The 144,179-nt window shown below is 42.9% G+C and overlaps 4 protein-coding genes across 12 annotated transcripts; all 4 read right to left on the bottom strand.

Annotated features, from left to right (window-relative positions):
- Window positions 1–52,369: 52,369 nt before the first annotated feature.
- On the bottom strand, window positions 52,370–80,029 carry tet3 (tet methylcytosine dioxygenase 3). Of its 6 annotated transcripts, none has more exons than XM_028413234.1 (11): window positions 79,664–80,029; window positions 73,731–73,790; window positions 60,136–63,046; window positions 58,373–58,463; window positions 56,925–57,018; window positions 56,218–56,426; window positions 55,610–55,760; window positions 55,380–55,469; window positions 55,113–55,250; window positions 54,659–55,013; window positions 52,370–54,490 (listed from the first exon to the last, which is right to left on the bottom strand). In XM_028413234.1, exons 1-11 carry the CDS (start codon window positions 80,027–80,029, stop codon window positions 52,731–52,733), a joined length of 6,225 nt encoding a protein of 2,074 aa, XP_028269035.1. In that variant the 3' UTR covers window positions 52,370–52,730. The 6 variants fall into 6 exon arrangements, with proteins under 6 accessions (XP_028269035.1, XP_028269039.1, XP_028269038.1 ...); XM_028413238.1 differs by lacking the exon at window positions 79,664–80,029 and adding an exon at window positions 74,520–74,798; XM_028413237.1 differs by lacking the exons at window positions 73,731–73,790; window positions 79,664–80,029 and adding an exon at window positions 69,028–69,228.
- A 3,125-nt stretch (window positions 80,030–83,154) lies between these two features.
- ap3m2 (adaptor related protein complex 3 subunit mu 2) lies at window positions 83,155–88,153 on the bottom strand. Its single transcript, XM_028415243.1, has 9 exons — window positions 88,037–88,153; window positions 86,817–87,094; window positions 86,559–86,730; window positions 86,318–86,455; window positions 86,053–86,138; window positions 85,686–85,819; window positions 85,325–85,532; window positions 85,080–85,224; window positions 83,155–84,533 (listed from the first exon to the last, which is right to left on the bottom strand). Exons 2-9 carry the CDS (start codon window positions 87,087–87,089, stop codon window positions 84,433–84,435), a joined length of 1,257 nt encoding a protein of 418 aa, XP_028271044.1. The 5' UTR covers window positions 87,090–87,094; window positions 88,037–88,153; the 3' UTR covers window positions 83,155–84,432.
- A 1,397-nt stretch (window positions 88,154–89,550) lies between these two features.
- Window positions 89,551–119,212, bottom strand: kat6a (K(lysine) acetyltransferase 6A). The gene is made up of 17 exons (XM_028413388.1): window positions 119,067–119,212; window positions 116,349–117,831; window positions 106,968–107,076; window positions 105,565–105,680; window positions 105,115–105,196; window positions 104,837–104,951; window positions 104,350–104,663; window positions 103,878–103,990; window positions 101,956–102,071; window positions 101,173–101,314; window positions 100,444–100,605; window positions 99,946–100,039; window positions 99,599–99,830; window positions 97,720–97,918; window positions 95,733–96,428; window positions 95,357–95,618; window positions 89,551–95,266 (listed from the first exon to the last, which is right to left on the bottom strand). The coding sequence occupies exons 2-17, from the start codon at window positions 117,057–117,059 to the stop codon at window positions 91,899–91,901; spliced, it is 6,831 nt and encodes a 2,276-aa protein (XP_028269189.1). The 5' UTR covers window positions 117,060–117,831; window positions 119,067–119,212; the 3' UTR covers window positions 89,551–91,898.
- A 13,258-nt stretch (window positions 119,213–132,470) lies between these two features.
- Window positions 132,471–143,830, bottom strand: cdca2 (cell division cycle associated 2). Of its 4 annotated transcripts, none has more exons than XM_028415371.1 (15): window positions 143,664–143,830; window positions 143,032–143,216; window positions 142,696–142,832; window positions 140,073–140,238; window positions 139,598–139,749; window positions 139,084–139,224; window positions 137,486–137,618; window positions 136,731–137,053; window positions 136,440–136,491; window positions 136,278–136,352; window positions 135,752–135,909; window positions 135,580–135,642; window positions 135,282–135,353; window positions 134,078–134,237; window positions 132,471–133,855 (listed from the first exon to the last, which is right to left on the bottom strand). In XM_028415371.1, the coding sequence occupies exons 2-15, from the start codon at window positions 143,210–143,212 to the stop codon at window positions 133,065–133,067; spliced, it is 2,604 nt and encodes an 867-aa protein (XP_028271172.1). In that variant the 5' UTR covers window positions 143,213–143,216; window positions 143,664–143,830; the 3' UTR covers window positions 132,471–133,064. The 4 variants fall into 4 exon arrangements, with proteins under 4 accessions (XP_028271172.1, XP_028271174.1, XP_028271173.1 ...); XM_028415373.1 differs by having other exon boundaries at window positions 135,282–135,350; XM_028415372.1 differs by having other exon boundaries at window positions 137,486–137,615.
- Window positions 143,831–144,179: the final 349 nt, after the last annotated feature.

Below are 144,179 nucleotides of genomic sequence, written 5' to 3'. Positions count from 1 at the left end.
GTTTCACTGAATAGCTAGTTCAAATTTTATTGGGCTACATAAAACCAGACATTGTATCTCTTTGTCAAATTGATCCAAATTGTTATCATCATGTTTTGTACACTAGTAATTCATTTCACAGATAATGTGACATCATTTTTGATAATAAATTAATTTAAGCAACCAAAGTCCTAGGAGCCATGGGAGCCGAAAGAGCCAGCTCTTCGGCAGTTAGCTGATCCATAAGAACCGGCTCTCTGTGACACACCAAGCTCTCAGGGCCTCACAAGACTGGCTGTTCAGTTCATGGTGAACTTGTACTAATAAAAACAAGCAACAACTTGTCAGACAGCTCTTCCAGTTTTTATGCAATATGCAAACAGTTTCAGGACAACAGAGCCATCTGGAAGGACCCCGAACAATTTGTCCAAGATTAGTGGGGTAAAGGTAAACAAGCATCGCTTTGTTTGCCGTGTGCTCAAGAGCAAATTTCTTGGTGCCAGCACATGATGTGACTCTTGTGTCAGCCCACAACACTGCAACAACTTGATGGAATGTCCAGCTCAGACTTCTTACAACTTAAGTTTTTATACAAGTTCCTAGAAAACCAATCTTACAGGAACACAGAGTATGAAGACGTTTTTGAAGATGGTTTGCACTGAATTCAGTCTCTACCCCTCTATATATATCATTGACGGAGGCCCAACCATGTAAGCTTTTCAATAAAACAACAAAACCAGACGAAGTTATACCAAGGGATTACCTGACATCATTATAATGAAGATTGATGCTTACAGTACAAATAATGAATTATTTGACTTTTTTCTTTTTCCTTCAAGATAAACCTTTCATTCATATTTCTACATTAAGACTTTAGGGTCTTTATTACTATTGTTCTGGCCTCTGAGGCTTTTGCTTTTGGTTTAGTTATAATGTTTGACCACAAAAGGGGGGATTAGTGAGGACTCGCATCACAATCTCCACCAGATAACAGCAAAGCTCCTTATCAACAGGACAATATAACATGACATTGGTATTATTTATAGTTTGGAAATGATCACTGTGGCTATATGTAAACAGTCTACGTATTGATTGGGGGCAGAACCTGCCTCCATGGTAGCAGACAATGGTGGTAAGTGGATGGGAAGTTTCCAGTTGTAACAAAGTTAGTCTGTTAAGCCAATGACATGTACCTGCCTAAATAACTCTAACCATGAGTGCAATATTTGTGATGGTGAAACAAAGTCAAATGGAAATTAACTTCAGATGTCTTTACTTTTTATCAGCTGCCACACTTGCTCTAAAACAGCAACTAACAGAGACACTACACTACAAGCTACCACCAGTGCTACACACATAAAAACATGGTACATTTTCTCTTCAAAAAGCAACAACAAGCTCTGAGAACATCCATATATGAGGCGTGAAGGATGTTATTTCCTGCTGAGAAGGGTATGGATTGTAAGCAGCATTTAAAGCTCAATATGTGTTTACAGAAATGACTCTTTCAACAGCTGTAATCACTTCAGATGGCAAACATGTCTGTAGAGATAAAGTCCAACTAATTTAGTACCGTTACTGTATTTATAATAGTGGATGAGCTGCCATGGCTTCATCAGAGCTATGGGGGATGGTAACAGCAGATGATAGAAGTGGCTCCACAAACCAATCGCACACACAGCGTATCCCATGCTGCCTCATGTTCCTGGAGCTAACACTTAGTACACGTTTCCTCTCAAAACACAACACAATCAGACATAAGTGTGTGGAGCACATAGTCCAAGAAGAGTCAAAGGATTTACAACTGATGTGTAATGAATATATTTACTGACGCACAGTAATGTAATCTTCACTGTATGTAAATGTTATTTTAAAAAAAAGTACAATGGTGCTAAGCATGGAAGAAAAACAAAATAAATAAATAAAAGAATGACTGACACTAGCGTAGATGAGCAATCTCCCATCACAGGGGACTGGCTGTTCAAACAATACACTAATTTTCAAATCAGCCTGATATGGTGGCTTCCAATCAGCTGCCCTTTATACTAAGGATATCTGCAAACATTGTGTTTTACACACTTTATGACAAATAATCAAGTAGGATGACTTAATAACTAACCTCACACCAAAAAGATTAAACCAATTAATCAGCCTGTAATCATCTTATGTGTAATCAAAACTGATATTACTCAATTCATGCAAAACTCATAATCAGTGTAGCTTACTAACCCTGCAATATGAATTAATTTCACTTTTTTTGCATATTTTTCACACAATGTGCACACTGTATGTACATTTCACATGTACCCAAGGTCACATGGATGGAAAATTACAATAGTGATTATGCTACACACCATCTGTGAGATAAATAAGAATCCGCTTAGAAAATATTTGCATGTTTTTTCATCTTTGATTAAAAAACAAAAAACATTTTGCCGTTAACAGTGCATCTCTTTCTCTGCATTCCTTTCTCCCACATCCCTAGATCATCTCATCTCTGTTGCCATGGACAGGACAGAGCCAGAGTACGAGCTTTCAGAGATTTATTCAATCAGAACAGACAAAAGCATGATTATCAGTCAGATGCTAAGAGAAAGAGCAGGGAGTGGACAAATGAGACCACAGGTCGGGGAATATAATGTACCCTGTGCCTGTTTTCTATGAGTGAGTCACAAAGGGGTGAAATGCTGATGTCTGACACTGCAGTCAGAGTCTTTCTCTGATGAAGAACTGGTGGACAAGCGATGCCGCCATAACAAGACAAGAAAAAAAATGCAGTTGTAAACACAAACAGGAAATATGTCACAAGCTGGGTACAACCATGTTTATTATTGTTACCATGACAACACCACATATTGTCTATTTACTGTATCACACCAATCTGAGGACATTTAACCTACTCTCCCCTTGTTTTATATGAAAACACTAAAGCCAAAATGAATAAAATCATCAGTATGACCACTGATGTGTGTATGTACTGTGCTTGTTAACATTCAAGATGGTGGCTCACACACTTGTCCACCTAAAGGCATGAAGCTGAGAGACTAATTCTAGCTCTCCCTCTGGACGTTAGAAATGTCAAACTCAGGAGGTGTCACGACTTGATTTGAGATTGGAGAGGATGCTTCAGGAGACGGTGCATGAGCAAGCATGACTGTAGCCAGGTACTTTAGTAATATCAAGGTCCAAAAAGTGAACTTGTATGTACGCAACATGAAGATTGTTGCATAAATAATTACAGCTGAAATGCAGGAAATTCTTTGCACATAATTTTTGAAATTATGCAGTGGGTACGGGAAGTATTCAGACCCCCTTAAAATGTTTCACTCTTTGTTATATTGCAGCCATTTGCTAAAATCATTTAATTTTTTCCTCATTAATGTACACACAGCACCCCATATTGACAGAAAACACAGGATTGTTGACATTTTTGCAGATTTATTAAAAAAGGAAAAGTGAAATATCACATGGTCCTAAGTATTAAGAGCCTTTCCTCAGTATTTAGTAGAAGCAGCCTTTTGATCTAATACAGCCATGAGTCTTTTTGGGAAAAATGCAACAAACCTGGATTTGGGGATCCTCTGCCGTTCCTCCTTGCAGATTCTCTCCAGTTCTGTCAGGTTGGATGGTAAACGTTGGTGGAGGAGGAGAGGCTTCCATCGGGCCACTCTGCCATAAAGCCCCGACTGGTGGAGGGCTGCAGTGATGGTTGACTTTCGACAACTTTCTCCCATCTCCTGACTGCATCTCTGGAGCTCAGCCACAGTGATCTTTGGGTTCTTCTTTACCTTTCTCACCAAGGCTCTTCTCCCCTGAGAGCTCAGTGTGGTAGGACGGCCAGCTCTAGGAAAGGTTCTGGTCGTCCCAAACGCCTTCCATTTAAGGATCATGGAGGCCACTGTGCTCTTAGGAGCCTTAAGTGCAGCAGAATTGTTTTTGTAACCTTGGCCAGATCTGTGCCACAATTCTGTCTCTAGGCTCTTCAGACCTTTGACCTCATGATCCTCTTTGCTCTAACATGGACTGTGAGCTGTAAAGTCGTATACAGACAGGTGTGTGTCTTTCCTCATCAAGTCCAATAAGTATCATCAAACACAGCTGGACTCAGATGAAGGTGTAGAACCATCTGAAGAATGATTAGAAGAAATGGACGCACCTGAGTTCAATATGTAGAGAAGATTGAAGCAAGGCGTCTGGACTTGTGGAGTTTTCTAGAAGACGTTTCGCTGCTCATCCAAGCAGCTTCATCAGTTCTAACTGTTTGGTGGGGAAACATGGTTTATATGTGGTTACAGACCTATGTGGGTGGGTCTGGGTAAAAAACTTAAAAACTGAAAAAACAATAGCACTAAATGTTTCCATACTTACCTGTGATGTTCTGGCTGACTGGGCCAGGTGTGTCTAACGACTGGCTAACGACTATGAAACTGCCGGAGGGGGACTGGTTGACAGCCCTTTGTTCTTACTGTGAGTATGTGCAAACTTCCTGGGAATGGATGGAATCACTGCATTGTATGTGGTAGAAAGATGATGTCTGAGGCCACCACCTCTGTTAAGGGAAGGTTTTTCCAGCTTAACATAGATGGCTTCCTTGACTCCTCTTTCATACCACCTTTCCTCCCTGTCTAAAATGTGAACATTGTTGTCCTCAAAGGAGTGTCCTTTGTCTTTGAGGTGGAGGTGAACAGCTGAGTCTTGTCCTGAAGAGGTGGCTCTCCTGAGCTGAGCCATTCTTCTGTGGAGTGGTTGTTTAGTTTCTCCAATGTACAGATCAGAGCATTCCTCACTGCACTGGACTGCATATATCACATTGCTGTGTTTCTCCCTGGGAATCTTATCCTTCGGGTGAACCAGTCTCTGTCTCAGTGTTGTCATCGGTTTGAAATGGACCGGGATGTCATGGTTGTTGAAGATCCTGCGGAGTTTCTCTGATACTCCTGACACATATGGAATGGAGATGTTCTTTCTCCGCCGGTTGTTGTCCTTCTTCTTGTTGTTGGGGGGTCTTGTTTTTGTGGCTTTGATGAGTGCCCACTTCGGGTAGCCACATGTTTGCAGGGCCTTCCTGATGTGGTGTTGCTCCTTCTTCTTCCCCTCTGAGCTGGTTGGTACAGTTTGTGCTCTGTGCTGCAGGGTCCTGATGACTTCCCAGTTTGTGTTCCAGTGGGTGGTGTGAATCAAACAACAGGTACTGGTCCGTGTGTGTGGGTTTCCTGTACACTTCCACATTGAGGCTCCTGTCCTCCTCAATATGTACTGTGCAGTCCAAGAAGGCCAGATTGTTATCCTTGGTGTCCTCCCGAGTGAACTTGATGTTGTTATCCACTGCGTTGATGTGTTCTGTGAACCGTTCCACTTCGTTGGTCTTGATTTTGACCCAGGTGTCATCCACATATCTAAACCAGTGGGTGGGGGTGGTTCCAGGAAAGGAACTCAAGGCTCTTCTCTCCACTTCTTCCATGTAGAGGTTGGCCACAATAGGAGACACAGGGGATCCCATCGCGCAGCCGTGCTTCTGTCTGTAAAAGTTCCCATAGTACTGGAAATAAGTGGTGGTCAGGCAGAGGTCCAGCAGGTCACAGATGTGGTCTGGCGTTAGGTTGGTTCTCTCCTTGAGTGTGGTGTCTTGTGTAAGGCACGTCCTTACCATCTCTGTGGCTTCTGAGGTAGGGATGCAAGTAAACAAGGAGGTGACATCAAATGAGACCATGGTGTCGTCTGGGTCCATTTGGATCTTCTCCACCTTGTTCACAAAGTCCTGTGAGTTGTGGATGTGATGTGGTGTGTTACCTACCAGTGGTGACAGGAGTTCAGCCAAGTGCTTAGCCACGTTGTATGTGACTGAGTTTGTGCTGCTGACGATGGGTCTGAGGGGGACTCCTTCCTTGTGTATCTTGGGGAGTCCATACAGGCGTGGAGTGGCTTCCCCAGGATACAGTCGAAAGTAGAGCTTGCGGTTGATGATTTGGTCCTTCTCCAGTTTTTGTAGGTAGCTGACTAGTTTCTTCTTGTAGTTTCCGGTGGGGTCCCTCTTCAGTGTCTCATATGTGGCTGTGTCACTGAGGAGATCTGTCACTTTGGAGTGGTAGTCCTGTGTGTTGAGTACCACTGTGCATCTTCCTTTGTCTGCCGATAAGATGGTGATGTCCCGGTCCTTTTGTAGTGCAATCAGGGCCTTCCTTTCATCACTGGAGAGGTTGGATGGCGGTGCTTTAGCAGTGGAGAGTGTGGCTGTGACTTTCAAGCGGAGTTGCTCAGCTTCTGTGTCTGTCAGGTTGTCGTTCTTGATGGCTGACTCTGTGGCTGTGATGAGGTCCACCACTGGAATCTGCTCTGGAGAGATGGCAAAGTTGAGTCCTTTGGCCAACACTTCTTTTTCCGGCTGGCTCAGTTGTCTGTCTGAAAGGTTCTTCACCCATTTGTCCTGGGTGTCCTGCTGTGGCGGTGAGTGGTCTTCCCTCCTCCATGTGTGAAGGTTAGCTGCATTTTTAACAGAGAAAACGGTTTTCAATTTATGGAATTTGCGTTTTTGTCGTTCCTTACCCCTGGTGTGCTGTGCCGTCCGGACTTTTTCAGTCAGTTTGATGACTTCATCCATGACTTCGCTGGGTAGGAGGATCTTGTCTGCTCCGTGGTGACCATGAGAGCGTCTATGGTGAAGTTGATCTGTCTGATCCTTTCTTTGAGGAGTTGGTTCTGGGCTTTCTGCAGGATGGTGTCTGCTCTGTGGCCCTTGACAGTGGATCCGAAACGTAGGCTGTTTCTTGTATGCATCTCAGGCTGAAGCGTAGGTGATTCCTGTAGTCTGCCAGAACCCCACAAGTCCAGACGCCTTGCTTCAATCTTCTCTACGTATGATGACCTGGATGACTGAGAATCTCCATCAACATACTGAGTTCAATATATGAGTCACAGCAAAGGCTCTGATATAAGTCTCTCTGGACCATGTCATATTTCACTTTTCCTTTATTTAAACATCTGCAAAAAAGTCAACAACTCTGTGATTTACTGCCAATATGAGGTGCTGTGTGTACATTAATGAGGAAAAAAATGAAGTTAAATGATTGTAGCCATTGGCTGCAATATAACAAAGAGTGAAACCTTTTAGGGGGTCTAAATACTTTCCGTACCCACTGTATATTTCTCACTTTCAAAGCAAGTGATCTGGGCCACTCACTCCTCCCTCGTCTCCTGTTAGCTCTCTCCTCCCTTCCTTTCAGACTTTCTTTTACTCTCTCTCCTCTTCATACCGCTCTAGTCAGCTGATAAGTAGAAGCACCTCTTTCTCCTATCAGTAACCATGTCCTTGCTCATGCAGCCAATCACATTCCAGTGTAAAATTTCAAACATGTCCTTTTTGCTGTCAGGGTTCTTTTCAGATCGAACCCTCGGCCCTCCTCCACCCCAGGCAATACCTTAGCTGGAAAAAGATGCTAAAAGGAAATCAAATTAACTTTTCTGTCTAGATAAAGGTGTATATTATTCATTTATTTATTCATTTTATTTATTTATTTCATTTAGCTCCATTCACTCTAATCTACTGAAGACTGTCTCAAGACCACCCTCAGTGAAACGCAGCCTAAAATCAAATCAAATCAAACTCTGGAGAAGATAGTGCCACTGTATCCAAAACATGACCTGCGTTTTGTAGGTTAAATGGTAGAAATGTAACTTTTTGTGAGTTTTTTTTAATTAGTAAGGTATATAATTTAGCAATGGGCTTTTTTGTTTCACTTAAAAGGTCAATTCAAGATCCTTGATCTATTCATATTTTCTTCCCACCTCCATCCTCATGCCAACACCTCCCTGAAAAAAAGATAATTTGTTCATCATTCATAGTAGATTTAAATTTTCACCTTAAAGGTCAGTGCCGTCTGTACTATTGAACACTCAGCACATTGTAATTGGGGTGCGCCGATGAGGCTGCAGTAGCTGCTGGGTGGAGCACCAGACTGAGTGGAAGCACCTGCAGTTGATGAAGATTCAACCTCGCCGTCTGCTCTTAAGGACCTCGCTCTCCTCAACTCTTTGCCAGTTCTTCAGTTTGCCTTCATGGTAGCAAGACCTCTGACTCTTTTGAAAAACTTTTTGCTCTTCCTAACTTTGTCTCCATTTTCCCTCAGAAGTCTCAGCCCTGGTGACCTTGGCTGGCACTGCAGTACTCGGAGCACCTGATCTCCCTTGTGGACGCCTTAAGTTACTATATTGTTCCTGTAAATAAACTATTTTACTTATTGGAGACCTGCTCTTACATCCTTCTCTACATCTACACAACAGAAATACCTATCAGCAGGTGTCAAAGGACCATTTTCTTTTCTTTCAGTAAGTGTTCTCTAGCTGAAAATCAGTAAAGCTGAAGCTACTGTATGGCGGACCCTCTGGAAAACCTCTCTTTTAGATCATTTCAAATATCTGGGAATTGAGTGTAAATGGTTGTCTGTCTGTATGTTGCCCTGTGATGGACTGGTGACCTGTCCAGGGTGTACCCCGACCTCTCACCGATAGATAGCTGGGATAGGCTCCATCCCCCAGTGACCCTGCACTGCAGGACGAAGCAGGTCCATCCACAATGGATGGATTTAGACCCTGTTTACACATAGCCAGGTATTTTGAAAAACGTATATTTCCTTAACCCGTTTTTCAAAATACCATCGTGCACACATCATCATTTCCAAAAAAGTTTCTGTTTACATTAACCTGCATGAACACGCCCCCCCAAGAGCGTCACGATTATGTCGAGCCTGTGAATGGCAGTGTAGGAAGAAGGAGAAAGCTAACAAGTCTCTGCTCCTCTGCATAGTAAGAGGAGCTGTATTTGCAACTGCAAACATGTAAAGAGTGCTTACACCAACAGAAATGCAAACACTACCCAGATTGCTTCCATTACTAGACTACAGCCTGCTCTGGCAGCCGTACTACACAAAAAAGGTCGCACCAACTGACGCGCAGACTATCGCAAAGTTCATTTTTCTCCGTTTTTGTCAGTTGACATTGAAACACGAATATGGAATAAACGCTTTTGCCGGAGTTTTTAGAAAGATTCGTTTGCAGGGGCGAAAACTCAGTTTATGTGTAAATGAAAGGCACAAACAAAGGGAAAAATACCCGTGTATGAGAAATTGGGGTCTAAATACACACTTCAACCAGGGTTAGGGTTAGGGTTAGGGTTAGTGGCCTGCTCAGATCTTCTGCATCAAATAACCTCAACACAGAGTTAGAATATTAAAGTGATTCCTACAAATCAATTGTGACACATCTTCCTGCACAGCTGAACCCGTTCCCCAGGGAGTCTGCTCCTCTTGTGGTATAAATTCACAGGTAAAATGCAATCTGTCTGGCATGAGGACTATATAAATTCTTTCTTCTACTGCCAACCTTCGTTCATCATGTTCTAGAAGTTGATGATGATGATGATGGTGATGATGTTCCCTTCTTAAGGATGAAGGTTTTTAATAAAAATAAAAAAATAATATTTGATGCTCCCAAATATAAGAGAGGCTTAACATTAAAGTTGGCTGCACTAATTATTAAATTATTTCCAGCATCCATATTGAAAAGCTCTTTTTAATTGCTCAACGATAACTCTCGCATCCTGCCTGGATGAAAGTCTCCCCTGCCAGGTGTCCCTTCCATGTGACGAGAGGCCAAGGTGAATCTTCAAAGAGATTTTGAACATGAAAGATGACTTTTTTCAAGGTAACATCTGAGTTGCTTCTGAGATCCTTTCAGTGCTCACCACAGGGGATCCGAACCAGTGCCAGAACCACTTCAGACTGTCTTAGATCAAAATTAAAGGATTCCCCGTCGTGTTAAGCAGAAGCAGAGACCCGTTGATGAAGATTCTCAGTCATCAAGGTCATTTTCATTCAAAGGGTTGAAGCGAGTCATCTGGACTTGTGGAGTTTTCTTGAAGACGTTTCACTTCTTGGATTACAAAAAGAAGCCAAGCCACAAAAAGAAGAGCCACAAGATGACAAGAAGAGGACAGCAACCAACAGAAAAGAAAGTCATCCCATAAGCTTCAGGAGTATCAGAGAAACTCAATAACCACCACATCCTGGTCCATATAAACCCTAAATAAACAACCACTCCACAGAAGAGTAGCACAGCACAGGTGAGCTAGCTTGACATGGACTCAGCTGTTTATCTACACCTCAAATAGAAAGGACTCTCCTTTGAGGACAATAATGTTCACATCTTAGACAGAGAGGTCAGGTGGTTCGAAAGAGGAGTCAAGGAAGCCATCTGTGTTAAGCTGGAAAAACCTTCCCTTAACACAGGTGGTGGTCTCATCTTTCTATAACACATACAACACAGCTTCCATCCATTCCCAGAAGTGTCACCCCAAGTCACATGTGAAAACAATCGGCCGTTAGCCAGTCCCACCATCACAGCTCCCCTGCAGTCTCATAGCCAGTCATTAGACACACCTGAGCTTCAACAGACAGTGAGAACACCCAGCACATGTAAGTATTGAGCCATTTGAAGCTTAACTTTCACACACTGTTTTTCCAACAGTTTGCTTAGGAAGCAGCAAAACATCTTCAGGAAAACTCTACTCTACAAGTCCAGTTGCCTTGCTTCAAACTCTTCAGTATCAATTATCATCTATTACTTTTAAAGAGCACTGTTGTTAGTGGAATCAGATCTACAAAGCTCTTGCTGCCATTGCCTTTGACTTTCTGAACAGCGTGTGGTAGCTACAGCTCACAGAAAACAATCAATATGAAAGGATCCACTAATTGGGATAAAGCCCCATTCCTCTGACACTGACACCAAGTCAGTGCAATAAAAGGTGCTTTTATAATATAAAAACAGCCATTAAGTAAACCTACATTATAAAATGAAAGCAGCAGGAACTGAATAAAAGACAGGCACCTGTAATAAGTAACATGATTGGCCATAATAACTTAATTTTATCATTCTAGCTGTCTGTGCCCCAATGATCTAACCTTTTTCTTTTTTTCCTACCTATCAACACATTTCATTGTGATGTCGGATAAACTGCCCAAAAGCCTGGATGACAACTTGCTGATAAAACTAGCACAGTGGTTGATTTAGGCAACAAAATGGACACATTTGTAATAAAAATAACAAAAATATCCACGACCCGACAATATGCAGGCTGTTTGTGTCTACATGAGAGAGCATTTGTGTTTGTGTGCGCATGTATGCGTCAAAATAGCAACGAGTCACGCAAGCACAGTGAGCACCCACCAGCAGAAACATAAATCGGCACCCCTGACCAGCATCACCTCTTCAGGTAATGGAAATGCTCTCACATGTTCTGGACTTGTCAGTGTTTCTCCACTTTGCTTTCTCAGCCTCCTCTGGCAATCAGGAAACATGTTCTTTCAGACTATTACACAGGTACTTGGACAATATATTTGAAGTCTCTTGTTATTTAACCTGTGTGGCCTTGGGTCAATGGCAAGGGTATATTCAGGGTCCAATCATTGGCACTTTCAGTGCAAGCTATGCATTCTCTACCTTGGTTTGTCAGGCCAGTTCAAGGCCATCATTTCATATGATATTGCGTGCACATTTATATTAGCCTCTATATCTAGGGAAAAAAAAAGTATTAAAAAGCCGGATCTGTTTTTTATTGGAGTAATATACTGTTATACTACCTCTACTTTTACTTCACTACATCATTTTGATGAGCTACTTTTACTCTGATACATAATCTATGAGCAGCATCGTTACTCTGCGCAGACTTTTCAAGCCATGCACAGTCTGTACATCTCAGATGCTTAATGAGCACCTGCCTGCGAGGGAAGCGGAGCCCTAGAGGAGGTGGAGGTTTCTCAGCAGAGTGAATTGCTGACCTGTGAGTAATCAGCAGTGTTCGTGTTGTTATTCAATGAGACAGATGCCTCAGTCACATTGTTCCTCTTCATCCTGTGTGCTCGTATGATCTCTCGATAATGTATTAGTTCGGTTAATTAGCTTTTGCTAGCAATGCTGTTTTTGCTACATCGTTAACTCATGTTTATTCTATAGTGATATAGTATAGATGTGGAACAGTTTGTTACTTATTTGTTTGTTGTTCTTTTATAAATATTACAGCTTTGTGCAAAAGAGAGAAATCATTATGTTGAATACACAGAGCCTGGTGGCTGACTGTAGTTATGACTGTACTTATTATTACTTCAAGGAATTAAACTAATGACTGTTCTGTTGTTCTACACTGCCTCCGCCTACATAAGTAAAGAGCCTGAGAATCCATCCTCCTGTCCTCTTTTTATTTTATTTATTTTTTAATTGCTTAAGGCTGCTACCAAGCAGTGTCATACAATGACCAGCAAGGAGCGCCACACCAGTGAGTGCACTAGAGGCAGTGCGGGAAAAGTGCCTTGCAACCAGTGACACATTGGAGCAGTACCTCCATTACAATTACAGTATCACTACAAGCAGGTTTGGTGGAGCTGGTTCATCATGGGGTCGTCAAGCTGCCTCAGTTTGCTGTAACCACACACCAGATACTTCTGTATCTGAGAGTAACACACACAGCGGCAGGCCCAATTGTTTACTCTCATGACCAGCTGTTATCACAGAGTAAGCCTGTACTGCTGCTGGGAGCCAGGCATGAAATTCCGAAGGAATTAAGGAGGAGATGCTGAGGATTCAGGGCTGGAGTACAGGTGAAGACAAAGAAGAGGAGATACAAGCCTGCTGTTGTAGCGATCATGTATGCTCTGTGGCAAACAACACGGACGAGCTAACAGTGCTGATCAACAACCGAGAGGGGGTCTCCGTGAGTTTTACGGAGAGGTGGCACATCCCAGACAACAGCATCACAGCACCCGGCTTTGTGACCGCGGGCAGATAGAGATGTGACTGACAGCGGTAAAAAGAAGAGAGGAGGGATTCTGAGAAGAAGAAAAGAGACAAGGAGGTGCTGAGGAGGGTGCAGCACCAACTGCAGGACAAGCTGAAGGAGAGTAAAGACTCCTACAGGAGGAAGCTGGAAGAAAACTCCAGCAAAACAACATGAGGGAGGTGTGGTCTGGAATGAAGGAGATCACAGGATGTGGGGGGAGAGGCAGGCTGTTTGATGGCAACAGGGAGAGAGCTAACAAGCTTAACACCTATTTCAACAGGTTCAGCTCTCAGATCGCCCCTGTCTCCTCTATCCCTCCGCAGTCCTTCCAAACACACAAACGCACACCTCCCTGCCCTCTCAGCTCTCCCCTCCCCCTCCTACAGTGAGCCCACTGGACCAGACTATGGGACCGCAGCTTACCACCCCTACCCCCTTTGACACTACCCTTTCCCCTCCTTCCCCTCCCCATGCCTGAGACGACCGGCCAGGTGAGGAGACAGCTGGAGAAGCTAAATAATACAAGGCTGCAGTTTTCCAGCATCTAACCTGAGCCTCAGCCTGGAGAGGGTGCCACTCCTCTGAAAGACCTCCTGCCTGGTCCCCAAGAACTTCCTGTACTCCCCGCCACAAGTCTTACCTCCTTCAACAGAGACTCGGTCAGCACAGTAGCATGTTACTCAAGTAAGCCAGATACTGGAGTCTGGGACGTTGTCAATAAGCCATGTTTTCATCAATTAAAAACACAGCAGTCCCTCACATCACACTGCACAGATGTAGCTGCAGCTACAACACCAACCACATCGTCCAGTTTGCGGGTGAGACAACCATGTCTTCAGCCCCCTGCCTTCAGGGAGAAGGTTCCGAGGTCCGCTCCACAGGACTGTCAAACAGCTTCATCCACCAGGCTGTCAAGATGCTGACTTCAATTCACTACCTCCCACCTCTGCCCCCTTAACCCCTCTAACACCTTAACTCTGCTGATCACTTACTCGTACCCCACCCCTCCCTCTGTCCCCCTTGCTGCTGCAAAAACTTTGCACAATAAGGCACAAAACAGTCTCCCACTGTATTATTGCACATTATAATCAGTCTTTGCACATTTATTTTCAGTTATTTATTTATTCTATCACATTTACATTGTTACCGTTGCTATTTTCTACTCAGGTTCGAACATGGAAGATATTCTCATATTCTGTCTGTAAAAAATAAACTGTTATATTTTTTAAACTTGTGTTATCTTTTGTGTTAACTTATTTTTATCACAACACCAAGGTGAGAGGGAACAGTACTTCACTTCCTCTGTATGCTCTACACTCACACGCAATAAACTCATCTCATTGTTGCTAGGCTACAAGACCTGTCTTCTAACTTCTGCATTCCTTCATTCATTTGTTGCTCTATTATAACAACTGGTCATGTTTGTCCTTGTAATGTATGCTGTTTATTGTATGCATGTCTCTTTCATCCTCTCTGTCTTGTCTATCTCTTCTTCTCCTCTTCTACCTGGCCAGCTATCAGCAGGAAGGTTCTTCCTTATGAGACGGGTCCTGATCAAGCTGTCATCCTCTTAAAATGGAAAATTGCCACTGTCTGCTGTTTGGGGTTTCAGGCTCTGTGTTTCTGTAAAGTGCCTGGAGACCTGTTTAATATGAGGAACAACATGTCCTGATCAAAAATAACTCAGAGGTCTCTCACAGTCGAACTGTAGGTCAAAGTAATGCCATCCAGAGACAGAATGTTATCAGATAATCTAGTTCTGAGATGTTTGGGGCCAAGAACAATGACCTCAGTTTTGTCCGAGTTTAACAGTAAAACATTGGAGGTCATCCAGTCCTTTTTTTCCTTTAGACATGCCTGTAGTCTGACGGCTCTGTTTCTTCAGGCTGATGAAAGTTTATGTCATGCTTCTGAATGATATTCATGTAGAGGGTCAACAGCATTGGTTCGAACACTGAACCCTGTGGAACACCGTGATTAACCCTTGCACACCTGGAGGAGACATCGTTGACATGAAAGTGGAATCTGTCTGATAAATATGAGTTAAACCAGCCTAGTGCTGTCCCTGTAATCCTAATCTCATGGTTAATAGGGTAATCTTAAGGTTGTTTTGATTAACATTTCTTAAATTTTGTGCTTGATGGACTGTGGGACGACGTGGGAGACTGACACTATTTCTATGAGATTATTAAGCTTAGTGTTACTATTTGTATTCATACTCTATACCCTGCCTCCTGGCCTCGACCCTGGGTTGTCAAGCAGTTGGTGTTTATTAAACTTTGCTATGTTGCTAGAAATAAGAACTGATGAATGCAGTCTCATCTAATAAGACCAGGTTCCCCAGAAAGTTTCCCAGTTAAACATGTCATCACTGGTCAGATTAGGGAGGGGACTAATCTTGGTGAAGCTATTAGTGCAAGGTCAATCAGGAACACCCCGTTTCCCTTCATCATTTATTAAAGCACGCCATTCACATCTTTTCTGTATCTGCCTTTCCGACCGTCTCCTATTTTCTGCCTTTCTCTCACTCTGCCTCTGTCTTGCTCGATTGCGCTTCTCTGTCTATCCTCCCACCATGGTCAGGTCACTTTTGCTGCTGGACTATACATCCTTTTGAAATCTTTTTTTAAAGCCATGATGTGTTGTACATAAAATAAAATAAATAAACTATAAGAAAGTGACAAAAGCATTAACAGATAAGTCCAGAAATAAAGATTAACTACACAAAAAAATGAAAAAGAAATGCATTTGTAGCCTATATGTTTGTATTTCTGTGTCTGAAGGATGGTTGTGTGAATGGTTTATCTTTAAGTTTAATGGGCTATTGTCTTGTTCAGGGTTGACTTCTGTCCATAATGGTTGACGCTCTGCACATGTAATTTCAGTTTGATCAACACTGATGTATTGGTGGTCCCATCTACTAAGAAATTGAGCCAACCCAATTCAAAGTGCATCTCTTGGCCCCTGATGTCAGACCCCTGTAGTTGTGTACTAACACTTTCTTGTACTCTTGTTTTTTACAGATCAATGCAGAATTCATCAGAATAATAACTGTTCCACTTCAATCAATGATTCATCGCTTCCTTGGACAAGCACCACAGCAAGCTGATTGAGATAATCACAAACAAGGAAGGAGCCGTCAGAGAGAGGACTCAGGACATAAAAGTTCTTGATCAGGTTAATTTGGTTTATATCATAAAGAAGCAGGTCTTATTTTGTAGTTTGGAGTCCTCTGAGTTTGACAGGCTGTTTATCGGGTTTGCTACTGCAATTAGTTTAACTGCCATGTGTCCACTATGTAAATGATGTTTATTGGTTAAAAATAGTCCTCAGTGAGTTTCCATCACTCGCACATGGCTGTCATTTTATTTGGCCTCATCTATGGTCTAAACCTGAGCTATCCATGTGAGTTTTAGCACATATGCACTGCAGAACATATTCATGGAGATAGAACCAAAGACTGAGATATTGATCATGTTCACCAGCATGAGACAGCCGTGACTTCACATTAATGGTAATAATTGGTCCCTGAGTCCAAATCAATATTGTGGTACCAAAATGTCTATAAAACAGAACAGTCTTCCAGTTGTCTGATCACACCTTTAGTAACTTCCTACCTGTTTCTATTTGTTGGTGGGCTAAAAAAAATAGCATTGGGCAGGATCTACTATTACTATTGATCTACACTCTACACACTGTGTGTGTGTGTGTGTGAGAGTGCGCACAAAGCGCACCTATAGCAAGAGCAGAGAGAGCTATAGTTATTAAGCCTGCGTGCATAATTTTACAGCAAGTTGGATTCAAGTGTTTGGTTAATCACATTTCATGTGGGTATTGATTACATTTTTTGTGGTTTCCATGACGCCTTGATCAGAAAGGCTATATTGTTGCCTGCTTGCACTCTGCTTGTTTGTGATCTGCAGTGCATGCACCTAACCATGGAGTCTATAAAAACAAACCATCTGTGACGTCACCCACAGCTTTCAGAAAAGTTGTTCTGAGCCCCTGTGAGAGGCCATGTTGGGAGCATCATAGTCCACCTGATCTCTTAGTTAATCTAAACGCAGGCAAAGAGGTGGAACAAGAGTGGGTCTGAGGTAGGTGAGCAGTCGCAAAAGCAGGACTATTTAAACTAAACTATTTAAAAGTCTCAAAAAGGGAACGTTTCTATAGAGACCAAGCATGTTCCTTCATACTTAACTGTAGACGATTTTTTTCTCGGCCTCAGAAGTTGCAGCTTCCAACCAACATGGTACTTTTATGCCCACATCGGACTCATCCAGAAACTGACTCCAGTCCATCATCGTTAAGATCCTGTCTGTTCACGCCTCTTAAAAACCTGAGTTGCAAATCAGATGGAGCAAAATTTATCAGATTTCTGTTCGGCACTACACTCAAAGTTCTGACTAAACTGTGCTATGAGGGAGCAGGAAAGTCAGGCAGAATAAATGTTACGTGGTCATTCTAAAAGGAATAAGCAGAAAAAGCCTCTCTGTTTCACATTTAACAGCATTCTCCCCTCACCTCATACTGGTTTTGCTGCTGTTAGTTATAAATAATATTTGCATTTACAAGAAAAATGCTTTTGTGTCTCCACCCAACAAAACAACCCACACAAGGCCTGTGTGTGCCAGTCAGTGCAAATGACCTATGTGTGCAGCCTCTTGTGCTCTGATCATAACCACAAACGCAGTTCTTCACTTGCACTCATTTGTTCTGACACTGACAATTTGTGAAAGAAAACCAACATGTCTTCCTGTCTGAAGCTAGCCAGGTAATGAGACAGAACAAGGCTAAATATATAACTGAGGAGGAAAGGCGAGTGTTCGCTACATGGCAACATATAATAGCAGCTGCTTGCTCTCAACAAGCTAATACAAAGCAGACGAGATAGGTCTGTAAGTGGCAGTCTATACATCAGCCCAGCAGGAGACTTTCAGTAATTCACTAACAGCATGGTCAGATAATCACCGATACACAGTGCATTCACAGTAGGTGTCTTTTTTTTTACTCACACAGACACACTTCAGTGTATACGTAATGACACTGTGCAACAATAGTGACGACAAACCAGGGGTTTAGAGAGCAATCAATTTTTTCACACAGGGCCATGTAGGTTTATTATATGGGGGGGGGATTAATTATTAATTAACAGGGAGATTGCTACATGATGTTGTGAACCTCGGGGGAGCTTGGTACATATGTAAGCGCTTGGAGGCGCTATGCGATGCAAACATGCCTTGTGGCTTTCCAAGGTTAAGGCAGACAAATAACATGTAAATTAAACGCCCATCTGCTGCTGTGCTGGTGCATCAGTATGGACTATAATGGCTTAAGCTAAGATACATTCCGCTTGTGCAGATGTGCATTGTGTGCAATGGTTGAAACCAAAATTAACATTTAACATAGATGTCCTATACTCTCTGTACACAAAAAGTGAAAAAACAGGTGTTACATGATTTTACACTTCAACAACACTCTCACTCTGTGCTTCTCTTTGTGATAGATAGAACAGCACACCTGTTATGGTGTGTCATCATGTGACCCAAAGCTGTCCTGTGACACCTGCCTGTGAAACATTACCCCCCCAAAAAAACTGAGCACGAGAACTCTGAGCTCCTCTCAGCTCGTCCCGTGATGACAAATGACTCTTTTACCTGATTTCTGTGCACTTTGGGTTCTGCATTATGCCCTGAAAGTCCATCATGAAGCCACAATGACTGTGGCAAGAATGCATGATTTGTCATGATGTAAATCACATCATGCTCCCAGACATTTGCCAGTTATTCAAAGAGAAAATCATCAATATTCAACTTATTCTCATTTACTTACTAATAACATGCAGTATGTATGAGAGACGGCTAAAATAAGGTAATATTCACAATTATTTCTGTCTGAGGTAGGTGGTCTGAGGTCTGAGGTAGGTGAGCAGTCGCAAAAGCAGGAAGGTCACAAACTGAATCAGCACCTGACTCAAAGCAGCCCATACTTATGTGACATTTTAAGCCTTAATATAGTCAAAGTATTAAACTATTTAAAAGTCTCAAAAAGGGAACGTTTCTATAGAGACCAAGCATGTTCCTTCATACTTAACTGTAGACAATTTTTTTTCTCGGCCTCAGAAGTTGCAGCTTCCAACCAACATGGTACTTTTATGCCCACATCGGACTCATCCAGAAACTGACTCCAGTCCATCATCGTTAAGATCCTGTCTGTTCACGCCTCTTAAAAACCTGAGTTGCAAATCAGATGGAGCAAAATTTATCAGATTTCTGTTCGGCACTACACTCAAAGTTCTGACTAAACTGTGCTATGAGGGAGCAGGAAAGTCAGGCAGAATAAATGTTACGTGGTCATTCTAAAAGGAATAAGCAGAAAAAGCCTCTCTGTTTCACATTTAACAGCATTCTCCCCTCACCTCATACTGGTTTTGCTGCTGTTAGTTATAAATAATATTTGCATTTACAAGAAAAATGCTTTTGTGTCTCCACCCAACAAAACAACCCACACAAGGCCTGTGTGCCGCAGATTTTTCTTCTCCAACACTTCACATGGTAATTACCTGTCAGTGATGTAAAAATGTTAATTCCTAGAACCACTCAAAATATTTAAGCAGCAGGAGAGGGTGAGCTCAGGGAACACTAGAACATTTAGCAAGTATTCACAGTTTCCTACAAAAATCCAAATTCACAAAGCATCAAACAGTGTTTTTACCAGTCAGTGCAAATGACCTATGTGTGCAGCCTCTTGTGCTCTGATCATAGCCACAAACGCAGTTCTTCACTTGCACTCATTTGTTCTGACACTGACAATTTTGCTGCAAGACATTTTACAGAACCAGGGTCCGAAACCACCAGAGCAAGGTAGCAAAGAAAACCAACATGTCTTCCTGTCTGAAGCTAGCCAGGCAATGAGACAGAACAAGGCTAAATATATAACAGAGGAGGAAAGGAGAGTTTTCGCTACATGGCAACATATAATAGCAGCTGCTTACTCTTAACAAGCTAAACCAAAGCAGACGAGATAGGTCTGTAAGTGGCAGTCTATACATCAGCCCAGCAGGAGACTTTCAGTAATTCACTAACAGCATGGTCAGATAATCACCGATACACAGTGCATTCACAGTAGGTGTCTTTTTTTTTTACTCACACAGACACACTTCAGTGTATACGTAATGACACTGTGCAACAATAGTGACGACAAACCAGGGGTTTAGAGAGCAATCAATTTTTTCACACAGGGCCATGTAGGTTTATTATATGGGGGGGGGGTAATTATTAATTAACAGGGAGATTGCTACATGATGTTGTGAACCTCGGGGGAGCTTGGTACATATGTAAGCGCTTGGAGGCGCTATGCGATGCAAACATGCCTTGTGGCTTTCCAAGGTTAAGGCAGACAAATAACATATAAATTAAATGCCCATCTGCTGCTGTGCTGGTGCATCAGTATGGACTATAATGGCTTAAGCTAAGATACATTCCGCTTGTGCAGATGTGCATTGTGTGCAATGGTTGAAACCAAAATTAACATTTAACATAGATGTCCTATACTCTCTGTACACAAAAAGTGAAAAAACAGGTGTTACATGATTTTACACTTCAACAACACTCTCACTCTGTGCTTCTCTTTGTGATAGATAGAACAGCACACCTGTTATGGTGTGTCATCATGTGACCCAAAGCTGTCCTGTGACACCTGCCTGTGAAACATTACCCCCCCAAAAAAACTGAGCACGAGAACTCTGAGCTCCTCTCAGCTCGTCCCGTGATGACAAATGACTCTTTTACCTGATTTCTGTGCACTTTGGGTTCTGCATTATGCCCTGAAAGTCCATTATAAAGCCACAATGACTGTGGCAAGAATGCATGATTTGTCATGATGTAAATCACATCATGCTCCCAGACATTTGCCAGTTATTCAAAGAGAAAATCATCAATATTCAACTTATTCTCATTTACTTACTAATAACATGCAGTATGTATGAGAGACGGCTAAAATAAGGTAATATTCACAATTATTTGCTGAAGTACACTCGTTGGCGCAGTAGGCAGCGCGTCAACAGTGGCACAGTTCTCGTGCTCAGGTATAGCAGGGTTGTCCAGTAACCGGAAGGTTGGTGGTTCGATCCCAACTCCTCCCCAGTCAGTGTTGTGTGTTCTTGGGCAAGACACTTCACCCTAGCCTGTGGCGCGCCTTGCTAGTCATGGTATGACACTGCTTGGCAGCAGCCGTAAAGAATTTCCCTCTGGGATTAATACAGTATCTAAAATAAAAAAAAATAAAAAATACATTGGTGAATATTCATCTGGTTATGTGGTTGTTATTGTCTACATTCACCCCACCTATGCTAAAAGCTCATGAAAAACAGTGACACGTGTTAATGTCACGTTTTGATGTCTGCTTCCAAATCACGGTCATACTGAAGAGAGGGGGTGTGTATATAATCTATGCCTGGCCCATAAGACCGCTGTCAGGATGTGTGCAGGGGGGACCCAAACACAGGCTACTCAAAGACAAACGTTTAACCAAAAGTGAGCTTTTAATAAATAAAAAGCCAAAGTCCACAACCCCAGAGGTGGAGCAGAAGGCCCACCAGGGTCAGGGCAGGTTACCTTCAGAGTCACTGTAGACGGTCCACCCAGGACAGCGCAGAAAACCACTGGGGCAGATGGTGTCACGTGGAGCCTGCCTGGCGGCCCCGGGGGGAGGAATGACCACATGATGAGCCCCCCTCCAGGCAGCCCTAGGGTAGACAATGTGGACCCGGCCACCTAGTCGCCTCTGTAGAAACTCCAAGTCCACCGACTAGCTCAGGCACAGAAAAGGGGAACCCAGCTGACTCTGTAGAATCCACCAGACCACTGACAGGATCAGGAACAGACAAGAACACCCAACCAACTGGCTGAGCTGGTGCTTTAGCTGGAGTTGTTGCCTTTCCTGCCTGCCTTTTCCCTCAGAACACCTAACATTGGAGGGTGACTTATGGCCAGGTGGGTTCCGGCAAACAGCGGTCAAAATTTGGAGAGGAGCGCATAGTCTGAAACCAAGTCCCAATTGGCTAAAATGAATTGCCTGTGCTCAACCAAAAGTGAGCTTTTAATAAATAAAAAGCCAAAATCCATAAACTAACAAAAGAACCCAAGGGAAAAAAATGCACAGGAACCAGGAAACCCAACAGGATAAAGGCAAGGCAACACAAGGACAAGACGAGGTGAGCAGACAAACTGACAACGACAAAGGGAACACACAGACGAGACACATTAGTGCCACTATAAGTAAAACACATGGGAGAAGGAAACAGAACTATGAAAGACAATCTACTAAAGTAACCAGGGAGACTAGAGATTTACTAGAAAACAATCATGACGAATCACAGGACGGAAACAAGAGAACTCAGGATCATGACAACTACTCCCATTAGGAATGCCAGGCATATACACTGCACAGAATTCCACAGTGGAATTTTGTGTGACTCATTTCCAAGTGTCCATGTGTGTTATCATACAGTTAAAAGTGTAAAAAATTATAGTAGATTAACATTGTATTAAATTTGATGAGACCCTTTTGCTTGAGTCTTAAGTCTGACTGGTGCTTTTACCTGTCAGTCAAACTAACTGACATCCCTAGTAATTATCTTCCCGGAGACGTTACCTGATCTATAAAGGCAAGCTGCTTTGGTGGTATTTGATTCATATTTCCATACCTCAGGGAAGGTCTGCAAATGTCAGAGACCGACATGTAAAGGCTTCTCCATGTCTGCAGTTATTAGCACAATACTGACTGATAGCGCCGCTGTTGATATAAGCAGAGAGAGGGTCTAAAGGCACTTCAGGAGGACCTAATGCATAACCTGCTCAGTGCTGTGCGGTGTGCACAAAGACCACATTCACTATTACGCTCACATCTAACCTGCTGATTGGATGTGAGCTCATTTCTGATGTTGTAAAAAACACCACATCATCAGAAAATTCTGAAGGACAGCGCTGTAGATCTCCCAGTAACAGACCTCTCCTCCCCATCACCATCATTTTTATACAGACAACTGCACCTAATTTATAAAATAGGAACACAACTCAATTACCAAATCTTAAATCAATAAATGGATGAATAAATAAATAGGTCACTTTATTTAAGACATTTTTTTGTTTGGACGTCTTTATTTTAAACATCAACGATAGGCTATATGAATAAGTTTCTCATTGCTTTTGCGTTTTGTTCTTAAATAACTGAGCTGAAAGGTTCCACAAACTCTTTTTTCTTGTTTTTTTTTTAAATAAAAGTTTTTTGTTTTTTTTTTGTTTTTTTTTAAGTATTAATGTAACAATAACTTAATACAAAAATATCCATTGATGTGCGCGATGCAGGATGGAAGCGTGCCGCGCACGTTACCGTGTGAGACGCGGAGTGACCTACCTGCTGTCAGACCTTCTGCGGACGTCAGACAGGCAGAGAGGAGCCGAGGCGACACAAAATCAGCGCTGGTCCTCCGCGTGCTTCAGGCGCGCTCAGAGTTTCCACAGTATCCGCGGTTGATGGAGCCGCGAGTGATTTAAGATGAGAAGTTCAGCAGGTATTCACGGCTGACGCACGGTGCGCTGCCACACGGAGACTCCACGCGCTCTGACACGCGGGGTGAGAGAGGCAGCGTGCGCACACTGAGCTGAGAGAGAGAGAGCACATCCCATTCTGCTCAGTAGATTAGTTTGCTGCTATTAAATCAGTGACGGGCCATTAAATAAAACTATCAACGGCTCACCACACTTTAGAAATTAACCTCCTTTTGCGGCATTGAAGCGCATGTAATGGACTCAGGTACTAATGATCAGGGCGTCAAAGTGAGGCACAGACATATGGTGACAGGGGCCACGATTTATGTTTGTGCTGGAGGGTGCTCCATGACTTCTTGCTATTCTGAGGCGCACGCACAAACACAAACACACAGTCTGCACACTGTGTGTGTGTGTGGGGAGGGGTGGGGGGGCATTTTGCCTAAATCTACCACGGTGCTAGTTTTGTCAGCAAGTTGCCCTTTTGGCACTTTCTCCGACATTGAAATGAAATGTGTTGATTTGTAGGTTGTAGGCTGGCACCATTGACAGTAAAAACTATGGGCCGAGCTTCCGTGACATCACCCGTTTGTTTTGAAGAGCCGTTTTAAGGCTCGGTGGATGGCTCCGGGACGCTCCGACTGCTGCCATGTTGGCAGCATCACAGTCCGCCAAAACTCCACATACAAACAAAGAGGGAGGGAGGTCAGGTGATCGCGGAAGCAGGAAACGCACGCTGTGATACGGCAACTGCCTGTCACTCAAAGCGGCAACAGCGTAACTTTAAGTCCGAATACAATTAAAATGAGTAAGTTATAAAAACAATTCACCACCACGTACGATTGACACTAGAAAGGAACTTATAGTGCTGCAAACATGTTCATTTCTGCTGTGAAGATGGCCATTTTAACATGGGAGTCTGTGGGAAATGACTCGCTTCTGGAGCCAGCCCCCAGTGGTTGCAGCATGAACTACAAGTTTTGACACTTCCGCATTAAGTCTGAGCCCCGAAGGTTGCTGCTTGGCTGGCACTCTCTAGGATCGGCGCCTGTGGTGCCAGCTACCATTAAGATGTCAATCTCAGTATAAATACTAAAGATCCAAGGTGTTCAAGCACACTGTTTTTAAAAATCTTCCTGCAAACACCACTTCAACTTCATGTCTGTATTTGAAGTCCAAATTATTAATTCTTATTCTCATTAAATATTAATTATCTGAATTTTCTCATAATTAATTTGAAATCTCTGAGAAATATTTGAGAAAATATATCAAAATTACAAGAATCAAGTCAGAACTCATTGAACTAAGTGGGATGTGCCATATTTGAAGTGAACAGATGCACTTGGCGACATCCAAAAATAATTGAAATGCAATTCTGTGCCCACGTCTGTCATCGGTCTCAGGCGCCATCTCCTCCCACAGCTGTTTTCTGCTTTCTTTGCTGTGACTAAAGTAAAACATCTGTTAGCTCCGCTTTCAACACAATGCATTCAGTTCCACCATCCCATTGTGGGAAGTTTAAACAAAAAGAAACTTAACAGATATGCACCCACTGCTGACGAGCGTCTATCATTGTAACTATAGACAGAAGCAGAAATATCAGCTCATAAATGTGTTTGTTTTTATGCCACTGTGTACATTTTTAATATTAGCTTTAAATCAGGTTGGAATAATGAAATTTCTTTCTGATCCAACCAGGGCAGCGTCTCCTACACAGCACCTGTCTATCTATCTGTGCTCAACAGTGCATCGGGGCCAAGGTAGCAGGATGAGGAGGAAGAGACGCCCATGACTCCACAGGAAATCAGTTCCGCTGCTTTGTGGGCTAAATCTAATAAACATGTACTTTTATGTCAATAACACAACACAATATTATGTTTGCAGCACCTGTTAAATTATTTCAGTGTCTCTTTCTTACAGCAGGTGGTGGTACTGGAAGAAGATGAAGACAGGTGATAATAGAAACCAAGACCTTCACCTAAAAAGGTACAGCTCAGTCAGGTGGGAGACAACCCCATCCTACAACCTGCTCACCCACTTTCACCGCCATCATCCTGCAGATAATACTGGCCACAACAACAGTGCAGTATAAATGTACCATCATACCAGCACTAGTAATATACACTAGGTCCTGTTGAAGAGGTGAGGAATCTGCAGGGTTGGATGGTGTGTTCCTATGAATATATAAAAACACCACCATCCTGAACAGCACATCACAAAATTCCATGATAAATATTTAAAACTAAACCTGTCAGTCAAAAGAAATAAGAACAGCATCAGCTGCTCTAAACGGCAAGCGAGGTAAAGTTTGTCTGTTGAACAGCAAAGCCTTTTAAATCTCACTGAACATTTCAGCAGCACACATTGAAACTCACCTGAGGGTGGGATTACTGTAAGGTGCTTCAGGGACACAGACGTCTGTCGATACTGGAATCTGTCTACCAGTTTGAGTAAGATGTGCTGTATGTGCAGACAACTCTGATATCTGTGTTTTTTCAATAAGTACATTTTTCCCCACACATGTGCCAGCGATGATGAGTAATCTCTCACAGGATGATCTCAGGACTATGTTCATTAAAAATAACACGTTGTTCTGTCACATTACAAAGCTTGGATCTGTTGGGATCGTTCACCTAGAGATGCAATCCAATCTTCTACACAATGGGAGTAATAGCTGCATCTGCTGAAGAAGCCTGGGCTGAACTGAATCAACCACTGTGAAGAATGTGTTATTAGCAGAAGGCCTAGCTTTAAAAAAAAAAAAAAAAAGATCACACCCACAGGGCAGATGGTGCTCATGTTGAAAAAGGCTCAGATGCAGCTGGATGAATGTGAAACTGGAGGAGCTAGACCTACAATACGGACAGGGGGCTGGAGGTGGGAAGGGGGGGTGTGATGATGGTCTGTGGTCAGAGCATGAAGAATGACAGAGAGAAACAGCTATGGTGTGATACCACCTGATGAGCTGAGCCTGCAGCAACCTGCTTGACAGATAAATGAAGCCCTTATTAAAGTGTTAGTAATTGCAGTTCCCCATATGGCCTCTGGGGGCTCCAAAAGTGAATCAATCATCCAAACTCACTCATTTTAATCATACTAAGACTTAAAACTCTGCAATGGCTAATTTGAGTAACAGTGCCAACAGCACAGCGTCGTGCTCAAGCTGCCTGCCCTCAGCAGCCACTGAGAGAGAGGTCTGTGGGTCTCAGAGTGGCTGGTTTGTCCACTATTCATCCACTGCACATCCACTGTGAGCAAAACAAAAAGAGGGCATTCTGTTCTGTCAAAGTAAACAGTGTTATTCCTGCAGTGATGTGCCATTTGACAAAGTCTCACATTACAACAGATGAAACAGCCAACGATGAAACTTCTCTCTGTCAGAGTCAGAGTCACTGTTTTCTGAGGTCGTATGTACTCATACGAGCAGTCAAGTACAACTTCTTCATTTTGAAGTGCATTTGAGAAGTGCAGAGATGTTATTTAAAATCAAGGTTAAGGCAAACTATAATAACCTTCGTAGGGAAATTAGCAGCATAAACAAGAAGAAGTGACCATGAATACAGTTAAACGCACATATGTACATAGATACAGTTATTGTAGCTGTAAACAGTTAGTCTACACCTGAGATGATGCATTCGTTTGCGAGCACAGCTCTGACCTGGACAGATGAGTTATAGAGTCTGATGGCAAACAGCAGAAATATGAGGCCACTCGTCACTCAGTCAGCATGTAGGCAGGCAGAGAGAAAATGGAAAAAGGACAATCTCCAAATTTCATAGGATCTTCTTCGTGATTGTCTCCAACATATCAGCAGGCTGTTAAATCTGCCAAAACTGAATATTTTTCCTCACTTGTTACCACAAACGCTCACAAGCCCCAGGTTCTTTTTAATGTATTTGACTCACCGGTGAACCCTTGTAAAGCCGTCTGTATCAAGCCCTCTTCTACTCTGTGCGAGGCTTTTCTGCAGTTCCTTCTTGATAAGTTTTCTGCTATCAGAAACTTGCTTCCTCAGTCTGCCCAGCAGCCATCTGCTCCTCAACTGATGTCAGCTGTCTCTGACCGCTTTGAGCCTGTCTCGCTCTCTCAACTCACTGAAATGGTTGAACATTTACGCCCTGCTAACTGCCCCTAACTGCATCCCTTCCTGTCTTCTACTCAGTTGAGTCTTTTATTTTGAAATGTATAAATCTGTGTCTCAGGTCTGGATGCATCCCAACCTCCTTCAAACATGCCATGGTGCAGCCTCTTTTGAAATAGAAAGGTTTGGATCATTTTAGACCAATTTCCAAACTACCTTGTTTTTCTCCAAGTTTTTTAACCGAATTTTTAAAAACATCCGATGTTTGTTTCAGTCTGTTTCAGGCTTCTTCACAGCACTGAAGCTGCTCTTGTAAAAGTTTTAAATTATCTCTTTTTAAACCTTGATCCTGGTATGTTGCCATTTTAATTCTTCCACACAGTAAACCAATCCTGTCTCCTTTTCTTTTCCTCGTCAGCGGGGTCATTGATAGATTGCTCAGTGGTCAAGTTTATCTTCTTTCAGCTTTCCTTGCCAAGGTGAATCCATATCTAAGCCAGCGGGACCTAGAGTAAAAGTCATCCATGCTTTTATTTGCTTCTCGATTAGACTAATGCATCTTCCTGCATGTTGGAATTGAACAGTCAGAGCATCACCACTGCAACTTGTCCAAAATGCAGCAGCTAGTCTCCTAACGGGGACAAAGAAATGTGAGCATATACTCCGGTGCTTTGTTCACTCACTGGCTTCCAGTCAAATACAGGATTGATTTTAAGATTCTTTGTTTGTTTTTAAGTGTCTGAATGGGCTGGCCCTGGAATAATTATCAGGCCTCAATGCACTGCAGTCAGCAAGTTGTGGAAACACTCCACAGTGATACCCATCCCCAAGAAGGATTCCACCAAAGTATCAATGACTTTATACCTGTGGCTCTCATCTCTATGGAGAAGATAGTAAAACAGCATATCATCAGAATAACCAACCGCCCTGAAGGACCCTGACCAATTTGCATATCACACGAGCAGAGGCGTTGATGATGCAAAAAATATTCTTAGACGCTTGGAGCATCCTGACATTTCAGCTGGACTCCTGTGTGCTGACTTCTCCTCCCTGTGTTCAACACCCTTCAGCCTCACATCCTGGCTAACAAACTCTCCTAACATGTCTAACATATCATCATAACACTTACTGTAAAAACACAAACCTTTGCATTCCTGAACAGGTGTGAACTGTCAGCATCTCTCTTTGATGACTCACTTGTCAACTCTCAACGGGCTCACATCATTTGCAACAGGTGCTTTTAGTTTTGAGTCATTGTCTCTGGGACACCTGTGCTGTAACTGTATTCTACCACCTGTAGCTACCGTTTGACTGCATCACAGTCATCACTGTGTTTTAGGGAGTGAGCTCTGTTTAGTGTGCGCAACCCGAAAATGTTTAAGGTTTTAACAAAAGCAGTCCATCCGTTCCAAGAAAAAATACAACACGAGGTCAGTATATTTCAGTATGAAACACATGCGCATATTTCTCCAGCTGCATCTTTATGTGTTTAGGGGGCTGGAGGCTGGAGGTGGTAGCTGAAAATGTCAAAGGGAGCAGTTTTCTCTAATGTTATGAATAAAGAGGTTACTTGGCGATACATGAACCCCAGACACCTGTGTGATTATCTGCTGAGCTGCCTCCACCCCCACCATCCTCATCCCACCCTGCCTAGAAAAGCAGACTGTTTCAGCTGTATTCATCCCTATCCATTCGTTCATATGTTCTGTTAGCATTAATGTAAGCATGTGTTGTATCTGGGGTATGTATGATCATGAAAAGGTGGTGTTTCTGTTTGAGGACATGTTGGACAGTGATAATTTGAAATGGACCACCGACCAATGGGTTCAGAGTCTGGGATTTAGTGTTGTGCTATTGTGAAGCCTAACAATGCCTTGGACAGGTTAGTAGTATCTGCCTTATTGTTTTCTATGCTGGATGCAAGGCATCAGAAACAGAGTCCACAAAACAGACATGATTGTTTAGGAAATGAGAAGCATCACTCAGGCTTGTTGGCAGCTGAAACATATAAATCACTGTAGTAGATATCCAGTAGAAGGCTCTGTATTTCATCAGGAGGTAACACGACCACACACTTTCAAACTTGGTTTATCAGCAACACATCACACATCAAAGAGTTTAGATGAGAAACTGCCGCCTTTTGACTTCATATTCTCAACTCCACTCTGTTATTTTCCATAATTACCGAGCCTGCTCGGCATCTCCAGGTAAAAGGCAGACACAAAAGAAAATAACACAGTGTTAGCATAGAGACTGACAACGTCCATGTAAGGACATACAGTATTCACAGGATAAATGAAAACATTCAGGAGCTTCAAGATATGTACCCTATCAAACCGAAAAACTTCCTTCCTCCTTTTTAGGAGGTTCGTGCTGTTTAGGCATCAACAATTCCATTGAAAAGCAGGTGGATTGTCCAGATCCCACAATAACCCATCTTGTTATTTGTGCTTTTGGCACACTCAATGTCTGAGAAAGTGCAAAATGGACAGCTGGAAGACAGGGTTGGTCATTTTATCCAATGTAGCCACTGTTTGTTGTATTGTTATTTTTCTTACAACCCAACAACAAAAAGTAACGTATGGGCTCTCAAAAAAGACTAAAGACTGTATTCTGCTGTAATCCTGTAGAAATTACTACCACTCAGAGTGGACCACTTGAGAGCGGATGGTCGGTGACCCTCCCTCCCTGAGTGTACTCTACACTTGCTGTACACACGCCTCATTGTAATGGTAAAGCTACCCTGTTGATGTTTTTAACTCGTCCTAAGATATCTGGTATAGCTACCCATGTAATTAAAATGCTATCTTCAGTCAGTTGTTAGAGCGTTTGTTATGATAATACCGGATGTTGTTTTTTATGCTGAATGCGACATTAGAAATGGTTTATGTAACTGAGGTTTTCCTCCGTTTGGATGATTTGAATAAAGATCCATATTCATGCACAGGACAGAGCAGAGCAGAGCAAACAAGTGGTGAAAAAACCTGCTTTATATGTGAAGCTTACAATATTTGAACTGTTACACAGAAATAAACCTTAGAAATAGCAAGGTCGAAGTTATCAGCCGCCCTGATGCTAACAGTCGGGTCAATCAGCAGAAACTCAGGTGACTGAACTCTTATTTATTGCAATACAACAACTTAGAATGTGCTTCAGCATTTTAGACACTGACGTGACATCCCTTTTAAAAGGGGGAAAGTGCAGGAGGAGAAGCTGATGAAATTAGACGATTCTGCCTCTCTATAATGCTGTGTGCCCCAGACCTCTGCCTCCAAGGCTACTCTGCTTCCACATGATATGCCAACACTCATGATTTGGACTTGTACAAGCAAATGAGGAACAGTGTGATTAGATAGTCATTGTATTTCAAAGAGAGCAGGGTATAAGGTAATGCATTACATGCTTCAAGTGGTGAAAGTGTAATGTATTATTGATTGATTCACACTTCCCAAATACATACCATGGTCATCAAAGTAAAAGACAGATTTCACATGTAAACTTACCTGGAGCTGCCGTTTAGAGGTATGGAACCACAGCCTGGAGCAGTGCAGATTCCTCCATGGTTTCCATGTGTTGTGGGAATCCTCTCACCAAACTGAACGAGCACAGATGTCCTTTCACGTGTGTAATCGTTTAGCATGTTGCTGTAATTACAAAAAAACAAAAGTACAAACTAGCTCTGGCCCTCAATCAGCCTGTTTCCCTAGAGGGTACTCCAAACAAAATGGCCTAAATGTTTGGACGACCATTTTGAAGACTTGGATACAGCAAGGTATTCTGGGAAATGAAGTGCTGTCCTATCATTTGAAAGTTATTACAATTTTGTTTTCTGTTTTTATCTTTTTTTTAATGTGTTAAAAATATATATAAAGTATTGTTAACATGATGCCCATACAATAATGTCTGTATGAAATTTGTTGTAATCATATGTAATATACACGGTAGCTTCATTTGTTAAATATATCTTAATAATGTATGATGAATTTCTTTGTATTTCATGACATTCCAGTTACTTAATTTGAATTTGAATTGCAATTATAGCACCTTTTACAATTTGTCTCTAGGTGCTTGCAATCTCAATTCAAATTCAATAAATGGATTGGAATTTAGGGGTCCTTCTCAGTTCAATTCTTATGTTTTTACAAGCCTGCTGAACACATTGTTGTTAAAACTTGTGCTTTAGTGACTATTGCCGCAATAGTTTATTTATTATTTGTTTTTTTCAAGGCAACTGGATTCTTGTAGAATTTTCCACCTCTCAAGCCTGGTATACAGCGGTGTGAAAAAGTGTTTGCCCCCCTGTTAAAACATAAATGAACTGTGGTGAATGATATTGGAAAGCTGAGTTCAATTTCTCTGGCTAGATTACTGCCACACCTGCTCTCAATCAGGAAATCACTTAAACAGAAGCTACCTGACAGAGAGGTGCAGACCCAAAGATCCTTAAACCCAGACATCATGCTGCGATCAAGGAAATTCAGGAACAAATGAGAGACAAACTCATTGAGATTTATCAGTGTGGAAAAGGTTACAAAGCCATTTCCAAAGCTTTGGGACTCCAGTGAACCACACTGAAAGCCATTATCCAGAAAACATTGAACAGTGGTGAACCTTCCCAGGAGTAGCTGGCCAACCAAAATTACCCCCAAGAGTGCAGCGACAACTCATCAGCCTCACCGGCCTCAGTTAGGGTCAGTGTTCATGGCTCCACCTTGAGACTGGGCAACAACGGCCTGCATGGCAGAGCTCCAAGACAAAACCCACTGCTGAGCAAAAGGAATGTAAAGGCTCGTCTCAGTTTTACCAGAATACATCTTGATGATCCTCAAGACTTTTAGGAAAACACTCTGTGGACTGATGAGACTACAATTGACATTTTTAGGAGGTGTGTCCTGTTACATGTGACGTAAAAGTAACACAGCATTTCAGAAAAGGAACATTATACTAACAGTAAAATGTGATGGTGTCGGGCTGTTTCACTGCCTCAGGCCCTGGAAGACGTGCTGTAAACATGTGTTTCCCTTAAGCTGGACATTTTAACATGGGAGTCTATGGGGATTTACTCACCAGACCAAGGCCTTATATCATCTGAATATCAAGTTTTACATTTCCATATTCACAGCAAGTCTGAGCCCTGGAGGTTGCCCCTTGATAAAAACATTGAAAAATGTCATGTTTTAAAATTTTAAATTAATTAATTTTACATTTTAAAAATACATAAAGGGATACCTTTAGGTGTTGTTTGACAACCTATATAATGGCTTTTCCCACGTTTTGGGACATTTCTGCATAAAAACATTGAAAATTTTTTAAATGTTGGTCTTTAATTGGTTCTACATTTCAAAAGACCAATTTTTGATGGCTGTGACGTAATGTAATGGCTTGTTATTGCTTTATTTAGTTCTTTATGCCGTCGTACTATATATAGTTCTGTAAAGTTTTTTACACTTCCTGCTCCAGCTGAAAGCTGCAGTGATACAGTTCTTACAAGTCTTACAAGCAAGAAGCAAGAAATTCAGCGATGTGCTTCTTGAAGACCAAATACCAACATATAATCACATCTATTTACAGTATTTCTCACCACTTATGTTGATTGCACAATTGACCGACTACTCTCACTTGTATTTCTGAATTCTCATTCAGCAATACAGCTTCACATATCAAAGAGCTTAGATGAGAAATAGAGGTGCACTTTGACTTCCTGTAGCTTCCGTTTGTATTCAGGTCTATTATGAGGTAAAATTCATATTCTCATCTGCCACTCTTATCTGTTATTTTCCATAATTACTGAGCCTGCTCAGCATCTCTGGGGGAAAGTAGGCAGGCGCAAAAAGAAAATAACACAAGGCTATAGACGGACAAAGTCGATGTGAGCACGTGCTTATGATGAATGGACACATTCAGGAGCCAGTATCCTGTGAACAATAATGATGATGATTGTTTTGTTGATATACATCTGCTTGCAATATACAGCTTGTAGATTGTCGTTGAGTGTGTTGCTGTGTTAACAGTTATGGGTTTCTGATGAGATCCAAACATACATGAGAAGATAAGAATGAAAGAGTAGTGTTTGAATATTACCCCATACATAGTCTAAGCACACTCCCACTTAGCCTGAGTATTGAAAGATCAGAAAGTTTTAATGAACAGAGGTCTATTTGCATCTGTAGGGTGAAAGAATTTATTCTGCAGGGTGTTAACATGCAGTGTGTGTTCAGATATATAGAAGTGTGTCCCTAACATGAAGTATTCATGTTTATATGTGTTTATCACGTAATATTGTGATTTTCACAAGTGTTTATGTGTTAAGAAGTTTTATAGAAAATCAAAGTAATTCGAGGATACTTAATGTATTAAGAAGTAATTTCATAGTGTGTCATATAATATATCTGCATAATATCTGCAGTTCAGGCTGTGGCAGATGAGATCAGTTGTTTTTCTGCTCTCTGGAGAGAGCTCCGGTTGGTACGAGATGGTTATAAATTCAGACTAAGGACAGCAGCACCTTTGACTTTATAAGATTCTAAAGGAATGTGTTTTTCTCCTGAGTGCCCATGTTATGGTCATCCCTAGATCGGACTCACAACCTATGAGATTTAAGGAATTGGAGCTTTACCTTATTAGGGAATAAACACTAATAGTCTATTAGAATTTATCCGCTCCTTCCTCATAAACGAACTCGGGAGGTGATTAGAAGAAACAAGGGGAATTTTAACCCTAACACACCCTGCTGCACAGAGCACCTTTCCTTTCTCTCTGTTTACTTCAAAGTTGAGGTGTTGTGAAAGATTTTCAAGAGGAAAGGGGAACAGAAGGTAATAGAAGGGAAGGACAGGGGGGGAAAGGTAGGAAAACGGCACAAATAAACCCTGCAGTATTGTATTAATGCAACTGTAAACTGATGAAAAGAGGAAAATAGACGTCAGAGAGGGTGGTCTGACTTCTCCTCCTCCTCCATCAAGGACAAATCATCCTCATGGATGGAGACAAATCAATTTCTCTGCACTTTTCTGCTCTCTGACCCCTCAAAAAGAAAAAAAAAATAGACTCAGGATAACTTTGCTCCATCCTGTAAATCTCTCTTCCTAGAGCCATTCTAGCTGAGGGAAGGTTCCCAAAAGCCAAGAAAATAGACAATCAAGCCTGACTGCGCTCCAAAAGTGCTCACCCAGACATCATGACAGCCCTATACTGCTGCACCAACAATATAAAAGGTGCAGATAGATCAGCGGAGAGTCATGTTCATATCCCACAGCTTGTTCTCCCACCTACAAACGTTCTCGAATCATCCTTTGACCAAATGGAAGTCTGCCAAAGGTCATAGAGCCAGTAATGATGTTCTTCTGGATTATGGAAGAGTATGCATATTTAAGCATGCCTGTATACGCTAAGTCAGAGCTTAGTTTTACTCCGAATGATAAATGCACCCACTCACAGCTACATTAATGTAGTGTAAGGCGTAAAACACATCAAAGGATGTGTTATAAATTACCATACATGACACTCTGACATGACCTTTGATTTGCTCCTGTCTGCATGTCATACACAGGAACTGTGAAATCGCTGCATTAAAGCCACTCAACATAATAACAGTACATATAGTAGCTGACCAACCGCAGCTTATATAACCCCCCCCCCCCCCCTCAAGGGGTTTTCTCTTGTTTCTCAGTTATTCATTTGTATAATTACTGTTATTCAATGAATGCTGTGCTATGAAAAGATTTGTACATACAGTTAGAGTCATAATTATTGGAACAATGGTACGTGTTGTTCATTGAGGATGTGAGTGAGTCTTTGTTTTGACAAAACAAATGTCAGGAATTACAGCTATTGTCATACACACACATCATTGGTGGCTCATGTATAATGGAACAAAATCTAATTACAAATATAATGATTGCCTTTATTACTAGAATCCTTTGCAGTCAATGACATAAATTAATTAATGACATCAATGGACATTAGGCTTGCAAGTATTTTCGTTGAGATGCATAAATAGACGTACGTTCATTATGAACTGGGAAATTTCACTGCATACTATACATAGGTCTAAATATAAACATCAGTCAACTGTTTGTTACCATCAACATCCCTTTTTTATTCTTTGTAACCTAAGATACACACAACAGAGGAGGACAGCAGATCAACTGCAGCCATGCTTGTTGTAGCCATGTTTTGAAAGGATAGGTTTCTCTCCTTCCAGAGCTGGTTCGTTTAAGGTCGATGTCTTTGTCCTATAGTCAATAAAGTGAGACCTTGATTTTAAACAGTGGTCACACAGGGCTCCAGCACTGTGAGGAAGTGCTACACAGTCAGGAGGCTAAAGGCAGAAGCAGCGTTTGCTAACAGAAAGGCTACTGGCCTGGTCACATTAGGAGAACACACTCTCATAACATTGTGTGAAATATTCACTCCTGAGAAATTAGTTGTTTTATTGTGTTAATATATCTGTTTCCTAGTCTGTTTCCACATAAACTACTATGTTAAAAAGAATAAACACTGTTCCTATTGAAATGCCTTGCATGAAAATTTATGATAGTTGCACAAGACAGACTTTCAAAAATTATGTGATTATATCACATGATACTGGTGTGACAGTGGTGCCAATGACTAATGACTGTCAATATGGGTGCTGTGTGTACATTAATGAGGGAAAAATGATTTTAGCAAATGGCTGCAATATAACAAAGTGAAAAACTTAAATGGGTCTGAAAACTTTCCATACCCACTGTACACACAAATGAAATGCATACATGTTTATATGTATGTGTTTATGTGTGCTCAAACACCACACTCCGTGTCTTTTAAGGACAGGGGGCTCAGGAATGTCCTTATTTCACTTTGTATTATGACAAAAACACACACACCACATAGTGTAGCCATGTTTTTTGCAGGATAAATTCATGCTGACATTTACAGTAAGTGCTATGATTATAAATCTGTGTTTAAAGCAGTGGAGTCAAAGTTACATTCATTAAATAAACACTGAAATGCCGAGGTCTTTAGGTGAAAGTTTGTACTCACTTGACATTACCACAATATGAAATGAAAAACAAGTGGACAGCCAATTAAACATAAATGCCACTAAAGGCTTAAAGGATAGAGGGAAATGATGGAATTTGTTGTTCAGCTACACCTGTCAGGGCATGTTTTATTTTGACATTCTATGATTTCCTGTTTTACTTTGAATTCACTGATGTCCCTCTTGTTTCAGGTGTCTTGTCTTCCCCTCCTCGTGTGCTCCCACCTCCTGCTGATTACCTGCCCTCTCTAATTGTCTCTCTCTCTCCCTCGTGTACTTATTGTGTTTCCCCTGCACTCCCTGCCAGATTGTCTTGTGTTTGTAGACAAGCTTTTTTAGCAATTTTTCAGCCCTAGTATTTTGATATTTCCAGTTGATTCTATTGTATGACTGCCTGTTTTCCAACTTAGCCTTTAGCCTTTTTTCCTGTAGTACTTAAGCTCTGTGGTTTTTGTGGGGTTTGACTCCTGCCCGTGACTTAAATTACGCTCTTGGATATTCCCTCTGGTACCTATGCTCTGTTGGACGGCATACCCAATTGCCCGATTAAAAGACAGTGTGTCCAGCTTACTTAATAAGAACTGACAACACAGATTATTCACATTCAATATTATAAAGCAAAAAAAAATACCTAAAAAGGCTCTCCTGTGCTGAGCCATTCTTCTGTGGAGTGGTTGTTTAGTTTCTCCAATGTACAGATCAGAGCATTCCTCACTGCACTGGACTGCATATATCACATTGCTGTGTTTCTCCCTGGGAATCTTATCCTTAGGGTGATCCAGTTTCTGTTGAAGGGTTGTCATCGTTTTGAAATGGACCAGGATGTCGTGGTTGTTGAAGATCCTGCGGAGTTTCTCTGATACTCCTGACACATATGGAATGGAGATGTTCTTTCTCCGCCTGGTGTTGTCCTTCTTGTTGTTAGGGGGTCATGTGGCTTTGATGAGTGCCCACTTCGGGTAGCCACATGTTTGCAGGGCCTTCCTGATGTGGTGTTGCTCCTTCTTCTTCCCCTCTGAGCTGGTGGGTACAGTTTGTGCTCTGTGCTGCAGGGTCCTGATGACTCCCAGTTTGTGTTCCAGTGGGTGGTGTGAATCAAACAACAGGTACTGGTCCGTGTGTGTGGGTTTCCTGTACACTCCCACATTGAGGCTCCTGTCCTCATCAATATGTACTGTGCAGTCCAAGAAGGCCAGATTGTTGTCCTTGGTGTCCTCGCGAGTGAACTTGATGTCCACTGCTTTGATGTGTTCTGTGAACCGTTCCACTTCGTTGGTCTTGATTTTGACCCAGGTGTCATCCACATATCTAAACCAGTGGGTGGGGGTGGTTCCAGGAAAGTAACTCAAGGCTCTTCTCTCCACTTCTTCTATGTAGAGGTTGGAAAAAATAGGAGACACAGGTGATCCTATCGCACAGATGTGCTTCTGTCTGTAAAAGTTCCCATTGTACTGGAAGTAAGTGGTGGTCAGGCAGAGGTCCAGCAGGGCACAGATGTGGTCTGGCGTTAGGTTGGTTCTTTCCTTGAGTGTGATGTCTTGTGTGAGGCATCTCCGTACCATCTCTGTGGCTGCTGATGTAGGGATGCAGGTGAACAGGGAGGTGACATCAAATTTACTTATCCTTTCCTTATCTCTGTGTTTTACTTCCAGGGGTTTTCCCTCCTTGTTGATTACTTGCCCCTTCCTGAACTTCCACATAACAAAACATTCCTTTCCTTGGTAGCAAATGGTGGCTCCTTCATTCATTACAGAGATTCAATGTGTGCCGGTAATGTCTAGAATTCATCACAGCATATTCCACATATGAAATTCTGTTTAAAATAAAATTATAAATAAACAGCAGCTGTCAATGTTGTGGCGCAAAGGGAGCAGTGTGTCATCACATGAATCCAAAAATTCAGCCTCTGTTCCAGAATGTAATGGACTTGACTAGTGATGAAGCCTGCTGTGGTTATCCCTTTATTATCATGCTGACATGAGTGACCGGGCACAATATTTACCTGCAAATCTAATTTACCCCCAGAAGAGGGATTATAATAGCTTTCACAATCCCTTGACCTTTCCACTAGTGTCATCATCGGGTGAGAACTTTCATTTTGTTTTGGTTAATTTACTCTGACAAGCCACACAATATGCTGTTTTGCTCCTTAGCAACATATTTCATACCTCACTCTGTCCTTGAGGAGATAAATGTGCCTTTACCACACTGTTGCAGCTACCATTGCCTTCAGTACATAGAAAGTCTAAGCAACAATGCTGTGGACAAAAAGTGGTTCAGACACCAATGCACATATACACATTCATCCTTTTCAAACACAGACAGATGAGTTGCATGGGGAAAAAACAAGTATACTCCAGCTGTTATCACATACTTTCAAATTTATACAATTTGCATGGGGGTATGTTTGGCCATGCATGGTGCTGAAATGTTTAGCTTGCTTTGCTGCCTTGGGGGCTGGGCAGCATTCAGTCAGCAATTTAACAATGAACTTTGCATCACATGAAAGAGTGCTTGAAGAGAATGTAAAGACCACCTGAGTAAAAGTTGAAGTTGAGCTGGAGTGGAGCTTTGACCTGCATAATAATCCATAAGCAGAGATGGAAATCCACCGAAGACTGGCTCAACAGGAAGAAATGGAAGCTGCTCCCCTTATTTGAATCTCATTGAAGTGTTGTGGAGGGATTTGAAATGGGCAGCACATTTACAAAAACCCTCCAACACCCTGCAACTGAAGCACTGAAGCTGGGGGTGGGTATGTATGTATGTGTGCATACATGCACTTGTTTCCCAGGTTCAGTTCACTCCATGAAGATGCTCACCATTTTAACAGTACCTCTCATCACCTTAACAAGCAGTAAGCTCTTTTTATCACAGACAATTAACTGTCTAGACTCACGGGGTATTGACTGTATTTTTCATGCACTAACACACACAATTATTCATTCGATCCAGCTGGTAGCTACAGCTGCATGTACTGTTTGAGATGGGGTGTAAAGAGATGCACTTTAAATTGAATAATACAGTACAGAATTAAATGTACCAAAAAGAGATATGCCATTCGAAATGCTAAGATTATCGGGGTCTACAGCTGTCTGGATCTTTTACTACAGTGTCAGGTCAGTCTGACTCTTTATTCCCTCCAACTGTGCATCTGAAACTTTTTATTGTTGCTACAGTTCACTATCCAAGGTTCACCACACCTCAGAGTCCTTTTTAATGAACAGAATGGCTTCAGGGTCGCCATTATCTACTCCGGAGACAGGAAGATAATTACAACTGTGCCTGAACTGTGTTAACGTAAGTCTCTTTCCACTGTGGACTTCTATGATTAGATAATGTCATTTCGAATATGACAGTTAGTGGTGTTTTACATGGTTCAGTGATGCAAAGGAAACAGATGCTGGGTAGAGCTCTTCGGGTGTTTATAATTCTGTGTTCCCAGAAAACAGCTGTTAAATGAATGTCCAGGCCTTTTAGAAGTTACTGAGCCAATTAATCATCACATGAAAAACAAACTGTGAGGTTTGTAAAAAGTGAATATAAAACAAGCAGAGAAGCTCATCAATTACAAACATGGCTGGTTTTATGATTTACATAAAAGAGTTTTGTAGTTGCTAGGTGTTTATCTGGTCCTGTTTTTCACATCATTAACACCAGTATTAAACATGTCTTCACAGGGCAGAGGTATTGAAATTAAATATATACTTTTGATTTTCAGCATGCCGATTGGGAGAGGCCTTCAACTCCACAATCTCAAGGAGAAGCAAAGACAAAAACCGGACTCACTGTTTATGCTCAAGGCCATAAAGATGCTTATCCATGCCTTCATAATCTAATGCAATAGCATTCTCTGCGGACTTTCCTTTACTGACCTACTGAGCTGCAATACATTCAGAATTCATCTTCCTGGTTACTCACTCACACCCTCCCCAGAGACCAGATCACCCCTATCCTCCAGCAGCTCCACTGACTTCAAACTCCTCCTCAACACATGCCAAGCCTTCAATAACATTGCCCCCTCTTATCATACTGACCTTCCCCGATGCCATTCCCCCACCTGCTATATTCGTTGACTCCAACCTCCTCACCCTCATCACTAGAACCAAGCACACTGGGGACGCAGCCTTCATGACCCTCTAAAAAATTCCTCCCTCAACACAGCAGAAACTCTGATTCATGACAGACTTTCAAATCTTGGCTCAAAACCCACCTGCTCAAACTGGCATTCCCACAACCACTAACAGACATTACTGTAATTACCTGTTCTCCTTAACAGCTCTCGTCAAGAGTCTTTAAGTGTCCTCAAAAGTACTACACAAATCTGATGTATTACTATTATTAATATTACTGAGATGGTCATTGGCGAAGAATAGACTGAATATTTATCTGCTGTATAACATTATATATTTGTATTAATTGCTGTTTTTCTTTTCTTTTCTTTTGTTTTCTTAATTTTTTTATTATTATTCATTATTTCTTTCCTTTTTTCATTTTATTATGTGGATGTCATTTATTGTTGTTTGTTGTATACTCCATAAAGAATAGCTCCTGCTGGTGTTAAAGCTCATGGGGATTAAAAAAATGAAATAAATAAATATATTAAAATTGAATATAACAGGCATGCAGGCACTTTTAAATAAAAGCAATTCTCTTGTGGTGTATGCTGAATGAGCAGTTCATATTTTCCACTGGCAGGGCAGGAGCAGCCTAAAGGCTGTGAAGCCTGAGGTCTGTTTTACTTCAATCCCAGCGTTACTAAACGTCTCTGTAAATAAAGAAGACTCCAAAGCAGTGGAGCTCAAAGGGGCAGGCATAAGCTGGTATCTGGGACGGCACCCACCTGTCACTCAAAGTGATGCTGCCCCAATAACAGAACTCAAAGCCTTAAAATGATTAAAATGGGTGAGATGTCACACACAGGAAAATCAATAGAAATGAAATGATGATACAATGGTAACAATTCCATGCTGTTACAATCTTCAAAGGTGGATGGATGTCTCTACCAACAACATATTATAGACATTTCTCACAGAATCACTAATGCCATCTTGTTGTGGTACTTCTCAGTGGATGGCTGTTATTTTTGCCACAACCAAATCCTGGTCCTGTTTTTAAGTCCTATCTGCCCAGCCCTTCCTGACATTTTGGAATTCAAAATAATACAGCTACAGAAATTAGAGGTGTTTAAAAGTAAGTGGAAATTGTTGTGAGCAATCACCACTGTGTTCTCCGTTTACGTCTAAATTTATCACCATGAATGATGCAGATGCATCATCTGGAGAATGGAGGTTGACTGCTGCAGAAATAAAAAGACTTCATTAAGCTGATCAGACATTCAGGTCCTGTTCAAATTATACAGTAAAATGTTCTTTTGTAATTGGTACATCTTTGCAGTTTTTGCTTTTGAAAATGAGGATAGACATTTTAAAAACTGTAGATTAACAAACAAACATCCCAGAGAAAAAAATGTAGTTTAAAATGCAGAACACACAGGATTGTGATGAATGGGGGATGAATTTATGTAACAAACTGTGCAAACATACCACTCTAAAAGCACTAATTTTTATAAAATTCCCTCAGGGTGAGATGCCACATATTTCTTCACAAGCTATGTTGTCCTTGTGGGAGGCCAAGCAGTCATGGGTGAACAGGGTGTAGAGGATGGGACTGAGGACACAGCCTTGTGGTGTGCCAATGTTTGTGATGATGCTTGCTGAAGTCCTGTTCTATATCCTAACTGGCTGACTGAGGCCTGCCAGTCAGAAGGTCCAGGAGCCATGGGGTGTTTGTTTGTGGGTGAGTAGTCTATGCACATACTGAGTTTTTTTTTTACATGCAGTAACTGCAATATTGTTTATTTATTTATTGTTCTGTGCACCTCAATATTCAATAATGCAAATCAGCTGCTGCAGCACACATGCATTTATGTATATAGCTCTACTTTACTTATTCATAGTATATATTTGTATATGTTTACTTATTTGCATGCTCTTCAAATTGCCCATTTTGTAAATGATATTATTTTCCTAATTGTACCTTAAACCTTTTCTGGCATTTAGTGTGGACAGCAAAGTAAGAATTAAATGGTAAAGGGAGTAGTAGGGAAACCAGTTACCTGTGCACATGTCAATAAACGCTTTGAATCAGCACCTAGAGAGAATTATGAAATTATATTGAATTGAATTAAATAACAATAAGGATATTTCAAAAATCATGTTTTCCTCTAAATCTAACAACTCCAACTTCAACAAGATACGCTCTCTCTTGGTCAACATTGTTCACTGAAACAGGAAGTGCTGGAAGCTAAACAATCAATGAGTGACTGTCACGATAACCATTCAAGGAAAGAAGCCCACCCCTACCGATCTGGCGGTGAATAGCACCGCAACATTCAGGAGTACGCTGTTGATTCGACACAGAAGTATACATCAGGCTATACAGAGCAAAGTAAAGCTCATACCAAGCTAGGCCAAACCAGGTGAAGCAAACAAGACTGAGGCCAGAGCAGCAGCAGTTTCAGCATGGCAGCAGCAGCCTCTTGGACAGTTACCACCATGTCTCTTGATCCCTGTCACACACAGAATACATTAAAACTTAGCATGAGAGCCGACTGTGTGGAACATCCCCATGGACATATATCCCAATGAGGCTACTGCTACCACTTACATGGGAGAGAAGGCCTCCTTCTTGCGCAATGGCAGGGATACTCCCTAGACCCGTGAGTGAATGATCCACTGTACAGGAGCTCATTCATTAACAGCCATTCTTCTGTGGAGTGGTTGTTTAGTTTCTCCAATGTACAGATCAGAGCATTCCTCACTGCACTGGACTGCATATATCACATGGCTGTGTTTCTCCCTGGGAGCTTTGTCCTTCGGGCTCTTCTCTCCACTTCTTCCATGTAGAGGTTGGCCACAATAGGAGACACCAGTGATCCCATCGCACAGCCGTGCTTCTGTCTGTAAAAGTTCCCATTGTACTGGAAGTAAATGGTGGTCAGGCAGAGGTCCAGCAGGTCACAGATGTGGTCTGGCGTGAGGTTGGTTCTCTCCTTGAGTGTGCTGTCTTGTGTGAGGCATCTTCTTACCATCTCTGTGGCTTCCGATGTAGGGATGCAGGTGAACAGGGAGGTGATGTCAAATGAGAGCATGGTGTTGTCTGGGTCCATTCGGATCTTCTCCACCTTGTTCACAAAGTCCTTGTGGATGTGATATGGGGTGTTTCCCTTAGTGGTGTCAGGAGTTCAACCAAGTGCTTAGCCACATTGTATGTGACTGAGTTTGTGCTGCTGACGATGGGTCTGAGGGGGACTCCGTTGTGTATCTTCAGGAGTCCGTAACAAACCATGTTCCTTCACCAAACAGAAGTGATGAAGCTGCTTGGATGAGCAGCGAAATGTCTTCAAGAAAACTCTACAAGTCCAGATGCCTCACTTCAACCTTGTGATTGAATATGACCTAGATGACTGAGAATCTTCACCAACAAGACACCATCTCCCTTTTATAGGGTGCCCTCTAGTGGCGATTAGCTGCCAGAAGCCAAGATGACAATAGGGCAGCAGCTCATCCTACTATATTACAATGATACACAGTAAGTTGTTTTTATTTAGCTGAATCCTATGGCTGCTATGCCCTGCACACACTGTAATACCACCTCGTAGCCACCTGAGGACAGACCAAACTTCAATATGTGAGTAACACTTCACTAAAAGGACCCAGAAAGTCAAAGTGACTTGTTAAACAAGTCTAGTTTAAAGGAAACAACCTAGGCTACATTTATTTTTGTCATACTGGAGCACGCTGTTTAAACCTTAATTTTGCACTTTTTACCACTTTTTATGAAATGATAAAATTTAGTGTTAAATAAAATGAACTAAATTATATTTTTGGTGGAAAATTAATCATTAAAATTAATCAATAATGAATGACAGAGACACACACTCAATACTTTTTCTTACATGGAGAACCTTTGCAGCAGTGGAGTCTAATGGAGTCTGTACATGCATATGGTCTATACATAGTAACTCTCCTCTTATGTAGTACTTTAACACTTGGAGAAAGTACATCTTCATGAGCAGACATCATCATCAACATCACTGTCATCAGCATCCTAATCATATCATCACCACTATCAAAGTGATAGGTATATTGCATAGTAGATAAGACACATACTTTAGATAGTATAAAAACATCTCTGATGTCATCACTTTTATCACCACCGTCATTGTCATCATCACTACCACCAACATCACTGACAACATCATCACAATCACTGTATTCATCTAGAACATCATCGTCACAACCACCACTGTCATCATCATTAACATCATCATCTCCTCCACCACCACCATCATTATCATCATCTCCTCCACCATCATTATCATCATCCTCATCATCATCGTTGTCATCATAAAAATGTGCCAAATACTACCTGCATTGTACTACTGTACAAGGTTAGCTGTGTGTTGCTGCTGCTGCTGCTGCTTTACTGACAAGTTCAATGGTTATTCAGGTTCAAGGCAGTATGAGTTTGCATAATACAACCTACTTCTAAGAATGTATGTGCTGTACTGACTGTACCTTGAGTCCTGTCTCCTTTAGTGGACCCCTGCTTCATCTGTTCCAGCAGCATCACTGCAGCCCTGTTATGTATGTCGGCTGTATCTGTCTGACACCTTTCTGCTAATCAGTCTACATAGTCTACATGTACATGGATCTCGGGGTCATTTATATTTCCCACATAGCCTCCTGACATTGACTGTTTTATGCAAAGCCAGCTTTAGGACAAAAACATCATATGTCTGCATATACCCATATACCTGGGCTGACCTTCATCCTTTTCAGCTGCTGTCAATGCTTTATTCTATACACATAGTTCATGAATTTGTATCATTGTGGGTTTTTCTAAATGTGCAGCAGTTGAAATATTCAGAATTCAACTCACACCCAAGAGAGGCTTTGCTACCCCCTCAAAACAGATGTCAAGTAACAGGCGTTTAGAAAGGGTGTGAATAAATTTGGATATGGACAATTTGTTAAAATGTAAAATAAGAAAAAAGCAATTATAAAACATCTTCAGTTTCTCTTATCACAATCATCAAGTTTCTCTTATCACAATCATTTACAGTCTTTTGCTACTTGTTGGGTCATTTTCAGCCAGAACAGATCCATTAACTGAGTAGAAATTCACTCAAAATATGTATATATTGTATATATATGTAAATGTGTATAGTTGACTGAGCCTCAAGTGGCCACTGGGGGAACTGCAGCTGTTGGCACATTCTCTGGAGGCTGCCACTTGAAGCAGGATTCAGCTACACTATATAATCAAACTCTGTGTCAGGTTTTAATAATAAATCTATGGAAAAGACTAGAGTGGGGAGAGGCCCTAGGTGCACTGTTATGTAAAAACTGCTTGAGAATGTGTGTTGTGTTTAACTTGTCTTCTGTCACAGTTTTTCTCCGACAAGGGATATGGCTGACAGGCAATGTCATGTCAGCTGTTTAGTTGAGGGAGACTGAGTAAAAGTCTTCACCAACTTGACAAATAATGACAATAATGGTTATTTGTCATTACCATACTAAAAAAACAGCACAGCCATTTTTGTATGTACGAGTGTGTGAAGGCATGAAAAAGGAGATATCTGAGGTTACACAGAGTTAGACAACCGTCTCCAAAGAAGCTGGACTCCACAAATCCATAGACAGACAAAGTGTGTAGAAATGAACTGCTAACCACAGGAGGGCTCGATCAGCAAAGAATACTTCAGAAGCAAGACATGTCTGGGAGGTCACAAAGGACCTCAAGGTAACCTCTTAGCAGCCAGGAGCCTCTGTCACATTGTGTTCATTTCATGAATCGTCAGGACATCTGTTTATTAGCTGAATTTTAATAGACGATGGGTCAAGCAGCAAGACGACCCCAAGCACACAAGAGAATGCGTAAAGAACAAAATTCAAGGCCAAGTCAAAGTCCCGACCTTCAGCCAGTAGAAAAAAATCCTAACTATTTCCTCATAATTCAACACGGATCAGACATCAATCTGCACCGTTCCTTCCAACACAGTCTCCACTGGAAACAAATCTTCACTTGGATAAATGCAGAAACAAATGTGATGCTTAAGGCTGGAGGTAATGCAGATGCAGAAGAGGCCATGCTAAAAATCTTTTTAGAGTGTTGCTCTGATTCATTTCTGAACACTGTTTAGTTTGCATCAATTTAGCTATTTCCCTACACCCTGCGGCACCACCAACCGCTGCGACCTTCAGCGGAATAAATCAAAATGGGCAGCAGCATTAAATTTGGTTCTCTTGGTAACTCTCCACAATCCCAGCTGTGTAAATAGTTATGCATTGTGCTGAAGAGTGGCATGTTGTTTTGACCTGAGAGTAAGTGAGACTGTTCCAGTTTTGGAATTAACCCTGATTCTCTCACCAATATTAACCCAAACATGTTTAATCCATGTGTGATGTACTTTGACTTTTTGACCAGGCTGCAGGGTTTCCTCTGGGTTCATGTTGAGCTGTGCAAACATCACCAAATGATGGATGAATTTACCATCTGGACTCCACTGATCCAACTCACAGGCAAAAATTGTTTCTTCATGTCAATCTCTGCACAAAAAAAAAATAAAGTAAGTCAATGAATGATGTCAGAATGAAGACTTCACAGGACTCGTTCTTGGACCTGAATCTTATCATTTACTCTCCAGGTTATTTCAAGCACTTATGCAAATACAGGAAACAGGCCCTCCACAGATGAGTGGACCATAATGATGTACAGGTCACCGCGGTGCTTTTGAGAATAATGTGTGAATAGAGTACTTACATGCAAACAGCCTCCACTTCCTCTCTTCAGCTCGTCCTCTTCATTTTTCTTCCTGCTAACAGGTGAATGGTGCGGGTGAACAGTAATTGGTCGGTACCTTTCTACACTCTGGCATTAGAGGAGATTTCCAATCTGCAAATTAAACCACTTAACCAAATGTTTCACTTAATTTTTTTTATTTATCTCGCAACATAAAACAATATTGTGGGTTTTTTTTAACCACATACACTATGTATTCACATAATACACCATACAGCTACAAAGAGAGAGAGACTGAACAAAAACACTTTTTTTGTTTTTTTTGTTGTTTTTTTTTTACATACTGCATCCTTGACATGAAAAATAATAATAAAAAAACAATAACAATCCTAAAACTCAAAAAGGAATGTAGCTGCCAGTTGTGTGAGTTCTTTTTTTTTCTTTCTTTCTTTTTCTGTATGGGCCAGGTTCCAAGTCTCGATCACAAATTTAGAAAGTGTCCATTAAATTAGGTGAAAGTGGGGCCATACACAGTGAAATGCATATGTGTGTTTGAAAACAAGATCAAATATACAAGGAGAAAGATAGTGGGGGTGTGAGTAAAGGAAGTGCATGAGGGGGGGGAGAAGGAGGCAGTACACAGTTCTTGTATTGTTCAAATATCTTAGCATTCAGTTAACATGGACATGTACAACATACTTAAAAGATTATTTTTATAGCCTCTGGTACTGGCGCTGTACCACATGTGAAACCCAGATTAACAGTCTTCATATAATATGACTCTTTATCTCAACCTAGTTCAAATGATTTCAAGTACGATATGGAATGAATATTAATAGAGAATGTAGTCTGCTTTTTGACGGCGTCCTGCCTTCAGAAAGAGATGGAATTTTGTAGCGTTGTAACAAAAGACTTTTCGTAAAGTCAGCACCAGAGCAGCTTCCTGTTTCGTGAAACTGCTTTAATCAAAAGTATACTTCTCTTGACATTCGAAGAGCTCAGAAAAATATTTGTGGAAATCATTTATCCCTCACATATTTTTTTCCATTTTATTTTATTATTTTTTTTTTTTTTTTTTTACACAGTGAATCTTAAGGTGTAGCATCATAGCACCAGCTGACCGACCCCCCATCTATCTCAGCGAGGAGCCTCTTATGAGAACCATCCACCAAAACATGAGACATTTAGAAATTCACAAGGTTAATATCATGTACACTGTATGCTCAGCACCCTTTCTTAGTTATGTGTAATGTGGGCCATGCATTATGCTCCAAAAAGTAAAGATGGGCCCTGTTATGTACCAGCCCCCCTCACCGTCAAACTACTATCATAATGATCATTACAAACTAAACATCTGGAGTCTTTCACATCGTGCTTTTCTGCCATGTGCATACTTTACTATTATGAAAAGCTAGAGCAGATAATTGTGGTAGATACATCTAAACAAGCAGGGAGGCAGTCTTTTACCTGATAGTCTAACACAACTGACAAGGATCGCCGGGCTATAAATCACTAAAACTTCACCCACTGCACTGATTCACTTCAAACTGGCTCTGCAGCTATATGTTCCTAGACTCCCTCCCACATCCCACCCCCCCTCAGAAGTGGTACAACACATGATCAGTGGAAAAAATTCTCCAGGTAACTGTAAAGATTTTAAAGGAATAGTACAACATTTGGAAAAACACCTATTTAGCATTCTTGTTCAGACTTAGAGGAGAAGATTAACAGCATTTTTATGTCTCTACAGCCAACACATGATGTAGCTTAGCAAACTGAGCAGCACCTATTGCTGGTGCTGCCTCCATGCTAAGTGTAATTATCGGGCCACTGGCTGTAGCGTGTACAAACACACACGTGTTTCTCTTCTCATCTAACTCGAAGAAGCCAATAAACATATTTCCCAAAATATCAAACCATTCCTTTATACAGCACATTATCATGTTCATGGCTATTAATTTAGATTTGTCCTTAGCTGACTGACAGTAGTCCACTGCCTCAGAGAACCACTTCATTCCAATTTTGGTATATTTTAGGCATTTTATTCGTCTGTCATCAGTGTATAAGTGTGTGGATTCATGTAACATAACTGGGCTTATTAATTTTTCAGAAAGTGACAGGACTCTGTCAGTCACATGCTGACAGGGGTATAGTATTTACGAAAGCAAAACAGCAGTGTTACTAAGCACACATTTACACACAACACAGTGGGACTAAGTGTTGTTCACTGTTGTTAAGGGCTCTCAAAATACCCCCTTGTCATTCATGATTTATTTCCTCACCAGTTAAATAATCTTACCTAAATAGTTTAATATTTACATTTTTCATCTCTCTCTTGAGAAAAAAAAAACCTAAGCTTCAAGTTGTCAATAATCGGCTCTTTCTTTTTGTCATTAAAATCAAGATTAAAAGTGCTTTTATAAATCTTTTTCTTCTCTATGTACAATTTTATTAGCTATATAAAAAAAGATGAAAAAACCCAATAACATCAAAGACAATCATTATCATCATCACCATGTAGTAATAAATAAAAAATGTAAAAAAAAAAAAAAAACGAAAAAAAAAAGCAGGTTAAACTGAGTGTGGAGATCTAGAGCACAAGGGACATGCATGATTCTCTGCCCTCAGTAGCAAGTTGTGATTGTGACCAGTGTCTCTACAGCCTGAGGTAGAGAGCTGGAGACCCTCAGGAGAGGTAACAGGGTCTTTCACAGATGACCAGGGCCATGCCCCCGGTCAACCACCCAGCAGCTAAGAGTTGGCTTCTACCAAGTTCTGTCTGTCACTCATATTCATTTTAAACACACGTTTCCCAGATGAAGAAAATACAAATGAGTGACTCACAGGACTCTTTATCAAATTGTCTCTCTCTTTGGTTTTTTCCTTTCACTAAATCTTACATGTGTCAACATGTAAGATTTAGTCAAACACACTCTTCCTCGCGCACACACACACACACACAAAGTGAGAGATTCATTGATTCGATGCATTTGCATTTGGCACCAACTCCCGGAAGCTACAGTAATTTTCAAAGGTTTCCCTTTTTCTCTCAGTACTGTTCTCTCTCTGAAAAGCGTTGCTAATGGGTGACCGAGAAATGCATTAAATGTGCTTTCTCTGCCCTGTACAGTGTACTTTGAGACAAACCCAGTAAACGCCAAAAAACTCCTCAACAGGAGCCAGGTTTCTGAGCCCAGTGACAGAGCTGCGACCACTTTGATTGGCTGGCTCTGTGGAGACAAGGTGCCTGCAGAAGGACAACCCCCTGCTCTGCTTCAAGATGACAGCACCATGCAGAGGAAGGAGTGGGCCCTTCACAGTAAGTCAAGTGTAATAGGAGAGCACCAGAGTGTGTATAGGAGCACCAAAAAGCACTGCTGTCCCAACACTGTTTCTTTCCACTCTAACCCAGGATGCAGGGGCTTCCCAAAGGAATCTTCGTTCACATTTGTGCCACAGCATTGCCTCCGCCTGCATTGGTGGGACCCATCCAAGGACAACAAACAGGGTGTAAGCTCCCCCTCTGCTGGCCTTAAATAGGTAACAAGGCAAGACTAACTGGCATTAGAATGGATCGCAAGTGCTTGTAGGTTTGTTTGTATACACCACTTTGCAACGGCAGTCACTGCTGCCCTCTAGAGTTTACACTGGGAAGTGCTCACCCCTACTTGAATGTTATAGGAAGATAAAGAGTGCCACCTGCTCCATCTCTGTGATAATTGCAGATCTGGGTTAAATGGCATTTGCAAACAGCATCACTTTTTTGAGCCTCTGTAGGGTGCAGGATTAGCATTAAATCCAAGCCTTCCTGTGCCCCACTGAGGTCAAACCAACAATTACTTTACTTGCAAATACTACTTGAGCCAAATTTGAGTTAGAGCACCTAAATACAGCATGAAAAGTAGCGCCCATGAAAATCGTTTAGAGCCGGAAGCTGAGCACCAGTCGAAAGCTGGAGGGATGTACAAGAGAAGGAGGAGCATATCATGTGATGACAAGACAAGCGTCAGTGTGGTTCAGCCATTTCTAACCTGGGTTGTTTTTTTCTTACAGTTCATATGTTGAGGATTGGTTTGTTCAAAACATAAGAGGTCAGATTTAGGCTAAAAATGTCTGTGTGTTCTACTTAGCCACATCAAGAAGGGTGTGATGGATTGTATCAGTGCATTGTAACTAATAACTCTATGTATCATACTGACTTTGGTGAATCCATGTCTTTCCTTCAAACACATTTGTGTAGACCAGTGATTACCAACCACATTAGTGCGCTGTTAAAAAAATATGCAATTTCACTTAGATGGTCCGAAAATTATTAATTTAGTGTAAACAATTTGTCTTTGTTTGTCTGTGCTAGTGATGGACAGAACAATTAAAGCCCCCTATAGTTTAACTTAGTGTAGTCAGTGTGTGTGTGTGTGTGTGTGTGCACATTGGGGCGTCTCCCCAATAATTTGACAAAAGATAAAGGTATAGACCTGTTCTATAGGTAACGTAACCTTAAATGACTTTTGTTGTGATCTGGCATTGTAGAACATAAAATTAAATTAAATACAATTAACCTGACTTTGGGGGGTCAAAGGTTGGGAAACACTGGTGTAGACAGTATTTATAATTACAAAAGGAGACCGTGAGTTGTGTATAAGACAGCAGTAATGCCTGTAGATTGACTGATTTCAAGACTTTTGAACACAGTCCTCATGATGCCCAGAATAAGAAAGCTGAAACCCAGGAGATATGAAGTTCTGAGGTCCCAAACTGGCTGTTATTGTAGTTCAAAGTTAAAAATAGATGCCTCTATTTTATCAATATAAAATCTGGGACATCTATGTCAAGCCTACTGTGTTTGTGGACAGCCATGGTTATTTTTATTTTAATGTTAGTGTGCTGTCTTATCACGCAGATAATGGCTCCTCCTTTAAGTACAGCTTTAAGATCGACAGGAAGAAAAAAAAATCAAATGGGATAAAAGGGTACACATTTTCCAAACATGGAAAAAGCAACTGCCTGCACCAATCAGACTCAGACTGATTTAAAAAACAAAATAACCAAAAACAATCACCATATTAATAACATTAATGAAAACAGCAATAATAAAAAAACAAGTCTTCATTATAATAATACCTGTAATAACAACATTGACAGTAACAATAGCAATCATAATAATATTGATAATAATAGCAATAATTAGAATCATTAAAATTCTATAAACAAGAAAAAGCAATGGAGTTCCTCTCCAGGAAAGAGAGAGGAAGAGCACCACAGGCAGTGTGTCTGAAGCCCAAACAACTGCCTGACATGAGGTAAAAAACAAAAAAATGTCCCCTCCTCCATGTAGACTGTGGAGGAGGCAGGATGGAGAGATGCCAGACTGCGGGACGGCTGAGAGACATTCATCCTGCTCACTGCTCTCTCCAGCCCTTCACTGCACCACTTTGTAGCTATCTGTCTGTTTGCACCTGTCTGGCCTCAGACAAAGTGGCTGTAGGGCCCGGTGACGCGGGTGAAGGCATAGGGAGACACAGTAACAACAGAGTTGGTGTGGAAAGTATGGGCGAAACGTGTCACTGGACCCTCCTTGTCTATAGATTGTCCAGGTCCTGGACTGGCACCTGCCACCAATGACCCCCACTTGCGTTTCTTCCCAAGCGTCTTGATGTCGTCCTGGGAAAGACCGAGGAGAGCCGCTTTTTGCTGCCTCTGCAGCGCTCGCTCTGCCAGCAGCTTCATTTTTGCTTCCCACAGAGCCAGGCCATGCATTGGCTGGTTGAGGTTCTTGTGCTGGTAGAAGACCAGAGAGATACGGGTCGGGTGGGTGCGATCGGGCCTTTTAATTGGAGTGGTAGCATGTAGCTCCCGACGGGCACATTCAATCAGTATACAGCCATGGGCTGGTGCTACTGCTACACCACCAATGTTGGGATCCAGGAAGTTGTGCTCGCTGTCAGACCACACCTCGTCCTCATCATATTCACTATGCTTAGTGCTCTCAACATCACTCTCAGCTCTGCTGGGGTTGCAGTAGGCTTGATCTGACTGCTGCAGGGCATCAGGGAAGAGGCGTCCCTCAGGGGCAGGGGAGGGGGTGCTGCCTGCTACAGAACCTCCACAAGACTTCCAGGCCTTTTCTTGAAGCCCAAGAGGAGTGGAACACCGGCTTTCCCCGGTCTTAGACCAGATCTTGTCGGGATAGGCTCCTGAAGGATTGCTGTGCTTTAAACCAGGGCTGTATGCTGCATGCCCCATGGGCCAAGCATTTGGCTGAGGGCTGGGAGCAGAGCTGGCCCAGTGCCTGGGGGTGCCTGGCTGTGGTGTACCTGTGTGAGGGGTGCTGGGGCGTGGGCTGGCAGGGCATGGTGAGGCTTGGTGTATGTTAGCCTGTCGGGCTGTGCCTAAGTGAGGAGACTGCGATGGAGAAGGAGGTACCTGGAGTGATGGCGATTGGGCTGGAGAAACCATCATGGCCTTTGAGTTTGAGCCAACATATGATGTCCACTGCTGGGGGTAAGGGGAGGGCTGCCGCTGTGGATGCTGGTGAAACTGCTGCTTTTCCAGAGTCAATGATGAGGCTTCTGGATTTTGTTTATGGTTTGGATGGCCATCCCAGGTGGTGGGAATAATACTTCCATTAAGCTTGTGCCCAGGCCAGGGTGCAGGCTGTGGGGTGGCTCTAGATGTGTTGGGAACAACCTGGTTTGGCAATGTGCCTTCATAGACTGGCACATCCATAGGCTCCTGTTTGATGAGTGGAGTGCCTCTGTTAGAGGCCTCAGAGGATACAGAGGAAGGACGGGACGGGTTGTGGTCTGCAGGCTGAGTGTAAGCGCTGTGGTTTGGTTGGTTGCTTTGCTCTTGGTGGCCGAGAAAGGGCTGGGCCAGTCTGGCCTGAAGGCTCTGAATGTCGGGCTTCTGATCTACCTGGGCAGCTTTACTGCCTATTTTGGGCGAAGAGCCATTTCGACCTTCATAGGTCCTCAGCTTAGGGCGGAAAAGTGCATCGTTTGAGTAGTTGTAGTAGCCATAGGGCATGGCAGGCAGACCGGGGTGGTAACCATTTACTGCATCAGGTGCAGAGGGCTGGCCAGTTGGGGGAAGGCCTCCCCTTGCATAGTAGGCAGGGTGTGGATAGATGTTATTAAACAGGTCTGCTGCCTGCACAGGGTATCCATCTAGTGATCCGTTGAAGGGCTCCTTTTTGATGTTGGGCTTCACGTCTTGATTCATAATTGCTGGTTGGAAAAAAAAGGAAAAGTAAAGTTACTAAATGTAATGTAAGTCATTTCTTTCTATGAACTTCAGTTTTTCATGATTTGTTCAGTTATTCTGGGGAAGTTTTACTTGGATGCCTGGTCAGCACCATCAACATACAGGTAAACAAATGCAAAACCATAACTGACCTTTATTGCATTGGGGTTGAGGGGAATTGCTGATGCAGACTTCAGCTTTCACCACTGTTTTCTCCGGTGTCTCCCCTGCCTGTTGCATGAGCTTATTCTTCTTCTTCTCTGAGGCAGCCTTCTTGGCGTCGAGTCTGCGCTGTCGGCAGGACTTGGCAGGCTCGGGCAACTTGCGTACCTCACGACGGAAAGCCTGAAGGACCTGGATGGCTCCTGTCTTCATCTTGAGGCGCTGGCCTTCCTCACTGCCAAACTCATCTGTCGGGGATACTTTGTAAAGAGGCAAGACATGAAGTTGTTCATCTTCAGGGATTTCCCCCACTTTACGGTTGTCCTCTTTAGTTAAAGTACACACCTAACGGAGAGAGATGGGAGGACAATTTCAGCTTATTCACATAAACAAAGAATATAACAATAATAATAAGAAGAATATAGCTTTAGATGGTGATCTTACCACTGTGCAGCCATTGTAGAGGTTGTGCTGGTCCTTATGAGCATGGGCACAAAAGTCCATGCAAGCGGTGACTCCAGAGAATGGCCTGCCTTCCTTCAAGCCCAGCCTACACTCCGGAGCTTTTTGCTCTGACACACACTGAGGTAGGAGGACAGAGACACCACAAAAGTTAAGAGTTAAGTGCCTGCCGCTGGACATTCATAGTCTTTTTGCTAATACATCTTTATAGATTATCTGAACAGGTGTGCATTTGCCCGTACAACAAACCTGATTAGTGTAGGCCTGTGGTGCCAGTTGCTTGTACAAAGGAGCCACCTCAGTTGCCAGATTCTGGAAGTTATCCCTGAGTTTATCCTCCTGACAAGCAAAAACATGGGTCACAGGACTGACCAAGGTATGGCTATAGAAACATCATCTTACATTACTTAGGATTTATTTAAGATGTAAAAACGAATCTGTTCAACATTAACATTCCTGTACAAAACTGTGATGAATACCTCTTCGGGGTGATCTCCTTGTAGCCTGAACTTGCGTGGCATTTTGCTTCGAGCGTACTTACAGCCATTAAAGTACATACTCCAGGAACAGCCAAAGGAGAAGGAGGCACCACAAGTTTCAGGGTCCTTTCCTTGACAGGCACAGGTACGACTGCAGGGGGAGATAGTGAGAACACTCTCAGCTTCATTCATAAACGACTTACACTGTATGTAAGAGAAATGTCAGTGAGAAAATATATAATTTGGGTTTAATTTGGAGCTATGAGGTAACACCGCATCATCTTAGCCTATTATATCTTTCAAGAATTCTACATTATATTGTGTTCAGATGTATATTATTTATCTGAAAAATATGCATGAAGCCCTATTATCCATCCATCCATCTTCTATTAACCCGCTTCATCCTGCTGAAGCCTTATTATGTTCCACAAAATGGCTAAAACACATTTTGATAATACCTTAATCAGTATTCCAGAGAAAATGTATATTGAGCTTATAGAGCTAAGTTGGTGCTTCACAAATAACTCTCTCCATGAGCAAATTCTAAACAACACCTTCCACCTTTACAGTCTTGCTGGCTAGAAAACTACCTGGCGACTGGTACTCACTCATCATTGAGGCCACAGCGTCGGCTGGTGGGGTTGCCGTATTTGGTAATGGTTGCACTGAGCTCACTGTACAACTTGTCAGCCAGGCCCCTTGGTATACCTTCCCAGGCCAAAATGAGGATGATGATGACAGCGTTGTCACAGTGGTGGCCTGCACGATGGCGCACCAGACACAGCAGTTTCTCTTTCTCGCTGCCTCGACGGATCACCTGACAGAAAATAGACAGTTATTTGTGATAGTGATATTTTTAATGTGCTGGCTCTGAAGGCTTCACTCCTGTTAAACAAAAAGGGGATGGTTAACATACAGTCTCATTTGTAGTTACTACATTTGTCCAGCAGATGTCCAGCAAACACTGATGCTTTTAATACACAGATACAATTAGAAACAGTTGATGGTTAGACATTTTTCCCTACCAGCAAGGAAAATGTATTTTGATATGTGTTAGACAGCTTTCTACACTTCCCGTCCCTCTCCGGCACACTGTCAGACGCACTGTTAACATTTCTTGGTTAGATTGTTGTTTTGAAGTAAAAAGTCGTATCAGGACATGTAAGAATGTTTGAACATTTTGGGAAACTTTCTGAAAGGTGATTCATTAAAATATAAACACTAGAAAAAGAGGTTGGCATAACGGAGACTAGCCTGGACCCCATTGGAGTTACAGTTGTGCTTCCCCTGGTAAATGTGAAGTGATGCTACTTACCCACTTAGCAATGGGACATCCACGTGAGCTCTTCCCCTCTCTGCCTGTGTACACAACCTTCTCAACCCTGATGGCATCTCCTTTCTCTCCGTACCTACACAAACAGGATGAAGAGGAATTCCGTTATTTCACTGAACATCTACTCATGCACTTTTGAGGTCTTTGTGGTGTGAATGGTCTCAAGCTTTTAGGTCTATGACACCAAACTGACATTCAAATGCCCTACATTTGAGCACCCAACGCAGTGTTTTCTGTGTGTCAGCACCCTAGAGGCCACCAGCCGTCCTCAAATAACCACCACAGTCAAAAGCAGCTGACACTGCAAGGATTCTTGTGGCCTTACATGTTCTGTTAAAAGTTGCTCTTAAACACTCCACACCTGATAGCCAATTAGCTGTTATATTCTGGGCCTAAGCTCATGGTCAAGAATAAATTTCCAGGCCCATGCTCTCAGTTTGTCTTATTCTCTAACACAAGAAAAGTTAAGTTATTATTCATTAGCATGAAGTTATTAATTTGCCAAACCAAACAATTGGATAGTTCTGATAAAACATGTTCAGTTGGCAAAATGGTTGACTATCGCCAGAGGTACCACATTGCTAAAACCTATAGCTGTAAAGCAGTGTTATTTCCTCTGTGCCTGTGCAAGTCTGCTGGAGCAGCAGTATATCAACCATAACAGAGACAAGTGACAACAGCAGCACTGACTGGTGAGGAGTGTGTTTACACTACGTGCTAACTAAAGGGTCTTTGCATGGAGCATGAGTATTTTGGTATGTCTATAGGAGGAAAGAGGTGTCAAAGGTAGCAGCCTGCACAAGTATAACATTAGAACCAGTCAGATGGCTGCTTCCAGCACATATGAGGTCTCCTGGTTTGATACCTGCCATTGTCACCACTTCAGGCATGAGCAGATTTGGCATGACAGTTATCACAAGGGGGTCCCGCTGAATGAGACCACCCTGAGGTAGCATGGGGGTGGGGTTGAGCTCACCACAGGAGTGGCCTGGACAGGGGTCAGGGGTGGGTCAAAGGTCAGCTGGGGACTAAAGCATCTGAACATCTTATGTCATCTCTCAAACAACAAAGGATGGTGTCTGGCCTAACATTCCCCCTCAACTAATGACTCATTGTGGTCCAAGCTCTCTGAGAAAGAGAGTGTGAAAAAAACATCCCTTCTATATCTCCTCTCTCATGTTTCTGTCACTCTTATTTCTGTAAATTGATATCTATCCTTCATCTCCCTTCCTCTTCTCAAGTGTGCTCCTGTCTTTCCTCTGATATGTTGATGATGCTGATATTTCCTGCTTCTCCTACTAGATTCTGGGTCACGGATTCCCTGGAGACACATGCAAGGAGGAGGCATGGGGGGGGGGGGGGGGCATGTGCATCATGCAATGTAAGAGAAAAAAGGAAAGAGGAAAGGAGAAGAGAAGAGAATACTCCACCTTTCCTCCATCAGAGTTCTTATGGAGGCTACAGTAGGTCCAGATCCCAGGTGATTGTAATAGGGCCCTTCATCTTTCTCCAGGATTTGTTCTAAGAAGAGGCACAGAACAGAATGACAAAAACATCTGTGACATTAGCAGTTAATATTAACAACAGATTAATATTTACTAGTTTCTAAATAAAGCTTTGCTTGAAGCTAATATTTTCATCTTTTAAAGGTATACCAAGCACTTAACAGTAAATGTACCCTAATCTTGTTAAATAATCTTGTTTTTGCATGCTATTACATTTTACTTGTTGCAGAGCCTTTTAAAAGGCCACACACACAGCAGTGCTTTGGGTAAACATGTAAACCTCTTTGCAGCTAAGGCCATATTATCTATGAGAAGTGTGACAATGCACACCTGATTACAAGATACAGTTCACAGAAAAACGCACATACCGTAAATATCCTTCCTGAGCAGAGGCAGTGGCCTTTGAGGAGACACTATAAAGTAAAAGCTTTTTGAGGTAGTGATGAATGCCAGAGTATTTAGGGGTCAAAAAGGCTGTTTCCCTGTGCATGATGTGTACATGTCTGGTGGTTGTAAATGTGGTGGTTGCTGTTCCTTCTGTATGATATCTAGTGTGCACACACTTTGAATAACAACATTAGCTTAATGTTCTAAATGCAAATTCCCTAACTATCAGCACATCTGTCACTCACTGAGTGATGTGTGTGCCTATTTCAGAGGAAATATGAGGTCACATTTCCCTGTTGGGGCAGGGAGGCACCAGGGTGTGGTTCATGCCAGGAAGTGGAGGAATAGTACTAAATTCTTGTCTGAATATTATGTTAGTGTGTGTACATCATGGCTGTATTTGTGTATGGTGGATAGGGGAGGAGAAAGTGTGATTCCAGTGCAGAGTTATCCTACATAAAGCTGATAATGTAGTGTATAGCCAGTCCTTACAATGAATTCTTGTTGTTGCTGGTTTCTATTAGTAACAATTTAGACAGTGAGCAAGTGTTTTACTGCAGCTGCTCTCCTGCTGGGTGAGACAACCTCTTTAAAGTAAGGATATAGTATTAGGCCTGTATGCCCAAACCTACTGTTAGCTCTTCAATGTCTTGATAACGTCCCTGATAACAGTGAAATTATTCAGGTACTGCAGCAGGATAATAAGCTGTTACCCACAGCAGCTACAGCAGCAATATTCTAATGTACTGAGTCTTTCATTAATTACTTAATGGACATAGACAGTAGTCTGTATGTTTTAAAGGCAAATCCACTAAACTGTGTTCTTTTTTATTTTAAAGATCTTTAAATTATAGATCTCTACAGTAGGACCACCTACTCTGAACTACTAAGCAGGGGGCTGCCAAAACTACGGGACTGAACCCCTTTCTGTCTAACAAAGGCTGTGTTCTGCTTGCCTGCCAGACCCAAACCCACACAAAAGGCTCCTTCTGCCACCACCATTATTGTTCCTGCCTGCTGCCTTTTTTGCCTCACACTGCCACAGTCTGGATGGTCGTAGCCACACACCCTGGCAACACAAACATTCTTAGGCACACTCAACAAGCCAGACAAGAGCTGGAGAAGGGGAGGGACTAAATCCTCATACTCCATAGTTGTAGAAGCAATAACTGTGAACAAATTCTGGGCTAATTAATGTTTATCTCAGATTGTATAGCTGGTAAATATTTGTCTCAAAAGTGCTACCAAACTTTGAACAGGACAATAACCTGCACACACACATAAGCAAACCACAGACTTACCAACGCAGGTACAGGTGGGGAACTCTGCCTGCAGATCCTTGGATGGAGTATTTAGCAAGCTCTTAGTGGGGGTGTCCAAGTAGCGTAAAGGAGAATCTAGGAAGCCTTTGAGTGATGGAGAGGTTAAACCATCCTTAGTCGGTGTGTCCTCCTCAGAATAGCATATGGTGGACAGTACTGTTGTATCACCCGAAGCTTCAATCTTCATGCGTTTAGGCAGTGGAGAACATGGCATGCTGAAAGTATTCTGCAACTCTCTGGGCTGCTGCTGCTTGTTCACAACTGCCTCCTGATGCCGAGATAACTGACAGGACCCCTCATGCTGCTTCTCCATTAGACTTTCTGTGGATGTGTGGTTCATTGTTGCTTCACTTTGGGTCCCTGGCTCATGCTTGCTGTCTTCTGCTGACATCTCCTGATCGCCTGAATGAGATGTTAAGCTAGCTTGAGTGGTGGTAACCAACTGGGAGGTGGATGATAATGTAGGCCTGCCATCTTGAGGACTAATCAGTGATTGATTCCCTGGTCCAGGAGCTGTAGCAGTCTCCTCCATGGGCTGACTGACAGCTGCATCTGGGGGTGAGTCCCCAAATTCAGCCTCAAACTGCCGGATAAGTTCTTCATACTTCGGGTCTATGTTAATGAGACTCTGTAATTTTGAGGTGCTGGATGGAGATGTGGAGGTCACAGGTGTGGTGGTGCTGGTGTTACTGGATGCCAGGGTGCCTGCTCCTTCTAACATAACATGATCTGCAGGTGCCACAGGTAGACGCAGAGGCCCCATTGGAGCTGGAGTGTTTACAGACAATACAGAAACACTGGAAGAGGGAGTCATTGAGGAGTTGGAAATGGATACCTGAGATTGGGCTGGGGCAGGGTGGCCTGCAGCAGCAGCCTGAGTGGAGTTACAGTGGAAGGGCAGAGAGGGGAGAGGACATGTGTGAAGGCTGGTTAGGACTGGGGATCTGTCAGTCATGAGGACTGGTGGTTTTTGTATGGTGATCTGGGTCTGAGGCAAGAAGGGTGGTATGGAGGCTTTCTGCTTAGTTTTCTTAATGATTATTTGTTTGGGTTTGGGGAGAGGAGGGCCTTCAACCATCCCACTCATAGCTTTAATGACAGGAGATCCTTGGCTGTTTTTTTTCTTCTTGGGTTCCTTGGGTTCCTGTTTGATGGCCAGATGTGGCAATCCTTCTGCCTCCATTTGTGGCCACCATTTTTTCAAGTTTTGGCAACTCAGAGGTGCACATGGGCCTGGTGCTGGAAAGCCAGAGGAGTGGTTAGAGAAGAGGTTCCTCTTGTAGTGAAGGTGCTGTTGCAAAGCTGCCTGAGTAGAGTGGCTGATGGCTGCTTGGCCAAGGTGGTGCTGACCCTGCTGTTGACCATTAGCCATGCCATAATGTCCCATGGAGGCAGTGTGATGGTAGTGCTCACCAGAGTCTGACTCTTGTTTTATCCTGGACAATGCTTGGTTGTCCTGAGCCTCAATACCCCGACTCTGGTTCAAGCTGTGGTGCTGTGCAGCTGGAAACTTAAAAGGGACATGGCTGAACTTACCACTGTTGTTACCAAGCAATTGCTTCAGCTCTGACATGGGGTCTGAGCTACTGTGAGATGCAGTGGCAAGGTGAGACTGGGGCTCGGACTTTATACACATCCATGGATTACTCTGTTCAGAGACTCTGCCTGAGCCCTGCCACTGCTGGGGATTCGGGCTGAAGCTTGGAGGTTTTCCCTGACCTGGGAAAGGAGAGGTAGTGGATGGGAGTGGGGAAACATGGGCTGGGTGGCCATGGGACTGTGGCCTGTGGTGCTCAAATGACACAGGGGCCTGCTGGCTAGTGTGTAGTCCTGGAGGGACGGACTGAGGGCGCGAGGAAGATGAGTGGCTGGACGGGATTAGGCCAGCATCATTGGAAGTCTGAGCTGTGATATTTTGGGTATCTTGGTGGTGATGGGGGTTACTTTTGTAGGGAGCTTGACCTGGAGAACCAGCAGCTTGTGGGCTGGTACCAGATAACTGGGTAAGGGCATCTATGGCAATGGCTGTCTGAAGACTGATGTTCTTTTCCTTGGCTATGGAGAGCACCTGGGGAGAGCAGGGAATTGGGGGTTTGGAGCAGGGCACTTGATCTGGATGAAGGCCTTGAATTGCCTGTGGTTGCTGTGAGCATGAAGAAGAAAGGTGGGGGCCGCCATTCACCTGTTGAAAGGTTTGAGAATGATGCTGCAAACTGTGTTGCTGTAAGTGTGGGGGAGCATCAGCCTTTTTGCGGGAACCTTGATCCTCACATGTTGCTAACTTAATCTTCTTCTCCAGCCACTCAAGATAGTCTGGACAGTCAGGCCCATCACAGTCGCAGTTAGGGGGCTTGTGTCCATGCTTGGCTTGGCTCAGTGCTGTCTGTAGGGTGTTTAGATCTTCTGGAAGTTGGCAGCCTCCCTCTGGAGCCCCTGCAGAGAGTCTGGCATTAGCCCCCCCAGCACCTGTCTCCTGGGTAAACTTCTCATACAGATGGGCTGTGTTAGGCTGTACGAGAGGGCAGGAAGAGGAAGAAGATGGAGGCAAGGAGCCAGCAATGACAGAAAAAGCCACCAGATTGTGGGCATCCTCCATGTCTGCATGGTGGACAGGCTCACTGGGGGTAGCACCACTGCCGCTGCTCCAACATGATTGCTGTTTTTGGGTGTCACTGACCTTGCCATGTCCTGGCACCCAACATTGCCTTGGAGGCACACTTCCTGCCCTTTGCTGCTCTGTTTCCATAGATGCCTCATCATCATTATGGTAGCGATTCACCCCATTGGCCAGTTCCAGGCTCAATGCGCCTTCCTGGAGGCGGTCATGTGACCCAATTTCCATCTGGCCTCCACTTCTGGGGCCATCCACTGAAGTGACTTTGTGAACAGTCTGAAAGACAAATATGGAGCAGTGTTAGTAAGGTTTTAAGAGGGTAATAAAACCTACTGCAAAACAACATTATGCACCTACACAGTTAATGATTATGTAACAATGACTGTAAGTTACTACATCTGTTTACTCATTAATAATTAGATTTTCCTAGACTTGAGAAACCAACAACCACAAAACACATGACTCCATTCCAGCTCCTATCCATAGTTTCCCTCCTACTTTTCACACATACATAGTATACAGTGCAAGAGGGACAGGTCAGTGAGGCTAAGGAAAACTAAATAAGGCAGAATCAACTACTTCAGTATTCACTGTAGTGAGTTCACAACAGGCAAGTGTTTAGTCAGGCAAGTCACAGATCATATGACACAGTTCCATGATCGCTTATAAATAGACATTTTGCACCAGATCAGCTGGGCTCTGCAAAGCAGGCAGTTGGACTAAAACATGTCAACTGTGGAATGAGGGGACTGTGTGTCAGATGTATAGCATTATATACACACTATAGTCTGAAAAAGAACAAAATCAACAAAAGTATATTTGCATGAACTTCAGATGTGAAGCTGATTGAATACTGATTAAACTACACAGAATGGAAAAAAATCAAGCACAACATTTAGAGAACCGATGACCAACAGAACTCATTTTGAACATAACCTGTTTAACCATTACAGATATTGCATTACCATTCATCGTGCCTAAGCTTGTCTGTGACACTGCTTGCGTGATCCAGTCACTTTATCTCTAACAAAAGTCACACTAAATGCAGTATACATTAACCCAAATTAAGGGGAGAAACGTGGGCAAGGTTAAGGAGGATTAGTTAAGTTAAAATAAGTTGTGTGCTATGAATAGTAATGAGAATGTTGAGTTAATATACACCAGAGATGATAAATGAATTATATAACTACTGAATTTAAACTGTCATGAAAAGTTAATAAAAAAACTATTCAGGTGTGATTTGATCTGCACAGCAGTCAGCATGACTGAGTTTCTTTAAAAATGACCACAGGAGAAACATCCTATAACGTAATTCAAACTCTGCTCCTGTACAACTGAGTAAAGTCGTGTCATTTCTTTTGATAAATAAAAAGTTTTTTAAGTTTATTTCTTGCAGGTAATGCAACTTTGTTAAAGTATAAGAAAATCTAAGATGCATAAGTATTTGAAAAAAACATGATTACTTATGAATAAATAAGGGATTCTTCTTTGGTTCTCAGGTCAAAATTGTAAGTTTCACATTTGTATTTGCACTTAAATCTACAAACACATCACACAACCTTGTCTCATATTAAATATCAATTGGTTTAAAAAGTGTAAAATAGTAGGCTGAAGTAAAAGTTGCTGAATCAGAGCAAACTTGATGTGTTACTGTGGTGCAGCCAGGTCAGCTCCTCATATATTACACTGAAATAAGAGGAACAGCAAACAAAGATAATTCGAGGCCAGATTCAGAAATCATTGACAGAGTTCATGTTGTGGCTGAACAGTGTTTTCCAACATGCTCAATGACTCTTATGATAGGAAAACAAAGGCAGAGTTGATATATAACTACATGAGCTAGCCCCATAAAAAAGGCACCATGTGTTTAGTGTAAACAGTCAAGACATAAAGCATAAACAAGCACAACATCTAAGAAAGAAGGCACCACAAAAAACTGAGCTAAGATTACCACATACAAAATATACAAACTAACCTCAAGCCAGCTGAAGGTCTCACACACCAACATGAATGTGAAGTAGCTCCTAATTTAGTTAGACATAAGCAGTCCAGTGTTCTACCATGTCCAGCCAGAAAAAAAAGAAAAAGGTGGCCTCTGTTTGCAGATCCATCACTGTATGATAGTAGAAGTGAGCCTGACACCCAGCTTCCCCATCATTTAAATATTATTGAAATGAAGCTTTGAAGTAGCTAATTACTGGACAGGCAGTATGCTCTGGTCTTTTGAATCCACCTTCTGTGCCGAGTGTCTGACGAGGCCGTGTGGGGTGGGGGGTCCCAGTGGGTGTCAACACTATTGGTGAGAGGTGCTGTGGAGTTAGGGGGGTCTGGGGCGGCAGTGAACAGCCGGCATGCAATACGTGAGAGGCCCCATGTCTGTACTATCAGTGGCATCACATGGGAAAGAGGAAGGAGGGGGTAGCTGTGTGCGGCAGTTATGAGAACTGCAGTGTGTTGAAACAGAGTGACTGCAACGCTGCACAATCTAACAACCCACAATCACGCACTGTGACCTGTCACACTAACACTCTTTTCCTCTTTTTCTTACACACAAAACGAATGGGCTTAAAGCATCTGTATCATATCATATCTGTACACCCTGCCAGCACACAAAACAAACACCTTACCACACACAAAATAACTTTTTGAATTATCATCTAACCTGACCTTCAGTAAACCTCAAAGTTTTTAATGTGCCGGTCCAGGATGGTAATGCTGTACTGACACTTGCTACACCTATCTGGGCATTTCAGACTTTATAGACCACGTGCGTTGACAAATATTTACACTATGACATATCCAAATATCATTTGCTTCTCTCTAACTGTGTCACACACACATTTGTAAATCCACAAACATCAGCACATCAAACCAGATCCAGTCTTGTAGGACCCGGTAAACCAGACAGTTGAGTCTGGATGCCCTTTAAACCAGATAAGGCTTGTGTGTGAAAAACACAAGTGCAATTTAACACTGACACTGCACAAAAAAAGCAGGAGGGAGGAGACAAAGCACATAAGGTTAGTGGTGGTGAGGGGGTTAAGTAGAGCTTGTGAGTAGACAGCTGAACCTGAATCCCAGATACACAACGCCACCCCATCGTCCCTCTTGCACCCCCCCCCCCTCCTTTGCTGCCGTGCCGATCAGGAACATGAAGTAGAGAGCCTGACAATATGAAGCCGGCTCTGAGGAGCGACACATACTTACTCGGTCCTAGATGTCCAGACAGAGCTGCCGATCAAAGAGCAGAGAGCAGAAGAGGAGACAGAGAGGAGCATGAGAGTTGCTTGCCGGCACAGCAGTCCACAAGCAATCTGGCCTTCCTGGGTTGTATTCCTTTTTAATTCTTTCAGTCTGTGCATAGAGCATAGACAGAGCAAGCGCCGCAAACACACATGCATTCATTTACACACACACACACACACACACGACCAGCTACACACACGCTGAACACCTCCCCCCCAGCACGGCACACACGTTTCTCATTCTCTTGCCTCTTCTTCTGGCTGACGCTTTCTGTTCTCTCCTTTTTCCTTTCTCATTATCTCTGTCTGCTCCTCCCTTCCCTTTTTCAATATCCTCTTTCTTTCTCTTGACTACACATACAGTCAGCTTCTCTTCGCAGCCCCCACCTTCCCTTCTCTCTGTCTCTCTCTTTTCCTCCCTCCCTCCATTTCCCTCCCTCTCACGCAGCCTCTCCCTCCATCTCCTCTCCTCTCTCTCTCTTCAGTGTGTGTGCAGAGTGAGAGGCCATTATCTGAGCCACAGCGGGCACGTACGATGGAATGGGGGAGTGTGCAGTGAGCAGAAACAGAGAGAGCAGTGGGGGATTGTCGCTAGTAGCAGCAGCCTAGGAAACAGCACAGTGCAGCAGAGCTCTTACCAATGAGAAAACCCCTCTGTCTTTATCCACGCCCTTCAATACTCTACTGCATTAGGTGACGTTACATATAAGACTGTGTGTGTGTGTTTTGTTTGTCCACGAAAGCCCAAAATTGGCAATTTCGGCCATGACAGATCCCTGCTTTCGAGTGAAGGGCTGAACCGGCAGCGGCTAAAGGAATGCACAACTCAAAAAGGCATCAACAGGAAGAAGGGAAGTCGCAACAAAAAGCAACATTACATTGCTTATTTATGCCTTTTAAAAATGACATCCGCTTTTCCTTACAGCGATTGTGTTCCAATGTTTGAGCATCTAGATCCAGCTCAGCCCTGGGATGAGGAGAAACCAGTGATAAAGGGTCTTCAATCTTCCACTTTTATATCCTACCTCTCACTTTACACCTGTGGCAGTAATAACAGATTCTACAGCAAGGATGCATGCCTCTCAGAGTGAGAGCTTGGTAGACAGAGACAGAACCGGCTTGCTGACGGTCTTGCTGGCCCGTCCTCCAAGGTCCAAATGGTACAAAAGAGATAGCTGAAGGTAATTTGAAATAAAATCATTCATCACACCCCGTCTCACTCAAGAAAATACATGAACGATATGGTCAGAGGTAAAAGAGCAACACTGCATTGGGTAACGGATAGACAACAGCGGATGGCACTTTGGCAAGCAAGAGGAACAGGATGAAGATAAGGGGTTAGAGGAAGACAACAAGAGGAGGTCTGCTAAAAGTAAGATAACTGCTCAGTTATTCGTGTGATTCTGCAACGGGAGGCAAAGATGATGAAGAAGAGGGACTGGTACAAACAGAAAGAAGGATTGGGCATGTTGTCGCCAAACCAAAATCACAAGTAAACAACCCCACTCAGAATGTCGGGCTCCTGTCCTCTCCTGTCCACCAGCCTATGATAACAAGCCCTCCTCACCGTTGTTCTGTCTTGGCGTCACTGACTTTATCATTATCAACGTGGTCATCATCGCTGGATGCTTCCTCTCGCCCATTTGCTGGCTGGTCGGCCTTGTGGTCCTCTCTTCGCTTCTACATTCCTGGAGTTTGGACGAGATTGAACCAGGAAAAGGAGGAGGGGCGGCATGGCTGTCTGCCCCATGCAGATTGCTGTCAGTTCCTCTGCGCAGTATTTTTCTTTTATATTACTGAGTATTAGTCGGCTACACAGCACGATGGCTGGATTAACTTTCCCTGCTCCTCTTGGTCTTTCTTGATCTCTGATTTTCTCTGCCTCTGGCTCCCTTTCGATTTGTCTCTGTTTTGTTTCCTGAGCCTTTTTTCCTCCCAGCATCGCTTATTGTATTACCGTTCCAACACTTTCTGACGCACTCGCTCTCTGGCCCTGCAAATTGTACACTGTCTGCCACACATATTCGTATATATATATACACACAGATGAGCGTCAATCCCAAAGAGAAACACAGCACAGCTGAAGCTGTCTAAGGGAAGGAGAGGAGAAGTAGAGCATTAGGTCACGTGACCGAGTTGGGCCAATGAGCGAGAGGGAGAGCAGTGAGCAAGAGAGGTAGGAAAGCACATGTGGCGGTGACGTAGCTGCATCGTCATCAGCATTGGTGTCTCCCACCAGGACACTTGCCTCCACCACTAGGTGGGCACACTCATCAGCTGACACATGCCCACTCTCTACTATCGCCAACACCACACACCAACAGACACTTAAAACATACTCTTTTATTCACTCGCCCGGCTCATGCTCACTCACTCCCCCGGCTGCAGTGACACAGCGTTTGTTGCTCAACGCTTGACTTAACCCCTGAATCACATGCTCTCTACGCACAGTTCCTCCTTTTAATTAACACAACTTTTCTACACTTCAGTGTTGACTCTGATCTGAATTCTTTTCGTTTCCTTCAGAGCACCAACTATGAGCCAAAATAAAACGTCAAAAATCAGGTTGAAAGGAGGCAAACAAAACAAACTGATCTTGTGATTATACTTTGACTAAAACACCAACACAGTAAAAGGAACCTCAAGGCATCATGCTAATACATTTAACTCTACGTAGGTATTTCAAGACACAGTCACAGTCAGACTTAACACAGTTCAGCGTATATACAGTGACACTTCTCACCAAGTATTGCTTAACATTTCTTGGCTTTAAGATGTTTATTTGTGATAAGAGTTCAAGACAGAAGCAATGCTGACATCGTTTTTTTTTTTTTCCAGAAAGAGCTGTCCTCACATCACCTCCTCAACACAATAGTAGACTTCCCAGCTACAACCAACACTCTATGACAGATAACATTACAACTGGAAGTCACCCACATGGCACTTGAGAGACTTGATGGCATTTGAAACAACAATCCAAGTATCTTTAACTGAAAATGAAATAACACTTACGGTAAACCTGCTGTAACCCGGCATTTTGAACGAGAGAACCAATACAGTCTCCTAATCTTACATCAATCACTTCGTCTCACAATGTAGCCAAATTATCATCCAAATGAGCTGTTTCACGCCTTCTTCTCTCTCTATCTCTCTCTCTCCATCTCTTTAACTTCTCTGCCTCTCACTCTATTTCTCAGCAGCGTGGAAGAAAGGTCCTCGCTGTGGGAGGGATGACTGAAAACAAAAGTCCATCCACAGCAGTGTGTGTTGGGTTGACTAGCATATGACTAAGCCTGAGTCATCTTTGTCTTTTTCTCCTCAACAAAGTCCTGACATAAAAACCCTCACACACACTGAAACAAGCTTTTAAAATTTCACCGGTAGCACATCGTTTGTGGGAGGTGTGTGACACAGCTAGACAGTGTGTTCATTAAAGAACAATGTGTACAGTTTGAGCAGATCCATGGCTGAAATGTGTTTCACTATTATAACTGCTTTAATTATTAAAAACTGATCTTCCATTAGTCAAGCTTACAAGAGCACAACGGTCATCAGGGTCCTTTCTGCCCCTCCTCCCATCTCTCTCTGTCAGCTGACTCCACCTCCGTACACCCCCCATCCCACATTGTGCTGCAGTCTAATGGCATCAAGGTCATCTGATCTGACACACTCTCGTTGCTCTGTGCCTCTACATATTGTACTCTTTCCTCTCTTCCTGCCACCTTTCCCCCTACCTTGCATGCACCCCAGCTATAAATATTAAGGGATCCTGCAAGTGGTCACACGCACACACCAGGCAGCAAATGCAGAAGCTGCTTTAAAGATCTTCCCTACACATACAGTAGCTGCACGCTAGCATGCACACAGTGTTCAATTGTTCACTCAGGATCAGTGGGTTTATTTGTGGGTGGGACAAAAGCCTGTAGGGCACATTTACTATTTAACATAGTAGAAGTGTGTCAGCCTGACTAAACAAATTACTACTGATTAAACAGTGATATTATTTTACACCATCATTTTTAGAGAGGACAGTGACTATATTTGTGCAGCATATAGCAAAAAAGGCATATGTATAATTATGGCCTGTATGTTCCCATCTGTCTGCCTATAATGGGCAACAGACTATTAATATATTGTTCATATATCGCTATATTATTCCTGCATCTTTCTCTCTTTGTCTGTGACTTCCCCAGGCAGGTCGGTGTTAGGTTCAGGGTGTGTTTGGGTGTGGATTATAGTACTGAGTGTAGGGTATCACTCTGAGTCATACCTCCTGATCCTGACATTCGGCACGTGCAAGTCAGCACGAAACGCCCAGCTGGGGGAAGGTCTATCTCCCCTCCCTCCTTTCTACTCATACCCTTACCCCACCCCCTCACTATTCCTCACAAAGAGAAAAGGGAGGAGTGGTTTAGAAGGGAGGGAAAAAATGGAAAGGTAGTGATGGGCAGGGGGGTGGGGGCTTCTAGGCAAGGGTGGAGCCACCAAAAATAATGAGAAGGAAGAAGAGGGGGGGCGCTGTTTTTTTAAGAGGCAGCTCTTTGTGCTTAGGGTTTGGGACATGAAGTGAATGAACAGAACATAATCATTACACATAATACTGTGTGTTAAGATTTGCATCAAAGACAAAAAATGAAACGGGTGAAAGGGAGATGGAGGTACACTGTATACAACTACCTGCCAGACTGCACCAAGTCATGAAAAGAGCCGAGTAGCCAAATCCCATAAGACGTTGATGTAATCATTAACAGAACATAGTAGTTTTGATAAGCCAAAGACATTACAGCTTAACAAACTGGCCAATGGGACAATATTGATAATTACAAATGTCTCAGACCTGAGAGAAAAACAGAGAGAAAATAAGAGAAGCCTTTTTCATCCCTGCACAGTGGCTGGTTGCCAGCCTTGTCTCTCTCAGGACCTGGGCTAAGATTAGCTTCCCATATGTTCAAGTCAGGCATAGCCAGACTTAAAGGGCTAGTGCTTGACTGTGGAAAAACAGGAAAACCTTCACTGTGCCCCATGAAGTGTATTGTAAGACACACATGCATAATTCAGTTAAAAGTGTCTTTTTAATAACTGATATGAAAATGGAGGATTTTAACAACCAAGTTGTTATAATCAGTCCAATTCTCCAAGAAATGTACAAAAATATATGCTTCAGAGATCAACATTTTCATGTGCGTGATTCAATACTGTGTGATAAAGCTCCAGCAGCTGTTGCACTGCATTACATAAAACCTGGCAATGTCTGGCAGCAGAGGGATTCAGGACTGTATAAACCGCTTGCCCAGTGGGAGCAGAGGAGCAGCCACCAGAGAGGTGAGAGTTAAAGAGCTCCAGCAACAGCTGAGGGCTCCTCCCCCCTCTCTTTCCATTCATTTTTTATTAACTGCGGCACAAGGTGCCTTGACAATCTCCCCTTCGACATCAAACACACATACCACCAATAATTCCAGCAGTTCACCAGCACATTGTACCATGCAGGATACTGAACCCGTCCAGTGTGGGCCACTGCTATAGCATGGTAGAAAATCTGCTAACTGTCATTGAAGAGAGATCAAACATAATAACAGGGAACATCTATAAATGATTGCAAACAAGCAAGCAAGGAAATTATTGGTGACAACTAAACTTTCATTAAAGTGTCACTTGACGTCACAGAAGACGTTTTAAAATGCATCAAGTCTTAGTGAAACCACTTGGTGACTCTTCCAACTGCAACTGTAGACTGTGTTGCACCTTAAACTTAATCTATATAGTCAATGTTAAGTAAGAGATGCAGTTAGGGACATAAAACACGTTTTAAATGCCTTGCATTATCACCCACAGGAACAAGACAAAATGACTCAGGATGAGAAAGACAGACTGAATACTGGCACACTTTCTCACAGCGCAATCTATTAGATCCTTGGTTGTGGCACATGGGTTCTTCTCAGACTGAATGGAAACTGTTCCGAGCAGTGACTACATCGAAAGCTAGCGCTGAATGGAAGACGTGAAAACCCTCCGCTTCCTGCGTCTGTATTATATACACCAAAACACTACACACACATACACACAGGCACACGTGATGCCGGCTTGTTCAGTCACATGACCAACCTTAGATGCCGGACTTGAGCTAAAATTAAAGCAATGATGTCATCAGACATTCTGTGTTGCCACGGAAACTAGGTCAGTGTTAACTCTTTGTGAACGGGGCTGAGGGAGGAGGGGGATTCCACACGCAAAGCCAAACATACGATTAAGAAACATTCCAGCTGCTGCATCGCACTGGAAGTTTAGTCTCTCCCACCTGTGTCAGGCTCTTCTTGTGTATAAAGAGGAAATCCTGTGTATGGGTGTGGAAAAAAAATCTCACTAGTGCAGTCTGTCTTTTAACATGTTGTGGTAAACTCCTGATTCATTTTTGCTTCCTGCTCTGTGCTGTAAACTTGTAATGAATCATGTCACAAAATGTTTTTATGTTCCAACTTCTCAGAGCTGTTGTGTGGCTGCTGAAAACATATAATAATACTGTGCAAGCGCTTATTAAAATGTTAAAAATAGTGCCCTCAGCTTGTTGGGTGTAGACGTTGTTTGTTTTTGTATAGCCAGGGAAATGTTCGAAAGGGAAACAGATCTTGAAACAACATAAACATTCCAACCAAGACATGCACGCCAACAATGACCCTCTACAAACAGAAGTTCAGGACTGCAACAATGAATAGAAACTACATTTTTCCCTTTAAACCAGATGGTCCTGTGTACCTCTGCACTGTAGATACACAGACAATCTACATATGGACAGGGATTAAAGAAGGCTTAGAGGTAAGCTAGAGGAGGACGTGGAATTTAACTAAACCCCCTTCATAACATTTAAAACGAAATGCCTAGCCCATTGCGTTGAGTTTCTGTATGCATGCAATAGAAGCTCAGAGAACCATAACACAATTCTAATAACAGCATGTCCTCCTACACTGCTTTCCACATAACCACACAAGTATGCCCCAACCCGGCGAGTTGTAGAACAGCAGCTCTCAGCCGCCACGCGCCACAGGTTACTATGTCCAACAATCAAACACGTACGCATGCGTGACCCACTAACTTTTAGTCCCTTTACCTCATTTGACTCCAGAACCTAGGAGAAGCAGGACGGCCCCCATGGCTCCTGAGCCAGTGCGCAGGGTTCCTCCTCTTCCCTCCTCCTTTCCCTGGTCTCTTGTATCTACACACGCCTGGCTCTGGCACCAATCAGCGGGCAGCGTGGGACGCTTTAAACTGAGGATGCTGCCGCTTCATCACTAAGACCGTGAGCTCGCTACGGTTTGAAAATAAGGTCGAAGTGAGTTGATTTAATGCAGTCAACTTCCGAGGAGTGACACTCGAATTGCTCAAAGGCATTTAAGCACCTGTTTTCTACACCGCAATATGAGTGATAATATAATGAGCGCATGCCAGGGGAGCAGCAAGTAGTCAAATGATACCTTACAATCACACACAATAACAGCTTTCTCTGTGTTATGGTTACCATTTTGTAACCCATTCACACAAACGTACACATAAAAAAATGTGGAATGTGAACAGACATACACAGATAGAGAAGTGGAACCAGTCACTGTGTTGACTAACCACAGCATTTACACCTCATAAGAACATGAACAGAGATTATGCACATGGGCCAGACTGACAGACACACAACAAAGCAGACACACAAACCTGTTGCCCACTCTTACCTCTGCTGCCAGTTCAGGATGTCCCCAGCAGTCTTGACTGATGTCTTCAAAATGTTCCACCTTTATAGGGATTCAAGCAAACCAGAATGGGGGGTGTAGGTGAGGGAGACAGAGAGAGAGAGAGAGAGAGAGAGATGGGAGGGGGGGGAATAACAATCAATAGAGTAATGCGACAAGGGCCTGTTCAGATACACTCGTCATTAAGGACAGCAGGTACTACTAAAAAGATTCCACCTCTGCAGCCATGTAGAACAGCTGCACAATCTATGTGCCACTCTGCACACAGCCTCCTTATCATTCCTGTCATCTTTAGCAAACATCAAAAAGCTGCCATGCACAGAAATCTCTTCTCTTTGATTTGTACTAAAACAGTGCACCAACACTTCTCCCTGCCGGACACAGAATGAGAGCCAGCAAAATGAGATTCGATTTCAATTACAGAATTATGTAATGTCTATATTCCTACCTAGTGCTGCCTTCCAAATAGTGTGCATAACCCATTTTATTTAAATTGACAAAGCATGCAAAGTGTCAGTGTGCTTGTTAGTTGAGATATGGAAACACAGAAATGGTTCATTCAAAGCAGGGATGATTATTGGAAAACAATAGCATCTTTTTCTTTTGTACAGCATGTCCCCCTTGTCAACATTACCCTGGCTGTCTTGGTGTTAAATGATGTGTTTTGTCTCAAGCTGTTCCCCAGTCCCGCCAATCTCCAATCCCCCCCCCTCACGCCCCCACCACCCGAACCTATCAATCCTAAAATAGTCTGAAGTGATGAATATTTACCCTCCAAGCCTCTGAGCTGCCTCTGTTTGTACTCCTCCGTCCGCTGGCCGAAGCCCCATCAGAAGACTCCGGCTCCCACTCGTCTTAACCCCTACCCTTCTATCTCTTTCTTCTCTTCTCCTTCTCTCTCTTTATCGCTCCACTCTTCTCTCTCTGTCTCTCTCTCGTCCGTGTTCCAGCAGCCCATTCAGGAAGCCATCTTGTGTTTTTAATCTGGTTTTACATGAGCCCTCGTACGCACGTTCTCTCTCTCTCTCTCTCTCGCTCTCTGCCACTTGCTCTACCCCACCTCTCTCTCTCTCTCTCGCTCTCTCTCTCCTCCTCCTCCTCGTAATAGATCTACCACACACATGGACACACGCACACACACGAGGGATTTTTTTTCTGTGTGATCTCTGCCACTCTTTCCTCTCAATTGTTCAGTTTTTTTTCCTCTTGTGCTTTGCATACATGATGTGAAGGTCCCTTTAACCCACCACCACATACACACTCACACACCCCTTTTCTTCACGAGCAAATGTACACACACACACACAAACAGACCTCGCCGGAGAGACGTCACACTAGAGACAGCACACAAAGGCAGACTGTCCACCAATCAGAGACCGGCTGGGTGCTGCTGCTGGGTGAAACTGAAGGAGAGCAAGTGAGGGTGGTGTGTGAGAGAGACAGAAAGAGAGAGAGAGAGCGAGGGGGGGTAGGAGCTAATAAAAAGAAGAGGTTAAAAAAAAACAAAGGTATCTGAGAGTTTGTGTTTGCGTGTGTGCGGTATCTTAATACAAAGGCTGACAAAAGTAAGCAAAGTGAAGGTGGACAGGAGGTGTACACGGGCGTGCGTGCGTGTTGGGGGGGGGATGGGATGGATCCTCTCTATGCTTGTCAATTATCTCCTCGAACTCGCCTTCCCTAAACAATGCCTCTGGTATGTGGTATCGCTGAGCACCATCTGTGTCAGGGCTGCCTGCAATAACTGGACTGGACTACACAGCACAAAGACACACAGTCTCACACACATGCAGTCTCACACACGTGCAGTCACAAACCCTCACCCCCCACTCTGACAGGAAAGAAACATGCAATTACACAGCAAAACCCACCGTGCTGACTCAAAGCAAGTGAAATGGGTGCATTGTCACAATGCTGTCATAAGAGTTTGAAAGAAGGCTGACAACATCAGCTGTGTTTAAGTATATAAATCAGGAAGACCACCAAAAACTCTCACCTAAAGGTCAGGGATCTGCATTTCCTTTTTTACAGTGTCTAGGAAAATGACATACCAAGAGGTTCATAATGTTTGCATTGAGTTAAATCAGATCATCTCTAGCATTTTAAACCAGACATCAGGGCATGGTCATCCTAGAGTCCTGAATGTGACCACAAAAGCCGAGGAGAAATCAGCGACCGCTTAGCGCAGTAGACCTAGATGCTTTTCTCTTGTTTAATGATGCCGTCTTACACAACCTGTCACTGATCAGCTTTGGTGATGGGGCGGTGAATCCCAGTGTTAAGATATAAAAAACAGTAATGACGTTTGAGAGTGAAAAAAAAAACGACTGCTAAATTAGAAACCAGCAGGACGAAGTCAGCGAAAGTTCAGGCACATCGAGGTGAAGCGGACAGACAGCGTCGGAAGGCAGACACAGACAGAAAGAGAGAATCGAAAAGAGAGAGGCAGCTGAAGTGTAGCGCGGTGAGGCAAGGCAGCCACACAGTGACACAGCATTTGTAGTGTCTGTCTGACGCTCTCTCTGGTATGGCATGGGAAATCCCCTCTTGCTGACGTCAGACGGGCCACGTGTGTGTGTGAATGTGTGTGTTTATGTGTGAGCAGAGGCCTGTTTGTGGTAAGCTGGACAGCGAAAGCTGCTACTTGGCCTTAATGCGCTTCGTTACAGGTGGGCCGACGTGTTGTAGTAGGTGAGCTAGTGGTATGAATGGCGCTGTCGCTGTATCAGGAGAGATTAGGGTTGTAGCAACGACAGGTAACAATACAACCAAAAAGGGGAAACAGATATAATGCCAGTCATTATAGAGGAAATCACATATCCTCTTTTTATGTATGTATGTTATTTAAAGTTGGCCAACCGCCCAGCTAAATGATAGGTGTCTGGGAGGAAATAGCTAACATACAATCAAAAGAAAAAAAGAGATAATCAAGCATGTTTCTCCAAAGATCAAACCTTCATTCCCAGACTTTATAGCCTCCAATTCCCACGATCACACACACAAATCCCATCTACTCCTAGAGCGTCATAATCCTACATTGCCTTCATTCATCCATTCGGTTTCATTCAGACACACCCTCTCTCTATCCGCTATCTACTCACGTTTAAAAACAGACACAGACCCACAAATAGAGGCACACGCTCACAGACAGCAGAGGGAGGAGGCTCATTATAGCTGTTTTGCTAGCGTGTTGTGAGGATTTGCATTTTGTAGCAGAGAGGTACATGAGGGTGCTAGAGTAGTTTTCCTGCAATTAGACAAAGTCTAATTAATGGTATTAATTAAGCAGGGCTGTCCTGCTATTTATACAGACAAAAGCACTGCACAGCCTGCTGTTAACCCTAATGGACTGTAAACAATCACAGTCACCTGTCTCAAGGAGTTTAATTGCAGAGAAAACTCGGAGGCACATTAAACACATTACTGACTATATAATGTAAAGACTTCGTAAAATGCCTACTGTGCATTTATCAGATTGCATGAAAAGGGGCGAGAGGTTTAAGCTGTACGCTACAGAGCACCTGTCACAGCAGAGGATGGAGGATGTGTCTGGCAGTAAGCCAATAAGGGACTCAGCTGGCGCATCCACACAGAGGTCAGAGGGCAGAGATGGAGGCACTATGGGGGAGGGATATGAATGAATGGACACTTAGTTAAGAGCTAGTTGTGGAGGAAAGCCACTTCTCCTACACGCCTATCTTCCAATTCTTCAATATTCAGTGACGGCCACTGTTAAATAAACAACAATGGATTAATGTTTGTTAAATATCATTATATAGACAAAACAGATCCAGTAAAGCATACTTATATTTATTAGACAGTATGCTGCTGCTATATTAAAGATATGCAACTGTGCATTTGAAGAGCGTTCTGTGCTCTACAGGCTTTTTGATGAACAGCCAATATAATAACATTGTGTCACAATAAATACAGAAAAATAGATGAAGAGTTCTCTCAAAGGTCAGGGCATTTCAAATATTGGTGCTGTAAACTTCTATTACCTTGAATAACAAGAGAGCTTCTAATAACACAATGGCACAATTAAGGAATCTCTTTAGCTAAGGTTTCCTTATCAACTTCTGAAGTCACACCAGCACACCAGTTCTGTAACTTTTAAACTATAATGTTCATTTTTACGAACTTGCATACCAAAAGTCTTATGATTGGCTGAAAATATAAAGGGATTTTCTGTCATTTGCTCACTTTTGGTCTTAAAACTTTCTAAATTTCTGTATATATAAACAAAATAACCGCACTAAGCTTGAGTGTTAGACTGTTTATGTTAACAAACAAGACAGGATAAGCCTGCCGACAGGAACCCAGATTTTCTGTTTGTGGCTAAACAAACATCAAACCTCTTCCTCTAGACTTCACCTTTCGCAGCTTCCTCATCAGTCATCAGACCCCTTTTATACATAGTGGGTGGTATGATTGTTATACGCATCTATGCATGTATATAGAGTGAGCTATAATTTATTTGTTAGCCCACCCAATCAATTTCACCACCAGCCGCCACTGATTCCAGCCCTAATAATAAACCCTCAGATCCCAACACAGTTTAAGTTGCCAGTTGGTTTTACTCTAGACTGCACATCGACTACAGGACACATGCACATCAGCCAAACTGAACATGACTGGTGCTCACAAGAGAATTAGCTGTAGTGTCCTAGTTGTGACAAGAAGCACAGAATTCAGTTTTTTTAGTCATCTTGGTGCACACTGTTAATTTAGATTAAATTGTTAATTGAGACATGTAAAATAAAGTTGGTTCTGATAATGTTAATGCCAGAAAATGAGATGGTGTGCTTGTTTTGCTGTTTAATTAGCCTTCCTTGCTAATGCTTTAGCAGTCTATTTTTATTTTGGTTGCTTTTTACCTCCCTCTCCGGTCCTGCTGACCATTTACTGCATCTTCCTGCCCTCCTTTTTGACTTTACAGCCCATCCCCCTTCTTTAAGAGCCTACTGCCCATACACACACACACACACACACACACGTGCACTTCCATTTAAACACAAGTGAACACTTTAAAAACCTGCACTCTCTTTCTTTCTTTACACACACCCACACACACAAATACAAAAAGGTTAACCCCCACCCTCCTTCGAAGCCTCAGAGGTCAAAGGACAAAGCACAGGCAACTGCAGGAATTCTGTGTTTAGTAACCCTCACAGCCTCCCAGTGAAACACTCACTGTTTCAGTGCTTTATCTGAAGGAAGATGTTCACAGACTGCAACACATTTGCGCAACCTCTGCGATTAGAGGGTTACTACATCCTCACACGTGCACACACACTCACACAGTTCGATTCTATAGCAGATATAATGTTCCTCTTTAGTTTAGCGTTCTAGTGCAGTGCAGATGGAAGATGGTGTGGATTTTCGATTGCAGTATTTGTTTTAATGGTTACAGTATAACCCGCAGCAGTATAACTGTGTTTGCAAAGCACACAGCATTACATCACTCTATGAAGTGTGCGCTATAAATATATTTGAGTTGGCAGCACTATCACTTCTATTAGCTCTGGCACAATGAAATGATGGCTTGTGTTTACAAGCAGAAGTGGAGACAGAGGAGCCACAAATGTTACACTCTAGGTACACATTCATAAGTTTGAAAGTCATAGCTTTGTTCATGTTATAGTCTGCCTTTTGCTTTTTAGGGTGCTTTAAAATAATAAAAAGTATGCATTTATGGCACGTGCAGCTGATTATCCCTCCAAGCCAAGCCTGTGGAAAAGCAGGTCTTGGCTTGCCATCAACATCAACATCAACCCTAACCCATGAAACAGTAACGCACTTAAAAAGGTGGAAGGAGTGTTGGTGAACAGCATTTTGTTTCAACCTTTTATCCTCAGTCTCAATTTCAATTTAGAAAGGGAAAAAATGGAAAGTACACTACAGTAAACATATCTTACCTCCCCCTCGTGCTGTTTCCTCTTCAGCTGTTCACATTTGCGCAGCTTGCAGATCTGTTTCCCCGTCTTGCGGTTCAGACAGTTTGCGCAAGTACCGCAGTTCTCTTTGCGGAGGCAGGGAGTGCAGGCCCCACATTTCTTCCTCCTTTTCTTCTGGAGGTCGAGAGCAGTGTAAGGGGAGACATCCAGTGAAGACAGAGCAAACAGTCCCGCTTGCTGGTGTTCAGCCTCTATATATTTGCTCAGTGAAGAGGTTTTCTCAAAACATTTCTTTGGTAGGAGGATAGGCTGAGCATCCTCAGCATCCATTGAGAATTCGTCAATATCTACAGGTGGTGGACCAGGCCCGGCCCTTGGTCTGGGCATGGTTACGACCCTGCGTTATGTATATTCAAACTGAAAAAACTATAAAACATGTATAAATATAGTTTAAAAAGTTTAAAATAAGCACAAAATGTAGCATAAATATCTGGCTGTGTCCTAAAAAATGAAAACTTCTTGAATTTGCTTTTCAGAAAACTCAGTCTGATGGATCTCTGTGGGCTCTTGCCAAAGGTTTGTGCCTAATATTCATCTTGTCTTCAGGGACAGTATAATTATGATACCGTGCTCCTGGTCACCCAGATGGGCCTGGAGAATCCTTGAAGTGGAAACCTTTACGGTGGAGTCCATCTATCCTGATGGATGGTTGGCAGCCCAGCACTTTCTGAGGAGCAGAAGATTCATGGTAAAGTTCTTCCCGGCTGTCTGGAAATATGCAAAGAAAACTTTTAAATTAACAGTCATAAGATAAAAAGATATTGGTATTTTCCAAGACTAACATATGTCACTAGCTGTGATGTTAAACAATGCATTACCAGGCATTAGAGTTCTGTCTGACTTCCACGACTTTGTGTCTGATTATCGTCTGGTTTCTAAAAACAGCTGTCAGTGCTGTGAATCCAGTTGGCTCACTGCCATAGAGGCCTACGTGAGCAGTTTGAGAAGACCCAGAGTTTTAATGGCAGACCCCACATGGACTGGGAGACAGGGACTTATATCTCCACGCAGGAAAGAAGGGAGTGGGGGGTGGGGATTGATAAGTTGATGCCAGGGACAGTTCTCTTTGTCTTGTGGTTGCAGGCTTCAGTCAACCGTCAGTAAAGTGAACTAAGCTGAGAAAACCAGTGTTCCTTTGCTTCAGCCTCTGTCACAGCCGACACTGAGGATGGTTGTAGATAAAGTTGTAGATATTTCTATAGAGGGTAAATGTCTAAGCCTAACATTTCACAATGGGCTTGTACACAGAATATGGATTCAAGCAATTAGTGACAGAGAAAATTAAATGTGTTTTTTCTTGACATAGAATTATTTAAAATAATTTTAGTGCTATATATATATATATATATATATATATATAATGTGATGTCACATGGCAAAAATGTGAAATTCATCATTTTCGCAGTTTTTCAAGGGACCACAGAGACAGCACATGTTATATGTGTATATAACATGTGCTGTCATAGCCCATGTGTAACTAATGCTATTTACAACTTAAGCTAGGCTAGCAGGATAGCTCATTTTTGTTTATAAATGTATTAAGAAAATAGCCTGTGTAATATGCACAGCTACGAGTATCTTATAAACACACAGTTCACATGTGCTTAATTTTGTTAGAAATAAACCTTGCAGACGTTGGTTTGCACAGCTAGTCATTTTGTTGCCTAGCTATAGTAGTTAATGCTAATTATAATTTTAGGCTCTGCTAGCAGGACAGCGCATTTTTGCTTATGAGTAAATATGGGGGAACATAACCTGGGTCATTTTGGTCACGAGTACCTTCCAACGCCACAGTCCACAACCCACTCACTCCATAACTGCAGGAAGAAATGAGCCCGTGTTCATGTCAGGTCTGCCATTAACAGCACAGCTGTCAGGCCACAGCTGGAATATTTAGATACAGGTAAGTGCTAATGCGCAGCCGCAGCGCGCGTGCTGCCAACGCTGATTACTAAAGATTTTTTTAAATCAGCACGCGCTCCTGTCAAACATGCTACTGTTACTGTAGACCCACGTGCTGAGTGGCGGGGATCGCTGCAGGGAGCGCGGCCGGCCCACACACTGATCAAAGCAAGCAGATAGAACCAACAGACTTACATCACGACAATGACCGTTATCTGTGGCTGCATGAACACACACACACACAAACACACACACACACACACACACACACACACACACACACACTCAGGAGTGTGACTGAGGACACGCGGCTAATTACGTTAAGTGACATAAACGGCACTTCCCCGCGCGTGAATACACATGTTATCTTTGGAGCCTGCATCCAGCGTGACTCTCAGGTCCTGATGTTGTTGAGCAATACCCACCAAAATGCACTCATAATAAAGATTAGATTAACTATTAAAAACTTTTGTTATTCAAAGTACTGCAGAGGAACAGAAACTGCACAAAACTCTAAAAAAAGCATAATAAAAGTGACAACTTACCACCAATGGCCTCGATCTTTCTCCTCACGTCAACCTTTTAAAGAGCGTAAAGTTATGAGAAGTTCTGTGCGTGTGCATTAGTTGACAGCGGGGGAAAAACGATCTGAGCTTTCCCCGCTTCAACTTACGCACACAAGAGGTGAGGATTAAGTTAGAGCCAGTTGTAGTAGTTGTAGTAGTAGTAGTAGTAGTAGCATCTACTTAAGTCATCAGTAAATTATGGAGTGGAGTCCTGCCAGCTGGAGCACAGGGAAGCGGGTGGGGTCACGCAAACTCTTGGCCGCTCCTGTGATGTCACGGGCGGGATTTTGGCCAGATGTTGCTACTGTGACGAAAACGAGGATGAGGAGTTTTCATATTCTGCTGATCACATTTGTTTTCTTTCGTTCATAAGAGGAAGAGCAGCGTCCTCTGGATGGCTCCATCCAACCTCAATGTGTCAAGTTTGTCAGTAACTTTAAAATAAGGAGTCACATTAGTCATATTTTGAGGAATGCATGAAGAATGCTTCCAGCAAGTTTTGAGTAACTAAAATCTATATTGGTGTCATTAATCATGCGATAAATCACAGGGAGTCATGCATTAGCTGAACATTCTGACCTGAACCCTTAATTTAAGGTTTTCAGTTAGATACATTAGGTATAGATACAGTTTAAGGAAATTCTTTAACAAAAAAAACAGCTTTACACCACAGTGAGGAGCAAGACTCACAAAAACATTTGATAACCACAATTTGAATAGAAATCAATATATCATTAATCAATATCAGCGTTCTTTCTTTGGGAAGAAGTAATGATGGCAAACATTAAGAAATATAGGGCACATCTTAGATGGTGTCCATCTGACACCAACTAACACATCGTCTCCAGTATGTGTCTGTGTTATGATAAAGTATCTCACTGTGACTAAACTTTCACAAGTTTATGGCCAAATCACTGCTAATACACATGAAGAATCGAAACTCATTTCTACCGTCCCAGTATTAAGACATATTCACAAAGTGTATTCATTCATATAACACACTGAATATTTATTTTCCTCTCCTTTGGAGGCAGCTGAACAAACAAACAAAATGCTGTAAACACAAAATGCAAACTTTCAACATTTTCCGGATGTTCCTCTCCATTACCGTGGACTCTAAATACACCGTTACATATGCGCTTCCTTTTGTTTTGGGTTGTGAACACCAGTGTATTTGTAGTAACCATGAAAATCAGTGCCAGTTGTAAGAGAGCAGAACATGATGGTGGGCTGATTCCAGCACAGACCCAGAGGCATGAATGTATCACCTTATCGCTCCAGCACTGGTTTAGCTCAGTTGCCATGGCAACATTCAAAATGTTATGCTATATAGCAGAAACACACATTATACCGTTTCTCTGACAGTTAGGGTCGTGATGCACCGAGAAAACATTTTGAGATAATTTGGATCTCAACAAATCAACAGATTTGTTTCAATAGAATAGAAAATGAAACAAAAAAAGGTTTTTAGGAATTCAGTCTTAGTATTAACACATTACTGGGTGGTTTAGTTTAATAAATAATAACAGGAATTGGTAATAAATAGCCTGAACAGCAATACTCAAAATGAAATGTTAGTACCAGCAGCTGCAAAAGGTGCATGACTGAGGACGGTTCCAGTGTCACATGTCTCATGTGTCCTGCAACATGTCGACTCCAGTGCTGCAGACAAAAGTCAAATCATTGCAGAGGAGACAAGAAGAGAACAAACAGAAAACAGAGGGAAAAAAGAGCTGCCAGAGGAATCAGAAACACTGGACAGATAGTCAGTCAAATAGACTGAGGATTTTCACTAGCGGTTAAAAGTGGGGACTCTTCGGAGAATAGGTGATCATTAGAGGAGCAACTGTAGTTTAAAAAAGGTCACAATCATAATCACTCAGGCTGGTACATAACATTGATCTAATCCATATCAGTAGTTTCTTGACTTGTGTGCTGCCATTGATCTTGCTTGACATGACAGCACTAAATATTTGTCTGACAATACAGATCATGCCATCACAGTTATTATACTATAGCATTAATGAGGCCTCGGAGATGACAATGTTTTAGGACACTTGGTTCAAACTCGCAGTCGGAGCTTTAACCAGTTAACAACAGAGGTTTTATTTCTATGTGCAATGGTCCACTCTTCACTGATACAAGTAGCCTCCAGTTTGTGTAGGTAAACCTTCATAGTAAATGCAAATACACAGGGAATGTACCAACTTCCGTCACTAGGTCTCTTGGTGGTTTGGTCCAGTAGCCACAGAGTAGCAGTCTTTATGTCCGGACCTGGAACTTGCCAGCCTTGGTCATGTATTTGATGCCTTTGAAAGGTTTATACTTCTCACCGTACATGTCCAGCCGATTCACCTTTAGTCCTGAAGGACACAGATATTAATAAGGGATGTCACAATATGCTGGTAATGTGGTGACTATTGTGGACAAAAGCAGTCACTGATATATAAATGATTGATGACATGGTAAAAAGCACTCCTGATCTCCGAGATTTTGTTAAAGACAGATTATATAGGTAGGATTATCATGTAAGAAAATAATACAGAAAATAAGAAACAGAAAGTAAGAAAATGCATGTATTAAAATGTAGATTTTTACACTGCTGTAATATCCTAAAACCTATTTGTTCTCGTTATGTGAGGAAGGAAGTGTATTTGTTGCATTTGGCACCATCTAGTGGCCGCTGTGTCACAGTTCTCTAAGAGTAGGACTGTCAGGTGGTTGTCAGCTGAGCAGGGCATGTGATTAAAGCTGCTTCAACACATGGAGTCTGAGATCATTTATCAGCAGTTCAAAATAGAAATTAATATGATATCCATTGATTAAAAAGCTGATCAATCTGCAGCTGTCTGTGAAAGGATGGAGAATTTTAACATTTGTTAAAACACAGCCATAAATATTGTGTGTACCTGAAATAGCCATCTGTTGGATCTTAAACTGGATGTTAATGGTGGGGTTCTCGTCAGGTTTGGAGGCTCCAGCCTGCAGGCTCATAGTGCCCTTTAAACTGGGAAGCTTCTGTGGATTGATCTTGCCAACATCCCATGACAACAGCTAGCAAACATTCAAAAGATTGCAGTATTAAGTGTCGACCATAAATCAGAAAAAGCAAAACGACCTTATGGCATTTCTTTATCCTAACAAACAAACTCACCTTTGTGACTGGGTCAAAGGTGTACGTTCCCTGGGAGGGGTTAAGGTTGGCATTGAGGACACCCCGGGGCAGCTGGCTGCTGACTAAGACGGATTCAACGGCCTTGCCCATTGTCTGTTTGGGACCCAGCGTCAAGTCAAAGCGTCCCTGCGAGCTTCCTTCTCGAAAAGTGATGTTATGCTTGACATATACTGGAATCGCCACCAGGCTGGAGAAGATGCAGATCAAAACACAGCCGAGTCAGAGACATAATTGTTTCTGTTTTCCAATACTTGTAGACTGCTCCATTAGACAAGGCACAGATTGTAACGGTGGCCTCTGGATAAAAACACACAAGAGAGGATTCTAAATGCAAACTGACTTCTGTGAGCTGACGTGGTAGGAGAGCAACCGGAAGTTTCCATCAGGCGGGATGAAGGAGAGGATCCGCTCAGCCTCCCAGCGCTTGAACCGAACACATGGGTGGAAACTGACATCATCAAGCAGCCGAGGATTCTGGAAGAGAAAGGAAAAACCCTTAGTTGGTTTGATTACTATTACAGTTATTTTTTTCTCTAACATTTCCAACCAGCCAAGTAAAGAACAGTTATGACCACTTGAATGAGTGGAAACTGGAAAATGAGAATTTACAGTATATTTGACAAACATTATAGGGAGTGTAGATCACAAATTGGTTCTCAAGTCTTAACTGAGAACAGAAGACTCAAAAGTAAAAAAAAAAGACTCACCATGAATGAGAGAGTGAGGTCAGGCATTCCTGTCAGCTTTACACAGGCATCAATAACTCCCTGAATTTCTGCTGTAATGGTGGAGCCTGTGGGGAGAGGTCAGTGGTTGATTTGAGACTGTAACAGTGAGCAAGAACTTTGTATTAGTAGTGAGAATGTTTCTGAGGCTCTAGTAGTGGCATAAACATATATTTCACTGTATTGGGCAACATCAAAATGTCATTTTCTCATGCACATAGTTCTCTATGTGATGTTCAAACAATACCTGATTTATCAATGATAGCATCAATTTCCTCCACCACGTCAAAATAGGCTTCATTGTTTGTGTACTTGACCCCAGTGCGTCGCCATGGCACCACTGACAGCTGGCCTGTAGGTAGCTGTTCGCCCACATTGGTGCTACCTGGAATACAGACATTAACCCGATGTAGGATACAGACACAGAGTCCATTTACATGGTAATAACTATACTAACAAAGCAAGCCAGTTAAAATGTAAATGTTGACCTGTGATGGTGTTGACCATTGTGCGGAGGATGGTGGGAGGCTTAATGAGCTCTTTGAGGATGTTGGACTCTGTGGCCAAGGGAAACCCATTGTCCAGCATCTCCTCCAATAGTTCATAGACTACTACCACATTGTCTTTAATGGCTGCTTCTGTACACACTCCAAAATAGTCCTGAGAAGAAAGAACACAGCATATGAGTATATAAAGTCACATATAAGGTATTAGAATTAAACACAAAAATTAAAGGTAGGCACAACCTGGAAGGTGTCGACAACTCTGTGCAGAAACTCGATGACGAAGAGCGGTGGCACCTCACTCTGGATGACTGCCACAAAGTAGATGCGATGCCTGAGCACACTGATAAGGTAATGATGCGGCGTAGGGATCACCGGTGGGACGTTCTCTGGTTCTGTGGCGCGCTCCAGTGCCTCAAAGAAGTAGTCGCACACTGAGCGGCTGACCACGCTTTTCCAGTGTTTCTCCAGGAAAATATCCCCCGAAGCATTGACCAGAAACAGGCTGTGGATCATTTTGGCTGGAGGGAAAAAGAACCAAAGCACTCCAATGAACAAACCTTAGAAAGCTCCTTCTGTTATATAAATGAACTTGTGGTCATTAATACTCATTAACCTGTGTTTAAAAAAAAAGGTGTGCATGGTCTTTATTGGTTTCCTTACATGGCACACACTATGACAAATACAAAATGGATTGATTGCATGATCACACTGCTCAGCCAGAGGCACCTGCTGACTGATGTGTGTGCCTAAGGATCAACCACATGTGATGGCTGACAAGGACTGAACCATCAGGTTAAAAGAGGGACAGGGACAGACATGTAGCATGGTAGATGATTGTACTCTGTAATATCTGGTATACTTACATTGATCTGTTCATGTTACTTACCTATCAATACTGTCTGTAACTAAATTCTAAAAAAAAAATCTACCTATATACATATATAGCATAGCACTGTGGGTTTTAAGCATTATTGATCAGCAAAATTAATGCAGTGTACACATGATGAGCCATTGCAAAGTCACCTTAAATTAATATTTTAAAATTAAAACAATTTGATATATTCTGAACTAAATACCCCAGGTTACTTAATACAGTAAGTTAGTAGAAAGTCGTCTTAACTTAAACTGGCTGCGAAATACGACACGGGAACTATCATTAAATATGCGGAACAGGTATCGGGTTCGGACCGGACAGAACTCAGAGATACAAGAGCCTTAATAAACTGCACGCTTGACCATTGAAAGAAAACATTTCAGCGAGTAGTCGCTAGCTGTCGATAACATATTGCAATTGTAGGCCTCCATCTCCGTACAAGATGCTACATCAGTCCCTCCTCCGGTCTCATGACAGAGGAAAAGCTCCGTCACCCGGCACAAAACATTATGGAAACACGGTCAGTTAACGATGCAGTGTGGTATAATTTTCCGATGAATACATTCACAGACTGCAACTGACTTACCGAAGACAAATTTTGGACGGTTTCGTGTCGCCTTTTTTCTTCAAATGAAAGATTAAGCCGCTGTCCTTGCTTCCCGTTAGGTGGAGAAGCAGATCCTGACGCGAAAGGATGGAGAAGGACAGCAGACCAATCAGACGCCCGGAAGACTGCTTAATCCCGCCTACTGAAAAATGTCATAGGTCAAATTTACGGAAGTTGGTAGCTCGTGACTCGGCTGTGATTGGTCCGTGGTGGGAGTGCCACAGTAAACAGCAGCAACGCTTCACGCTGATTGGCTTTAAGATGTACCTGGTCTGACATTTTGTTTCCAGTATCAGATTTCATCTTGTGGAGCTCTGCTCCATTTAAACCACAACATTTACACAAGCAGACACTGCAGTCTGCAGGGCGCATGTAAACAGAACATGCACATTATATTACCCCCAAATAAAATACAACTATAGAGGTAAAGATGGGAATGGCAATGGAAAATCTGCAACATATTTATAGATGTTCAAAACAGTATAAATATTAAGAAAAATTAGAAACAGGTACTGAACAAACCTTATCAGTGTCATGTATCATACCATTGTTTGCAGTGCTCCAGAACTCCTTTATATTTACTTTCTTTCCAAGTGCAGGCTCCACCCAAGACAAAGTAACAGTGACTAATCATGTGTGCAAACAGTGAAAAGGTAACCAGTAAAAAGCCAGACATTTATTAATGATCCTTGTGTTAAAGAAATTATCACGACTCGACATTTAAAGTGTGATTCATCACAAACTAAGAAAAGTTGTTTAATGTTTTGTGCAGTAAAATTGCACTTTAAATAATTAACCCGGCAGTGTTCTGCATAATGTTAATGTGACACTTAGCCATGTAGTATCTTCCTCAAATCCCTATAATCTTTTTTTTTGTTTTTTTTTAAGAGGAAAAGCTACAGAAAAACTACAGACACAGAGGGAAACAGTGCTACAAAGAGAATGACCAGTAACAGGGATATGAAGACTACTAAGGTCTATGTAGCCCTCTTCTGGCATGTGCTGCTTTCTGAGACAATTCTTAACATTACATTATGCGTGCAATAACGTGAATTGTAATCGCATGTCTAGTACAGACGTTCACCAGATGTTCTGATGACAGTGACTTAATCAGACATTTGGATTTTGTTAAAGTGGAGCCTCAAGAAGATAAAACAGGGACATCTTGTGGTCACAGGTGAGTGGAGCAGTTCCATTATATATATATATATATATATATATACCCACTCAATTCTCAGAAAACAGTTACCAACATGTTTCTGTTCACAATTCTGAATTGAAACCTTATGGGTGTATTTTCTTTTTCCCCCACATGCTTACTGAAACTACAGAACCTTCAGTAGGTTAAATATGAAGGGTGTTCTGATAAATGCACACCATGTATCAGGTGCTTATTTTTCCATAATGTAATGTATGAAGTCCATATATTTACCAAAGTTTACTCTTAGGAAAAGGATTTATCTGAATTAGGTTGTACTCAAGGGAAACATGACTGGCTCAACATAATTTATTTTCATTTTATGTTAAAATGTACAGAGTTCTTTGAAAGTACTTGCTAAGAAAGAAAAAAAATAAAAAAACAAATAAATGGAAATACATACAGGGACAGAGTTGAGAGTTGAGGCGGCTGAGCGCAAATCAACCTTCACTGTGTGCCCAACTGTCACCCCCTCTCTTTATTTTGCGCTCTCTCTCTTAGCATACAACGCAACATGTACAATTACAAAGGATACAAAAAGGGAAGCAATATAAACAGACAGAAATATACTGAGCTCATTTTTACATGCCTCTTAAATGTAAGGAAGTCATCCTATACACACACAAGTAAAAAAAAAAAAGAAAAGAAAAGAAAAAGAATGCCAGGTGACCTTTAGATATTTGTAGTCCTTTTGTTTAAAATAGCATTAATATACTACACAAAGATAGAAAAACTCTAGAGATGAGATGGAATGGAGAGGTTAAAGGCATCTTAAAGTCACTAAAAGTGAGTGGTAATTTTTTTAAATTTTGAATTTCTTAGTAATTATTACCCAAGAGGCGAGCTAAAAAATATGTATTGTTTTGTTTCCTGAAACAGAAGTGAAAAAAATGACAGTACCAATATCAATGTCAGAATTTCCTTTTATATTATAGAAAAAACATTTTCTCTACAATAGGTTTCTAAAGTCAAAAAGAGTCAGCTTGTGTCATAAAAGAAAGCTGCCCAGTCTGATAAAATTCAGAAAAGAAACGAAACAAAAGAAAAGTACAGAACAGAACACACAAATAAAGTATGCATGTCAGGCCTGTAAGTAAAATAAAACTCCTCTTTTGACTTAGAATACTGGTACATGGAGTAACAGGGCCAACCGTCTCCTGCCCGCCTGTTGAACGCCGTAACCAACAGGACCAACACTGACTCGCCTCGGACCCTGCTTTCGTTAGTGAGCCTCCACCCGAGGGCCAAAACCATGCACAAGCTCGGGCGTTTAGGCACACCTTTGATAAAGGCTAACTGTCTGCTGTCGTATTTTTTTTTAGCCAATAGGAGTGCAGAATTTTGCAGAAAAGGGAAAAAAATACATTATAACAAAATACACCATTCAGAAGCAGACTCCTCGACCTCTGTGGGTCACTAACACTTGAGGAGGTGAGGTCAGCTATAGTTAACCGACTGTCCTTAAAGCAGTTAAATGGAGATTCCATTTTTTTGTTCTGCATTCCCTAAACTGCTAAGAAAGGCTGACATTATACACCATATGTCAGTGGAGTGTGGACAAAAACAGCTGAATGTTGTACTTTCCTGAGCTAGCCACCATCTGGTCACAGCTAGTCAGTATGTGTGTGTTTGTGTGTGCATGTGTTGATGTGTGTGAGCTGAATATTGGGAAGTACCAGAATATTTACATCTAAACGTTTCTGAGTGGCGGCAAACTGGAAAATAATGCTACTTGTTTTCATTTATGGATATATATAATAGACAGTAACACATCAGTCTCCTCTGTGTCTTTGCTGTGTTTTTGGTACAACACTGTCCATCTGGGAAGACAGAGACTCTGGAAACAGCTCAACTCCTCTAACACCCAAGGCCCCGCTCCAAGTATGCTTTTCTGGAACCAGATGAAAATATGTCAGCCCGAGCAGCCTCAGAGATATTTGGGTACGTCTGAGAGAACAAGAGGGTGCATCACCATTTCAGAATGCCACACATATAAAGACCAAAGCATATAAGAGGTCGGACTGCACACAATTTTCAAAAAACAATCAACAAAAACAACAACAACAAAAATAAGATTCAACATTATGTTTTAACAAAACAAAACAGTCCGCCAACAATGTCTCATTGTCTCTTTTTTCAAGGTAAGGCTTCCTATATCAATTAAAAGATTGTGTGCATGGTTGAATATACTCAGTTAACCACTGTTCTTTCATCCGCAGTCTGATGAGCAAGGTATTCCTGTATTGTCTTTGTATTTTCCTGGTCATCCTTGTCCTCCCCTGCTCTCTTCCTGTGCGTCATGATAAGGAGGAGCCTCCTGGGCCTGTGTGAAACATTTTCAGGACTGTGCAGTCATGGCCTGAAGCAGCATGGCAGGGCAGAGGTCCATATACATGCCCCTATGCTGAATCTAGCACACTTGCTCCTGTACACAGCCAACTGGGAGGGAGGGAGGAACAAAGCCCAAATAAAAAGGGACAAAATGACAACATAGAAAACAGGAAAGACCCTCTTTGACTCCAATCACCACCACTTCCTGGTGCCAGTTGAGGCACAGGAGAAGGTGAACAGGAGTAATGGACAATTACAGTACGGTGAGCATCAGCTCTGGCCCCGTTGTCTCCCTTTTTAGTTCATGGCAGCTCATCTGCTCATGTAAGGTGACTGTTTTGGGACACCAGCATAGCTATGATGGGAGGGACCAGTGTACATCATGTTGCCATGGTGATTGGGCTGCATAGGCTGCTGCGGATAACCCTGTCCTCCCATCATGCCCATCTGCATTTGCATTGGGTACTGAGCTGGCTGATTCATGTAAGCAGGATTGCTGTGATAACCGCTGTTCATCATGGGTTGGGGCATTCGATAGCCAGCTGACATAGCGTTTAGAGGTGTCATGTTCATGGAATTATATGGTGCTGGCGTGGGCATGAGGTTTGGCATCATACCACGCTGCACAGCCAGGGTGCGCGGCGTGCCCTGCATGGCCACCGCTCCTGAGCTGCGGCTATAAAGCTGCTGCTGGTGTGGGGCCGGGGCTAGCTGCTGGGTGGCTTTGGACCGAATGGCAATGTGGCCTTTGACAGTAGCCATCTGACCCTGTAGACGTTGCGTGTGTGGTGGGGGTCCCAGACCGATGTTGGTGGTGGGCATGTTGCATTGAAGCTGCAGGGAGCCCAGGTTCATGGAGCCAGAGCTAAGATTAGGAGGAGGGGTCATAGTGGGCTGGCCCTGGGGAAGAGGAGTGTGGGGTGAAGGGGCCAGCCCGGGGTTAGACAGAGAAACACTGGTAGCGTAGGAGGTAACAGAGGCTGAGTGAGAGTAGGACATGGCGTGAGGGTCCATAATGGTGTTGGTGAGCTGCTGGAGTTTGGCCAGGCTAAATGTTGCTGAGGGCTGGGGGTAGCCCCCTGTGCCAAAGTCCTGACCCATACGCTCATACAACGTGCGGCCCCCTCCTCCACCTCCGCTCTCTGGAATTTCCATGATCATGGGAGTGGAGGCAAAGCCATTCCCCATGCTGCATTGGGACAGGGCTTGCTGTGGGGGTGGCGGAGCTGAGGGTGGAGGCTGAGGGTTGGGGGCCTGTTGCTGCTGCTGAGGAACCTTCTTTTGCGACTGCTGCTGCTGTTGCTGGTTGGTGCTGGATGGTCTCTCAATTACACCACAGCTCTGAGGAGACTTGATGCCACAGCTGGGGGTATTGGATGGTGGTGGGGGAGGTGGGGGCTGGGGCTGGGGTACAGCATTGCCCACATTGCTGGCACCTGGTCCACTGTTAGGCCCTGGGCCTGTTTGCTGAATGAGGCTACAGCTGCCCATTGCTAGCTGGGATCCCCCATTTCCTGTGGAAGATGTGAGGCTAGGGGCTGGCACAAAGGAACAGCTGTTGGACTGGGAGGAAGAGGATGGAGTAGCTGAGCTGGAAGAGGACGATGCTGATGATGATGAAGCCGTGGAAGTTCCAGGAACGACAGCAGCTGACAAACCCCCTCCATTACCTCCATTACCCGTTCCATTGCCCCCTCCACCCATGGTGGAGTCATAGCTGCTCGGGTTGTCATAGTTCTCTGTAGTGCTTTCTATGCTGCCCAGGTCACTAAAGCCACTGTCCACCACCTGCTGTGAGTGGTCTGACACAGACGGCACATCCATCATCGGTGATGTCTCCATGTTCTGCTGGGAGGGGGCAGACAGAGAACTAGGATGCTCTGGAGTGATTTGAGTGTATCCTCCTCCAGTACCTCCACCACTACCCCCTGCTCCGTTTGGGCCAGGTGTCCCACCCCTCTGCCCTGCTGGTGTTGTGTCCACAATGCTCGATGGCAATCCTGGACTGTTCACTGAGCGAACAGACTGATTGGGCAGTGGAGGTACTGGGGGATTAGGGAGGGGGCTGCTGTGTTGGGAAGCCCCACACTCCTCCACTAAGGCTAGAGCCTCCTCTTCAGCCTCCCCACTGTGGCTGTAACTCTGCAGGGTGCGGCAGGCAGCTAAAGTCTCCTCACAGTCCTGGTAAGCCCCGTGGTGTGGCTGGGGTTCAGTCTCTTCATCCTGGGCTTCACCTTGGGTGAGAGACTGAACAGCCTGCATAGTCTCCAGGTCAAGCTCATTAGAGTGGTGATGGGGGTGATGAGGGTGGTGGTGGCCCAGCTCCTCTTTGAAGTCAGAGTGCTGGTGAGGGTGAGAGTGTGGATGCGTGTGTTGTGGTTCCATCAACAGTGTGACGTCTTTGTCGTCTGGGTGCAGAGGCTGCAGCTCCATGGGCTCGGTAGGAACAGACATGGCCGTAACCGTTTCCACTGCTGCAGCTGCAGCAGCAGACTCCTCCTGCTCTCTTCGCCGCCTCTCTTCCTGCTGAGGGTCAGCTGAAGAGGACCGACATTTAGCCTCCTGCACCTCCTCCTCAGCCTCCTCCTCCTCCTCTTCGTCCTCCTCCTGCTTGCTGACATATTCCCGGGCCACGCTGTTCTCCATGTCTAAAAAAGCCTCTCCACCTTGGGGTTCTTCTTTTACTGGAGGAGAGTTTGCACGGGAAGCAGGTTCCTCCTCCTCGTCTTCATCATCATCTTCATCCTCCGAGTCCTGACTTTTTCTCTTCTTACTGCCATTGCTCTTGTCTTCCAAGTGTCCATCACCTTCATCATCCGCATCATGGTCTTCACTGCGCCTGCTACCAGAACCTGGTGTAACTGCTGCACGCCTGTTGTTACCGCCACTGCTGCCCATGCTGCCACATTCTTCTTCCTCCCTCTCTTCATCATCATCATCGTCTTCCCTGTCACCCACATCTGTGTCCTGAGGCCGGGACTGTTGGGCCCGGGGCCCTGAGGTGGAGGAGGAGGAAGAAGGGGAAAGCAGTGGACGGGATGGTGGCCGACTGGGCTTGTCTTCTTCCCAGGCTCTTTCAGTCTCCTCTTCCTCATCCTCTTCTTCTTCTTCTGGCTCAGAGGTGGGAGGCGGTTTGGGTGTAGGCTGTGGTTGCTGGTGGAGGTTGCGGTTCTTGGGTGGTCTCCCTCGTCTTTTGGGCACTTTCTGTTCAACGGGCTTAGGGAGATAGTCATCTTCTTCATCAGAGTCTTTCTGTTTGTTGTCTCTGTCAGTGTTGGTTCTGCAGACTCGCTTACTGTTGCGGTCATCGGTCTGGAGCAGCTGAGGGTCTTTGCCCAGCTGTTGTTCCAACAGCCTTTGTCGTTCTTGCTCCTGCCGCTCTGCCTCCTCCTGGGCCCGCTGCAGGTACCAGCTCCGGGGCTTGCGACCAGGCTTCATTTTGATTTTAGGGGGTTGAGGATCCCCACCTTGAGCCTGGTTGTCCACAGATGCTCGCTGGTTTAGCCCACAACTAGGTGGTTTTCCAGGTCCTCGCTTCTTCCAGTGCAGTGGTTTGCGACTCTTTCCTTTGGGCCAGCCTTTCTTCTTTTTGACTGGAACCTCAGGGTTGGCTGCTAAAGTGTCTGATGGAGTGGATGGAAGTGTAGCCTGTAGAGCAGGCTTCAGCACTGGCGTTAGCTCTGTAAAAGAAAGAAGATAAGCCAGAGTTAGGTACCACATCACTATGAACACTAATAAGCACTGTACAATTTGCATTTAAAACTGCTCACCATCTTCCTCTGAATCTGAGAATGTAGAGGGCCGGCCCCTCTTGGGTGCTGGGTCAGACAACCTCAGAGCAGATCGGGCTGGGGGATAGCGGCGCAGTGGGTGACCCAAAGGCGTTTCCTCTTCCAGCCTGGGCATAGGCCTTTCTGAGTCTGAGTCTACAAAGGGCTCATCCAACACCTCTGTGGTCTCAGAAATCGTTTCTGTCACCACGCTACTGTGAGGGTGGCTGCGCTGGCGAAAACGGCGCTTCCTCAGGGGCTTCTAGTTAGAAACAGAAGAAGATATTAGATGTGCCGTTGAAATTTAAGAGAAGGTCTGATTTCAGAGATTTTACCATTAAAATAAGAGTAAATCTAAACACAATCCATTTCTTACTTTGCATTTGAGCCCCATGGCTGGCTTGGTAAGGATGGGTGGGGAGCATGCCCTGCTCTCTTCATCTTCATCTTCGTCGTCATCGTCGTCCTCCTCTTCTTCACTGCTTTCACTACAGCAACTCTTCCTGACAGGTGGAGACTCAGTTAACCTGGATATCATTGGAAGCTGTGTCAGCCCATCTGTGGGTCCTTCTGTTAGTCTGGGCTTAGGTCCCCTCTTTTTCCTTGGGGGACGCCCTCTTCGTGTGGGGGTTATGGAGGGGTGCCTAGCCATGTCCAGTGACTTAAAGGCTGTGGAGTCTGCTTGTCTGTCCATGGAGAAAAGGGAGGGAGGGCTGCTGGCCGAGCCTGTGGTTTTTCCTCCCTGTGTTCTTTCATCATCATCATCATCATCCTCATCCTCCACTGGACGGATCTTAGGTGGCCGCCCCACTCGAGCACTGTCCTTTACTTTTCCCCAAGGCCAGTTTTTGGGTGGGCGCCCCCGGGGGCGGCGTTCTCCATTTGTTGGCAGGGGGGGTCGTGGTGGTTCTGGGACAAGGGGTGGACAGCGCATAGGAGGGGAATTTGGAGAGCTTTGGCTGATGGGAAACCCTAGAAAGGTTTTTCTTTCCACTTCCTCTTCTTCCTCATCCCTCGTCTTTGCTTGCCTCATGTGCCAGGTTAGTGGTGGGACTTTGTGACTTGGTTTGATCTAAACAATTGAATGAAACATGAATCAATAAAAAATAACCAGACATGAAAACGGGTCAGGGGTGAAAAATGTGAGAAGGGTGCACAAAATATATGAGCGGGCTAAAATGATCACATATCATATTAAAATTAGTTTTGATCGTGTTTGATAAACAATTAAATTAAAACATTTATCAAATGTACTAAATTATGGGCAAACTAGTCAAGTCTGAACATACTGAATATCTAAGCCAGTTATTTGTCCTCCGTTGTCATGCCATAAAAGTATGGGGGGAGCTTTTTTGGAGCTTTTTTTAACTTAACTAGGTGCCATTTCCTGCATTGTGGTGGATTTTAACAGGTCGCTAAACACCCATTTTACCTACAGTAGTAAACCCTTAGTTTACGCGTCTTTGTGAGAAATCTCCTTAGTGTTTTAAGCTGAGAGCACACAAACATGAACAAAGAAGTTTCTTCTCGCTCTCGGCGCTCTCCAAGCGCTTGTTCGGCAGCTCTCGCAGCCTGTTCTCGACACATGGCCCGGGCAGAACTTTTCTCTCAGTGGTGTGCGAGAACAATTCTGTGATTGGTTGGAATTTAGTGGGCGTGGTGAATGTGGTGAAGCGCACAAGCTTCTTCAGATGCAGAACACACAGACAGAAGGAGGAAGTACAACGACGATGGACAGTTTAGATGAGCAGCTGGCAAACAGCTCCTGGACGGAGAAACACGGCGCACAGAGCAGAGAGTCTGTCCAAAAGGTGGCGATAAAAATTAATCCCAGTATTGATCACGGCGTTACAGCGGCTCGACGCGCACATTAAACACCGGGAGACGGGATGTATTATTGCAGACAGTCATCCACACGTTCACAGAATTAAACTCACACAGACCAGAGGTCTGCTACAGTCAGCTGCACTGATCTTCTATCTATTGTCAGCTAAAGGAGAGAGAGGTCTGACTCTGTTCACGTGGCGGTTCACGTCCGTATTGAACAAAGATCTTTAACAGTATAAGGTCTCACTCCTGCAATCGGCATTATAGAAGATCTTTGCAGCTCCAAAGCAGTCAAGCAGAGTAATTACCGAACGTGACTTTTTAAGCACCCCTGCTTAAAAACATACCGAGGTCCGGATGCTATGGCCTTGCCTTCGCTTCAAACCCACACACGCATTTTTTTTCTCATCGGATCTACACAATTCACGTAGGTAACCTATTTTGGTTTAAAAACGGCGAATTTCGCCGAAAGGTGAGGGATTTCCATGTCTGAATAACTTAAGATACAAGTCCATGTAGCTATTCAACATATTTACCTCCTTGCGGTTGTCTTCCTCTGGTTCGTCATCATCCTCCTCATCATCATCATCTGCGTCAGCATCAGAGACCACAGTGTTTGTTACAATGACAGGAGTCCAGCGGAGGCACTCGGGGTCAACTTCTAGCTGCCGCGGCCGGGCCTTGAGACGAGTTATGTGGTTTGCTACCAGCTTCTCCCGTCGTACCAGGACAAGTCTGATGGGGCAACAGCATAAAAAAGCAAAAGCATTATGACTCCACACATTACCAAATTATCTACTTGTGTGTGTACCTACATGAGGCAGGCCATCTGTGTGTGTGCGTTTTAACGGTTCCATTTAGGGACATTTGGTCAATTTTTTTCTGCTGCCACTGACTTTATATTAATTCTGTCAGACAATGACAGTCCATTACTCACACAGCTAAATCAAAACAGTATTATTTTTACATAATTAACTGAGAATCATTTTTATTCTTATTTTTTAGGCCTATGTATTGCTACAATGTGAAAATGTATAGTGTCTTTTTTGTGCCCAAGTGTCAAATAACCATGTGTTACAAGCCACATCAGGCCATCACAGCAAATGTTAGTCTGTAAAATTACTCATAAATGCAGCGAGAATAAACAAGGATTCACTTAAATTAGGTTGCTGCAGGATAACTAGGCACTATGATGGTCAGGGGAGTTTTAATGGGTCCCATAATATTACAGGAACTATGAGAGCAATGATCCCTTTGCAGTCTACTTGAAAGGCTGGCTTTGTTTACATGTAAGGTGTAACCTGGCTACAGGCCATATACTGTTTCATTTGAGCCTTTAATAAGCTGTGACTGAGTACTGTCTGGCAACCAGGTCCTCCTTCTATCCCACACTGCACTATAGTAACTCAAGTAATACGCTATTTAAGAACATGCAATAAACACAAAATAATATTCATCACATTTCCTCAGTGAGGTGCAAGACGTTTCCCTGTTCCCTGTTTATAAAGTATAATTGGTCATATTACAGTAAGCAGCCTTGTTTTGAATAAACTCCCATTGATGCCATTCGCATTAATATATCAAATTAAAAGCCCTCTAGCATTACAGCAGATTGAAACCCTTTATTTATTAACCGGGCCTTTATTGTACCTACAAAGTGCAAACAAAACCAGATGGATTGAGAGGACTGGTGAAATAGGAACACACACACACAGAGACACACACAAACACAGACAACATGAATAAAACAGAACCCTAGGATTACTGTATATTGTTGCTTAAAAATTAAACGCTTCACTGGAATTCACATAATAGGACAGTTGCTTGTACTCGAGTGGCTGGCCACTTCCCCTGTTTTTGTTACAGGGTCAGTTTCTAATTCACTTGTAACACTACTATTACTACTAGGGACACTTTTTTCACCGAAACAACTCTGCCGAAACAGGATGTTGTTGTGATGACGCTCCAGCATGTCTGAGGTGTCTTTTCTTGCTCCATTTGAGCAGCTAACTAAAGAGATCAGCTCCTCTGATGCGTCTGCAGCTGACGTTATTCTTTTAAATGCAAAATGTGGGGTCAAGCTAAGTTATTTCATTTTATATTGTGCATTGTTGGAATGTGAAATAAATATTTTCAATTGCTTTATTCTTTGAAACATTAATATTAAGTTGTGCATTTGCAATGCCTTGATTTTACTGAGGTTAGTACACAGATATAGCCATAAATGCAATGGTACTAATAATTGGCCTAATACGGTTTGTTTCAGTTTTCGGTTTCGGACAAGAATTTTCATTTCTTCCATCCCTAATTACTACTAAGTAATTTTAGAACTTACATCTTCAAAGTGAATCTTTCAAATTATTTAAAGATTAAATAAAGTGGCTTTCTGAGAGTAAGTCATGTCCCATGTCTGACCTGTCTCCTCGCTGCTCCAGCATGTTGAGGCTGTGCAGGGTTGTGGTGATGTCCTGCGGACAGATCCCTGTCAGTTTGCTGAGTAGTCGTATGGTAATCTGGCGGTCGCGGACCTCATGGAGACACTCCAGCACCACACTGCGCCAGTAGGCCATGTAGGATAGCCGACCTAGATCCGACAGAGGCTTCTCTGGAGATCCAGGTTGTCCTTCTCGCTTTGACAGTAAGTAGCCTGCAGGGAAAGAGGACAAAGGACACAAACCTCATGAGCCAAATATCTGGACTTCTTTGTTCTGTAACAACAGATTTCAGTTACTGGTGTGTTTTGCTAACGGTGCCATTCTTACTGAAGTCAATGAGAAAGCGTCCATAGCCCTTCCGCTGGTACTGTGGAAGAATCATTATGCACGATACGTTGTATTTCTGTTGACAGTGCTTCTCCTGAGGAAGAAGAAAAGACACAGATGCATTCAGCCATTAAGGAAAAAAAATCATGGAAGCACATTAGGCTATAGAGCAAGCCTGTGTGGGTGTACAGCAGGGTGTTGATGGTGCCTTGTCTGCTCACTAACTACTGTGTTTTGGCAGTGAGGTGGCATGTTAATGGGAGCACCTGCGACTGCATACTCCACAGAGGGTCAACGGAGCTCACAGCACCCACTGTTTATCTGGGACACAACATGAGCATTTGTACGTTTATAGGAATGTGGAGTGATGCGAAAGTATTTCAGTTTCAAATAATTTGAATACGTTTTCCTCACTGCTTGTATGTTTGCTGATTGATGGGAGACTGAGTGGAAATTCACTGAGAGAAAGTGGTGAAGTTGCAGTGAAATCCCACTTACCTTGGAGAAGTAGCCAACTAGGTGGCAACCTTTGTCGTCATTCTGGGTCAGGACGTAGAAAAGGAAAGGCTCTACATCATAGTAGAGGGTCTTGTGGTCCAGGAACAGCTTGGCCAGCAGACACAGGTTCTGACAGTAGATTGTGCTCACATTCCCATCGACCTGTTGTAGATTATTTAGACATTATTTAGAAAGCAGAAACACTAAGATCTTTAAATGGCCAATATCTGCAATAGTGCAGAAATAACATCTTTAAGCTGCTGTTAAGAGCAAAGTGAGGGTGAGTAGGAGTTAGTGTGAGACCATCTCCACTGTGTCTCTTGAGATACTGAAAGATAGAGAGGCTGAAGGAGAAAAACAAGATAGAGAGAAAGAGATGTTCAGTTTGGCAAAGTGCCAGGTGTCTTTGCTCTCCTCCAAGCAAAGCTGAACTGCAGAGGAAAACAGAGGATGCAGCGGCCATTGCCTGGCAAACATAAATACACCACTGCACTGCAAACACAAAAGAACAGCTTTGCTGTAAATTGGTAATTATAATTTCATTAATAATGGCACCTTTTCCTTGATGATGCATGCAAAAGAAATGTACACTCTAATAGAGAGGAATGCCATTTAAACACCACAAAAAAGCCTCTGGACAAACCTTGCCAGGACAGAATCCTGTCTCTTTCAGGTATTCACTTGTATGACCTTCATCACAAATCAATTCTATGTGAACACTCTCCTCACCTCATACACAGAGACCTCATCCTTCCTGTAAATCTCATTGGCAGGAGGGTGGAACCAGTTGCACTTTTTCATGTGTTGGTAGAGGATGCTGCGACTCTTCATGTAGCGCAGGCAGAACTCGCACAGGTAGAGTTTGGGCAGTCTGTGAGGGAAAAACAAGACACAACAAATTGAAAGCAATGGTTTTATTTTGTCTGCTAGAAGTGAAACAAATTGTTGATACACAGAACTGTTACGTGCCGGGATTAGTTTGTGGTGTGTATGTGTGTTTGTAGTCCAGGTACCGTGTGCACTGCCGGTGAAGCAACTGGATCGATCACAGCTAATTCCACTCAATAAGCTGGCTGTGTGCACATGGCCGGGGCCAGTGGGCCAACTTGTGTGCATGTAAGGAACGTGTCTTTGCTCTGCCCAGTGGGACGGCAGTGTGATGATCAGTGCTGATCTTTTGTGTGTTTGGCTTTTGTCGTTTGGTTCTTTAACTAACCTCCTAGTAACTAACATACATCCTGTTTTTTAGGCAAAGTTCTACATAGTTTTTACAGTCACACACATTTTATCTTGTTTACTATTTTCAAATAACTAATGGAAGAAAAGAGGAAAGGAAATGTACATTTCAATATACAATAACAATAAATACACAAATCTGTTCTTGCTTCTCTGGCTTTAGCCGATTACTTGTCAGAGTAGGTGGTATTGTAAGAAAAGCTTATTATTTAACCCCATTACACTTGTGCTCATTTCTACACCTACTGTAAGTAAATTATGCTGTTGCCAACTTACCTACTGTACTCCTGTGGGTAAGGAGATGAATACCACGTCTGGATTTCAAACTTTCCAAACTCAATGACTGATGGACAGCGCATTTGAGGGTCTGGTGGACCTGTCACCCCAACTTTCTGTTGGTGCAGAAAAGAGGTAAAGGGAGAGAGAGAGTTGTAAGTTCAGACAAGTTTGAGGAGTATGTAACAGGCTTTATATAAGGATTAGAAGATAATGGGTCAAGCAAACTACACAATGGAGATGGCAGACCAAACATCTTGGAAGGCGGGCAAATAACAGGGTTTCCACGAACACACAAAGACAACCAAAAGTAACAAGCTCTCGTCAGTTTTGAATACTCAGAAAGACATCGCTGGACGATTAAGTGCCTCAGAAACAGATCCCTACCGGACATTTATGATGATACCGTACTCCATTGCAAAATCAGGGGTGTCCAAACTTTTTTTAGGGAGGTTTTGATAATGCGAACAGTCAACAGTCCCCAAAGACATTATATAAAGACATAATTTAAACTATAATAGATGCATGCTGTTTATGGAATTATTGCATTTCAGACAGCAAACAGTGGAAACAAGTTTACAGCATAAATTTAAAACATTCTGAAACTGTGTGAATTGAGCAACAGGCAAGTTATTGACACTGTGAAGGAGAGATCTGATCACATATGGCAGGTCTGATTTTAGAGCAGCAGTAGAGATGTATGCAAAATGTCATATAGACTATTATAGGTGGGAGTCATTTAGTGCTGATCAAGCAGGTCTTGTTTAGTTTTATGTAATGTTTACACAGGTTTGGAGTGCATGCTAACGAGAACCGGTGTTGTGCACCTTCAGAGCCCTTTTGAGTTTCACGCCCCGTGATGACGCAGACAGCATGAGCATGACGTCCTGAACATGGTCTGCTCAGGACGTCATGTAAATGTTACACAATGAGTTAAAAAGAAAAAAAAGAATTATCTGTTGATTTTGTATGAGTAATAGCTGGTGGGCCAAAAATAACACATTTTAAGACACAATCCGCGGGCCATTTAAATCTAATTGCAGGCCGCGGGGCCAGACTTTGGACACCCCTGGCCAAGATAGTCACCCTGCCTGAACCTTTCTACAGTTTATCACCTCTTACTACTATTTTATTCATCAAACACTTAAACACAAGTGGGGATATTTCAATCAGGATATAGTATAGAATGACAGTCCTGAGCGTAGCCAAACACCCACTCTCCAGTCAGTTCACTGCACCACTTATGCCATTAATGTTTCGTCTCTGTACTGCCCAACCTGCTTGGACACTATCATTAAAACTGCCTGACCCACAAGCTGTGTCTGGGAACAGTAACCAACCCTGACCTCACAATCATGGAGTAGACTTTGCCAGTCACAGACAGAATGTGAAATTCAAGCAAACCTGATACAACATTCAAGCATAACTGCCTTGCAGTGAAGCTGTTTTTCTATATTCAACCCTTGTTATTAGCATCTACTGGTTATTTAAACACAACCTCATGAGCCTCACTGTAATCTAAATTCATCCTAGTCGGGCCCATGTGCTCTACATCTATGGTAATAGATGAATCCATGCTGAATCTGGCAGCTGTTCCATGCCAAATTAATTTCTTTTCAGTGCTGAAATTCAATGGTCTCTCACAGCTCATTGACTTTTCCACCCACAAACGAGCCTGCATCCTAGAGACCTCAATCTGAGCCAGCCACTTCATCTCTTACCACCAGCCAGCTGTTGACTGTTCTTTCTGACCACACTCTCCTCACTACTAAAGTAGAGGTCCTCCTCCACACATACAGGTGCAATGACTCCAGTTGGCAGGGTCAAAAGTAGACTCATGGATTTCCATGCTTTATTTTCTCACCACCACTCCTTCACAAACTTCAAAAATCATTTAATAATATGTCCCTGAGCACACATACCTGTAATGCCAGCTCCTGGATGTGTCTGAACAGTTCAATGTCTTTTTCTGTCAGGTTCTCGTGGCCTGGCAGTTTGTCATCCTCGTCACGCCAATCACTGCCATCCTGATTGTCTAAAGGTTAAAACAAAGAGATGATGTTATGTGAACCCTGTAAGAAGCTTGCTAACCTGTTTGATAACTTCTCCCCCAATATACCTTTACAATGAGGCACACAACTAGTGGGGCATACCGAGATAGACTGCAGTGTGTTATAAACATTTCTGATATTCTTAAAACAAGATTGTTTCAGGTATGTGGACTTGTTACTTTCTACAGTACATTTTCAATACTGTGAGCATTAAACACTAAATAGAAAATGAGCAGCAGGTGGCCACTTCTAATTACAAAGCATTATAACATAAAGGCAATAATTTTCACAATTTACAGTATCTGTTGATCTGTGGGGTACAAGCATACTAGGCAGTCCTTACCTCCCCTGTCATCTCCATCTTTGCGATGCGACTTCTTTCGGATGCGGCACTGCTGTGAATAGTCCACCACTTCCTGCCGTGCCTTGCGACCCTCAGGTGACGGTGTAAAGAACTTTGTGAGGGCGTCAATGAGACCCTTGGTCTTGTTGTTAAAGCGCAGGCTGCTCTGTGACAGCTCATCGTCATCCCGCATTGAAAACAGCAGCCGGTCATCACCAGGGTAACCTTCGCAGGACGAGCTGGAGGATGAGTTGGCTGAGGCAGAGCGCTTCCGCCGACCACGGCCTCCTAGCTTCTTGAAGGGCCGTCCTGGCCTGGTGAGGAAGTCGGGAGTCAGGTTAAATGTCAGGAAGTAATAGAAGTTAACAGCTAGTAAACCAAAGTGAAGCCTACAAACTGGCAATGAAAGAAAAACAACTGTAAACTCATTCCAAGAGAGGTGTGTCAACACTGTTAGCTGCCTGGTGCTCTAGGAGATGTGTTGTACCTGTTCTTAGGCCGTCCCAGTGGTGCATTGTAGCGCCGTTTGATTTGTGCTGCCTTTTCATGTAAAAGCTTCTTTCCCTTTTTCCTGGGTTGGCAAATTTGACAAATCCACATGCCTGAGAGGGAAAGAGGGGAGGCATGTGTTCACAGACAAGACAGGCTTCAGTGCAGATTTTAACATGATACAGTTACACTTGTTGGTGATGCATTAGAGCTGAAGGGTTTAACCATTCACTGTGACTACAATGCTGAAGAGGGAATAGTAATGCTCATAGGTACCTTTTGGCATCCGCGTGAGAGGTGGATCGCAGCACTCCATGTGGAAACCCCGGTCACAGGAGTCACAAAACAACATGTTGTCCTGTATGCCGCAGGCATACATATGTACAAATGATTAACAGTTAGTATCAGTTAGCCAAATAAGATCAATATGATGCACTCTTTAACCTATATGTATTTAGTGACAATCCCTCTATCCTCATGTATGATTTTATCATTGTGTATAATGACACATAATGTGAATTTGTGTCACTGTTCAACTTTCCTGCAAACATCTGAATAACAATGATTCCTCACTTGAGAAAAGGGTGAAATCATGCTGAGGCTGACTAAAATAGCTCAATCACAGGACTGTGTCTATCAGCATCTCTATCTGGCACTTAAGCAGAGAAGAGAGTGTTCACAGATACCATCTGACTGCCAGCCCCCCATATTTGTACATCTACTCACCGCATTCTTGCCTTGATCCTGACAGCTGCTGCAAGTCTTGCATTCAATGCACTGCCACCACAGAGCCTTGACTCGTGCTGTGAGCTCTGGGGAGAACTTCAGACAGGACGGGTGGCCTGCAGGTAGAAACACACAAGCACACAAACAAGTGTGTAAACGTCACACCGTTTTTTTTTTTTTCTCTTGTCGCTGCTGACTGACAGCCGTGACCCACTTGCATTATTGTAGAGGGTAAAACAAGCTCCTTTTGGAACTGAAAGCCCTTACTGAATCAAATCAGACTGCAAAGGCAGTGTTCAAACATAAATGACAATCTGTCAGAGCTGTGCTTTTACTGTTTTTTAAGAGAAGCAAACAAGACACCCTCGTCTGGGATAGAACCCTACTGAGGGAAGAAGAGGAACAGCATCTCTCTTCTAGCATCTTCTTCTTTGTTTGATAAGCAACGTCAGCCTTAGCCAGAATATTACAGCTTATAACCCAATTAAACAGGATTTAATGGGGAAAATATCACATTGCACATGGACACAAGACAAGGGGCCTTAGACGCAGCAGTGGCTCAGTGGTATAGCAGGGTTGTCCAATAACCGGAAGGTTGGTGGTTCAATCCAAACTCCTCCCTAAGTCATTGTTGTGTGTCCTTGGGCAAGACACTGTGAGGCCTCCAGTGCACTCACTGGTGTGGCGCTTTGCTGGTCATTGTATGACACTGCTTGGCAGCTGCCTTAAAAAAAAACTATTTTCCTCTGGGATTTTTAAAGTATCTAAAATAATAAAAACACATAAATACAGACATTCATAAACATATAATTTATAACATCTAACTCTGAAAATAGAGTTATACATAGAAATGTTGCTCAGATGTTGTTTGGTTCATTTCAGCTATTTGACATATTGGAAGTTGAAGTGGCAGATGCAATGCAAGTAGTATAGGAAGTTAAATGGCAGTTAAATGAAAGAGCTGGAAGAAGTTTCATTCAATGTGCAAGCACTAAATGCTGAAGTGCAAATTAATTCGTAATGCTGATGATTCTTAAGTGCTGAAATGAACTGGAAATTCTGTGCCAGTTCAAGAAAGAGCTAGCTACAGTGGAATCAACAAATGAAGTTGAGCAATACAGACAGAACCATAGAAAATGTTAAAAAGCAGAGACTGAAAGCAGCTACACTTGTAAACATGGATGCAGTTGAAGTATTAATGAGTAATAGATTAATAATGATGAAATGCGAGATTGTTGAAGTGTGCAGATTTTTAAATGTAGAGCCCTATAAATGCCTTTTAATGAATAATAAAACTCTTTTGTGGTAGTTTCAAGTACAAAACTGAGAAGTGTAACCAAGTCATAATGCTGAAATCAGGCTGAGAAATCAAACATTCTTGCGGTAAACAAAGGTGCACTCACCACTATTGCCGCAGTCGGCACAGGAGATGAGCTCCTCCGGCTTCTTATCGCGGTTCTGCTCCTTGGTCCCCAAACAGAAGCTGCAGATGGGGATGGGCTCTGCCACCGGCTGGCAGAAGGACAGAGCAGAAGGGGAGGAGGAGGGGAGCGCAGGACAGAGGAGAGAAAGTTGAGACAGTCAGTCAACTTAGCAGCTTCATTGTACAAATGAAAAAAAAAACAAAGTGGCCTTGTGTGTCTTGCCATAGTGAGTGACTGTTTCTGTGTGTTAACAAGCTAACAGTAGACTGAAAGCTACAAGACACCACAGAGCTTGTGGATGTGTTAACTGAGAGTTTAGGATAATGAAGCGCATGAGAGACGCTGTGATGAGTGAGCTTGTATAATTTATGTAGCACGTCATGTTGGAGGCTGCCATCATGTGTCAGTGTCTCCACAGACTGTTCAGAAGCTCTGTTGCTTGTACTGGCTGATGAGTTTCGCTCCACTGCAACGTGTCCCATTTTGACACTTTCTCAAACAAGCCACCAGACGTTCACTTCCTGGTCTGCATACGTACATTTTTTTTTTTTTTTTACTGTTCACCATGTACACAAACCATGCCAGCAGGTGAACACACAGACAAAAAACAACACAAACCTAAGCCAGGTCTCCATCTCAAATACAGTTAACATTTTGTTAGACATCAAATAGGTGTTGTGTGTCCTATAAGGCTGAAAAATCACACCCCTTAAGCGCTGCAGGTGCACTTCACAGGGAACACAAAAGAGGGGGGAACGTGAGGTGACTCTCCTTCAAAGTTTCTGGAGCCTGGAAGCCCTAAGGGGAAGTGGTGGCTTACTTCTACCTCAGAGTACTTTGTGAGTCATTTTTACCATCATTCTGTTTTCGACTGAGCTGTATCCATACAACAACTCATTTGTTTTGCAATTTAGACAATTTCGTTATTGATACTTTGATTTGCAGCCCACATAAATGTCTTGTTTACAGATGTTGGTGCAATTAAATGTGTATGGTGGTGCGAGGAACCTATAAAACCAAATAAGCCGAGGGAAGCATTAATATAAAAACAAACAGTATTTTGCACCTTGTGATGAAAAATTAAAATCCAATTCTGGGTTAAACATGTCAATATGAAGAGTACAGTAAAGTCTCCAAAAAGAACTAAGAGAGGAATTCCAGAACATATCCAAACCCAGGTAGAGGATCACTTCATTAGACAAAATAAAAATGCAGCCATGGAACATCCTGCATACAGAACCCAGTCCTCAAAATCTCTACATACCAAAAACTGGTGATGGACACTGCTGAGCTCCAGAGCTCTAAAACGGAGATGGGAAACATTGCTTACGACATCTGCTGCCCGACTGCTTCCACATTCTTAGCTTTATAGCAATGCGGCAAAGAGAAAGCCAGTGGTGAAAAAAACCACACATGACATCTGGACTGGTGCTTGCCAGCAGCCTTATGGAAAATCTGAAGCAAAGTAGGAGAAGCTTCTTCTCTGATCTGATGACACCAAAGAGCTTTTTGTCATTTTAAACTCTTAGGCTTGGTGTAATTCACACATACATTCCATGCTGCTTCTTTACAACGTAACATAGTGGGCAACATGACTGCAAAAACATCTGCACAGGAATTTACACATGGGAAAGGATGCATGCCCAAATACAGTATAAAGCCAAAGCTTTAAAGAAAGATGCCAGAGTGGACGAAGGCCGGAGTTTCATTCAACTTGAAAATTGCTGTTTACTCCCAGAACTCCTGAAGCTTGACAGAGCTTGGGCTGTGGCAAAGCACTCAACTGAAAACATTCTGAAACCCAGCACTACAGAATAATCAGCAGTGATTTGTTTTAACTTTGACACAATCTTTGTTTTTAGTGTCAAGCCCAATAACTTCACAAATTACTCAGGTTGTAACACCATGGGACATGAAAGGCATAAAAGCCAGGACTAGGGCTGGGAGATATGGATTAAAAAAATAACACTTCTCATTTTTTTACAAACCCAATTTACATGATTTACTGATGTCGCAAAACTGAACCACTTCCAAACTGCCTCGGATACAGGTGGGGGGAGGGCTGGGCCCACTTTGAACTATGGGAGCACAGCAGGTGCGGCAGCGGTGGAAGTTAAAATCCATTTTCATGAAATCGTTCCAGAGAGCAAGTTCGAATGAATCGATCAAATCAATTTATCGCCAAGCCCAAACCAGAACCTTTAGAACTGTGAAATTACAGCCAACAAATCTGTATCCAAGCCAAAGAATATTTTTCAGTGATTGTAGGATGTTCTTACGATGTCATGACACATGTTTTTGTAGCATTCCTTATTTGACACAGCTGTTCATTTTGTTACTCCAACCGGTTAATAACATGAGTATCACCACGCTGTACACCTCATACATATGCAGTTTAACTGTGTTCAAGATCCAAATTTCATTGACTACTGCTTCTCTGGTAAGTCTGGTACTTTAGGCGTGTGACTTTTTATAGAGGAATAAAAGTCGAGACGTCCTAATTTATTGCTCACCAGAGGTTTTTACAAAAAGTTCTAAACAGTCTGTTGTTTAGTTTTATTATTTTAATCTCTTAGTATTGATAAAATATATATTAAACATCCATATGTCCAAATATTACACAAGAACAAAGACACAGGCTTTCATTTTTTCATATGACTGTATTTATTCATGTATGGCGTTGAATGGGGCTCCCCTGTAATTTTTCCAAGTAGGAAGTTAAAAAAATCCAGACTTAGAAGTTGCATAGAAAGCAGCATAAGACACCTGCTTCAACACAGAATGGATGGTATGGATTCAGAACCAACTGCAGATCATAGTTTATAAATATAGGAGGGCATGTTTGAAAAATAAATATGATCGGCTTTCTATTACTGACTCCTTCTACCATTGGCCATGTATTAATTACACTTTGTATGTTATTCTACTCTAAAACCCCACCAGCAGCATTAGTTATGTTAGCAGGAAGATAGCCTCTGGCCTGCAGTAATGTGTGAGGTTTAAAGGGGTAAATACTGTAATAAACTACACAAACACCATAAACAAACAAGTATTTATTTTTAGAGAGGACCCTCTTTAGACAAAGTATATACCGCTATTGAATACTATTAATGCAGAGGTTGTTAGCCACAACTGAAAGACACAATGTGATGAGCGTATTTGAATACCCTTTGGAAATATACAGTATAGACTTGTGTATAATTTCAAAAGGTAATATGCTTTCTGCAGTTTATTCATCAAAGCTAGAGTTTCAACACTGTAAATGCAGGCAGCTGCAGAGAACTAGGTAGGCAGCGTGTCCTGGCAGGGAGGACACAGGGACAAGAACTTGATTTATTGGGTTCATTTCCTTCCGACTCAGACTGCTTCCTACACCCTCCAATACCCCTTGCCCACCTCACACAGCAGCACAGAGGCTGAGAAACAAAAGGGATGCAGAGAGAGTTACGAAAAGTAAGAGGTAAACAGTTAGCGGAGGGTTGTAGAGAACGATTGCTGAAACGACTCACAGAGGCAGAGACACACACAGAGCCGGGAGAAGACAGACGCTTACAAGAGGACAAACATAAGCACTGGCTTTTTTTTTAAAGACATTTTACATCTTTTACATCTAAACATTTAAAAAACAAATCACGACAACACGCTCTACTCTCTATGACCTGAATGCAATAGGAAAAAAGCCATGATCTACAAAACAGACTGAAGAGAAATGGAAGTCAGCAGCAAGAAGGAAGAAAATAGGAGAGGAGTGTGAAAAAAAGCAGAGCAAGGACAAAAATAACAATCCACAGGGCAAGAGAGGGAAGGAAATGGAAAGCGTAAAGAAAGAAAGAAAGAAAATCTGCAGCAGCCATCCTCTGAGCAGCCTGCGTGTGACCAACACCTCAATCATTCCTGACGCTTAACCCTTTCCCCGCTGGAAGAGGTCAACTGCTCCCGCTCGCCTTGTGAGCGCTTGAGTAAACACGAGGCGAGAGAGCATGTTGCCTCTCATACGGACATCTTTTATAGAGAGCCGTGCTACAGTGAGGCTTAAGTTACTGGCTGCCATTATAAATTAATCCCAACAGATACTATAAACGAAAATCTAATCGTCTTTCTATGACAGGGGTATTGAAACTGTGAAACACAGTCCTGAAATTCCTCCTGAGAGCCATTTTTCCCTCCTGTTTCAGCCATCTCTACCTCTGGTTGCCAGGCCCGCTCTAACACCACAGGAGCACTCTAGAAATTTCTCATATTGACTGAATGACTAAAGCATTGTGGTCGACATTTAACTCGAGGTGTGTGTGTGTGTGCATGAAGATCTATTTTAAGCGTGTGTGGACATGTTTTGGAGTGTTCATCTCTTTTCAATGAAAGGAGGATTTTGAGGAACAAATAGTGTGGTAAGGATTAGCAGCTACCTGCAGTTAGTGTTAAGTGTTGAATTGACAACTTTATTCCAACAAACCTGTCTTACAACTAGCAGGTGTATCTATACATACAGACCTAACACACCCACCTGTGTTTAATGAATCTCTTAACCATAGTATTGTCAGAAATACTCCCTATACTGGTTCTTTGTGTTGCTTTCAAAAGGTCAAATGAATACTTAAGGCAACACACTGCATTATATGCAACCTTGCACTGGGGATAATAGATCATAGAAAACAACTGGTGGCCCAGTTTCTCCGTTATATGCTGGATTCTCCTAACCAAAGACAGAAGACAGGAGAGCGAGTCAGGAAGAAGAGAACAATGGAGGACAAACGTAAAAGGAGAAATGGAGGGATTGAAAAAAGGCAATGGGAGAAACGAGAGAAAAGCATCGCTGTTGTCCTTGTCTCGTCTCAAGTCAAGGATCTCATTAACATGGGAGCCCAATCTCAGCTGCACCCCCACCAACACACTTCCCTTATGGCCGCCCCCACCTCAAGCACAAACTCATTGATCACTGTTACAGGACATGACGTGCAAGCAGAGACAACACACAACAACATATGCACTTGTTCTGGAAAATCATTAGATAATCTGAGCACTAATACACACACCTCGACATACCATTATCCTATTTGAATGCACTGATGTTCCTGTGCCACCAGCTGACAGGTGAAAAAGTAAAAAGAGAGAATCTTAAATCTGAAACGCTTGTTGCCAAACAGCCTACACACTACCTTTTTTGTGCCCTATCGTCTACAGCCTGAGGAAGACCTTGTGTTGTGCCAATGTGCTCTCCCTTCAGCCAAGCAACACCATCCATTAAAAATCGAGGTTAGCGGAGGAGCACAAAGCTAAATCACAGCATCAAACGGAGTGAGGCTGGCCGGGATCCAGTCGTCACTTCCACAGCTGCTCAACACATTGGCTCTATTTGTGGGGTGTTGAGGTTAGCTATACGCAAGGCCTCACACAGCTACACTTCCACCGCCAAATGCCATTCACATCACAGTTGCTGGTGAGCTTGAGGTAACTGCTCCCCCTGGGCGCTGACACTACAGTACTAATGCTGATTCTATAGACTCCTGCTCAAAGACTCATACTGGACCTACTTTAGAAAAAAATCTTTGGCTGTGAACACTGAGCAATTCTCAAGTTATGAATTAATTTACCAACTGTCTCAATCCTGAAGAACTAAAAATACCATAAAATCAGTTCTCCCACATCTCTGCTGCATCAAAAATGTACTAGGCTCATGGTGGCAGTGAAATTTGATGTTAAAGCTTGCAAGATCAGAGAGTGAAAGGGGCCTTTTCTAACTTAAACTCTAATAATGGGTCAACAAAGGACAAGGCTCCTGGAAAAATGGAAACAATTGATGCTTGTCAAGAAAAGGAAGCCAGAAAAAGTCTCACCATTTCACTGCTTGAAAAATGGATCTATCCACAAACTTGTATTAAAAGTGACAACAGACCAAGGGGGGTCAATTTCATTGCACCCAACTTAGTAATTTTCTCAGCATTCCAGTGGTGCTGCACTGAACCTGGGAGTTGCCTTCATCCATCCAGCTAACACACAAAATCCTCTCCTGTGACTACATAACATCATGTAGAAGCAATGGGGGATGGGAAGGGGAAGAGAAAGAAAAAGATGAGGTAGGCTGCATATGACGCATAGAATCAATGTCTGGGAGCATTTTGAATTCACTGTTCTCTGGGTGACAATCCTTGAGGTTTTACCTGGAGAAAATACATAAGAAGGGGTGTGTGAAAGATAAGAGACAAGCGGGAGCCAATTAAATATAGACATTGTGCTATGAACTACATTGGATAAATCTATCCATAATAAGCAATGCCAAAAGTAGCAGGTCTACCACAGTAATAAGCAAAAGAAAAATTAGCGTACAGGATGCTAATATTAGCCAAACCTGTAACAGGGTCAGTAAGTGGTTTTGGAGGGAAATCAGACAAATGCGTTTTGTTCGCCGGTCGCTTTTTTTCACACGTCCTTCCAGTGACACCGCGCAACGACATCAAGAACTCTGGTTCACCTCGCTCCAGCTGTTGGAGAGGGGGCAAACGCAGGGCAGGACGATTGCTCTTGCCTATTATGATAGGTTAAACATCTCACACAGACATACACCGCATGTGCACAGCACACATAGACCCACACAAATATACACACAAAGGCTCAGCGTCAAACCCATCCCACCTAATGGCTGTAGCCTCATACTGCTAACGGGCGCTCTGGGAAGCAATGAGGTTTGCCATCTATATATCCATGACCCCTGGATGACTTCGCTCCCCCATTCAACTCCCCCTTCATGACCTGGCAATGGCACCCAATTAGGGTAAGAGGGGGGAGACAGCGGGACAGAAATAGTGTCTAGGATCCCTTTTGAATGGAGCATCCTGATGCAAACATCATAGTGTTGAGTACACAAATCTCTCCACAATTGGGGTCAAAGCTAGTGCTTAGCCATTTGTTTTCATTCCCCCTCCTCTGCTTTTGCTCACTCTCTCTCTCCCGATCTCTCTCTCTCACCCATTTCCTTAGGAAATCATAACTGTTAGCGATCATGCAGGGCAATATGGCAATGATGCTCCAGTGGAAAGGTGGTGCGTGGAGAAGAGTGATCTTGTAACCTCCCTCTCCATCTTTTATACACAGTTTCATCTCATTGATGCATGAATATCTCACACAGGCACAGAATATATGCATACATCAACAGCCATGCCCAAAACACACGTGATTGAGCAACAATAAGGTTGCTTCTCCTGGAGAAATATATCACATCACCATCACAGAAAAGCTGGGAAGTCAACAGGATTGTGTGAATGCCAGACACAAATGTCAATTCCTCAGTGCTTCAGCAGCTTCTGTGTGCCCCATCTAGCCTGAAGCTGCAAAAAGAAATACAAAAACTCTGTCTTCATGCCCACACATCTATTTATAATCTCAGACTGATTAATCACTTCACTGATGCAACAGATTATCAGTGCTAAAATTCGTTCTGCTGCCAATATTTGAATTTACAGATGATAATAGCTCCATGGTGCATTAAACAGAAACAAACACATGCTTTCATCTATGTAGAAACAATTGAGTCTAAGGTAAGCATTACTTTGTGTTTTCTTGGCCCTTAGAGGCAGTGTAGTAGGCCGATCAGGAGCTGAGTCAGAGAGGAGGAGGGTGATCTCTGTTCATCTTAAGAGGTGGACCATCTGCAGCCAAGCAGGTCACTGTGTTAGGCAAACCCCATGTGACTCCTGCCTGCTCTCTAGGCTAATCCTTCTCTGTGTGTGCACGTACATCTATGGGCGCCCTAACTAGGAGCCCCTGTGGCTGCATAGACATGTACACACACACACCCACACATGGGCTAGACAAAGCCAGCAGCCAGTCAAAACAGTGTTTAGGACCCCTCTAGATCTGTGTGACTTCATGATGGGCCACTCTGTTATCAGTTAGTATGCAGATTTTCATTCCTACAATAGATGTGTTGTTAACATAGATTTGTTTGTAGTGTCTGCAGGTAACTAATACTAAAAAGACTGATCGATGACACCTGTGGTGTGGTCATGTCGAATCACAAGAGTATTGTGTATATCCCCATGTTCTTTCTGTGCATACTGCATACAACAGTATACGTTCAAGTGTGTGTGTACATGTCTATGGCCCTTACAGCCAGAGGTTAGCAGCGGCTGCTTTCTCTGATCAGGTTACAAAAGTGGGTGTGTTCCCTCTCTCCACTGTCGCCTGCATGTCTGCCTCTCCCTCTCTTTAACTCATTCTGTCTCTCTCACTTTCTTCTCCTGCTATGTCTCTTACTCTCTCTCTCTCTTTCTGGTTACAGAGGCCTGTAAGCTTGCATCATCCAAGCCTCTCCTTCTGGCACCACTACAGACCACCTCTCTCTCAGTTGTCTGTGTTCCTCCCTTTGCTTTTACTTCCTTTCTTTCTTTCTCCCATCTCCTGACAGCTTCTGACAGGGAGCAGCCCTGCAGCTGGTCCACACTCTCTGCAGGAGGCTGGGAGACATGTGACTCTGTCCCCTGACCTACTCCTCCCTCCTTCGCTGCTCAACACTAGCCCACCAGCCGCCCACCCAGCACCACTCCAATGTTGCCAGCCTGGACCAAAGCCCACACACCTGAGATTCTGTCATTCACACTTCAACCCAGCGAAAGAAAGCGTACTGGTTAGAGTTAGAGTATCTTTCTATCATGTATCTGACTCAGTACTCCTGCTACAAACCCCTGTTTGTGGGGAGATGCTTGCATCTGTCCTATAACACAACAGTTTCTTTGCTAATTTCAAACACTTCTAAAATAGTTCTGCTACTCTATATGCTGGATGAAAGCTCACAACTGACATGCACAAACTCAAAGACCTTATTAATGCGTAGTGACATACAACAATGGAAGAGGGCATGATCAATCTGAACAAACAGAACAGGCAGTGGCAATGTCTTAGGTATTGCTCATTGATATATCTAGATCATTTGATCATTTTTGGAGTGCAGCAGCTATGTTAGTAAACAATGATTAGAATGGAATTCAAAAAACATGCTCACTTGCATTCTCATGCTCCAAAAGGTTGGGTGGGGAGCACATTGGACTAATGATTTGTCACAATATCCTTTACTACACTTGTTGTTTCAACAGGATATCCACTGTTTTATCAGAATCATCTGAGAGTACCAGACAACTCTGCTGCTGTCAGATGATTGGTGTCAGCTTACAACCATGTTATCATTTTTAGTTCGGCTTAGATCCGACAGCTCAGTTGTTTTACATACTGCAATGGGTAACATCACTCCCATGTGTCTATCCTAAGCATCATATATGTGACCAGGGGTGTTCTGTTATGTATTTTCTTTTGTGTTTAAGTTCAAGGTTTATGCACACAGTGTTATGTGCATGTACAGAGAGACCTTACCTTGTCTTTCTCATGTGGCAGTAACCGGACGGGTGGTAGTGATTCCAGAGACACCGTCCCGGTCCCATCATCCAGGGAGCTGCTACGGCTGATGAGCTGGAACATTGGTCCCTGTTTGGCCACTCGTCCATGGGCCACGGCCCTCTTCAAGGCAACTCGCAGCTGCTGGTGGAAGAGGCCAGGCCCCATGGAGCCACTGCCTGACAGGTAGGCCGCCACATCAGCCTGACACTTGAGAAAGCGCTCAATGTTCTTTAAGCTGGAGCCACCGGGCTCATGGAGCCCTTCCAGTGCCCGCTTGATCAGCTTGTTCCAGTCGAGTCCCGGTTTCTTTCCTGAATGGGAGTGAGAACTGCCACCACTGCTGCCACTGACACCAACCCCACTCCCAGGTCCAGCTCCAGCTCCAGCCCCACTCCCACTCCCACTCCCCCCTCCAGAGCTTCCACTACCTTTGGGCTTTGGCAGAGCCAAGCGTCCAGGGTTGTCTGGGTCCTTGTAGGAGTTGAGGCCTTTGTTGGTGACCTTAAGTATGGTACCATCCTTGACACTCAGCTCCAACTGCTCCAGAATTGTTTTGCGGTCCAGCCCATGAGACATAGAGACTGCATTGCAAATGCGCTCCTCTGATGGTCGCTGCTTTTGCTTCTTCACCTTTTTGATGGCCTCTAGGATCCATTGCGTGTACATTGGGTTTGCCAATTTTACCATGGCTGCGGCTTCAGGTGGGTACAGGGGCCCTGGGGCCCTACTGTCACAACCACACACAAAAATAGGGACTGTAAGCCAAGGAAACACCTGGCCTGCGCCGTAGCGCCGCCGCCTCTTCCTCTGTGCCCTCTACCTGCTTACTATCCCTTGTCCTGGGGTCGTACAGAGAGTCCCTCAGAAGGTGAGTATGAATAGCACGGAAAGGAGCAGCTGATCATAGCACAACTCCCCTGAGCTGCCCCTACACCTGGCAAAATCTGGTTTACCCACCACCCACTCCCAGCCAGGTGAGGATCCCTGGCAAGAAGCAGGGGGAGTACAGGAACAAGCAGGTCTTTTAGCGCCTTAAACTCCCACAGCACACAGGATACAGCAGAGTAAGTGATGATAGGAGGGTGTGTTCCACCACAACTGTGGCAAAAACCTTTGCCCACACAATAACACCTGTTCAGTCTGTTTCCCCCCCCCCCCCACTAGAAAACTAGGCCACTTTCAGTGTTGTGGGAGAAGACCATGCCCCCCTAGGTGTGAAATTAATGTTAAAATGATATGAAGATCAGGGCAATACAGAAAAAAGTGTTTCTGTGGTTTATAAAATCCCAGATGATGGTAAGTATCCACTTGTCCTCGTCTTCACTTGTTCTCTGTTCCTATCCTTTACTCTTTCAGCAGTCTGGGCTTCTCAGCTCTGGGACGGACCGGATATCTCACCCCAGGGAGCAGCCAGGGCCGATCACCTTCATGCCTATTGCACCTCTATAGCTGATGAACACTAAAAAAAGCATAAAACAGAGATCAAGAAGTTAGAGACACACATAAATAAAACACTTTGTGTTTAAACAGGACCAAAACATGGCAACAAAGCATAATTAAACTGTAGCACATCCTGTAATGCCTTCACACACACAGCCATGCTGTCAAATTGAAGCTTTCTGGGGAACCGCGAAGAAATCAGTGTCAAATCACAGCAAGCGTTGTTAACAAAAACATTAAGAACGCGGGATCTATTAAACATAAGAGTTAGAGCAGCATGTCACACATGCCGTAAAATCTGAAATATAAACTTCACCATCATTAAAATTGCACAAAGAAGTTGACAACCTGGCTACTTGGTTTGCTAACGTAAACATGATGCAGTCAAAGCACAGACAGTTAGCAAACATTAGCTCAGTGGCTAGCTAAAAACCAAAGCCAAGTTAACCGTCGCATTGCCAAACTGTTTCCTGCCGTGCTGTTTACTCTCACTGTTGTTATGTCACGTAGCTAAGTATCAACAAACCTTCCCGCTAAGTGCTGTTGTTTAGCAGGCTAATGTTAGGAGCTAGCCACTGGGCTAACGTTTGTGGTACTAACGTACTAACGTAACTCGCTAACCCGAAACGTAAACAGCATGAAACGAGAGGTTAGCCGGCGCTCCAACACAAAAACACACCATTTCCTCTTCGACCGATATTACCAACAACACAAAGTCTCTCACCGCAGTAAATTCAGCAAATAATCTCATTCTAAATATCATTCAGATATTAACGTGAGATCGCGGCCTTGTAAAAGGCACAATGCAACTTGCAGACGGCCATCTCGGCTAGCGGGCAAGTGCAAAATCTAAGATATCTTAGCGGCGGACTCTGCAGCATTACACGTTCCAAGGCCTAGTTTTCAGTCTTCGGAATGGGCGAGAAACCTCTGCCCGCTTAGACGCATCCCTGCAAGCGGTCCCCACCTCGCTGACTTCCTCCCTCCACAAACCGCCCTCCCACGTAACGCTACAGCCTGCGGTGCGGTGAAGACAAGGCCGCTAGAACGGAGTAGCTAGGCCTCGGCTCCCCCCTCCATACCCCCCACCCACCTCCGCGATCACCATCCCTGCGTACCCCTCTCTCCCTCTACCTCTCGCGGTTCCCCCAGAAAGCTAGAGCTGGTCCGGTTCTGGTTTCCGAGGTAAGCTCGGGTAAATGGGACCACGGAGAAAATCTCATATGCTCCCATCCGGCTTCCGCTGATACTCACCGGAATTTCGTGTCGAGCCGCCGTGGAGAAGGTGCCAAAACCGTGCGAAACGAAGACAACAACAAGCCTAAAAATGCAGCCAGAGACCAGGGGCTCTAGAGCCGACGCCATCTTTGAGTGAAACAGGAGCACGGCTGGTGGGGGAGGGGGGAACACTGAACCGTCAGGCAAGGCCAAGGGACCGTCTGCATGGTGCGAGGCGAAGATACAGGGGAAGAAAAATTCACTGCAAGGCGCGGGGGCGGCGGCGGCGTGCTGTTGCTATGAGAGGGGTGTGGATATTGCTTGAGCACATGAAATGGAAGAAAGGGACAGATGGTGGTGGTGGTGGGTGGAAGAAAAAAAAAATAAAAAGAGAGGATAGGTGCTCACGCATTCTCTGCTGTACTACAGCTGCACAGGAGGGGAATGAAGGGAGCGTCTGCATTTTGCCCAGTAGTTGTAAAAAAAAATAAAATCAAAGCCAATGAGCGTGCCTTAACGTTAGAGGGTATTTAAAGATCAAAGTGAGACACCCCTCCACACTGCAGTCTATTGTAGAAGCTGTGTGTGTGTGTGTGTGTGTGTGTTTTTCCCATAGTGAAGATGGAGCCACGCAGATTCAGTCCCCAGAGAAGATCAGATGTTGCAGTATCTGGAGTGTTACAGTACATGATAAAGCATGTTATTATCTGCCTATGCAGAGGAGTCTACTGATGCATTTTGCTCATCAGACTGTGAAACAGAGAAATGATCTTTCCGCCAAAGAAAATGATTATGTAAACTGTCTGCAGTCGATCCACTTTGTTACATTTCATCAAATGACAGCTTGAGCCTAACACCTTTTCCTTATAATTTATGGTTGGAGGAAGGAGGGGTTTCACAGCTCTCAGTGCAACATCAATTACAGCATCTGCTGGAAGACAGAAGCATGAAAAGGTATCACTCTAAAGAGCATTTGAATCTCTCATTTAAATTGGATTTATTCAGAATATTTACAATGTTCTTTGAGCACTAATATGTTAAGGAAAATTAAAAACTACATCTATTCTACACACACATTACTCTGTAATTTGTGAATCTGCTGTGGGGGAAGCTTAAGTGTAGCAATCTCCTTATTCACTGGAAAAACAATCAATAAAGAGAAAAACTGAATTTGCTGCTTCAATTTCATGATCATCATGATACAGAGGCACTTGTGTTGGAAATCTGGCAGCAATCTTCCTTTTCTATTACAGCGTAATGCTGAAAGCTCCCTGGGTGGAAATTAAATTATCTACAGCTTTGTGTAAAATGATGTGTACAGCAGTCCTGAGAGACAGATTATAGAGTGTCTTATAGGGAGCAATTAGACCTGATGTTTTCCCATGTTAGAGGTGTCTTATGAGAGGGTGAACCGCCGTCAGCACAGTGGTGATCAAATAAAAGTGGTAAGGTCACACTTTAACACGCATGTTTGTCTTGCGCTTCTTCGGGGACAGATAAATCACATTCCAACGATGGGGCACTAATTATAATTAAGGGTAGTGTTATTACACAGATAGTGTGAAGTATTAACACATGAATGGCTATTATCACGCCTCCTGAGGACTCATGTTACATTAGTTTGTACAGTAGGTCAGCTAACAGATGGGCAATACTCGGTGGATAGTCGTCCTCGGCCATGAATAAATAATGTTGTGTGCCACGATCCACAGCAGAGGCCGTGTTCTCTAACAGAAACAAACAAACCAGGATGGGGCATGAGGGTGGAGGAGGCATTTCACACTAAGTTTGATGAGATGATATTAATATTAGGGCAGATAAATGGAAGCAGAGGAGTGAGGTCTGACTAATTACAGTATACAGCTGCAAAGCATAAACAACACTTTCAAACACTAAGGGTCAATTGGCAATAAATTGAAAAAAATATATATTTAGTTATGTAAGTACGTCCGTATGAAGGCCAACAAACTCCACATACAGAGGCAGAGGGGGGAAGGTGGCATGAACCCAACTCCAGACTACACCCCACTACTACAAAGAAGGCAAAGGTGTTCGTTAAGTTAGGAAAAAACTTCTTTCTCAACCATGATGGTGATAAGTGGTGTTTACATGCACTTTTATTTACACATTACTCAAGGTGCACAAATAGTAAACACAGGTGGGCTTCACAGTGAGAACTGGCTGTGTGTTTTCAGCTCAGGTGTGCAGCAAATCTGATTCACTTCAAAGAGGTCTACAAATCAACATTTTGGAAAATGCACATTTACTCCGGAGCTATTGATGAACCCTCACCAGCCTGTTCTACTGTGCTGTGCTATTGATACAAAATCTAATCATCCAATCATTTGGCAGCAACTCAGTGCATTTATGCATGTAGACATGGTGAAGGCAACCTGCTTCAAAGACAGCATCCGACTCAGGGAGAAAGATGATTGAAGTGACTTTGAATGTGGCATGTCATGGAGGTCAAAGGTGAGTGTTCAGACTGGTTGGAGCTGATAGAAACAGGGACTCAAGCACTGATTCCAACAGAGAACAACAACCTTGAAGCAGATGGGCTACAGCAACAGGCGAGCAGACCAGGTGCCACTCCTGTGTGCTAGTAATAGGAAACTGAGGCTACAATTCACAGACTCACCAACATCGGGCAGCAGAAGTTTGGAAAACTGGTCTGATGAGTCTTCATTTCTGCTGCCACGTTTAGATGGTTGAGGATAGATAAAGACAAAGGTTTTTTGGCACATTTTGGGCCCTTTGGTCCTAAACTGGAGTAGAGTTTAAACACCACTCTTGAGTATTGCTGCTGACCATGTTCATCTCTTTATGAGCAGAGTGCAGCATCTTCTGAGGGATGCTTCCAGCAGGGTATCACACACATCACAAAGCTCACATCATCCCAAACATGGCGGTGAGTTCACTGCACTCATTGTCAGCACATAACCCAATAGAACAGCTTTGAGATGTTGTGGAAGGGATAAGTCACATCATGGATGTGTAGCAGACAAATCTGCAGCAACTGTGTGATGCCACCATGTCAGCATAAAGGAGAATATATGAGGAGAGTTTCCAGCACCAAGAAGTAAGGCAGGAAAAGAGGTCCGAAAAGCAAGGAAGACCGAAACAGCTCTGCCATTAACAAATGGAAACAGTTTGGAAACAACATGAATGCATTTGTTTTGACTGTTTGGCTTTCTTTGGGATTTTAATCCGGGTTTAACACTCCTGTGTCACATGTAACTTTAGTCTTTACATCAAGGTTTTAACACAGGCATTGGCAGTACTAGCAGATACAATATTCTGACAGAGTACTTATTTATGTTTATTTGTGCAGCGTACTGGACAGAAACAGTAGCTATAAATAGTGGCTCCATCTACTACTGTCAACAAAAGGTCAGGTCAGGTTTTTACATGTTATTATTCATCTGGTATTATGTTTAAAACCCCCAAAATGTTTTTATTTACCACTGCTACACACGCATAGAGAGAAATGGGAGAAGTTTACAGAATATTTTCTGATCATTTTTAATAATAATATTAAAAAACAAACAATCAAACAAACAACATCTCACTTGTAGTAGTTCATTTTTGATTTCACCAGAGACTCTTGGCTTGTTTTCTATCTTCGGCGCTGAAAAGGAGACGAGTAATCCTTAGCTTCCTTTCATCTCCTTAATCCCTTCTTTTTTTAATTTCTATTCTCTGAGCATCCACCTGCTGGGGGCCCAGAGCCCCCAGTGAGTTGCACCAGTTCCACCTGCCCCCTGTAACCCTCCTCCTCCTCATCTCTCTCTCACACACACACACACACACACACTGTCCACCTGATGCACAGCAGCACCTCCTGCTCTCCAGGCCTGCTGATGGGCCTGCTGGCTCTTTGCTCTGCTTCACTTCTTCCTGCCTCTGCTTTAAAAGCTGGACCTTTGCCAATTCAAACAAACTCACGGCATCCCATTGGTTAGAAAAAACATTTCATGCTACAATTACAGTGCTCGTTTTATTGTTACTGCTGTTCCTTTTAATTGTGAATTGACCACAGCCTATTAATAGCTTTCACTGTTTAACATTTTGCAGCCAGCTTCACATTGTGAAATGTACTTAAAATAGAGTCTGATTGATCGCCTGTTTTGGTTCAGTAAATGAGGATGTTTACATATTGAGTCCAGTTGGAGTAATGTTCTCCTAGTAAACAAAGCCACCGGACACATGACGGATTCAGTTTCAACCAGCTTTTTTCCTGACGATTAAAGAATCAGTGTGAGAGAAGTCTGGCAGTGATCCTCTCTGTTTCTGTTTATGCACTTTATCAACATAAGAATATATGAACATGGAGTGCAGCTGTGAGTGTGGGCCCCCACCCACCCACACACCACATTTATGAGTTCCTGTTTTTTTAGGGTGATGATCGGAGTGCTTTGCTCAGATAGCCAGGCAGTGTCCAGGACTACTTTATTTTTTTGTCCATGTGAAACTAGCAAAAGCTTCCTGCTGTGGCTGGCAGCTCGCCAAGTCCTCAGACCCCCAATCCAACTGCACCAACACCCACACCCCACCCCACCCCAACCCAAACTCCAAACCCCTCCCATCCTGACAAAAACTGAGACACACAACGGAAATTTCCAGGGCCATGTTCGCCCAAGAGCGTGCCCCCACCCAACAACCCTCCTCCACCCAAACCCCTCCTCCTTCCTCCTTCCCTCCCTCCCTGTGGCCCTTGCCCCCCCCCCATCCCCCCCCCCACCCGCCTTGAATCCAAAGGGACACAGAGCAGCTGGAAGGTGAAGTGCAGCTTGTAGACGCTGAGCTGAAAGTCAAGCCAGACACCTCACACACTCCCTACTCTACTCAACCTGTCTGAAACCTCCCTGAAAACACCACCTCCTTCACTCCCAGCCAGAAGTGTTTTAAGAGTGCCACAGAGTACACTTGTATGCTAGACATAAGCAGCAGGGAGACAGGGAAGGAAATGTAGAGGACTACTCAGTTTGACAAATCAATTGTGCTGCTGTGGTTAACAGTCTTTTTAAGTGTGCATAGTTTTGAAGCAGGGGCCCCTGACAAGGCCATTAACATGGGCAAATAGCTCTGACTGTAACACTATTAAGAACAGAGGAGGAGTAGCACTCTGTGTCTTACTGGCAGGAATCATCAGGTAACTTTATGCAAGTTTATTTGGTACATACTGTATGTGTATGTACATACATCTATATGTATTTACAGCATACACCTCTCAAAGATATGACACCTTCTCCTTTAATAAATGGGGCCTCCGTGAGCTTGGCACATTACACTGATCCACACCTTGATAGCACCATACAACAAGGCCAACGATCATGCTTGATGTACATGTGTTTATAAGACTGCCTGCTACAAGCGGCCAGAAGCCAAAGTGCGTCAACGCCAAGTGGCAACCTCCTCCAAGGCTGAGACGAGAAGCCAATGTGGAAGTGCGAAAAGTTGGCTACTTGAGATTGAGATTAAAATGGCAAACTTATACTTACAGCTTAATAAAGGAGTATAACTTACAGCAGCAACCATGTTTAAAGCCTGGTACAACACAACGTCTCCATCCTGATCACTCACACAGGATAAGCTATCTAAGACAAGAAACAGTTGGCACAGCTCTGTCCAAAGGACACAAATCCCTCTGTCTGCATCAGCTTTATGTTTAATGCATGAGAGTAAAAGCTTTTCATCTTTCAACATAGAAAGTAAATGATCATATTTTCCATAAACCTTTCCTTCAAATAGCTGAATATGTGCTCTTTTTTCCATTTTGGATTGCAGGGTTTCAGCTTCACCCACTTCCTGTCGCCACACTTTTTTTTTTTTTACAGTCCTGAAGCATTGCTCTGCTTTATTATTCCCCTGTGCTCTGTAAAGCAGCCTGACTGTTAAACCAAAAGCACCACCAACACAGCTTTGGCACAAAAAACACCAACAAAACCGAGTTTAGACAATGAAGATGGATTCAGGAAGTACGTTCACAATCAAACACATAAAAGTGGAAACAGCAAGGACAGCGAGGAGGGCCAAGGGTTTTTACTTTCTACTTGTTCTGGAGTTTTTTATTTTCCTCAGAGAAAAGAGGTTCGTCTGTGACCAAACAACTACTCCACAGAGGGTTTTCTTCACGCTTTCACACAACAAACAGCAACTTCATCACATGAGGCCTTGTTTGGTATCCAGACCTCCCACATAACAGGCTCCTTCCAAGTCCGAGCCTCAGAGTTTCAGAGTATAGCAGCTCTGCAGTGTTTGCAGAGCAGGATGCACCACAGACAACAATGCAGCCTCCAGGACCCTCACACACACACACACACACACACACACACACATTCCTGTGGGCCTGGTGGTGGTGGTGGTGGTGGTTGGGGAGGGAGGACTAACCTCTGGATCTCAGCAGGCTTTGTCTACTTTCCCCCCCCCACCTCAATGCAACCCCCACCTTTTTTTTGCTCATTTACTTACACATCCGAGCTTTCTTACAGCAAAACATGAAGACCTCTGCAATCAGTTCCATTAAGAGCCAGGAACAAGATTTATGTCAGAAGGGATAGGTTAGTTAATGGGCGAGCGAACGCAAATGATGTGTGATTCCTTGATCTAATCAATGCAATATATATTAAAAGCCACTCACTTCACAGTCATTTATATTAATGATAGCACTTTCAGATTACTGTGGGGGTAATGGGAGCAAAAAGTGTACATTCCCATGAACGATGAGCCCTCCACGGTCGCACTAAATTGCATTACAGAGGCAGTAATGATCTGTGTTGTTATTATGTAAACTGTGGCGAATCCGTTATTCATTCAATACAGTCCCTAATTGAATAATTAGATTCTTGTCTGCGTACAGATATGCACGTTTGTCTCCCCCATGTGCTAGCAAGGGGCAGCAGATGGAGTATATTATGTAATCATATTGATGTGAATGAAAATCACAGATTATCCTGAGAGACGTGGAATATCGTGACATACAAATCACGCTGAAGGTGATAAATCCCATCAGTCCTTCTGGATAACAGGATCTGGAGCAGGTGACAGTGACAGAGGGCCTGCTGTGTTTTTCATATGGAGAGACAACAGAAACTGCAGCGGAGAGCCATGATACTATCACACCTCATCCATCCAGGTTTTTCCATGTACACATTTCCTGCCTGGAAACAGAATCTACTGTAAATGGATGGAGCTCCACCCGAGCTTTAACATTAACACCATTGACAGGTATAGGGGGATTATATTGATTATCCTGTAACAATGGCACCTGTCAAAGGGAGGCAGCAGGTTTAAGAAACATGGACCAGATGATGGACTTTGTACTCCTGGTATGCAGTGGTGCTAAAAATGGTTCAAGGCGAGGACAAGTGCACAAACATGGATGCCTATGAGGCAAAAGCTGTCCCATGTGGCCTGGTCTCTCAGGAGAGGAAAATCTCTAGGTCATTCACAATGAGTGTAAATAAACTGCATTACCCATGAGGCACTAAGTGAGACTATTGTCTTGCATGATTTATTTTTCTGTCAGCTGCTACTCCAATACAATATAATGATGATAAATCAAGAGAGTATTTAATATGACACACATAGCAACATGTGAATAAAGAACTACTATCACTTTTCCTCTTCAGTCTCTGGCCTTTCTAACTATTAGTAACGAATGCCATTCCAGTCAGCCTCAGCTGTAGTCCCATCAAACATGTCCTTTAAGCAGCCACTGTCACAGTCTGGCTTTTTGCTTGTAAATGATTCAAACAACTGTTGCTGCAATAAAGACACGTCCCTCATTCCTGTTATCCATTCATGTTAAGTTGGTTATTTCTACTAAAGTATCAAATTACTTCAATGAAAACGAGTGGATATTTTGCATTTAAACATGAAATGATGTGTCTGTAACAGTGTGTGTGTTTTTGTGCATGTCTGTCATGTGTCAAGTGATTGTTGCACATAGTGAAATGTTTGGTTAAATTTCTACACTGTGTCTGTTTGTAGTTTTTCGTGGCTGCTGTAGTTTTCCTGATCTGGTTTTTGTAAAATAATGATTTTAGATGTGCAATGGGACATTTCAGATATTACACTCAGAGCACATATATTAGCTGTTTCTGACTTCAGATCAACATCCTCTGCTCAGCAGGCTCTGCGTCTCGTTGGGGACTCGGGGCAGGCTCTGCGTCTCGTTGGGGACTCGGGGCAGGCTCTGCGTCTGAGCAGCAGTCACCAAATTCTCTCCAAGCAGGCTCTCCAGCACTCAAGAAGGAATCATGGTTTTGAGGTGGTTTGGCTTCTAAATGTTCTGTGGTTGGATGAACTTTTACTATAATAATGTTGCTGTTAGCAAATACATGAGTTTAATGAGTAAGGTGGGGGGGAGCATAAAGAGGAAAGGCTTTACTGTAATGTTTGGATCAATCACTGTAACTTTAATGGAACTTACTGAAGTCTACTCATAATGAAATGAAATTCAAATATTAAGTGATAGGTTTGAGTTCAGCAAATTTAGACAGAACAAAACCATGAAAGGAAACTAATAAAGTATTAAACAAAACTGTGCATGCTGAAGACACTGGAGACCCAGGACAAAGTGACAAAGGGGAGCACAAGACCTAAATTGTCAGGGTTTGTCAAGATGACCACAAATGCGAGGCACAGGGCGGTCTAGTGGCAAAAACTCTTTTATTTTTACTGACTCAGTGCAAGAGTTCTTTACAAACAAAGCTTAATCTCTACAGGTAGCTTTCAAAAACATGGCTTGACATGGTTCAAAAAAATACAGATATACTAGCAAACCTCATCATGGGAGAACAAATTCTGCCAGGTGAAGGCTGGCAAGGCTTGGTGTGGAAGACACATAGATCCAGGAGCACAACGAAACACAAACTCCAGAACAAACCCCTCTAACAACAAGGACAAACTGGCGCCCAGTGCACTAAACACACAGGGACCAGGCAAGACAACGAGACACAGGTGACACACATGAGGGAGGAGCAGGTAATCACACAAGGCGGGAAACACAGGAAGTACAGCACAAGACAAAACACAAGGAGGACTATCAAAGTAAAACGGGAAGCACAAGACAAGACCACAAGGACAACAAGACACAAGGACTAAACAAAAACCCAAAGAGACGAAACACCTAGAACTACAGGAAAATAACTAAACACATATTAAACTCAAAACTCAAAACAAGGAGAACAAAACCAAAAAGAAACACAGGGTCATGACATAAATACACAAAGGTCAACACACAGGGGAGAAGAATCAGGGCAGGATGCAAAGGAAACAAAACTGGGAATCATGACATTAGTAATAATTAAAACATGCTGCAGAAATGTTTGGTTTAATAGATGAAATCTTGTTCCACCTAGAAGGACAACAAAGAAGCCGGGTTAAGCTGGACTGAGCACGGACATACGTGTGTGTGATTTGAAAATAGGTCTGAACGTATCCAGCTTAAAGGCTATCCGGATTCAATCCCACTCTAGCTGGATTGACTTTCTCCAAGACAAAGTAAACATGGCAGCATGTTTGTATTGGCATCATAAGAAAGTTAGCTTGTCCACGTTAGCAGATCTAATCTAATCTAATCTAAGACTGAGGAAACAATCACCATGTGTCGCTAACATCACCTGAGTTTATATTTGCTTAGACTTCCACTGAATGGGACTCCTATACAAATGATTCTTCCTGCACACTCAAGCCTCTAGACTGCATTTACTCAGCACATATAATACGAGCACATGACCTTTGTATCTCAGATTACTGTCACCATGTTTCCAAACCAGTCCACACAGACACAACCACAGAGCTCCAGCGCAAGTGACCTTCCTCTTTTGAGGTCACCAGTCCAAGCTACTCGTCTTAACCCTGCAGTGGCAGACAGTGCAGCCCGGCCCCAGGGCAGCGAGTCCTTCCCTGACCCGCAGAATCACAACACAACAACCTCTTTTTACTGCAGCAGGGGCCTGGAAGTCATCATTGATACTGGCAACACACAGAGAGCTCTGAGGTCATCAATAATGACTCCATTTACTTAACACCGACCCAAACACCTGGTCATTTATCACGGCTGACACGTGTCAGCCTGGCCCATTTCTCACTGAGGAGCCAGCCAGCCACTGCAGATCTTGATCAGGTCACCTCCGGCACTGAGAGGGCTTTAGCGAGCAGATTAACGCGCAGAAGAACACAAGGAGTGTTGTGCAAATAATTACACAGTACCACGAATGACTTTCTATTGGGAAATTATGAAGGGTGCCCGAGCATGTGCATGGATAGTAGAAATTCTATCCATGCACATCCCCGCAGGAGAATTTTGGCAAGTGATATGTGCACAAATGATTTCTTGAGCCACTCAAACACCAGAATGCAGCAGTGGCCCGGGTTTACAGCTTTTATTAAATTCATTGAATTATTTGCCTTCATTGGCACCAGCATAACCTCATATGAACCCTTCAGGTACCCCAGACTAAATGGTAAAAGGTGGCTACTGTATCTACAGCCTAGCAGATTTGGCTGCACGGTGCAAAGTGCTGATTAAGCCTGCTGAATTGTTTACCAACAGTATGATATTCACCTGAATTTGTGGTAAGGTTTCCGCACTCAGCCAGAGGTGCACCCCAGACCTGCACAAAAATCCACCCAAAGTCTCCAACAAATATACTTCGCATATGAAAATAAGCTTAACTTAAAAAGTTACATTATACGGTGTCCATGTGTAAGTATGTGTTTGAGTCTGCGTTTACTCAGTAAAGGAAAATAGACTCAAGCTAAAGGTAGCGACAGTTCAGTTGTAGCTGCCTTCAGTGTCCCTTCAGGCTGATGCTCGCAGAGCTGAACCCAGCAGGGAGAAGACAGAGCTTCTCCTCAGAGAGACTTCTTGCCATGGGAGACTGCCTCCTTTTTTCTGGGGATACGATGCTGACGGTGTGCTCAGCTCTGCTGCTCCGGGCAGATGGACAAGATTGTGATACTACTGTGCATTTTAATTTGCCCTGTAAATGTGCAGCATGGCACTTTTCTATCTACCACTCATACTATCTGCTAATATTAAACAGGGGGAAAGAGGTGTGGGTGTGTGTGTGTGTGTGTGTGTGCAGTTCCCATCAAGCAACAGGTAGAGAAGAGCAAATCACCAGTAGTACATGAGACAAAAAGTGCAGGAGGACTGTATGAACATGAATCTCCTGTAGGTCACCTTAGTGTTGAGACTTATCATACTTTAAATAAATGCAGTAATTCATTGGACAGCAGCGTTTTTTTTAAGCACATTTGTATAATCTTAAGAGCATTTTACTTCATCTGAACATCCTGTTGTCCCCATAACTGTTATGGGTACGTCAGGTTTAGACACGTCCAGACACTGTGGGGATTTGTGCAGGTATGTCACTGGGCAGCTCTGTGTGTTCTCTGTAGCACACCACGCTTAACACTGTCAGTGGTCTTCTGTTTACCCGCTGTCCATAATTTGAAATCTCTATAACAGTGACCAATAATAAAGTATATGTAATAACAGAGAAACAAATGGCTATAAGATACTTCAAAATACTTGCTGCCTGAACCTGAGGAGGAGTAGTGAAACATCTTCGAGTCCAGTTGCCTCAATTTAAACTCTTGGACAATGTTCCATACATTTCCTTTCAATATATCAATGCCACTATATAATGCTGTATATATAACATAATCGGGTTATATCCCACTGAACACCATGTTGTCTGAGGTCTGCATGCAGTGGCAGCTATCTCAAGCAGGTTTGAACCAGTCCCAGCTGCAGCATGCAGACACTAGGACAGCACACCAAACTGAGTATATAGAGGGTCTCTTGTTGTTGTCCTGCCTTTGTTTTGTTGCCCTCCTCCTGCTGTCTTCAGCTCCACAGGAGAGCCATGCATGGCTTAGAGATGGTGTCTCCGAGCATCAATAATACAGGGCTCAGAGCACCGTGCACAGAAAGGGCCGAGGCAGCGGGACAACTTAATACCATTCAGCTACTAATTAACTAATTGAAAGACGAAAGTCTCTAAATCTGGTAGCACAAATAACTGATTATGGCTCTTTGTGTCTGTACAGAAAGTGCTCATCCGTTTTAAAATGAGGCGTAAAATCAAGTGTACAGTGAGTGTGAAATCATGTGGTTCAGCCCCGTATTTGTCAATGAGCTCAATGTTCTCTTATTACCGACAGCAACAAGGGCCCATAAAGACCTGATTTATTGTTGGCTCTAATTTTTTTTTTGTCTGGAGGAATTGTAGGTGGTGAGTCAGGCCCATAAGGTCAATCACAAGAGGCTGTAAAAATAAGATGTAACCCACATTCATGGCCTAGTGTAGAGGAGGACAGGAAGAAGAGGGAAAAGATATAGAGCAGGGGAGCTTCAGTGGAAAGAAATGGACTCCATTTTTGTAAGTCCTCCTCTCCAGCTGTCACCCCGCTCTCTGTCCCATGGGGGGTTGCCACGGTGACAGGAGGCCACATGTCTTGGGGGCGTCATTTTGGTCAAAGGATCCCATTGTTTGTGTGTTAAGCCGTCTTCACTATGCCCGTCTGCCAGAGACAGGGGCTTCACACCCCTCACACACACACACAGACTCCCGCTCTCTCTCCCACAGACAACACACCCACACCCACTTGTACAGAGGTGAAACAGTTTGGCAGTATTTCAACAATAAAACCGCCCACTAGCAAAACCTCTACAACTTTTAAAATAAAACAGGGGACACAGTCATGACTCAGGCACATGATGCTGTCAGAAACAATGAAACCCATACAAAGCTTGAATGGTTTCTGTTGAGCCAAAAGACAAAAAAACCCTAAAAAACCATGACACTAGTAATTCACTTCCTCATCTACAACAAAGTCAATTCCTGTGACTTCTTTCATTTCTGAAGCTGCTCTAGTAGAAAAAGACAGTTACAAGCAATCCCTCCAAACCACCTCTAGATGGCAGCATTGTTTCACTGCATCAACACCACATCACTACATCACTGGGTGTATGATTCTGTCCATCTGTCTTCTAGTGAGAATACAGATGAAACCTTGGCACAAGCTGTACAGCCAGAAACCTCTGGTGTCCTTCAGCCAAGTGACTCTGACTTGATGTAAAAGGAGGAAGTCAATTACCCAGTGATGGATAGATTACGGTCATGCATCATTCTGGGAGCCAATTTTCCTATGTGAACTGAATATGAAACTCAATTTGTTACTGCTCCTTCTCCGTTCCTCTGACAGATGGATGGAGCCAGCGCAGAGCAGCATATCTGAATCTATAAGTGGTGGAACCTGAGGTTAGAGGTCAATTTACTTCCAAGCATTTGGCTGTTCAAAATGTAGATCAGAGTGGTAATTTACACCATGATTCATTCAGTTATGGCGAAAGGTCCTGGTTGATGCGAACAGAAAGCTGCTGTATTCGAACCAAAGTGACCACACAGCTGGGACATCACATTTGTTGAGAGAGCGTTTTATTATTTGGATGAATTCCTTCCAAATTAGTCTAAATGGAAACAATTTGGTCTAATGTGTTGTCTTCACATGGAGCCAAAGCATGTAATCAGCATAGTCCAGCAAGATACATCGCCATTTCAGTAAATTCATTTACAGCTCAACAGTTCAGATCTCAAAATGTTCCCAGCAACCCACAAATAAACAGAATTATTTGAGCGTATTAATCCCAAAGTGAATGCAGTACAGCAATCTTCATCTATCCACAAGAGCAGATATTGACTCGGAGGTGCTTGATCTACTAACTCTGGATAGGAAGAGTGAAGATGCACTGTGATTACCAGCTGAGTGGTAGGATATTGATCAGGAGGTGGTCAGCAGAGATGATTGGGCTCTCAGTGTATTGACTGACTTGGTTACCGGGGGGAAACCGGCAACAAATTACTGGTCAGCTCTAATAATTCACAGAGAACAAAAGCATCAATGCTTTTAGCCAATGTAAAAGAATCCGTCTCTTCAGGTTAAGGATGTATGCAGGCGCAATTAATGTGTCACTTCTCTCCCTTTCAACCCATGTGACTGAAATAAGCAGTTTCATCAGGTGTCCTGCGTCTCCGCAGGGAGTGAAGATTGGACAGGAAGAGCAGGCCTGAGCTGTGGGCCCTGGCTCTTCCTGCGGGCCTCCTTACTCGATATGGGGGACGTACGAGTCATCCAGGCGAGTCCTGCACTGTCCCCGCTCTGCTTGGTGTTGCTCTGGTTCCTCAGGCTGCGGCGCACTGACTGTTGCCCTCTAGTAGCCACGGGTTTAAACACATCCTCAAAATTAAAGTCAGCCTGCCACGAGGCGAGATCTGCATTGGCTGCCCCTCTTTCCTCCTGGCTATCAGAGATTGGCTGGATGTTTTCCTGTTGGACAGCTGCTTGGTCCTCCTGTGCCTTCTCCTCCAGGTCATGGTTAATTTGGCGCTCCTCTGTGTGGTTCTGCTGAACGGAGCCATTTACCAAGTTTTTCTTTCCCCGCTTAGCTTTCCTTTGTGCCAGCTCTGTGTTGCTGGATTGTTCAGCTGAAGGTGGGCAGACTGAAGCCTTGGATACCTCAAGGCTTGTAGTGGTTTGGTCTTCACAGAGCTCGTCTGTCTGCCCTGTGGTCTGGTCCTGAGGCTCCTCGCTTACAGCAACACTGACCTTCCTTTTCTTCAGTCCTCGTCTTCCAACAATCAGCCCTGACAGGCTCCTGCCCTTCCTAATGGTACTTTTGTTATGTGATTTGGGAGATGGGACTGAGACTTCTGATGATCTTTCTAAAGTGTCTGTCACAGCAAGATCACCTACTGCTTGATTGTCATCAGCCATTTCAGGGATCACCTGGGTTTCCTGATTTGGGACTGTTGGGACAAAGAAAGACAAAATAACATCAGGAAAAAAGTCCAACTTTAAGAAATCTAAAGAAATATTTTTTAATGGAAATGGATATTCAGCAGTTGTGCATAAGAGGGGAAACATCAGGAATCACATCATTTTCCTATATTTTAATATATACGAGAGGAAGAATCAATGAGTGACAATATCTTGTGATAAAGCAAAGTTAGTTCATGTCAACATTTTACCTGTGCAGCTTTCAGCCTGTGGTGCTGCTGGAGAGCGGCTAATGAAGGACAAGCTTTCTGTGATGGGACTCAGTGTGGGGTTCTTGGAGGCATGTTCACGTGAGCCGTACAGGGAGCGATCCACGTCCTTGCTCCATTGACGCGTGGTGTTGGACATCAGCTGCAAAAAAACATGATGTGTTGGAATAATTCTGACTTGTTAGCTGGTCAGCACGCTGCATTTTTTCTTCACTACAAACATCTTTCAGCATGTTTCTCCAGCTGAAAAGTCTCTTAAGGAGCCCAAGTGACCTGTGAGATTAACTTGTTACGGCCATTACATACTCCACAAGAAGAGAGAAATTTGTTCTTGCTCTCGGCACTCCAAGAAGAAAATGACGTCACTTTGTTTTCTAAATGCTTGTTCGACAGCTCTCACAGCTTGATCTTAACACATCACCTGGGCAGAATGGTTTTTCGTGGTCGGGTACAAAAACTATTGTGTGATTGGTCGGAAGTATAGAGTGGGCATGGCCAATGTTAAGAAGCAGAAAAGCTTCTGCAGGTGCGCAGAATCCACACAGGTCATTATTATCATCCCTCATTCAGGTAAACAGATATTTGGGCAAACAAGCAAAACTGTAAAATCCTGAATAGTAGCAACAAATCTTCCTTGTCGTCCTCTTCAAACATGTTCACTGTTCCTGCCATTGTTCAGCAGCGCAACGTGTTCAAAACAAAAAATGAAGTATGAAAAGTCCAGGCCGAAACAAACATTAGTCTTGTTCATGCCACCTCTGGGACACAAACAAATTTCTCTGTTCTCGTGGAGTATGTAACAAGCTATATTCTGCAGTATTATTTTACTCCTATTTATTATGCATCAGAGATTGATCTTTTGACATCTTTATCTTGTCTGCCTGAAGAACTGACAGTATTTGACTAGTTTAACTCATTGCATTTGCACCCATGTGACAATAACACAAATACATCTAACTTCTGAACTTCTGTAAACTGACTGGCTGGGTGCTTCATGTGTACAATTTGCGCACCTGTTGACTAATCCAAACAAATAATGTTTTTTTCCCCAACTCAAGGAAAAATGACTTGCAGTCAGATGGTGTGATTATTATCTCCATAATTATTTATTAGAAATAGACAAGTCCGCAGAGCCCTGAGAAAAGAGATGTAAAGAGAAATCAAACAGGAAGACCCTGCAGCTCACCTTCATCTTCCCAGAGGCAGACTTGGCAGCAGACCGTGTCGACCTCTTCACAGGTTCGCTCTCCTCTGACTGCTGGGGGAACAGAAATTTTGCCTGAGGGTACATTACATAGACTGGGACTCCACCACTCACACACACAGGAACATAAAGTGGAAATCATTTACTGTGATCAAGTACAGGTCCGGTGGAATTTAGCAGTAGATTAGATTGGAACATGTTATTAACCCTAAAATATTAAAAAGGCCTTCTTGTCTAGTAAATGGAGATTTTTTAAGAGGAGGTTGTGGTAATAACAGACCTTTCTCTTTCGGCTGGTGGAGCGAGCTGGGGCATTAAGTGTAGGTTCTTCTTCTGTTGCTGGCTGTAGAGAGAAAAGTTTTGGTATATAAAATGGAATTTTCACTCTATGGGATATTTATTGGATATTAATATTTGATTTTAGCAAGTTGGTAAATATCTTATGAGCTTACAGTAAATTGTAAATTGTGGCAGACTTTTTTTCTTCTGTGGCTGGACGGAGCTGGAACCGGATCTTCAATATGTGCTTCAGGCTGTGTTTCCTCTGGGCATGTTGGAGACTGATCAGGGACATCCGTCTGTGATGGTGTGCTGGCTTCTGTGTCAAAATCTGGAGAAAAAAAAAAAAAATCGACAGTATTACTGCTAAAATAACTGTTTGAGGCATGAGCTGTAGGTATTATTGGTTCTATTGATGAACCTAGTATTTGTCAACAAACATGCACACAAAATATTTTTTTATAATAATAGAATAACAGAATCCAAAAAATACATACGACAATAACAGAATGACTATTTTCTGTCTATATTCAAATTGAGAATCTGACCTGAGCGAGCAACACAAAACAAACAAACCTTATTCTCTGTAAGGCTTGACTACCTTGACACTCTTGCATTTGTCAGGAGACAGCAGAAGGTACAGAAGTTAGAAGAGAAAGACAGGAAGTGACACTAAAAAAGGAGAAAGTATGACAGCACCTGTCACAGTCTGAGAAAGAGACTCCTCGTGGAAAGTGATGTTCAAATTCAATGGCTGGGCATCCCACGTACATTCTGAAATTCCAACAAATGGAAAGAGCTGAAATTTACAAGAAACAGTAAGAACTTTCGAGGATATATTAATGATTACAATTAGCAGACCTGTGTCACTTGTCACTGCAGAGTCAAGGTCCTCTATTGAAGGGAAAACAATCTATGACCAGACATAAGGAAAAACAAGTTGTTTGTTGCTGAAAATAACATCACAGACCAACCACCATGTTACGCCCTGGTTCTTGCAGGTAATAGACGATGACTAATAAAGCAATGCAATAAATATTATCAGGATATTTCAGCATAAACTTTCAATATTAAGACTTCTACTTATGACATGCACACAGTAAACCCTATCAACAATAATAACAATGTTGTCAATCAAAACAATCAATCTACCTTTTCATCCTTCTCCTCATCCTCCTCTACTTGAGATGGCATTCTGCGATGATGAGGAATTGAAAGTACTGGGGACCCAAGTGCAGTGGGGCTGATCAGGTCTGGTTGAGGTTGTGACTTTTTTTGTTCACTCCTCTGCGGTGTCTTAAGCACTGAGCGCAGCTGTTCTCTCCCGCCAGGGGTGAGTGATAGGGCTGGTGTGCCTCCCTTCTGTAGCGGTGTACTCGGGGGCAGATTCTTATCAAAGAACTCAGGAGAGAGAGGTCCTCCAAAGCGTACCCGCTTCTTCTTCACTGTGGATGCCCCAGCGGATCCATCTTCTCCTGCAAGATGGTTAACCCATAATCCATAATTGAGTCATTTACTTTCTGTTACTTTTACTACACGTCTGAGACGGACAAAAAAGACAGGTAGAAAATGACTGGATATTAATGTCAAACATGCAATAAATAAACAGCACCAGCTGTCGTAGTTCCTACAAAATGTAACTAATTACTAATATTTTTTCCCCCACCAATACATTTGGTACCAGCAGCACTGACTATGTTGTCTGTTCGTCTAACGTTGGCCTGCTATTTGTAACCCAGTAGCACCATAGCTACAGAATCTTTATCAAAGAAGCACAAATGCACTACATATGATTTCTCCTGAAAAAACAACACTGGAGGAAGTGCAACATGGCTTGAGTCTTAAAGGCAGGGCAGTTTCAAAAGCCTGTGACTGTACCGAGGCCACAGAAAGCAGCTTGGGTTTACCTGTGGGTTTCACCTCCAGCAGAGAAGGGAAAGAGGCGCTTTGGAAGGGAGAGGAATGCTGGGGTGGGATAGCAGCTTCAGGATCATCAGGCAGTGGTTGACTAGGTTTTTGGAGTTCAAATCCACCATCCTGCTAAGAAAGAATATGTCAAATCTTCCAATTCTGTCATTAGATTTTTTTTTTTGTTGCAAAACAAATATAATCTAGATCAGTGGGGATTCCTCAAAGACAACAAGGGAAGCTGAGCTTCCTCTAACATTTCACACAATAAATGGTCAAATACGCACTGTTAAAAGCATCCTAGAATGTGTTTAACTCTTTATCAATCTGTTTATTTATTAATAATAACAATACATTTTTATTGTATTCTCTGATGATTTTGAGTGCCCAGCACACACCTTTTTGATTGGCAGGGATTTGTAAACAAACACCGGCATGTGAGCAAAGTAGAATTCAGTCCCTAGCGAATTTCCTAGAATAAAGTCGTGAGTCAATGTGCTGTCCATCCGGTCTGTTCGTGTTTCACATTATTGCACATATTACAGTCTAAATAAAACATACCAATCACTATAAAGTTATTGGGTTTTGTTGTGTAAGTTACATTCAAAATAATTTACCGTATTTTCCGGACTATAAGTCACACTTTTTTTTTAACCTTTGGTATGCGACTTATACTCAGGTGCGAATTATATATGAAAAAATATACAGTTAGTTAGCCTTGTGTCCTGACGTCCCATTACAAATATAATGGTAGCTGTCCCCCTCCCGACGGTTCCCTTCCACCTCCAGCTTGTCCAACCTTTGCATTCCGAGCATAGGTGACGCGTGTGGTCGATATGTCGATAATTCCAGACAGCTATATGAGCGCACAGTAGTCTGCCTTTGACTCATTTACAGGATATTTATAGGAATTTCTGTGCAGTGAAGCTAACCATTTCTCTGCGTGAGAACTTGTTGAAATGCGTGTCTCACTCTCAATGCCCTGCAGCCGCACCATTTAAGTTAAGAGGAATTCAAGAGGCAACGTTCTGCTAAAAGGTAGTGATTTACGCTGGCCAGCTGGTGCGACTAATAGTCCGGTGCGACTTATATATGTTTTTTTCGTCTTCATTACGCATTTTTGGCTGGTGCGACTTATACTCCGGTGCGACCGGAGTGCCTAGTTAGCATGCTATTCTGTTGTATACAGACACAGTTTAGGTGTGTGTTACTCCTGAAAAACATTTTCATGTGTGTTGCTGTAGTTCTATTGCATGGCTGTGGTTGACAACAGTCTGCCTTTATTAGTAACTGTCAGGCTGCAATGGAGATGAGAAAATGGAAGTAGAGATTATAGTAATTCAACGAGAGGGCTGGCATGGTAACATTTCTAAACGCAGAGCATCATATCTAGTCGTCTACAGCTCTATATATGTTAAGCACCTGGCGAACGAGGATGCCACCATCGTGTGGCTCCAGTATTAGCTGCTGTGTAGCTGCTCTGCACCATGTTGCAGATTCAGTGAGCCACAGACCATGTTTTATTAACAGAAATGTGTGAATGAACCATGACTTGGGCAGTTTATACTCTTTCTGAATCTAGTTACTGCATTGTTACCTCATGGGTCTTTGTAGGTGAACAGACATTGGGCACAGCCTCAACATGAAGTTGTGGGAAGACAGCTTGGGCCTCTTCTACAGTCTCACTGGACGACAATGGCCCATCTTTTACAGCCTGTATCTCCTGTTGTTCTTCCACCTGTTGAATGATAAGGACATTCCTACTTCTTACTACTACAAGTTTGTAATGGTTAGAACTTGATAATGCATGCGATAGGATTGGTGTAATGTGAAAGGAGTTTTAAAACCAAAACCAAAAAAGTTGCAATAATAAATAAATAAACCTAAATACTCAGGACTGCACAAACAGCATGAACTAGGTTTGGCATGAGAGTGTACTTTCTCTTTGGATTTTTGCTGTCAAAACATCCTGTTTGCACTTAGATTTACCATTCATAGATAACATAAAAATAATCGCTAGATTCAATGGAAGCCAAGGAAAGAGAAGTAAAAACCTTTTAGTTAAATTATTTACAGCAGTCAAGTAAGTGAGCGAGTCAGAGTGAGTGTACCTCTTGCTCCTTCAAACTGGAGTGGAGGATAGGAGTGCTGGCCTCTCTAATCTCCACACTGCAGCCCTTGACGGGTCCCAGACGCCTCCTCTTTCTGGGTGTGGGCGTCACTAGTGGGTTGTTCTCCTTCCCTCCACCAAGACTGCTCCGATCTTGACAGGTTAAAAAGCAATCAAAAAGATACACTATGTGCACATACAAATGTGACCTGGGGACATCGTCAGTTACATTAGGATAATATCACATATCAAATGATCAAAGGAATGCACTTCAGCAACACACTGACACATTTAGGAACCTGACCATGATTAGAAAAAAATGACTGCAGTAAGACGTTAGAGTCAGGCTTATACTGTGCAATGCATTAATCCTGTGCTTTTGAACAGTGCCTCTAGACATCATAAAGAAATCTTCCTGGCATAGATCCTCATTAAGAAATGAAACTATTAATCCTGTGGCAATGAGGGAACCTCACCAGACAGATAATCTCTTGTCTTGATGCATCCTCCAGTGTTGCTGTCCTGCGCTGGCAGTGGATCAGAGGCGTCACTCTCCTCCACATCCATCAGGCTCTGGAAAGAGGCCATCTTCTGCCTCAGTGTGGAGGCAACCTGAGGAAGGAACGGGCTACTTCCAACAAGCTGAGAGTTCAGACAGAAAAAAAAATAAACATATCTGCTCAGTGGTGCATTTTGACATTCACAGACTTCTGAAATAACAAACGTGGCATTACTGAGATGCAGCACATCTTTTATACACAGATTCCACACACAACTGGGGAGACATGCAGTTTCTTTCAAGAAGTCGCAGTAAGAGAATATTTTGCTTTTACCACAACAGTAGTACTAAAACACTTTAAAGTGAAGTGTGGTGCAAAAGCCCTTTAGAATCTGACTCACCTCATGGAGACTTGGGAATGTGTTTTCACAATGAAAAAAAGTCCACAGAAACTTCTTCAATGACCTCTTTAACATTATACACGTATCCTCTGTCTAAATCTAATTCCACTGTTTTCTAAACATGCATAATATTGTGAATACATCATGTGCAGCTCTCATTTAAACAATATGAGCAATAAGGGCTTTTAAAGAGTGTCATTGGCTTTAACTGTGTAGTGCCCACCCCCTGTCACTCATTGGTCAGAAAAGTTATGGGTGAGAGAGGACAGAAAAGGATAAGTAAAGAATAACAACACTAAAAGCTGTTTCATTATTTGAGTTAGTTGCCTTGTACTTCAAGTAGTTCTATATATCTAATTATAGTATTTGTGGTATTATTGTATATAGGTGGTTATATTATACTATTTATCTTAACCCTTATTTTACCAGAAGAACAGGTTGACATATTGGCTGAGGTAAGTCTTGAGATTATATTAAAATAAAACCTTTTAGCTTCTGCTGTTTTTTTAATCCAAATCCTTGAATGGCACAGAATCTAAAGATTGGAACTAAAATAGGCACAAATTAAAAACTCAACTTTAATTTCAACTTGTGACTAATTCATGAAACATCACATTTAAAAGACAGGTCTCCCTCTAATATAAAGTCCAGGGATTTGTATGAGCAACTAATTTTACTGGTCAACCCTGTAATGTATGGAGTTAAGGTGGGGGAAGGTCCAGACAGGGTTCCAATAAAAATATTTATTTGTCTTATCAGTCAGAATTAACTTAGAGAGTTAAGACTGAACTGAATAAACATTTAACATGCTTCTTGTAGCTTTAAAATGGTCATTAGATAAGCATACAGGTGTATATTTAACCTATAGCAGCTTCAGAACGTGTGTGTTTTAATCCCACTTCCTGCACACACATAAACCCCAATGACCAACTCCACCGACTGTCACAACACTGCAATACCCCCCAATGTGCCACCACAAATTGCTACCTGGTCCATGGAAAATAATGTACCATCTTGGTTCAATTGTTTTATGGTCTTTTTTTGTATTACTGAAAACAAAAAAAAGAAATAATCACTCAACTTTTCTCCAGATAAACATAGCTTGAGTATTTCTTTCCAGTCATTTCTAATGGATTTACAGTTATGGGCTGTACAATGATTTACTAAAGTCAGCAGCTGCTGCTAACAAACACTCACATAAAACACACATCCAGGCTCACAAATTGTCACTTGTTTTTAATTTGATGCATTCACTCTCTCAGAGGTTAGTAGTTTACAATACATTGAATTATATTTATGAAGAACATTCATTTCATTCATATGTGGCCTTTGCCACGCTGTCTAATCACTGTGTCTTATGACCCTTCCCTTACCCTGGCGACATCTGGGATGGGCTTGCTGGTCACCCCAATAGTTAGAATTCTGAGCCTACTCACACATGTAAATGTGAACATGTGTGAGTAGGCTCAGAATTCTGTTAATAGCAGTATACAAAATGTAACTGATCCGCACGTGGTAAAATGTGTTTTAATGCAGAGTTTCTGCTACAGTTATTCATGTTTGGTGGCTGCCAAGCATTCACAGTAATCCCTTGTATGTGTTTAACACTGCTTTATTTGATACCATTTGCCAGGAGTCTGTCATTCAGATACCACGGTCACAGCGGGAGTGCCATCATTTTCTGTTCTGCTCTGTTCATTTTTCTGTTATGCTAATGTTCATGCATAAAACTACCGTCGATATTAACACTTCCTGAGTGTGCATCATATGCTGATTATCCAGCAGCTTAGTGCTACACAAAATACCAGCAAGCCTTCACATGCAATTGTGTATTACACACGTTGGAAAAGATGGCTGTCTGCCCTGAGGTCATGATATGCTCATTTTAATAAAGCTGACATGAAGTTCCACTTGTGTTTTTTAAGGGTCTCTGTGAACACCAAATAAATTACTGTGAGAGAGAGAGTGCAATAATCATATCTTAGCTGATGTGTAATCACCTGGTGAATATACAAATGTCAGTCTAATGTATGCAATGCGTAGCTGTGGCAGTGACAGCCCGATGGATGTCTGGTGAACAGAATGTTGTACCGTCCTGCACTGCATTAATTTCTGTACTCATCACAGAAAACCAACAAAATGTATTCTGAACATTTCCTGTAATAAGGTGCCTGGTCTATAAACCCAGAAGCATCTTACCTCTGGAGTTTGTGGGGTTGGTGGAGTTTTCATCTTCTGTTGTGCTATGAAGCGAATGAGGGAATTTGTCACTGGGGAGCCCCGGACACCAACGCAGGACCTCCGCCTTGCTTTTATTTGTGCCAGACGAGATTTATCTGGAGCAAGTGGGAGAAGAAGTGCAGCCTAAGTAACATTATATTGATACAATCCACACAAAATACAAGCGTCCTCTTGACAATTACTGCTCCTGCCTGAATGCATTAGTAGGGCTGTCTTGTACTTCTGTGGTATATATATTGTAAACAACTTGTCTCATTGTTTGTACTAGTGATTGCCAAGGAAGTAAAAACCCACCTTTGTGATTTGATGATGCTGGGGTGAAACTCTTCAAAGAAATGCCAAAATCAGAAGGGGCCATCTCACAGAAATTCAGAGGTGCTGAGGTTTCATTTAAAACGGGAGGGGTGTCCTCTTCTGAGGGTGAGATTTTCTCCTCCTGGTCTCCCATGGTAGTGTCCATCTCTTTTTTAGCCATTTGCCTTGACAATACAAATACATCGTATAACTGAAGTGGCGGTGGACGACATGGACAGTCACATGTATCTCCTTGCATATCGTTCCGATAAGACGACAACATGACTTCCCCATTTTGTATGACTCTATCACACCAAAGCGCATATAGAGGAAAACAAAATGCTACATAGACAAAAATCAGATAATACTCATAGTAAATGTAACGAAAAATCAAGCTAACACATACTCGTACTCGTGAATGAGCTTAACGCAACGTGATATTCAATGAAAAGCATGTTAAATGGCTCGGTAACAATCTAACAGGTACAGTAATGTCTTTGCCCTTGACATTATTTTGTTACTCTCGACTTGATTCGACTGCTCAAATAAACACAACTGTTTATTTGATCAGTCTAAGCTAGTCTGTTATGACCCTCTCTTTACGGAGGACGTTGGCTAACTCCAAAACTTACCTTATAATAAGTAAAACACGTGGCACGTCTCTCTTTAAAACAAATAAAAGCGCATGTATAGACTATTGTCATAAAAAAGTCACAAAAAATCCCAAACACGTTAATAAAAATACATTAAAAAAAATTTAGCAGACAGCGATTCAAATCACCCTCCACCTCAGCGTCAACGGCTGCGTGTATGTATCGCTCCGCGATGAACTACGCAACGTTTGTAAACATCGCTTATACAACTTAAAACATGCTGTTTATTATGTAATTGTGTAAACACATGCACGTTATAAACACAACAATATTACTGTAATATCGACAATGACAAAAAAGAGACCTTTAGTTAAACTATCATACTTGTACAGAGCGAAAGCGACCGGAACTCATTTAATATGAATCAACCAATAGAAATTAGAGCTGAGACCTCGTGACCATATGACCTCCAATCAGAAACTATGTATGAAAGTATAGTTTCTCGTTTATTTAAATTAAATCAGGACCAAAATAAATCTAGATTACAGTTTGGAA

Source organism: Parambassis ranga, chromosome 9 (assembly GCF_900634625.1).
Source record: "Parambassis ranga chromosome 9, fParRan2.1, whole genome shotgun sequence".
Classification (NCBI taxonomy): Eukaryota; Metazoa; Chordata; class Actinopteri; family Ambassidae; genus Parambassis; species Parambassis ranga.
The sequence above is the reverse complement of the archived record's forward strand: the minus strand, read 5'-3'. Positions and strand labels throughout refer to the sequence as shown.

Coding starts and splice junctions, on each gene's coding strand:
- tet3 (XM_028413234.1), bottom strand. CDS start 80,029: ATGCCCAGACCAAGGGCCGGGCCTGGTCCACCACCTGTAGATATTGAC. Junction 58,464..60,135: donor CCCCACCTGTACCTGCGTTG/GTAAGTCTGTGG, acceptor GCCTCTTCTTAG/AACAAATCCTGGAGAAAGAT. Junction 55,470..55,609: donor AAGGAGATCACCCCGAAGAG/GTATTCATCACA, acceptor TTTGCTTGTCAG/GAGGATAAACTCAGGGATAA.
- ap3m2 (XM_028415243.1), bottom strand. CDS start 87,089: ATGATCCACAGCCTGTTTCTGGTCAATGCTTCGGGGGATATTTTCCTG. Junction 86,731..86,816: donor GAGTTGTCGACACCTTCCAG/GTTGTGCCTACC, acceptor CTTTCTTCTCAG/GACTATTTTGGAGTGTGTAC. Junction 86,139..86,317: donor TGCTATCATTGATAAATCAG/GTATTGTTTGAA, acceptor CTCTCCCCACAG/GCTCCACCATTACAGCAGAA.
- cdca2 (XM_028415371.1), bottom strand. CDS start 143,212: ATGGCTAAAAAAGAGATGGACACTACCATGGGAGACCAGGAGGAGAAA. Junction 137,054..137,485: donor GCTGGAGGTGAAACCCACAG/GTAAACCCAAGC, acceptor ACCATCTTGCAG/GAGAAGATGGATCCGCTGGG. Junction 133,856..134,077: donor ACAGGCTGAAAGCTGCACAG/GTAAAATGTTGA, acceptor TTGTCCCAACAG/TCCCAAATCAGGAAACCCAG.
- kat6a (XM_028413388.1), bottom strand. CDS start 117,059: ATGGTAAAATTGGCAAACCCAATGTACACGCAATGGATCCTAGAGGCC. Junction 95,619..95,732: donor CCATGGGGCTCAAATGCAAA/GTAAGAAATGGA, acceptor GTTTCTAACTAG/AAGCCCCTGAGGAAGCGCCG. Junction 95,267..95,356: donor CTCAGATTCAGAGGAAGATG/GTGAGCAGTTTT, acceptor TTTCTTTTACAG/AGCTAACGCCAGTGCTGAAG.